We start from the raw sequence: 143,508 nt of genomic DNA, 5'->3' as shown, positions 1-143,508 counted from the left end.
GTGTAAATGAAATGAGAGCCATAAGGAAACATACATAGAAGCAGGTCATCATGGTATCAGGTTGACTCAATACCGAGTGCGAATTATGGTGGGCTTTGGGGGGTCTGACCCTCCCTACTAATCTTTAAGCCCTCCAAAGGATGTCAAAACAAATTGTTAGGCATCTTGCAAAGTACATTAAACCGGTTTAATTCTATAATTGTTCACAAAAAGGGCTTTTTAAACAACATTTTAAGCACATTCTCACTTGTCGACAAATAGAGAAAAGTCGTTCGACTGAGGAAAGTAACCATAGCAACAGGACGCCGCTCGAGGACTTTGGATGTTATTAGGATGCGTTAGGGGGACCAAGTATCCTGTCAAACGGACACGCCGGCAAGCACACATAGCTACATCTCGGAGACGTCTATTTGATGTGCGTGTTTTCATCTGGCAGACGGTGTGTTTTTTGTTTGTTTGTTTGTTTTTTGCTTATCTGCAAAATTACATTTCCTGTCAGATGATATATAGACATTTAGAAAACGTCTTCAAGATGTTTATGATTTATATGCAAAACTGACTTTTTAAAGATGTTTGTACACAGCAGATTCTTTCCAGATGAACCGCTCTTTAAAGACATCTTGGAGACGTAGGCTACGTGCTACTGTCTTTATATTATCACTCTATTTCAGATTGACATTCACACGTTTATCACTTGCCATATAATTCCTTGTGTATAATTCGCAATTAGGCTACATAAAATAATCATGTATGAAAATGAGAGTAATGATGCTGACATAAATTATATGAAACTGATCATTCATATTAAATAACTAAACACTGGAAAAGTATAATAAACATTAAATGGCCTCTTTAAACTTTTAAGCAATACAAAACATCTGGAATGGAATACCCGTTGATTGCAGTTAACTGTCAAAGTAGGCTACAATGTTTTATTACACAAAGTAGCCTATTTAGGACACAATATTTACTTAATTCTTATGGAAGGGTTTGCATGGGTTAAAACAGCTGTACTCAAGTAGTAACACAAGTCACCTCATCTGAAAGCGATCGTGGTCTTCAGCACTCTGGACAGCTCATTATTACGATCTAAAACCCTACACAGCCACACTGAATTATATCATAAACACTGTTTCACCTCATAGTATATTAAATTTACTGCATTTACTAATTAATATTTTGCTAAATATGTACTGGGAAACGGTAATAAGCTGACATTGCAAAATGATGCTTTGAATAGGGTAGAGAGTTTACTTCCTATATAGTGAGATTAATTAATTAAGGGGTATTATTGAGCACTTTTTGACTGATTTCATTGCCTGCTTTTCACCGAAACCCATCAATTAGCGAAGATTAGATCAAATCACGTCATTAACCTACATCTTAGTTTTCCCCTCCTTTCGTTAATGCGCTAATCACTTGTAGCCTATACAGCGCAAAATTCGTAAAATATTATGAAACTCTGGAGGACAGCAACGTGTCTAGCCCCTGTTAAAATGCCCATCCTTAAAATAAACAGTTTTCCCAAGGGTCTGAATATCCTTTCGGAAATATCAAATTATTTCCTGTAATTTTTTTTTACTGTAAGATTTATCTCGATCACAGAAGAGTCTTTTATGAAGTATGCTACGTGGGTCATTCTCATTCTCACGAGAGAAGGTTGAAAGATACTAGACAAATTATTGTCGCAAAGAAGAAAGTTATTCGTTGTTATTTTTCTCTTCATAATTCCCAGATCAGAGGGTATATGCTTCTTGTCAGAAGAAATCAAACTAAACGGGGTCATAAAGCTTAATGTGATGCTGTACTGCCACTTTAGATAGTAAAGACTTGCTAATTCAGTCATTCATAATTTTGTTTTTGTAACTTATGTGTTAAGTGTAAACTTAAGTGTTCATACAGCTCACAAAAATAACTCAACAATTTTAATTGCTTTTCTAAGCTGAATTAATACACATAATTATTTTTAAGTAAATTAATCCAATGGCCGTGATTTAAATGTGCCATCATTGTATCAATTGCCTAAGATTCCTTAAACTTTAAAAGTTCTATTCAAATTTACATCATAACAACACAAAACGAGTTACTAAATGTGTAAAACTAAAGAAAAATAAATACAAATGGTCGAATGATGCATGCCCCAGTGCATGCTGGGAAGAGGGCTAAAAAAAACAATCAGTGATACTATACAGTAATACATGTTTGTGATGCTTTCATGCAGTGTAACGTTGGGTCAATATTCTATCAGAATATACTGCCAGTTTAAATGACCTTGTGATCTTCAGTCACAACCTTCATGAGTGATTTGCATGCCAGCAAATCTCACATCCCTATGTACTGGTCACAGGCTGTGCAATAAGGAACCAAGCATCCTTTATCTGCCTCCTGCTGATATCAGCTGCTCTCTTGCGAAGGCTGGATCACAGATAAGTCAAACAATCCAAATGCCTAAAGTTACCTTTGTCATCCACTATTCCTGAGTTCCTGTTGGTTCTGCACTGCATGGGCTATCAGTATCAGTATGCATATGCCTAGACTGATAAATCAAAGAAACGCACACACTTAGGTTAGTTGTGTAAGTATGTGGGTATTTTTGTATTTTGTTGTTGTGGTTCATATCATTTATTATCACTGAAGGAAGCCTCTGTAACTCCTGTCCCCCAATGACATGATAAGCACTATAGAGACGGAAGGGGAAAGGGGCTAGTCCCGTTTGACTTCCACAATATCATTTATCTCCCTTCACATTCCTTGCTGCGTGCAGCTGAACTTCGGACATATGGTTCAGAGTACAGAGAAATGTGTGTGTGTGTGTTTTAAAACATGTTTAAGACATTTCTTTGATATAATGCACTAAATAATTCACAGAATCCCTGTTAAAATAAAGATGAAAGAAGCAAGCTGTTGTATACTGATTTAATCAAAACCAGAGACAAAGTCTCATGGGCAGACTTTGAAATCAATGAAACTGATTTTTTGTAGTTTTTACATAGTATGCATGAGGATGGAATGAGTATCAGTCTCGTCAGACTGAAGAGATCACAGTCCAGCTATTCAGTTTGAATTTCCATGACACAAGAAGAAACAGAACATGGTAGATAGAAGCTAATCCATGCAATGGTACGATCAGCTAGAGAGAGAGAGAGAGAGAGGAAAACTGATTATGGAACAGAATAGAATAGAATTGAATAAAGAGCGAGAGCTATTTATACATTAAAAAACTGTGCTTTGGCAAGAAGTCAGAAAGTAGAAAAAAAAGTGAAAAAGGAGGCATGTGGACATGGAGAAAGAGGTCAACACTGAGAGAGTTCATGGGACTAAGAGAGACAGATGGAGAAGTGTTATGACCTGCTGGTCTATGCTATAGGGAAGCTGTCAGAAACCAAGTAAGAAGGACAGATAGAGAAGATGTGGAAGAGAGAGAGAGAGAGAGGTTAAAACAATAGTTTTAATTAATGTAAAAGAATGAACTCTGGTGACTGTGTAAACTTAACTCTCCTAAACAAACAATGTTGAAGCAAAGCTTACTTGTGTAACGGTAGAAACAAAGCTTTTTGACTGTTTGAATGTTAAAATTTGGAAATAATACATTTATATACTAACTTTTGTTACAATTGTTATGAATTTTTAAACTGAATAAAGATTACAGTTGCCAACTTCCTATCACCACAAACACTGAATGAACTATTGTTCAAATGAGTGTCCACTACAGTTTATTTTAGTTATGGAATGTAAACAACAAATAGCCTATAGTAGCCTAATTCTTGAAATAAAAGTGCTTTTTATCTGTCTGGATGTCCTAAAAAAAGAGAGGTAATGCTTCACCGCTTTTGTCAGCATGTTGATTTTATGTGGTCATAAATAAAAAGAACACAATGACAGATAAACACTGTCATACAACATTATAAGAAAGATTCAGATGTAATCACCATGTTTGGATGTATAATTAAACCCTGAACAGTCAATATGACATTTAAAGTGCTGTCCATGGCATACTGAATATCATTCATTTGTATTGGTCTATTCCTCATGGAATTGCAGCCATGGCATCAGTGGCGGATCTAGAAAATTTTATATGGGGGGGCAAAGGGGTGGCAAGAGGTCTTGGCAGGGTGGCAGGGGTAGACGGTACATGGGAATCCCTATATGTGAATTGCTTTAACAAAACAAACACAAAAACACTTTTAATCATTATTAAATGATTAACGTTATTGTTTAATCATGCCCTTACACACTACAAAGGTTTTTAGGAATGATTTATTAACAAATCCCTCTGAAAATATCTTCAGAATACTGCTAAGTGTATAACTGGAAAGTTTGGTGTACATAGGTGCTACACAGGCTGAGATGTTTGTACTGGAGAATGACAAAAAAACTAATTTTGAGAAAACAGCATTTAAAGATTTGTAATGTAAAAATTCATACTTTTTTTAGTGGAAACAACTATTTACAGACACAATATCTTACCAAATCATTAGCAACAACAATACAAACCACCTAAATCACAGCATTTATGGCCTTCAACTGAACAGAAAAACAGTCAAAAACGCATATCTAAATGTCAGAGCACGTCACGTGATGCATCTGAACGAATCACGTTGTCAGAAATTGACATCAGCCAATGAGATTTCGGTTTTAGAGTTAAATGCCCATTGTACTTTCACGATTGGTTGCTGACTAAAAGGAAATGACCATATTTGGATACGACAACAATGTACAGGAGAGAGAGCTTTCCAACAGAGATGTATGTGATGACATCGACATGCAGCGATCGCGGAGCAACATGTTGATTTAGAACGACAACTTCTGTTGAATTTAGGAGAATACTGACGCAAATAGACAAAGTGTAGTAAAATAAAGTCCTAAATGTGTTATTTTGGAAAAAAAAATTCACCACAAGTCTGAAAGAAGACATGTTATTGAAGACAAATAGCCCAAAATCTTCAAATTAACCAGTGAAAAAAACTGATGTTTTTGTGTCTCGCCTTAAGCTGTTCTTGTCTTTACTAAAATCAAAATTAGGCTAATCAAAGGGAAGAGTGCTCTTACAAATCACGAGGGAGCGAATTGACCGCTGATTTTGGCTAACGTAATAGACGCTCTGTTTTTGCTGATGCTGAATCGTCTTTAGTATACAATACATTCATTACAAATGTAACTTTAAGTTAAACGTGTGTGTTTAAACTACACCGGGGGAAACTCACTTCACCTTCAGAGGCTCTGGGGAAGCTCACTCTCTCCAGTCGGGTTGCAGGGCCACCTCACCGCAGCATACTCGCTGTGTGTGTGTGTGTGAGCCGCCAACGCCGCTCTGCACGTTTGAATCAGGGACGCAGGGGGGAGGGGCTAATAATATATTTAAAATTAAAAATTAAATTGTTCACTTTTGGTAAATGTATTGTTTAGTTCACTGTTTTGAGAAGCTTGTGGACATAGTGGCAGGTTGTTTTTACAAGTACAGTTTTTGGATCATCAAAGTTAGGGGGGCAGCAGGGGGGGCAAGGCTCTAGAGAGGGGGGGCACCTGCCCCCCCTTGCCCCCCTGTAGATCCGCCCCTGCATGGCATACATTGTATTTGTCACAGACTTGGCTTAAAGGGATAGTTCACCCAAAAATGAAAATTCTGTCACCCTCAAGTTGTTCCAAACCTGTATGAATTTCTTTCTTCTGCTGAACACAAAATAATTTATTTTGAAGAATATGGGTAACCAAACAGTTGATGGACCCCATTGACTTCCATGTGGAAAAACAAATACTATGGGAGTCAATGGGGCCCATCAACTGTTACAGGTTCAGGTTAAACTGTTACAGGATCGGAAACTCATACAGGTTTGGAACAACTTGAGGGGGAGTAAATGATGATAGAATTTTCATTTTTGGGTGAACTAACCCTTTAAGTGTCAGAGGGTTCATTTGAGGGCCAGAATATTACAATTGTCACAGTGAATCAAATTATTATTGTATGCTTGTATCAATAAGTTAAATATGATATGCTCCTCACAACAATTATCAACAACAACAAAAAAAGAAGCCAAATGGCACAAAGCCAGTTTGAGGTTTTGATGGTGTCTTTCTACATCTGCCAGAACCACAAAATAATGTGTGTCACAATGGTGAGATTGTACAGGAAGTGTATATACAATCAAAGCTCCCATAATCTAAATCCTAAATCAAGTCAAGTCACATTTATTAATGCTTTTTACAATACAGATTGTTTCAAAGCAGCTTTACAGAGATAAAAAAAAGTTTGTTTCCAGAAGAAAATAGGTTCACATTCTAGCTTAAGTAAGTTCAGTGATGTTTCATTTTTGTTTTAAAAAAAGTTATTAATTTAGTTCATTTATATATATATATATATATATATATATATAGCCGCTCTGGAGTAAACCGTGATGTTATCGTCCAGCTCAGTTCAGTTCTTGTATATAGTGTCAATGCAGGCAGATCAATATTATTGTTGAATATTAAATTAAATGTTAAATTTAATGTCCCCAACTAAGCAAGCCAAGCCAATGACAACAATTGTGGAAAAAGGCTATACGGTGGCAAGGAACCAAAACTCCATCAGGTGGCAGGATGGAGAAATAAAGGCTCAGTCAGGGGCCCAGTTCTCCTCTGGCCAACGAACGAACATGATATATGATTCAGGCAGCATTATAGGTCAGAAGTAGCCTGGTTAAAACCAGACCATTCTCAGTTGTAACTGAGTTATGGTCTGGCAAAGACAAATCATTTCCAGAGGGGCGTCACCAACGGACGTCGCGGATAGACCTAAAACCAATCAGAGCGATGAAGGAGATGACGTATGCAGAGCGGCGGAGAAACATCTCGGAGTGTTGTTCTTTGCTCGGTTTTTTTACAAAAAGGAAAACGTTCAAATCTCTTAAAACAGACGCGATAGCTAATTCGAACGAGTGATGTTCGACGGCGGCATCCATCTTTGTAATGTAGGCTACAAAATCTGCTTCAAAATCCCAGCGCTGTCATCATCGTGTAAAGCCCGCCCCAACGTTTCTGATTGGTGCCGCAATTTCGACGGATTGGAAATGGGCTTGAATGAGCTCTTTGCCAGACTAACTTTCAGAGCAAATCTAAATTTGCCGGAAGTTGTCTGGGTTTTCCCAGGCAAGGTCAGAAGTCAAATTGGTTTGGAACAATCAGAATATTATCCAGTTCCTTCTGTTTTAAGATCAGAGTCATCACACCAGAATGGAGACGGGTTTGTTGAGGATCAGTGCTGATGGCTGCCGTGTCAATGAAGCCTTCGATGAGAGTCTAGTTGACACAATCTCTGCTGACACTTCAGGGATGCGTTGTGGTCGTGTCTAGGCGCAGGTCCACCATCTGATCCGGATACAGCCCGGATCCGGCTGACTACGTCATGCGTTGTGGTCGTGTCTAGGTGCAGGTCCTCCATCTGGTCTGGATACGGCCCGGATCCAGCTGATTACAGTAAACCTCGGAATAAGCAGAAAGACTATCATTAGCGTAGATGCCATTCTTCTTATGATGTAACGAGTACATCGGGTGTTATAGGAAGTGTTCCCGGTTCCGGCTGACCTAATTTATGCAGCCTAATAATCATTTAACTGATTTTAATAATAGAAATGTATAATTTTCTATGTGTATGCCAGGTTAAAGAGATGTGTTTTTAGTCTAGATTTAAACTGACAGAGTGTGTCTGCTTCCCGGACAATGTTAGGAAGACTGTTCCAGAGTTTTGGTGCTAAATAGGAAAAGGATCTACCGCCAGCAGTCGATTTTGATATTCTTGGTATTATCAACTGGCCAGACTTTTGAGATCGCAATAGACCTGACAGATGCTTTCACCGTCTGCACAACAGCATTTCAATTTCAAGATATTAATATTATTAGCAGTAAAACAGCTGTAGTTGAGAACTGTCATGATCAAAATCATAAAAGCTCCATAATTGCCAAAAATGGCCTCTGGTCATTTATAATGACAAAATGAAAAAAGGAAAAAGTTGAACTTGTGAGGTATTAATATAAGTATTAGTATAAATGTGGACATAAAGGATATGAGCCAAATGTTCTCCCCATTATGTTAAATTGCACAATTATTGCTGTGAGAAGATAACTGGGCCCCTGATAGCAATTCCTACCACTCAACTTCATGTTTCATATTTTTCCAACACAGGGATTTGGCCTTCAGTAGATCAATCATTTAAAGGATAATGTCGGAACAGATTCCTAAATCCACTTTATTTAAAAGCACTATATTTTTAACATGGAATGGATCAAAGTTAATAGTTAGTGCTAATCTGCAGCGCTGGGTCGAGGTCGAGTTGTGCACAGCTCTGGCTGATGATGCTTCTGGTAACTGTAGCCATGGTGTGAGCGGGAGAGGGACGGGCTCGGACCAGTGCACAGTGAATAAGAGGATTCTGGCAGCCGGGAGACTACAGGCTTTTTAGCGGTCACAGGGCGTTATGGCCCCAAGTGGTGAATGGCCTCTGACTCAGCTAAAAAAAAGCTGTGCATAAAACCTAGGGGAGGGGGGAGGGGGGAGACTGATTAGCAGAAAGGGGAATAAAAGGAATAGGTCACAGCAATGAAGACACAATGTGTTTACTTAAACCCAAGACTTTGCAAAGACCACAAAGTTTTAGTTTACATGGTCGTATGATCCAGCTTCCTCATGTCGGCTACAATTCTATTTTGTTTTCATGCTTATTACTATTACTTATTCATCATGTCATGTTTATTTGTTTGATCCTCTCTCTCTGTTTTTTTTTTTTCTCTCATTGGCCGTGTTTACTCTGCTCTAGCTGGTGCTGTTTATTCTTTTCATTCTGATTCTGTGTTTGCAGATCAAACTCGAGATCACAGAAAAGTATCTAGTTTTCCTAGTCTGTTTGATCTCTTTGGTCGTTTCTCTTGCGTTCCCTCTTTCTCAATCATTATACTTTTATTTATTCCCCTACTTACTTTATTGTTAGCTGTTTTAAATTATGAAACGAGCCAAGACACAGCAGTAGATAACACTGCTGACTTTTCCACCACAAAATATTTACATGTTCCTTTTAGTTCACATGTTGATTTAAGTATCAGCAGCATACGAAGTGTTCCAGCTTCACTTAATATTGGATTCTAAATAAATAAATATGCAGCCGGTCATGAAATATTATTTTATAATCTTTTATAAGCTGTATATTATCTTAAAGCTTCCACTAAGAAAATAATAATAAAACAATCAAACGAGCAACAAGATGAATGCTGCAACAATATTACAGTAATATTAATATTTAATTACAGTAATTATAGGTCATTTTCACTGCAATCGATAACTGATACAGAAGTTGCACCAGTTGCGTATAAAACAAGATCTCTGCATGATACCAGAGGCATGATAGTAGCTCCAGTTACAATTACTCGGATGAGTGGACTGATGTACAGCATTGCCATGAATGACGGTGAATAAACGTCACAATTAACCAATCAGAATCTGTTTAATAGCTTAGTGTTATGTTACGTTGTGACGTTCTTCTTGTTGTCTTTAGGGAAGATGTTTTTAGGAACCCATTCTGATGCTTTTAAAAAAAAGAAAAAATATGTTTACCACTTATTGAATTAATAAACAGAGACATTAAAGAATGTCTTTCTGGCTCCATACTGTCTCCATGGACATCCTTTATCTAGACATCCTATTGATGCCTTCCTTCCTGTGTGGTGGAGCCACAGAGCTGTATGGCATGATAATACATTATCATTTCTTCAGCCACAGTGTGTTTTGAATGATAAGTTGGGGCTTCTTTTAACACATCCATGTATGAACCTGATAATGAGGCGCATGGTGTGTTCCATTTATCACTTTTTACTTGGAAAAACTCAATAGTGGGCAAATAACATTACATTACAATTAATAGTGTTTTAGCAGTTCTGATAACACTCTTACAACGGATAGCTCTTTATACACACATATTTTGTTACTATACTTGACTTGCATTTACTGTCCCACGGATGATCTTCAATTAGAAGCACATGAATTGGCTGAGGTTTCGGGAAGCACCTGCTCTGGGGAAGGCATTCCATGAATTCCAGTTTGAAGATATATGTGTCAGAGATGGAGAACATCCCCTTCCACCATGATGGATAGGCAGTCTCATCAGCCAATTTATTTAGTACTTGCCACGACACCCTACTGAAATTCTGTTCAAAGTTGAAGCCAAGTTTCATCATGGCTTTGCTGGTTCTGTGCATAACATTCCCTCCAGATGTTCACACTGCTTTTTGAGGAGCAGAAAAACGTGCGCCAACTCCTAAAGTTAGGGAAGAGAGTTTGAGTACAATCGTTATGGAGGGGGACAAATTGACCCTAATTTAATTCAATACAATTCACCAAAAATCACTGAAAAACAATGAAAAAAACAAAAAAGAATCAGGTAAAATCAGTAAACCTGAAATTAATAGATTTTTTAATATTTAAAACAGAGAAAGTGTAGAAAAGCCCTCAAGAAAACTTCTAACAGTGGAGAATGGCGTTAGTAATGCCAAGATCATAGGTTTGATTCCCGGCGAACTGAAAAATATATGAACTGATATAAAAATGAATGCCTTCAACGCAGTGTAAGGTTATTTGGACGAAACCATCTGCCAAATGCATATGTGTAAATAATCTCAGAGGGCATAATACATTAAAACATTTAATGTTTCTATCAGCCAAAGGGACACGTGCTCCGACATACAATGTGGTTGCACTGTATGTCGGACTCGAGGTCCTTTCCCTGTCTAATTCCCCTCTCTCTTCTCCCATGATTACCTGTCTGTCCTCATGCTGTCCTATCTAAATAAAGGCAAAAAGTCCCAAAAAAATATAACTTAATATAATATAACTGCTGTGCAGCTGCCTTTAACCGTGAAACACTCTGCAGGCATGTTCATGACCCTAAATGAAAAAAAAAGTAAGGAGATCATCATAGGTTACCCAGTATTTTTGACAACCCCCCAAAAAAACCTAACAAGAGGGAAAGAGACACATATTACAGTAAGTCTCTGTTATCACAGTCTAAGGTAATGACTTAAATAGGCACTGGCTTATGTGAATCGCTTTGGCTGGGTGGTTCTAGTTCTAAGACTGTATTCTGTTTAAAAAAATCTCTTAAAGATTTTTTTATTTAAAGAGTTTCTTAAAGTTGTTTGGTTTGAATATATGGAGACGAAAGCATTCTAAGATGACTCAAACTGCTCAAACAGACAGAACCTGTCCTGTTCATGGCCTAATAGAGGTCAGTATCAGTTTTAAAGCAGCTGATCTTCAGAGTTGACTCCTTGTTGCTGTACCTCCCTCCACAACCACTTCCTCTTTGTCATTCTGAGTGACTCCAGGACACGTAAACACAAGAACCCCAAGCTGTTTTTCATTTCCACTAAATCGTCATGTTGTGGAGAGTTATTCTAGCTATTGACCATACAAATGAATGCGGTCACACAGATAAGTGACTGAATACAATATTCCAGGCCAGGTCGCTCATTTCCAAACCACAGGGACGCAAAGTGGCAAATGAAAATAGAACTTTTGGCTGTGGGATTTACAATGTCAGTGTGATGTGGATTGAATATGCTAGGTCTCTTTGTCTCTTTTGCTTTATCTCCCTTGTTCTCTTTTTAAGGGATAGTTCACACAAAAATGAAAATTCTGTCATCATTTACTAATCCTTGTGTAGTTCCAAACCTGTATGAGGTTCTTTTTTCTGTGGAACACATATTTTTAATAATTTTTCAATTGTTTTGTTCATACATTGGATGTCAAAAACAACATTGGACGCCACTGACTTTCATAGTATGGAAATGACATTAACAACATGAGGGTGAGTAAATAATTACAGAATAATTGAACCCAAAATCGAATCAACAATGCTAGTTTCTGTCTTTAAAAATAAGCATGAGCATGTTTGAAGCTGAAATATACAGAGCATATACATATACGGTCATGTCTTTTGCAAGCTTCAGACAAAAAAACGGCATGGACACACAAATATGCACACATACACACATTTTTGTTATTGTTTTTGGAGCCAAGGAGACGTCTGGAGTGTGCCATGCAGGAAGGTAAAGACCAAGCCACAGCTGACCTGCATGACTTTTGACCCCCCTCATCCCTGCTGTTTTAGGATGTAAGTGGGATCACATCAAGGGGGCACAATAGGCAAGAACGTCAAACCACCAACATGCATCACAAAACAGCAGAACACTCACATAAAAAACATTCATGGTCAAAGGACACACTCAAACACAAATGCATATACAGAGTCATGTTTCACACACACACACACACACAACACACACACACACACACACACACACACACACACACACACACACACACACACACACACACACATACACACACACACACACACACACACACACACACACACACACACACACACACTACCATTCAAAAGTTTGGGGTCAGTGCGATTTTAAGAAATACTTTTATTCAGCAAGCATTGCTCAAAAGTGACAGTAAAGACATTTATAATGTGACAAAAGATTTCTGTTTCAAATGAATGCTGTTCTTTTGAACTTTAAATTCATCAAAGAGATGTATCAAAGTATCACAGTTTCCACAAAAATATTACTGTAAGAAGGAAGAAGCACAATTGTTTTCAACATTGATAATACAGTTTTTCTCGATTGTTTACACACATTTTCTGAAAGCATGCCTCATACTCCCAGAACTCTACACACAAATCAAAAAACACACACACACAATGGGCAAAAACCCCTCAATTCTCATACAAAATGAAACTTTGCATTCAAAACAATGTTATTTCTTCTCAAAATGGTATTTTGTTTTCAAATGACACACACTGATGTGCTCATCTGCTCAATGTAAAACACTATGATGAATGGAAAACACTTCTTCTCCATTCATCATAATGACTTAGGCCTTTTTTTTATTCAGTGTTACACTTACTACATACAATACATACATAAGTGAGTTGTAAAATATTTGAGAATATTGTATTTATACTCAGAACACACATATACACAGTAACAAATATATTTATTTTTTCCCACAAAAACAATGTACACAGTGTACATCCCAACCAACACAAAGTTGCACATACAGTGGTCTACATACAAAACAACAGAAAAATTTACTGTATACAGTTACAGTAAAAAAAACTATGCTGCATCATCTCTTCTGTTTCGGTCTTTTATGCTAAAGCTCTGATTGCTAATTGTAAAACTGTGTGACAGGTGTTTGCCCATGTGAGGAGTCAAGTGTGCATATTTGAATGGCAGTGTGTTCCTTGTGAAAACAAGAGACTTTTTGCATGAACATTGTGCCAATTACAGAGAATTGTGTGTAGTGTTTTGAAAAAAAAGTGTGTTTTAGAGCTGCAATTTGAGTGTAAAGCAGGAATTGGTGTAGTTTAGCAGAATTGGTTCAGGGGGTTGGTGCATGAGTTACATGTTGTGGTCATTGTGTCTCAAGTACCAGTATTTGTGTGTAAACAATTGAGAAAAACTGTAATAAATGTTTCTTGAGCACAAGATCAGTATATTAGAATGATTTCTGAAGGATGTGACACTGAAGACTGGAGTAATGATGCTGAAAAATCTGCTTTGTCATCACATATGTAATAAATTACACTTTAAAATATATTTAATAGAAAACAGTTATTTTACAGTTTTTTTCAACTACTTACACACATTTTCAAAACTGTGCCTCTTTGTTTCTCAAAACTTTACACACAAATCCAAGAATTACACACACAAAATGCTAAATGTATCCTATACATTTCTGTACAAAATTGAAAGTAATTGGCAGAAAGATTCACAGTAAACACGAAAGCAAGATTGAAACTAAACTATTTATTTTTTTACTGTAAGCATTTGTGGTTGTGAATACAGTATTACACTGTCCGAAAAACCTATAACTTGACCTTAGGCCTATTTATAGGCCTATTCTAAAGCTATGATTGGTTGGTGTCAAGTAAAGCAACGAGTGTTTGCACATGTGAGGAGTTAGTGTGAGGCACTGATGAATTAGTGAGGCATTTTGATAGGTTGTGTTTGAAAAAGGAAATCAAGATACTTCCTGTTTGATTTTTGTGTGGCCGAGTCGAAGGCAGAGAATTAGTGTATGGTTATGGTGTGTGGTTCTGGTGTTTGAGTGTCAGGTTTCAGAAATTGTTTGACAAGTAAGGATTTTGTGTGTAAGCAGTTGAAAAAACTGTAAATTGTAATAATATTTCACAATATTACTGGGTTTTTTTCTGTATTTTTGATGCAATAAAATCAGCCTTGGTGAGCATAAGGGACTCTTTCTAAAACATTAGAAAAATCTTATTGACACAAAACATTTTAACGGTAGTGTATATATGATCCCTTGCATCCTGAACTGAAAGTATACCTACTTACATATCTTACAATTTTATGATGACAAACACATCCAGGACAGTCCAGTACACCTCAAAAATTGTTTATACTGAGTCCTGCCTGGTTTATTTTTTTTTATTTTATTTTTTTTTGCATTACTTGCTACAGACACACGCTGCCATAAACACAGACACGCATAAAAAATATGCAAACATTGACAAACACTGTTTTCTTTGCTGCAAAGCTGCTTAGTTCCGATATATTAGATCTGACATCTCTCTCCCCAGACTCCCATCTGGAGTATTCACATTTTGTACTGGAACAAAGACACTAAATTTAGCCTGCAGAAGAAGGGAGGAAGATACATAGATGACAGGAATAGAGAGAGTCTTTTATCAGTGAGTTTAATAATGTATTAAGCATCTCCATCCTAGACGAGTCTCATTGCAGTGAGATTGCTCTAATGTGTTCAACATTGCTTCCAGACTGCTTCAGCCTACGTTTGTAGACAGAGGCACTTTGACTGTCCTCCTCTAACCCCGCTCCAGTCTCAGAGTCTGCCACAATCACACACACAGTGCTGAATTCTGATGTCTACCTCCATATTGCAATCAAGGATGGATGGATGGATGGATGGATGGATGGATGGATGGATGGATGGATGGATGGATGGATGGATGGATGGATGGATGGATGGATGGATGGATGGATGGATGGATGGATGGATGGATGGATGGATGGATGGATGGATGGATGGATGGATGGATGGATGGATGGATGGATGGATGGATGGATGGATGGATGGATGGATGGATGGATGGATGGATGGATGGATGGATGGATGGATGGATGGATGGATGGATGGATGGATGGATGGATGGATGGATGGATGGATGGATGGATGGATGGATGGATGGATGGATGGATGGATGGATGGATGGATGGATGGATGGATGGATGGATGGATGGATGGATGGATGGATGGATGGATGGATGGATGGATGGATGGATGGATGGATGGATGGATGGATGGATGGATGGATGGATGGATGGATGGATGGATGGATGGATGGATGGATGGATGGATGGATGGATGGATGGATGGATGGATGGATATACAGACAGACAGACAGACAGACAGATAGACAGATAGACAGATAGATAGATAGATAGATAGATAGATAGATAGATAGATAGATAGATAGACAGACTGATACTGCGACAAGCATTCCTTTATAATGCCTCTCTGTCTTATATCTTCCTCTCGCAGTTTTTTTTTCATGGTCTCTAGTAGAGGCACTGAGGGGAGCTATTTGAAGTCATAATCCCTTGGACGAACAAGAGGGGGGATGATCGATATGGCTATAATGAAACTGTGTGTGCGCTCAGGCAGTGTTTTGTGTGTTTGGGAGAGGATGTTTCTAGATGCACACATACCAGCAGTGTGTGTGTGAGTGCATGTATTCTCTCTGTCAATGGCTGCAAATAAAAACAGAGAAAATTAAAACAGAGTCAGTTCAGCATAAAAAAAATGCCAGTGTGACATCAACTCTTAGTAAACCTTCAGCCTCTGTAGTGCACACTTCTGCAAATGTAGTGGACACTTCAGCAAACATCTAGAGCCCTGCCGTTAGTTATGGAATGAGTGCCCAGTGTAACCAGATCTCAATGCATCTCTTAGCAGTGCAGTTGTGGTCAATATTTTTAGTCGCTGAGTCCTTTGTAATTACCCTCCTGCGTTTGTGTGTTTGCTTTCTGGATGGTGGCAGAAACAGAGGGAAAGTGAAGAGAAACGCAGAAAAGAGAAATGCGACTTGCATGCAGGAATGCTAAATACATGGGAGAAGACACACCACAGATATACTGTGTGATTAAGAGCCTGACCTCAGTTTTGGTCTCATTCTTTTGGGTTTTCAGCTTTTTTTATTTTTAAAAAACTGAATACTGACAGCTTAAAGAAAATAGCAACAAGACACCATGTTCACACAACGTAAATATAGGCTAAATGAATTTGTCTCACTCATAAAGCAGTTGTTAGCAAATCATGAAGTATATCAAAGGCACCACCTTGTGCGGTACGGTATAAGAGGGGGCTCAGCTTATGTTAAGAGAGTCAGAGTCGAGGTAAGCAATTATTTTTTTCCAGTGTTTCCTGTACTGCTTTTTGGCGGTGCTGAACTATTAGTGGGGGGAAAAAATAGTTTTTATCAAATATTGGTTGTTGGTTCGAATTTGCAGTCTGTACTGAATGAAATGCCATATAGAAACATGCACTAATGGAAAGTTTGGATCATTTTACTGACTCTGAGAGCCAGCCATTGACCGCAAACAAAATGAAACCAAAATGAACGAATCTTCGAACAAATGACTCTTATGGGCAGTTTCTTTAATGAACAGCCCAGTTATCATTATCATTAGGTTATTATTTTCAATGATGTCCATATCAAAGTTAAATATGTTTTGTGTCTGTAAACTTATTGTCAATGTGACATTCATTATTTTTAATAATAAATTAAGATATATTGCTTCCTTGCATAGTATGTCAGAGTGCAACACAGTATTGTAGCCTACATAATAATTTTCCAATAATTTTCATAACCCATTTTTCTACAGTCTCTCTATTGTATTTATTTAGCTACTTTCAAGCTATTTATTCAAAAATATAATTAAACAGTATAGGCTACCCCAAAATGTTGGGAAGTTGCGATTTCCTTTAGCATATTTTGTCAAAGCAAATCAGTGAAACAAACAAGAAAAACTCTTTGTTCTGAGAACAGTTTTCTAAGCTGCCTTATTGCAGTGTTAAAGGGAATTCATGTGCTGAGGGCTGATCTGAGACCAGCGCGCTTAAGTGAATCCTGGCAGGAGTATTAGTGATCTGCAGTTCATTAGCAGAATAAGCAACCCAATCAACACATTCACAACAGGTCCTAGAGTAGCAGAAGAGAAACACATACATCCAGGAGAGGTAAAAAAAAAAATAGCTCACTACAAAACACTGAATTTAGTACACTGACTGGATTATTCACATATATTATCTAAAGCAATAAAAGGAGACTTTTTTTGCACCATAGCACGAATGAGTCGAATTTAAAAAAGAAATAGGGTCAGTTTTCATTTCATGTTGACCATTTCAGTTTATACTCCTTTTTTATTGCATGTGTCAGGGGAAATGCAAACTTTTCTTGTGTGTCAGCCCATGTGTGTGGCCTGTACGATTTACACAAGTTGTAAAAATAGATACTGAACTTGGCATTGGCATAACTCCATTCATGCTCTGTGCTCTGATCTGACGGACAGTGTGATGAGTCAGTATTATGAAGACACATTAGTAATCAAATGCATGTAGGGGCCCTCAGTGATGTCATGGACCCCTCCGGACGAGGGTGATAAGACGGGGAGTGGCTCTTCCTCCCTGACACGAGAGACACTGATAAGAAGTCTTTCATCTTGTGCCATCTGGCTGAATAGTAGCTGGTATGAGACAAATAGTGAAGGTAGGCCTATGTCCCAGCGCTGGGGAAGGTACTTTAAAATAATATATACAGTAATTATATATACACACACACACACACACAGACTCACTCACTCACACACACACACACACACAAAACATAGGCCCTTCACAGACTCTGACTTTACAGTGTTACAAATGAGAGAGGACTATTTAGGATGAACCGATTCACTATAATAAATTGCTGTTGATAATGCTATGAGTTATGGAGACATGGAGACCTCAGCTCAGACAAAACAGCGATGTATTAGTCGTGTTACACAGCTACATGTTGGAAAAAGTAGCACATTAATGAAAAGCGGAAAAGACAATATGGGCAAGCTTACTGAAAAACAATTGACTTTTATTTAGTTATTCAACGTTATACTTAGCACAGGTATGACTGAGCATGAAGAGGCATAGCTTAGAGCAGCACAGCTACATGCAATTCAACAATAATTACACCACTGTAAAGCAGAACTTGAGTTATAAAGACCATAGCATCATCATAATTCTAAATATGCAAAGCTATGGGCATTTTAATCAACAGCACAGCAATTTACAAAGGAAAATATAGCATATCCCTTGTTCACCCAGAGAGTTACTGTAAGGCGCTTTGTTCTTTCATATTGTTCCAGATCAGCACAGCAATAATTGAATGTTTATGAAATTATGAGCCTTGTTTGTGCATAGGGTATTGTGTGTGCTCACACTGTGTTCCTCTTATTTATGGTTATGAAATGCACACCAGGCCTAAATAAACACCGGCCATGTCAGTTCTCTCTCTCTCTCTCTCCTTTTGGCTCACCATAATGCTTCTCATTGATCGCCTTGTAAATTTATTAGCCATTGTGACAGCTTCCTGCCAGGTTCAGCAGGCGATCAGGGGAAACACACAACTGCTCAGATAAAGGGAGGGCACACAATACCTATTGTGTCCTGATTGCGGGTCAAAGTATTATTACCCCGAATGGAATGTTTTTCAGGTATGCATGTACGTTTGTGTCTATGAAAGTGTGGCCATGTTTTCTCAGTGTGGTTATGCATGCACCTCCTAATCCAGTGAAGCTGAAGAATGAAGATTGTCACGAAAGGCTTAAAAATTCCAAACACAAGGTCAGAAAAACAAGAGTGCGGATGAGAAGAACAAAACAGGGTAAAGGAAATGGATTCTAGCCAAAGGCAAACAAATGAGCGACAATGGCTTTAAATGAATTACCTTGACCTTTTGCGGTCAATAGCACTCCGAGTTTAAGTTCAGTGTTTTGAGGAAAGTATTTGAAAGGGTGTGCACTGGACTACTGGCTATAAATGGAAAACAGTATCTGTCCTTTCAATACTGTCAAACAGCAGTGTTACATTATCTTAACATCTATTAAGCTCACGACTAATTTTAAACCCTAGGAGTGAGCTTTGACTATGCAGGTCTATTTGTATAGGTGATGACAAAATGACTGCGTAACTGTAGCAAGTGTCTCAGTTTATGTTTGGAGGTCTGTGTTTGTGTATGTGCATTTTTTTTTTAAAGTAACAACAGGTAACTTTTCAACCTTCATAATATATTTCCAAGTCTCTTGTGATGGTACATCGACTTACAATAGGTTGAATGACACGTCTGCCATAGCCTGACGGGGTCTGTAGCGTTTTTAATCGTACTTTTAAACTTCGGGTTTCGGGTAGTAACCGGCGAACAAAGAGAACTACAAAATTCGACTGCTTTACGGCATATACGTCACTTCCACCACCACCCCCACTTCCTTAAAATCGGACTTACGAGCCAAATGTTATAGTCATGGCCGAAGCAGCACAGAAAAACAAGAAAGCAAAGGTTTTATCGGAGCAAAGCAAAAAGAGAAAAAGAGAAAGTGATCGCGTTAAAGGCAGAACGAGGATCAACATTGCAGAGCTGCCAACTCTCACGCATTGGCCTTGAGACACCCGCATTTGATTGGTTTCACACGCTCACACGTACGCCACACCCCCGGTTTCTCACGCTAAATTGTCAACCCGGTCGGTCAAATGCCTGAAAGATGAGTTTTTCTATAGATCTACCGGTAACACTTTAAAATACGGGTGCACTAATAAGCATTAATTCATGCTTAACTAATGCACAGATAATACTGAATTAATGTGTAACTAATGATTATCTAAGCTATTCATTAATGATTACCACATTAGGAACTAATTAAGAGTCTGTAAGGTTAATGTATTAGTTCATACATGCATTGTTATTAATTAAATATGTAATTGTGGATTAATTCCCTAATAACTCATTTTTTTAACTAATAGTGTTAATTAATATGTTAATTACCAGAATGAGCCAAAGCCTTGTATATCAACTTCCAGATAATACACCTGTATGCATTAATACATGATTAATTACTTCATTGTTAGTGCAAATTCATGTATAAATTACTACAATTACTAAATGACTAGTTAATAATGATGTGCCTCAACAAGTGAAGTCATAGCATAATGATACCTTTGCAAATCATTAGCTAATGATTAATTAAAGCAGACAACTGGTAGTTGAAGTGCATAGCTTTGACTAATTGTGGTAATTAACACATTAATTTACACTATTAGTTAATAAAATATGTTATTAAGGAATTAATACACAATGACACATTGAATTAATATCAATTCATGTATTACTTAATCTATTAATCATATAGACTCTTTATTAGTTGCTGATGCAGTAATAATTAATTAATGGTTTAGTTCTTCATGAGTTATACATTAACTCATGATTATCTGTGCATTAGTTATAACTATTATAGTTATAATCCGGGCAAGAACTAATAAATGGAGCTGGCCCAGTGCCAGTCCAGATGTGGCCCAGAGTATCTTGGAGACTCTGGGCCGGATCCAGTATGGAACTGGTCCAGATCTGGCCCACCTTTGGGCCAAATGACTATAAACGAATTCTCATCCGTTCTGGAGCTGGGCCAGTGCCGGCCCAGATGTGAAAACCGGATCCGCACCGGCATTGGCCCGTTGTGCTAAAGGACACCGGCCCAGGTCCGTTTTACAGATCTGGCCCAGAACTTATGAAGGATCTGGGCCAGATCTGGGCCGCATGATTTTTGTTATCTGGGTAAACATGAATTAATGCATATTAGTGCACCCGTATTGTAAAGTGTTACCGATCTACCTGTTGAGCCACTCGTGATCGACAAGTTATACCGCAAATTAGTTCAAATCTCCCGGAATCTAGAGCGAGCGCGCACGCGAGACAGAGACTGTGCTCCAACGCGCGCGGACGGCAGAGAGAGAAAGCGAGCGAGAGACCTTGCGTGTGCAGGGAGCATCGAACCCTCCATCGAAAAAAGAATGCCTCTCTCTAACCTCTCTAATTCGCTAGAGTAGTAGCGAATTATCAATCTGGTAGCTAGTAGACGATATTCTAGTTTTTGATGGTTAGCTATCGCTAGTATTCTCGTTCTGATTTGAACTTTGCAATCGATGAAATGCAAATAGCAAATGTTTGACCTAAAAAGTGTAGTCTACTCAACATGTACAAAGAAAGGAGGAAGATTATTAATAAAATCATATTTTAGGATACCTAACATGTCTGTGATATTTGTTTATTTGTCTTGCCTCAAGCTATAATGCAAATCGATTTGTAAAATTTGCAGATTCATTTATGGTAGCTTGATATTATAATATTGACGATATATGGTTATTATCAACCACTCAAACATTGCATTGAAGTATCATATAGATCCAGTAAAACGGTAACCAATAGACTAGGCTACTATAATGACGCTGGCTTGTAAACGTGAGCATCGCGATCATTTGTCGTTAGAAAAAAAATAAAACCCATGAAATTATATTCATATGACATGCTGAAATATATGCCACTGTACCTGGGATGAAGACATTTCACACGCGACGCAAGCAGAACACCTGCATGTGACCTCCTCCTACAGTGTTCAGGGCTATCCTGGTTGTCAACAATTGCACGTGCATGTAGGATGACAGAGTTTACGACAGTAGTAGAGGACAATACTGTTTCCCAACTGTAGGGGGAGCCCGAGAGCAAAAAACTACCTGTTGTTACTTTAAAATATATATTTTGTGGTTTCTGTGTCGGAGAGGTTGGGGGCTTGTTAGGGCTTGTTTTCATGTCTCTTATTAGAAGTGACGCTGAGGTATGACACTGGTTTAGCTGGATGATTGACAGCTCCCTTTTTCAAAACAGGCATCAAATAGGCGGATGCACACACTGAGACATAAATAGGATTGGTCTTATGGTTTGTTTCCTAACCCTAACCTAAGGGACATTCATGTAGACTTAAAACGTATTACACATCAGCACCAGTTACTTTGCTAAAACCTGGAATAGATTTTTAATTATACCTTTATCAGGTGTCCTAATGATCTCTTATGACAACCAAGGCAATTACCGCAGGTTCAACAGTAATGCCACATGGTGCACTTTGGTGTCTCTTGGCATAAATACCATGTTTATTTTTATTTTTTTTCGTGTTGGTTCGATAAACTATTATCTAACATTACATTCACCTTGCGTGAAAAGTAGGTAGGTTTCAACACATCAAATTGCTGAATCCCTTTTTTAAAATGATTTTTTTAAATCCTGCCCCACCTCAGAGATATTGAACTTCTATTGAAATCCAATTCATTATAGTAAACTCACTTTTAAAAAAAGTTGCTGCCTTAAATTAAGTGTAATCAGCTTGGATGTTTAAGTCATTTCAACTTAAATTACACAATAACTGACTTAAAAAAATTAGTTGAATCTTGTATAACTGAAAATGGCTTAACTTATTTTGGTGAGTTAAAGCAATGTTAAAACATATGTTGTCATAACTTATTGATCATCATACATTTTTTACAGGGCAAGTTAATTATAAGTACAAAACAATTTTTGAGCTGTGTCCTAAATTAATTGGTGTGCAACCATTACCACCCAAGAAGTGGGCGTACTATTACACCATACTTTTACAAAAAAAAAAAGTTAAAGCTGCAGTCCGCAGCTTTTCCTCTTTGTCGCCATCTCTCTGTTCGAAATCTGTAACTGCAGTGATTCGCGGAATTATCATCTTTACGTGGGTTGTAAATCGGCATGAAACAGCGCGGATGAACACAGTGCTTTGAGGCGAGTGCTGCTGTCAGTCACCGCGCTGTGTGGATACTGTCATACAGAATCACAGATTCACTTTTTGAAAGTTTGACCAACATAAGAATTTTCATAAGAAAATGTCTTCTGAACAAGTAAGTAAAATCCATTTTTGTTCTGACCAACTAAGGGGGAAAAAGCATTCGACATGATAAGCTTCGTTAGATTTAATCAACGCGATTTACAGCAACCGTGCAAATTATAGCCTACTTTGTTCTCAAATTGTTCATGTTAACAACATCAGCATTGCGTGACTAATGTTAAATTTAATGTGTTTTATGGTTACCTGTGTAGTTCAGAATTCATATTCTCCATAATAGCAAAACGAGAAAGGCACAACAAAGGAAACTCCATAACTGTGTGAATTAAGAAACACGATTGAACTATTGAAATGTCTTACTTGTTCAGCAGAAAAAAGCCGTCTCTTCTTCCATTTTGAACCCCTTCAAAACACGGAGTTCACGCACTTTTCAAAAGACCCACCGATGTTTAAATCCTTGTGTTCGCATGAGACGGTTTCTTTCTCTTTCTCTAGCCACCTTAAATCCGAAGTACGAAGTCTTTTGGGTTTTATAACTGCTGAATCTCCAGTTGACACTGATGATTGTTGTTTGGATCTTTCTGGATGCCATAAGTTTAATTATGTAAAGTGCTGCGAGAAAAGCCTATACATCTAAACATCTCGTCACGCGCAGTATAGCCGGCTAGCCGAAACTCCTTCTTTATGTGTACGGGTGTGACGTAATGACGCAAAGACATGCTCGAATTTCCCGTGGAAACCCACCAGTACCACTGGAATTAAAATCATTATTACAAGCTAACCGTTTTGAATCTAGCTATGGCAAGCAGATAGTTTTGACCACTGGCAGAATATGTTTTTTTTTTTATATAATTATTTTGGATTATTTTTAACTTAAAAAAGTTACGGACAGCAGCTTTAACAACCCATTTTTTATATATATATTTTTGCTATTAAATTCTGATGTTTATTTAATGTTTATTGTTTGTTGTGTGTAAGTTGATAAATCGAACAATGCAAGGTTTTAATTGGCACTTTGATAAAGGATTCATGGTTTGGCTTAGTAATACTACATCTGTTCAGGTCATGAATGTTTTGCAGTCAACAGGTGCTGGTGGTTTAAACTTGAGTATATTCTGACACCTACTGTTGCTTAAGGGTATGGCAGAATTTAACTACTGTATGTGGAAATTAAATTGCAGCAAAAGCATAAAAACATATACATTTATTTAAAAGCTTTTTTGTAAAAACAAAAACAAAAAATATATAAACAATACAAAACAAAAATGTAAAAGTACAATAAAATAATGATATTTAAATGGCCTATTAATTTGCTAAAATATTCCAGTCTCAGGACTAATTTGGCACATACAGTATTTCAAGCTTTAAGTTTTAGTCCAGGAGGGGCTGTTCTCTCCCCTTGTTCCCCTGAGGCTCTCATTAGTAGCACACAGCTGCTGAGAGAAGAAAGCAGGCCGAAAGCTTCTAATGACAAGTACATGGTATGCTGAGCTTGGTCTGTCAACATTTTTTTGTTTAGCATAAATGGTTGAAAACGACACAAATCATAACAGGCAGTTTAATTTCCCTTATGGAAAATTTGTAAGCAAGACAATAAGTTACTCACACGTATGAGAGTCATGACTAATTAAAAAAAAATTTAAACATAAAAACGCATCCTAATGTGTTTGTTTGTTTTTCTCAGTAAGATGCCAGTCCAGTGTTTTAGTGATGTAAACTTGTACATTACTCGTATCCTGTCACAACGCATGCTTATTGTCATTTGAACGTTTCAAAATATGTCCGTGTCTCATTTACAAGTGCTTGCTTGATGTAGCAAAGCTCATCCAAGGTCTTGGTCGTGTGTAAAAGGTCACAGTGACTCTGTGGATGTCTCTGGTGGTGCAGGAGCCTGTCCTGAATTGAAGACGACAGAAAGGAAAGACAATTATTCAAACATATGCATTTATGTACCGCTATGGAGTAACATCCAAAACCAGCTTCAAGATTGCATAATATGTGACAGCTTTTCACATTTTAAATTGGGTTCTTTGGACTGTGATATTATTAGAGTTCGGCCCTCAGTAAAACAGAAATATTGACAAGTACAGAAAGAGCTGCAGTAAACAGTATCTTCTGTTCTAAACAAGGATTGTGCCAATATGAACACAGAGTGTTTAACACATCTCTGGTTAATCTCACTTACATCTGTTTACTGCTAATAGTTTTACTTTCTTTATAGATATAAGAGAAAACATGGTAATACTCAATCTGAAAATAAACAGAACATTTGATGATTTGTAAGCTTAAAACAAAGAAACAGTGCCATAAAATAATTAAGGAAAAGTTCAAATTATGCAAATGTTTGATAATATACCTTGTATATACACTACTGTTCAAAAGTTTGGGGTCCTTAAGATTTTTAAATGTTTTTGAAGTTTCTTATGCTCACCAAGAATGAATTTATTTAATCAAAAATACAGTGAAAACAGTAATATTGTGAAATAGTATCACACTTTAAAATAATTTAAATTTTAAAAATGCAATTTATTCCTGTGACGACAAAGCTGAATTTTCAGCATCATTACTCCAGTCTTCAGTGTCACATGATCCTTTAGAAATCATTCTAATATACTGATTTGCTGCTCAAGAAGCATTGTGTTTGTCAGGATACTTTGATGAATCATTAAAAAAACAAGAGGCCTTTGTCCCAGACTCAACTTTGAGCCTTGTGTAAAAATCCAACACATTCGGCACAGATTTGGTCACAGTGTAATCCTTTATACTTTGTCTCTAGCTAGGATATGACATTATTATCTGTGCCAAGTGTTAGCTAAAAGAGGCCATTAGGTGTGCTTAGAATAAACAGCAAAGCTTGTGAACTAAAATTACAATTAATTTTTCACATTTAAATAAACTTTTTTATATATTTAATAGCTTGACATACCAGCTTTTGTTTCCAATTAATCAGTCATTGTAATTGGCTATTTTAAATGTCCCTTTTTTACTTAACATTGTTATCGTTTTATTTTTATCTGCCAACTACTGTATGTGTCTTGCATTCATTAAACACTTTATATTTATTCATTTTTAAAATCGAACTGGCTGATCATGTCCAAGAACATACAATCATTATCTGAAGGCACCAAGAAGACAGACTGGACAGTCTGTAATTACAGTAGCCCGTTATTACCTGATGTGAGCAGTTCTGCTGCCTTCCTGTCCTCTTTGATATACAGAGAGGTCATTAGGAAAAACAGGCCTCCCAAGACCCCAATGAAGGGGCACAGAAGAAAGCTATATTCCAGTCTATGGAAGTCCCAGCTGAGAGAGTCTGGCTTATACTTACGCAGAGCATCTGAGATCTGAACAAAACACATACAAAGAGAAGTCATTTTGTCTTTTAAATAGTGCAGTCAAATTGATTAATCGCATTTAAGATCAAACTTTGTATATATAATATCTATGTATACTTATTAGTACAGTATATGCTATGCAATTAATCGTGATTAATCGTTTCGATAGCACTACTACACTGTAAAAAAAGCCATTGTAATTATGCCAAAATAATTACTGTTTCACAAGGTGCAATTTTGTATCCAGTAGTGCCATGTGTTCTATAGCACTTCTGGATAGTGACAGCATAGCCTTTGACCCTACTGCTATTTGATGTGAAAGTATTGTGGATTAAAATATGCTTACCGCACCAATAAGGTATGGACTTCCAGCATCTCCAAAAAGATGACAGACCATAATCTGTAAGGCCTCAGCTGTAGCTCTTCTAGTAGGCACGACAACATACTAAAAATAATATGAATAAAATTTAAAAGATGCCTTTTACACACAACATTTTTCAGCAATTTAATCTAATCACACACTGCAAACAAGAATAACAATAATTAAACAATACACCCCTGTTCTCAACGTTTCTAAATTTAAGCATAATGGCATTTTACTTTTATGCTATTAGCTTTATTGAATCACTAAGCAGGTTTTCACATGCTTGTCGCCCTGTGCTAATTTAAAAGAGGTTTTTTCATGTCTGCACTTTTTTTTTATGTTGTATTGAGAAGTGTAAATCTCTCACCAGCAGAATGTCCGCCAGAAGAGCCCAGTTAAGGGACAGCAACAACTCTCCAATTGCAATGAATGTCTGTAAAAATGGCACAAACATAAGAAACATGCAGTATACAGGTGAAACTCGGAAAATTAGAATATCGTGCAAAAGTTCATTTATTTCAGTAATTCAACTTAAAAGGTGAAATTAATATATTATATAGACTCATTACATGCAAAGTGAGATATTTCAAGCCTATATTTATTATTATTTTGATGATTATGGCTTACAGCTTATGAAAACCTTTTCACAATATTCTAATTTTGATTTCTTTTTAAAGCTGTAAGCCATAATCATCAAAATTATAACAAACAAAGGCTTGAAATATCTCACTTTGCATGTAATGAGTCTATATAATATATTAGATTCACCTTTTAAGTTGAATTACTGAAATAAATGAACTTTTGCACCATATTCAAACTTTTCGAGTTTCACCTGTATTTAGAGAGCATATCGCAACCTGGTGGTCACACTGTGCCATAACAGCAAATAATCTGTGTTGTTCTGTATGTACTCAATCTATGTCCCCAAGCAAGTTAAGTTTAGGTTAGTAGTTAAAATTTAAAAGATGCCTTTTACACACAACATTTTTCGGCAATTTTATATCACACTAAAAAAAAAAAAAAAAAAAGGTTCACCCAAAAAGTTTAATTCTGTCATTTCCTAACCCACATGTTGTTCCAAACCTGTATGACTTTCTTCTGTGGAACACAAAATATATATTTTTTGTATGTAAATTCAAAGTCAGTTTTATTCCAGGATTATTTCTGGCCATACAACTTACATTTTAAGGATAAAACAGTTTAAACAATCTTTAAATGCTCTTCTGTTGTTTTCCACACAAAAAAAGAAAAGTCATACAGGTTTGAGAACTATTCCTTTAATATTAACACAAACACTGAATCACAAAATAATCCAGCCAAACGCAGAACCGTGGCTGAGCTTTGCTTACGTAAGTGGCCGGGATGCTGGTGCCTGCCAGGATGATGGCAATGAAAAAGCAGGGAGAGGAGCTGAGCATGCCAAAAGCACAGATGAGAGGGTCTGCATTCGGCAATCTGTCTCTCAGCTTCCTTGATATGTAGGTGCCCAGAAACACTCCCACAACCCCTGTCACCACTGTGATTGCTCCAAAAATGTAACTTTCACAAGAGAAAGAAGAAACCATGAGATATTATTCAATTTTGGCCTCAGTTTCAGAACATTCTCTGCGTTTTATTCCTCATATACCAGACCAGTCTGACAAGTCAAACTGATAAATACTCTCTCAACTCAGTTTGGAAGTACAAATGGCTGAGAAACATAGCTGAATCAGATATATTGACAGGATTGCGAGAGCAAAAACAGCTGCAGTAAACAGTATGTGCTATCTAAGCAAGGAACAAGCAGATATGAACACTATCACAGAGGAAGTCTCTGCAGTTTAACCAATCTTTGGCTAATCTCACTTACTGCTAACCTCACTGTTTTCCTTTAAGATCTTTTCAATTATATCAAGTCAAAAAGCATCAAGAAACTTGCTGTACCTGTCTAAAGGGTTACAGGGCTCTTCACTGCAAGGTGGTCTGAGACCCTGTGTAACCTGTGCACGAGACAGAAAGGTGGGGGTCCAGAAGGCCAGAGCCCCTGTGACAAAAGCCATGGCAGTCACACCAAGAGAAGACCAGACAAAACTCCGACTGGAAGGAGGGCACAGAACCAAACACAATAAAAAATATATATATATATTTGCAACAACCTTTAATAAGTGAAAACCCTTAGAGACCCCCCCTTATTTTACACAACAAAAAAAAAAGCTTTGAAGATTGTTATGAGCACATGCCGATTTGAACGACATGAACATTTAATGTAACGTGGGTCTTTACAATGTGACTTACTTCTTCCAGAGGTACTTGACGTCCTCAATGTAAGCAGTACTTTCCAACGTTGCTCCTCCCTGCGTATCCGAGGCTCCACGAGGAGGATTGGGAATCAGAAACACAAGGAGCAGCAGACCCAGTCCTCCAAGAGCAGGACTGAACTATATCAGAAGAAACACTCAAACAATATGCTCAACTTTCTTTTATAAAGGTGGAAGGTAATTGTCTTGATTATATTAATCAAATATATGCTTACATAGCAACGCCACTAAAATAATCATTACTGATACATAATCTTGTAAAAATTATATTTTTACTACATTTCAGTTGACAGCATGATAACAAGATTATTAAATCTAACACGGTAAAGTTAATATAGCTTCTGCACAATATTTTCTCTCTCCATATATATTTACAAAATATATATTATCTTACCCTCAGGGCCCAACGCCAATCCTCTGTTGCATTAGCTATAGTTGCTCCCATTATATATCCTAGACCACTAAATGAAAATTTTAAAAGAACACATTCCGTCAGAAAGAGTAAAAAGATTCAACAAAAGTCTTGTCAACATGTAGGAAACATTGTATTGTATATATAAGAATCCCAGTGTTGGGGGTAAAGAATTACAAGTAAGTGAGTTATCTATTCAGACTACTTTTACAAGTAACGCGTAATACGTTTTTTGTTTGTTATTAAAAAAACAACCAAGCAAGCCCGGTCCAGGGGCCTCATTTATAAAACTTTGCGTAGGATTTGCGTCAGAAGTGGCGTACGGATGAAACATAGGACGTGCGTACGCACAGAAATATTCGGATTTATAAAACCGTGCGCACGCACATCCTACGCATTTTTCCCTTAATAAATCACAATCCAGTCTAAATGTAGCGCAGCTTTTGCCGCTTCATGTCACGCCCATAGTTGCCGATAAATAGTCCGTGAAACGCCCTCAAGTTAATATTCATCGATTGCGAAATCATGGCAAACATAGAGAGGAAATAAAAAAAAACGTAACTTCACTCAATGTGAAGTAGAAGTTATCGTTGGCGAGGTGGAAAAGAGGAGAAAAATGTTGTTTGGAGGGCACAGTGTGGGCATTACTAATGCCAAAGGCACTTGAGTGGCAAAGAGTTGCAGACGCCGTAAATGCTGTAGCCTCACAACCTCGGACTGTGGCCGAAATAAAAAAGAAATTACAAGCTACAGATGTCGGTTATAATCTACTTGGAAATGGGAAATAGTTCAGCGCAAATGTAATTTCTTGCAGCTTTCTGAATGGTTGAGACATAGGCTACGTCATACGTTATTTTATCAAAAATAAAACAAACTAAAGGCATATGCATGAAATACCTGCATGAATACCATGATTCCGTAGCTGATAAATACATTTTTACTATGAAAACAACTTTCCCCAGTGGACAAATAATACATCTATCTATTTATCTATCTCTCTCTCCCTAATTGTCTATCTAAATGACTATCTGCTATATTTAGCTATATCTAGCTATATCTAGCTATATCTGCTCCACCAGACGGACACATTGGCGAGAATATCAGTTTTGTACATTATTTCGTTCTGTTTACTATCTTATTTATGAGGATGAATTGTATAACATGCCAATATTATTGCAGAACATATTTCACTTTTCTTTTTGCAAATATGTGTTAATTTGCATTTCTGTTGTAGATCGATCAAACGGGTGTTCGTTTAGGCTGTTAATTGTAATACTTGCTTTTTGACGTCTTCGTGTTATTTATGAGAGGCAGTATTGCCATTTATTTTACACAACGGTCTACAGTTTCACACACTTTCACGTGTTTCTTCCATCTGCCGACGGTGTCGCCATTTCTCATTTCACCCGTTTTTGTGCGTACGCCTGGGTCAGAGCTTGCGTGAAGGACCGCACATTTTCCCGTCAAGTTTGCTTTTTATAAATACCAATTATTGCGTAGAGAGCGGCGTACGCCTTCTTTTGTGCGTACGCAACGTTTATAAATGAGGCCCCTGGTGACAAAAGGTAACTCAAAAGTTACTTATCCCATTACTTAAAAGTAATTAAGTACTGCAATCAGTTCGTTTTTAAGGGAGTAGCGTAATATTGTAACGCATTACTTTTAAAAGTAACTTTCCCCAATGCTGGCCATCTCTGCCATAGTACTGATTTTATACAACAGTTTAAGAAACAAGAGGCTTCTAAACAAACCACAACAGAATTATCTCTGTGCCTCATTTGGATGGCTGCGCCCTTCGGAGTTCACATTTGTCTGCAACATATGTCAATGAGGATGTCTTATTTCAGAAAAGTAACCATTATAAAATTGACTGTTATTCCTTGTGAGGCGTAAATTACTGTAATTTCTTTCTTAATTTGCAATGTAATGGTTATTGTTTTCCTAAATGAGCCTCGACAGTTTCTGAATTAATCAGAACTTCAAACAAATTAGTTGACTGAATGAGACAGTTGTTTCGCTCCTGAATTAATCCGTTTTTGAATTAATCATTTGAATAAACGAGTCGATGACACACTTATAAAGACAGTCACTTGTCATCCCTAATGGCATAAAGATGTAACCTGCAGAAAGAGTCACTGCATATCCACTAATAAAGGACAGACTGACAGTAAGTCTGGAACATGCAAACACAGACAAGCAAAGCATGATTATTTTTCCCCAAAACAAGTTCAGCGCAAATCCCACCCTGCACCCAATTTCTTTGGTGACGGTTAGGGAGTGGGGTAGGGTTAGGGGTTAGCATTTGTTTTAACATTGTGTAGGCAAAAAGCACTGTGATTTACATGACCAATGAAATCTTTAGAATCGGCTGAAGAGCAGAGTTTGCTCTGACACGGGCTGCATCTTAAGCCTTTGTTGATCATAGGACCATTGCCATCCACTTTGCAATGCTTTTGGGAAATGCAGCCCTGGTCATACAAATTGTTAAAAGTCTGTATTTATGAACTTTTAGACGGCCTCTCAGCCAATGAAAGTCTAGGACCAAAACATCTCTATTATATAAATTGCGATATACATGATTATTATATATCTTCTCCAGATCAGAGTATATTTATCTTTCTTAAATATAGTTTAGTAAGATCTTCACCTTCCGACCGGTATGAAGATATAGAAGAAGGAGATCATGAGAGTTCTTTGGTTGCCAGTGAACAAGTCACCAATGATAGTAGGAGCTATGGTGGAGTAACTGGCCTCTCCTGTACCAACCATGGCCCTCGTCAGGACCAGAATCCAGAAGTGCTGTGGTGAGAATCAAGACAGATCTGTAACTTAAAATAAAATAAAATTCTGTTCTCTTCCATTTTAACTGTTAAATATAGTAAAATAAAGATATTGTTCAAAAGTAACGGTAAAAAATGAAACAATTACACATTATTAGGGTTGTAAGACTTCACAAAGATTACACTGAAACCCCAGAATTCCCCATAAAGACTTTGTACTGTACCGTTTTTTTGACGAAAGAGCTGCCCAGTGATGTGACAATCCACACAATCAACCCAGCGATCATGAGAAGCTTCCTGTTGTAGCGATCTCCAAGGTAACCAAAAACTGGCGCCAACAACATAAAGCTACAGATAAAAACTGTACATATGTTAACATAGGGTTGATGGCAAAGATACACTATATCATTGAAAGTTTGCGATTTTCACGGTGTGGCTGTAACAAATAAGCACAAGACGCAGGAGAATAGGGTACACAGAAGAATAGGGGCTAAGCAAGAAAAATTTGCATTTCACTAGTCAAGTCACCTTATAGCGCTTTTTACAGTACAAATTGTTTCAAAGCAGCTTTACAGTGTTATGAAAATAATGCAATAATGATTGTTTTGGCTGTACAGCAGCTCTAGAAGAAAGTCATTGTCCAGCTTAAGTAAGTTTTTAATCGATTAAATTTCCATTGTAAAAATCATTAGTTATTAACTTACACGACACCGTTTTCAAATGAAAACGACACTCGGTTACTAACGTAACCTTGGTTCTCTCTAGAAGAGGGAACGAGTGTTGCGTAAGCTAGCTTACGCTACGGGAAAATCCCTTTTCTCAAGAATACTGCAGCCAAAAATTATCCTTTAATTTTTTATATATTTAAAACGCATTGCTGCACAGAGCAGAGCTAGGCGAGGCAACTCGTGCGCCTATTGGCTGCTCTGCGGCAAATGCTGCAACCTATCAATGGACTGGTCATGACGTAAGCATCAATGAGGGCGCGGGCGCCCTTGCGCGTCATGTCCTGCCGAAATAGGCGTGGCTTATCCCTATATAAGCCGAGTCCAGATAGGGTGTTCCTTGGTTTTTCATACTGAAGCGAACCAGAACGCAGCACTAGCACGGTGGGGTTAAGCAACACTCGTTCCCTCTTCTAGAGAGAACCGAGGTTACATTAGTAACCGAGTGTCGTTCTCTTACGAGAGTATTCTCGTGTTGTGTAAGCTAGCTTACGCTACGGGAACCCAATTTAAAGCGCCATGCGTGCTGAGATCATCCACACATAGCCCCAAGGGCAAGTGCCCGAGGAGCACATAATATTATAGTGAAAAACATATGTTCATCATGAACCTTCGGGCCAGCCCTTGTCGGCCCGAAGGTTCATGATGACCATATATGGGGAGTGTGACGCATCATATATATATAAGAGGAGTGCTTAACACAATATAACAGTCAGCGCGGACGAAGTCAGGCTGAGCTGTGTAAAAACACAACTAATCAGTTCGCCAGACAAAAAATGGTCCTTAGACTGAGAATAGTTTAGCCTGTAAGGCAGGAATCTCCAGGTTGTAAAACCTTATAAGACGGAGAGGACCAGCCAGCCGCTCTACAAATATCTTGGAGTGAAGCACCACTAGTCCAGGCCCAGGAAGAGGCCATGCTTCTAGTGGAATGGGTTCTAATACCTAAAGGGCAATGAAGGCCTTTCGACTTATAAGTCAAAGCGATAGTGTCAACTATCCATCTGGAAATGCTCTGTTTCGAGGTAGCTAGCCCCTTAGTGCGGCCACCGAACGAAACAAAAAGCTGTTCTGACAGCCTGAAAGCAGCAGACCGTTGAACATAAATCCTTAGTGCCCTGACCGCGCAAAGGAGATTTACGTTGTTCTCGTCGTCAGTTCCCGGAAGGGCTGACAGAGAAATGACTTGTGCTCTGAACGGGGTGGAGAGCACTTTGGGGACATATCCGTGTCTTGGTTTGAGCATAACTTTAGAGTCATTAGGCCTAAATTCCATGCACGACGGGCTCACAGAGAGCGCGTGTAAATCACCCACTCGCTTGACTGAAGCGAGAGCCATGAGAAAAATGGTTTTGAACGAGAGACACCGTAAGTCCACTGACTGCAGTGGCTCGAAAGGGTCACTCTTCATAGCCTCTAGGACCGTGGGGAGAGGTCCCAGGCTGGAACCATAGGGGGACGAGGAGGCTTTAGTCTTCTAGCTCCCCTAAGGAAACAGATGATAAGATCGTTCTTTCCCAGTGACTGGCCGTGCAAAGGTTCAGTGAACGCTGCTATGGCTGCCACATACACTTTGAGCATGGAGGGGGACCTGCCCTCGCCCAAAAGCTCTTGAAGGAAGGAAAGAATTTCCGTAACGCCACAGCGTTGTGGGTCTAGGTTTCCGGCTGCACACCAGCCGGAAAACACTGACCACTTAGAAGTATAGAGCCATCTAGTAGAGGGCGCTCTCGCCTGTGTAATTGTACTCAGCTCTCCGACTGGGAGGTCAGCGGGTATCCTTTGACAGTCCACACGTGCAGTGCCCATAAGTCGGGGCGCGGGTGCCAAATCGCGCCCCCGGCCTGAGAGAGGAGATCCTTTCTCAATGGAATCGGCCATGGAGCTGTGCTCGTGAGCTGCATCAGTTCCGGAAACCAAGCATGGTTCCTCCAGAACGGCGCCACGAGGAGCAAGGAGGACTTGCTTTCCCTGATCCGCTTGATCCAAGGGGGTAATCCATCAGCCGGAAGTTGTAGCTGGCTATCACCTGCTGTTAGCATCCCATTGACTCCCATTCATTTTGGCGTCACTTTGACAGCGAATAACTTTACATCTGAGGCGTTCAAAGACTCCATTTGTCCATTATTTATTTCTAAAGAAACACGACAATGTATAAAAGCCTCCATTACTTTGTATCTTACGTTATGGCCCCGTAGAAGCCATTCTTGTAAAAATAGGCTAACGATTGCGTCATAACCACGGGACGCTCTGTCACACAGTAGAGAAATTACCGTATAGACAGAAGTAGAAGCTCGTAGGCAATCGTTTACTGTCTATGAGGCAATCGGGTGGACATGGAGGCATAAAGTCAAGGGAGAAGCCCATAGATAGAGAGTTCATAAAAGCAACGGGACAAAATATTTCAACAACAGATTTGTTTCAGATTTCAATTCAGATTTGTCCCGGCACAGCTACTAGAAGGTCAGAACGGTTGCTCACGTGACAACTACGTCGTCAAGCTCAGTTTGAGCCTGCGCAGAACGCTTGGCTATCAGGAAGTGAGTGCCCATGTTGGGCTTCAACTCTCTCCGTTGAAATCAACGGGGTCGCTGTGTCCATTTCTTTTACTGTCTATGGCTTGATCACCTGTGGTAATAGTGCGATCGAGGGAAACGCATAAAGCGGGCAGCTGGGCTAGTCGAGGGCCAGCGCGTCCCTGCTCTTCGTAAAGAATATTGGACAGTGCGCATTCTCTGCTGACGCAAAGAGATCGATGTCCGCTCTGCCAAAATTATCCCACAGTAACTGGACTGTCTGTGGGTGCAGAGACCACTCCCCTGGAGGAACATTGTCCCTGGACAGCCTCTCCGGGCCCACATTCTGGTGGCCCGGCATGTGCGTCGCTGTGAGCGAACGCAGATTGTGCTGGGACCATACCAGGAGGCGTTCTGCCAGAGCATGAAGGCGCCCTGATCTGAGACCGCCCTGACGATTTATGTAGGACACTACCGCCATGTTGTCCGTTCGGACTAGGACATCGTGGCCCTTTAAGAAAGGGAGAAAATGTCCCAAGGCGTTCACGACCGCTATCATCTCCAGACAGTTTATGTGTAAATGCCTCTTGTGGGCCGCCCAGCGGCCGAAGGCTGGTCTGCCCTTGTAGAGGGCGCCCCAACCTGAGTTGGAGGCGTCTGTCGAGATATTTTTTCGTGATGAGGTCGACCCCAGACGATACCTGACTGGTACCAGTCTGATGGCTTCCAGGGTCCCAGCGCTGTCACACAGTTCTGGGCTACTCTGAGGCGAAAAACGACAGGAAGTCCACGCCCGTGGCGGGACTAGTGTTTTCAGCCAGCGCTGGAAGGGACGCATGCGAAGCAGACCGAACCGAAGCACTGCCGAGGCTGAGGCCATAAGACACTGCCAGCTGTGAAGGACGCCGCTGAGCGCTGTATCTGTAGCGCGTGCCGTGACGTCAGCCGTGCTGTCATGGACACGGAGTCTAAACCTGTCCCCAGAAAGGACATTTTCTGGCTGGGAGACAGCAAGCTCTTGGTTCAGTTGACTTGGAGACCTAGATCTCGCAAATGGTTGAGCAGTTATCTGTGCGTTATCAGTTCCGTTTCTGACTGAGCTAGAATAAGCCAGTCGTCCAAATAGTTCAGTATGCGCATCCCCTGAAGTCTCAGGGGAGCGAGCGCCGCGTCCATGCACTTCGTGAAAGTACGGGTTGCTAAAGACAGGCCGAACGGCAGGGCGGTGTACTGATAACTCTGACCCTCGAAGGCGAATCGCAAGAAAGGCCTGTGGCGGGGAATTATTTGAATCTGAAAATAAGCGTCTTTCAGATCCAGTGAGATAAACCAGTCCCTCGGGCGAATTTGCGCGAGGATTTGTCTGGTCGTGAGCATTTTGAACGATCTCTTCATCAGTGCTTTGTTCAAGCGCCTGAGATCTAGGATGGGTCTGAGGCCGCTGAAGGTACAAGGAAATACCTGCTGTAGAAACCTGCAGTTTCGCTATTTCGGCAAGAAGCAGATGTGCTACATCGTTCTGCACCGTAGTTTCGACCCTGGCTTTGAAGCGCGGGGGTCTGAGAGCGAACTGCAGCGAATAGCCTCGCCTTATAGTGTTCAGCACCCACTCTGACACGCCCGGGATCGCTTCCCAAGCTTTCAAACGCAAAGCTAGAGGGAGGATGATACCCGTGCTTTGGTCGCTGTGTGTGTGTGGCACACAGCTCGCAGCGTCTGTCAGAGGGCTTTGAGAAGCGCGCGCGCTCTCTGCACACAGAACACACTCTGCGATCATTAGCCCTGAGTGAGTGTGTGTGGCGGGGCAAACAGTGTTTATATGTAGGGGTGAGCACTGAACAGTGGGCACATTTACTACATTTAAAACACAGGCGGCGTGAGCCGGCTTTATTGATGTGGGCCGTGTATGAGTGAGTGTCACTGAACGGGCCGTGCTTGTGTGTAGGGGTGGGCACTGGGAAGTGGGCACTTTTCCTACATTCAAGACACCTTCGGCGTGAGCCGGAAACACAGACATAATGCTCTCTTTGAGATTTATCTGGGCTGGCGGCTGAGGAGGCGGTCGCGCTGAGTTCCGTGGAGGAGGCTGCTGCTTTGAGCGACCTGTCGCGGAACTAGAACGTCTCGGGATAAAAATGTTGCATGGCCTGCGACGTTTTCTGCACCTCCGTGAAACGCTCGGTGAAGCCTTTAACCGCTGGACCAAAGAGGCTGGCAGGGGACACAGGCGCGTCGAGAAATGTGGCTCTATCAGACTCTTTCATGTCGGATAGCGTTAGCCACAAGTGTCTCTCGGTCATGGTGAGGGATGCCATATTCCGACCGATGGCCTGCGCGGCGGACTTGGTGGCTCGCAGAGCTAGGTCTGTCGCACTCCTCAGGTCCCTGAAGCTTTCAGGGTTCGAGGCCCACCTCGTCCATAGTACAGAGAAGGTTGGCCTGATAAATCTGCTATGGAGTGCAGTGCTGAAGCGGCTTGACCGGCGGCGGTGTAAGCACGACCGATCAGAGCCGAAGTGGTCCTGCAGGGCTTAGAAGATAACGCAGGCTTCGATTGCCATCCAGCAGATGGTGGGCACAGATAAGTGGCCACCGCTTCCTCGACCTGAGGAATGGTGAGGTAGCCTTTGTCCTTCGCGCTGTCCACAACGGAGAGCGTCGAAGAGACAGTAGAGCGAAGCCTAGCAGAAAATGGTGCCTTCCAGCTCTTAGCTAGAATGTGGCGGTCCCCGTCGCTGAGGGGGGCTCGGCAAGAGCCGCACTTAGAAAAACGAGGCATTTGAAACAACGCCTTGAGCTCTTTTAGAGAAAAGCAGTAAAAAGGATATAAGCGCCGGATAGCGCAGCAGGAACGGCGGTGAAGCAGCGATGGCGGCTTCCAAACTGCAGTGCAGAGGGCTCGTCAATTAAATGCCAGTGAAGAAGTAGGGGGTGTACAAATTCACAATGATGTCAAAGAAAAAATATTACAAAATTAAACCAAAAATAAATATATTTACAAAAATACATATACACTAGACTCAGTGCTAACTTTGAGGTATCAACAACCCAAAGGAAAACAAATTGCTATAGGCAGCAAAATCTTCATGAATACATTCAGCAATATAACCCCACCTTTTCCTCCCAAGGTCCAGTTCAGACTGTCTTATATAGATTAGGACAGCCTCATTACACCCAAGACCGTACCAACAGCAGGTGTATCAACATCAAAACTTTGTAGCCTAAATATAGGACCATTTAACTTCCAAATATAATACAATAAACTCATTCAGCAACTTAAACTAAATGTAAACACCATAAGATATGTATCCATACCTACATCACCAAGGGTTAAGTCCCCCTCCCTATTAATAGGAATGGTTTAACCCCACACAAGAAAAAGGGAAGCTGTGATCCTGACCCCTCCTTTGAGGAGTCACAGGAACAGGAAATGGTGAGTAGACAGCATGTGGGGTAACCGTTTGCCATGTAGAGATAAATACAGATTTGAAATAATAAATAACAAAATACATCACTAACTTGTCTCTGTGTGGTTAATGGAAAAAAAAATACATCAATGGGTAACTACAGTTAGACATAACACGTTGGATGACCGCCGATATGTGCACCTATCCGCAATCAACCCAACCAGCATATCCCAAACTCATTACAAATGCATGTTATAAAATAATGATCCAGATTAAACAATTGTATCTTAAACCTAATAAACTGCACCATAGTCAACAGAAACACAAAACCATAAATAACAAACGTAAAGAAACATAAGCAGTTTGTAAAGACATGCTGTCATTATCGCAGTAGTGATGACGTCCTCTTAGCACCCGTCATCACACCCGTAGAGTAAGCTAGCTTACGCAACACGAGAGTACTCTCGTGGTTTCAAAGTGCTAGTTTTTGAAAACTATACCGTTTTCATAATCGTGTAAACTTAAAAATGTAAATCTGTGAAAACGGTGTCTATAGACAGGCGCATTTGAATGCGTATGTACGTGGGCGTGTATTCTTTCTTTACAGTGACATCGGCAATCACTTGTCTGACATGCATAATACAGCGTTTTTAGTTGTTTCCGAGGGAATCATTTTTAAAAACATTTTCATCTGTAGGCTACAAAGGAAAAAAAAACTTTAGTTGTGAAAAAATGTTTTCGTGTCGATGAGACCTTCGCAGGAGATAGTCTAGTTCAGTCTCTGCTGACACTTCAGGGCTGCGTCGTGGTCGTGTCTAGGTGCAAGTCCTCAGCCAGATCCGGGCCGTATCAAGATCAGACGAATTCATATTAGCGTAGATGCCATTCTTCTTATGATGTAACGAGTACATCAGGTGTTATGGTAAGTGTTACCGGTTCCCGGCTGACATAATTTATGCAGCCTAACAATCATTTTACATGATTTGAATGATAGAAACTATCTCTTTGAGATCATAACAGAACACCAGTATCTGGAATATCTCAGAGAAGCTAAAAGTCTGAACCCTCACCAGGCCCGTTGGGTATTATTCTTCACCCGATTTCAGTTTACCGTTACCTACCGTCCTGGCACAAAGAATTTGAAAGCAGACACCCTTTCTCATATGCATGCACCTGATCAACCGAACAGTAATCCAGAGCCATTACTCCCTCCAGCTGCCATCGTCTGTCCCATTCAATGGGCCCTGGACGACCAGATCGCCAAAGCAAACCTGCACTGAACCTGCTCTGCCAGGATCTCCTGAGGGATGGATTTATGCTCCACCTGGGGTCCGGTCCTCCAGGCAATCAACAAACACTCTCGCTCATCGGCAGCCGTTATTAGTGGGCAGGCATGTCTCAGGAAGTCAACCGCTTTGTCCAAGGCTGTACCACGCCATCTTCCTGAAGAAAAGCTCCAACTACTGCCCATTCCTCACGAACCCTGGTCACACGTAGGAGTGGATTTCATCACTGCCTCTGAATCCTTTACCTGTATCCTGGTGGTAGTCGATCGATTCTCCAAAGCCTGCCGCCTCATCCCCCTTACAGGATTACCATCGGCTATAGTAACTGCAGAGGCCCTGTTCACTTACATGTTTCGTAATTACAGCTTACCTGAGGACATTGTCTTGATTGTGGACCTCAGTTCATCACCAGAGTATGTAGGGCATTCTTCCATCTCCTATAGTGTCGGTGAGTTTACATCCGGCTACCATCCACAATTGAATAGGCAGACAGAGCGGAAGATACAGGAGATAGGACGCTCCCTGAGATCTTATTGCCATAGCCACCAACACAGCCAGAGCCACCCAAAACTCTCCACACCAATTTGACAACAGGTGAACGGAATAATTAATTAAGGTAATAAACTGGAACACACTAAGGGGGCTTTTACACTGGGCTCGTTTGCTGCGGTCCGAGGCCGATGCGTTTGGTGCGTTTGCATGCATATTACGTCATCGCAAATGTGCACGGCGCATGATAAAAAACAGAACGCAGGTCAATATTGTGTATTTTATTAATTCACTGCTATTATGCACAGTTGAGTGAACAATACAGGTTTACTGTGCGTGTGTCACATAAGGTGGCCTTCTGCTGCTTGCAAACGGACTCTTTTGAGGAGACAGAGGATTTCCAAATTTGGTGCCCTGATTTCACGTGCAATGCACGAATACACTGCAGGCTCACTCTCGCTCGTATCCAAGGTAAATCATCAACATACTATCATCCCTTACAAGTGTTTTTTTTAACTGAATACATCACAATAAGCTAAAACGCATGCGCAGGTCACTTTACTTCCTGAACAAGTGCGCACCCGAGTCCGTGCTGCTTTCACATTCACGCGAACCGCGGCACAGTTCGGGAGCAACCGAACTCAGACCACCTCCTCCAGGTAGTCTCGGGTTCGGTACCCCAGTGCGCACCCGGGTCCCATGACAGCGTTCACATTAGCGATTTTTCATGCGAACCGTGCCCCGTTCCGAACTAAACTGCCAGTGTGAAAGCCCCCTAAGAAAACTAGGTCACACAGACAAACAGGAACAGAACTAAAACACAAATACCGTAAAACTTCAAATAATAGCCGAGTCCCAAATAGACGCCTGTCTCTTTTACACGGTCTGTTTTTTAGTTTCGGGTTGTATTTAATCCTCTAAAACCGCCAGATCGCCCGCTTTTTGGCGGCCCCCAAAGCACATTTTTGTCCCTCCAAAGCCTTTTTTTGATCGATGAGTGATGTAGAATAGAATGACTGCTGCGCTTGACAGGGCGCGTTACGAGCAGAGAGAGAGAGAGAGAGAGAGAGCGCGCCCCGACCGCGCGCGCGCGCACTCTCCGTCTTCAAACAACGAGCGCTGTCTTGCTCTCTCTCCCTCGCGCATATTAATCAAAATCAATTGACGCGATAGTAAAAGGTCGGAAGACCGCAGTTTCACGTGGAGCATTTGGAGATTTTTAGAGATTAGAGACAGGCCTATACACTCAATGAACGACATCTCAACACTAAATTATAAAGGCCTGTCTCATATAAACGCCTGTCTCAAATACAAGCCGGTGCAGTTCGACGATTTGGGTAAATAAAAACCCGGGCTACTATTTGAAGTTTTACGGTAGACTAAGCCAAAACAGAACATAACAGAATATAACAATTACAAGGATCTTTAAGATTTTTTTTTTTTTTTTTGAAAGACATCTTTTATGGTCATCAAGGTCAACAGTAATATTGTGAAATATTATTACAATTTAAAATAACTGATTCAATTTTAATATATTTTAAAATGTAATTTATTTCTGTGATGGCAAAGAAACATTTCATATTATCAATGTTGAAAACCAGTTGCCTAATATTTTTGGGGAAACTGTAATACTTTTATACTTACTCAGGATTCTTTGATGAATAGAAAGTTCAAAAGAACAGCATTTATTTGAAACAAATCTCTTTTTAACATTATAAATGTCATTACTGACACTTCTGATCAATTTAATGCATTCTTGCTGAATAAAAGTTTTACTTTTAAATAAAGTCCTTTTTTTCCACTGGATATTTCATTTTTCTAACTACATCAGATTTTCAACAGTTTTGTCAAGGCTACAACAATAGCTATAAAACATGATGCTGCGTAACATGGTATCAATGTATGGATTATGCAAGTCCATGAAACAAAGTATATTATTTTAATGAATGTCAGTATGCAGTATAATCAACTAACTAACAGTTTGTAAATTAGAGCAGAGACTGAGTACGTATGAAACTGCAAACCAGATCAGTGTTGGATTAGATCATTTAGCCTTTTTGCTGCTTTCAAGCAATGCAAACTCCAAAACAGATTACATCATTTACATGTACAAATTTGAACATATCTACTTGTGTTTTACTTAATACCAGGCTTGTTACTAACTTACAAAATGACAGTAAAATACCTATTAGTTCATCTCCAACAAGGATGTACTCTTGTCAAATCAAGTTCTGCAATCTTGTCTTCCTTCTTACTGTTTTGTCAGTGCAATGTGCTACAAATTCAAACTGATACCTGTCTGTAGGAGACCTGATGTGCTGTCAGGGATATCGAAGTAATTCTGGATGCTAAGCAGCACACCTGGATTAGAATCAGAAGAACATCTGTCGCTATTTCAAGTGACAATCTGTGAACCATCACACTTGCTATGGCTTTGGTATAGTGTGCTCACCTGCTATAGTATAACGGTCCATATAGTTGAGGAGATTGATGTAGCAGAGCACTGCCACTGTGATGTATGAGCATCTCTGAGAAATGGGGGTTGTTTGAAAGGAGGATGCAGAAAGTTCCATGGTGACAGAAAAAAAAACGCAACAAAAAGAAAACACTACTTTTTTCGGTTCGGTGTTCTGTCACTTTGTGGCTGTAACAAGGACGCGTATACGACGCACTAGAAAATAATACAAATCGTCTTTAATCCAAAAATCCACAGGAACACTCAGGGAACATATTTGACAACCACATAACTTAGACAAGACAGAACAAAGAACTGAATGAAGAGAGGACTTAAATACAAAGAGGAACTTGTGAGCTAATTAACTGGACAACAGGTGAACAGAATAATTAATTAAGGGAACAAACCGGCACACACTAGGAAACTAGGTCACCGAGACAAACAGGAACAGAACTAAAACACAACAACTAAGCCAAAACCAACACTAACAGAAAATAATAGTTACATTGGTCAGACGTATCGTTGGGCTAAGGCTCAGGGGTGGGGTATGGCTCAGATTGGTCTGGCTAGTTGTCTTTGGCAGGCTCTGGCTCCGTGACTGTGGTGGGCACAGGCATCCGTCCTGGCCAGCGGGGTGCAGGCTGAGTGGGCTCTGGGTCTTGAGTGGGGCTGGTGTCGTCCTCCGCAGGGAAGATGGTGAATGGCAAAAGTTGTTACCCAGCACCCACTCCACCAGTGTGGCGAAGTTGTCATGAGGACCGCTCCCTGGGAGGTGTGCCTTGGACCTGGCACACTAATTCCAAAAAAAATCCCTGGTGTGAGACTCCAGGGAGCTATCCCTCTGCTCCAGGCATAACATGTGAACTACAGGAAGAACCATGGTGATGGAGGGAGGGGAAAAAAAGATAAAGGTCGCAAAAAAACCCACACACACAGTGTGGCTGTAACAAGGAAGCGCACGACGCAGGAGTAGGCTATATAATACAAATAGTCTTTAACTCAAAAATCCACAGGAACACTCAGGAAACTGATTTGACAACCAGTTTTGTTAGTTAGGTGACACGGAACAAAGAAGCGAAATAAGACAGAACTTAAATACACAGAGGTTAATTAACTGGACAACAAGTGAATAGGATAATTAGTCAAGGGAACAAACTGGCACACACTAGGGCAACGTCTACATTAATCCGTATACATTTGAAAACAGTGTTTTCGTTTAAAAATGCTCTCCGTCCACACTAGCGTTTTCAGGCGTTTTCCGACGATTCAGTGTGGATGAGAAACTTTTGGAAAACGCCTGAAAAAGTTAAATTCACCTTACTGCGCATGCATAAAAACCTCACAAAAGCTCCCTGAGATGATACAGACGTAAAAATAAGTAATAACACTATTCCACAACTTTGTCAAGGCTACAACAACAGCTATAAAACATGGTGCAGTGTAACATGGTGTCATGAATGGATTATGCAAATCCATGAAACAAATTGTGACTGTCAGTACGCAGAATAATCAACCAACTAACAGTTTGGAGATTAGAGCAGACAGAGATTGAGTAAGAATGAAACTGCAAACCAGATCAGCGTCAGATTAGATCATTTAGACGTATTGCTGCTTTCAGCCTAATGCAAACTCCAAGACAAATGTGAGCATATCTACTTGTGTTTTGCTTAATACCAGGCTTGTTACTAACTTACAAAATGACAGTAAAAGACCTATTAGTTCATCTCCAACAAGGATGTACTCTTGTCAAATCAAGTTCTGCAATCTTGTCTTCCTTCTTATACTGTTTTGTCAGTGCAATGTACAAATTCAAACTGATACCTGTCTGTAGGAGACCTGATGTGCTGTCAGGGATATTGAAGTAATTCTGGATGCTAAGCAGCACACCTGGAACAGAATCAGAACAACATGTGTCGCTATTTCAAGTGACAATCTGTGAACCATCACACTTGCTATGGCTTTTGTATAGTGTGCTCACCTGCTATAGTATAACGGTCCATATAGTTGAGGAGATTGATGTAGCAGAGCACTGCCACTGTGATGTAGGAGCGTCTCTGAGAAATTGGGGTTGTTTGAACGGAGGATGTGTCACTATCTGGTTGTTCAGAGCTCATGGAGCCATAACGTACAGTCGTGTTTGAGCGGAGGCTCAACCTGGGTTTTGGTCTGTGTTGGTTGGAGGCCATAGTGCTCTCTGACTCTATCGCTACCGAAATACTTTTTTGCCCCTAAAGAAGAAAAATGACTTTTAAGCACTTCACAGATGGTAAAAATGCCAAAAACATTGTGGTTTTTAAGCCCTCTAATACTGATGAATGATTTGTGAACTGTGGCATAAAACTCACATGGCTTCCATGTGATTCCAGGACACTGGACAATGTTTTAAGATTGAAGTAACCATGGCAGCAAGGAAAAGCATGTCGCAATCAATGAACAAGGCTGGTGAGTGGTGACAAATGCCTCATAGAAATAAACAGTGTTTTATCAAATAATTTGGTTTACTATTGCTGGATTAGGAAAACTTAACTTGTATTTAGTGCAAAAAAAGTTAATCAAATGCCAAAGGCTTTGCATGAATTAAGTGTCTGAGGATGTTTACTGGAGTTTAGTGTCGCTACCTATTAACTTGCGGCCATTGGGTCTCATTCATGAAACACGAGCAGAACGAATTTTTGTGTAAATCGTGTGTAAAGTGGTTCTGGCGTAAATTTTCGGATTCATTAAAATTTTCATATTTTCCAAATGTTAGTTGGTACACAAGAAATATAAAATGTGGCGTTTTGAATGAACTTCTGATAATAAAACTTCAATTTCTGCATAGAATTTTTTTTTTTCATTCGCATTCATGTCATAATATGATGCCCATATATAGTTGTCAGTCGGATTTAATGGGCGGGATTTATGGTAATTGAGAATGAACGTGCACGCGCATCCCATTTACGACTGATTGGAATTCATTAACACACACACACACACATTTCACTATCACATCTGACGTTTACGAAGTATTTGTGAATCAGGAGAAGAGTTTTCGGGAAGGTCTCTTTACGCGCAAATCACTCGCATATTTACTCGTATATTTACAAATGTTTCATGAATGAGACCCATTGTGTGGTCAGTCAAAATTAGGCAAAGCAGAACTTGCTGAAGACAAATAAGCACAGTGACATCATTTTAAGCAGGACTTCGATAATAAATGGGCCAGGAACTCTCAAACCAAGCCTTTGATAAATTAGGCCTAATTAAGAGTTATAATGGGTAATGGTGAAAATGTGCTTGTCATGATTTGACATGTAAAACCAAATAGGAAAATTTCAATTTACAATGAATTATTTACCTCTTTCCTAGTGTATTCTCTTATAATGCTGTGAAAATACCATAAAAAGCATCGGTGTTAAAAGGGCTGCCACAATTTCTGTAGATAGTAGAATTACTTGTCATTTCATTCATCTCACAAACAAATTTGTCCTTTTAATAATACTACTTTTGCAATGCATCTGACTTGTTTTTCTGTATGTACAGACATTTTGTGAGAATGGAATATGTAGACCGGAACTTGCTATCTCAAAGTTGGTTGTTGTGATCTTGCACCCGGCAAGCTGTTATTTTAGATGCAGCAGTCCTAATTATGGCCTCACATTTGCCACAGGAAGGGCATCCTCTACCTAATAATAATAATATATGGCCACTATAATCTTTTTACCTAAAGTAATATATGTTTCAGTGTGCTTGAAGGAAGATTTATCAGATTAAACCTCCCTTTTAGTGGTAGTCTGAACAGATGATACTTCCACATGGGTATCATCAGTTCAGGTCAGGACTCAGTTCCATAGCGGACTGCCAACAATGCCACTGTTGAGGTGATTAGCTGTGTATGACCACCACAGGACAATGCCATATGATTGTTCAGCCTACAACCAGTCTTTTAGACATTGAGGCTGCTAAATTCACATTTTTTATTTATTAATTTGTTCACAAAATGCATATTGAACATTTCATGAGAAGATCATTTTACCATGACAATTTCAACAATTTAAGCAACTTGCTAATTCAATCATTTAAGTTACTTACACTTCAGTCGATGTGCTCCAATGTCCAGTGCTGCTCTAATCCATCTTTTTTTGCTGGCCTTTTTTTCTTTTCTCTTTCGTTGTTTGCTGTGTTCGTTGAGATGTCACTTGTAGAAACAGAAAGGCATTCCTCTGCATGCAGCACACTACAGGGTTATCAAGTTAGAATCAAGCCCTAGGCCTACCCCCTTTTTTAGGTCACAGGCAGCAGAACAGTTCCTCCTTGTGTTGCGATATAGACCACAAACCAGTAGATTTTCATGCATGCTCCCTTCAATGCTTTCTGCTTTACACTGATCTGTTACCCAGATCTGCAGGGCTTTTGGCATTATGTTTCACATCAATGCTCTTGCTCGGAAGTCTGAACACCAGGACAAAGGTCTGATAAAAGAGCTGCCAGAAAATAAACACCAGGGAGGGAATTCTTCAAATGGAAACCTCATCTTGTATTGTCTACTCAACTGAGTGAAGTTTATGACCTTTGTTTTTATAGTTAACATTTCATACTGTTGCATGCATATCATTCATCATCTAGATAAGCCATTATCATGTTATACGATATACCCCCCCCCCCCCCCCCCCCCCCCCCCCATACGAAACAAGTGTTTCGTTCTTGTGAAATCATCTCTGCCTATAACAACTTCTCCAAAATACAAAGCCTCTGAGCCTCTGTACATTCTACCATGTTATGCACATGATATCCGTTTTCTGTAAGACCACATCATCACAATCATGTACTTGTTTACAGTGAGCAGTGACCTCTCACCACATCTGTATCGCTGATTTCAATGAATGATAAACTGATGTCATGAAAAAGTAGGTTGTGGTATGCATTATAATTAGGCTTATGATTAATAATGCATTACAATTATATGGGTTACCATTATAAAAAGCAGGATGGGTTTCGTTAAATTATATACTAAATTATATGCCGATCAATAATTACGCAATAGATGAACTGGAATTTTGTATTAGCCTACTCTTTACTGCCGCCCAGTGGTTGAATGACACTGTAGGCCTACTGTCCATAAAATCGAGTAGCATCTGCCTGCAGTCCCGGAGGCTGCATTTTCAGGACCCCACTTCTAGGACCGCATTTCTAGGACCCTAGGTTTTTAGTGACAACGCCACCTACCGAATTAGAGGACCAGCGAAAATGGATGACATTCAGAGTGTGAGTATCAAATGCGAATCAATTTTTATTTGTTTAACTTTAAAAACAATTGTGATGCATTTCATTGGAAAGTTAACGTTGCCAACGTGCTGGTGATTTGCTAAACAGTCTTGAATGCATAGCCATCATATATTAGCCTCTAATGCTGGAAAATGAAATACTACGGTTCATTTAACGGAGCTGTTGCATGATAGGCTAAGCCTGTGTTGAGTTACTTACAGCACAATAAACTGTACCATGTTCGTTCTGAAAGCTTGTTAATTACTCATTGTTTTTCCATTTTAATTCAGTTAAAATAATCGTAATGTTTTCACTGTCACGTGCTCACAGTAAGCCTGTTAACGTTACCCACAATACATGTTATGTGTACGTCTCTTCATTTTGACATGGTTTTATAAAGTTGGTTGAGACATATGACATTTTAATAGTCAGACATATCAGAGAGGCCATTATAATAATTGACTGTTAAAATCCCACGTGTTAGATTGTGTCATTTACTGTATAGGCCTACTTATATATGGTCAGGAAAAGTCGTGTCAATAATGTTATTTCTATTCAGATTTCTTGCATCTCTCTCTATTATTTTTTTCTCAGTTCAGATGGGCTTTATTGACATGAGTGTTTCTAGAACCTTTGTTCCCACAACATCAAAATCATTTTTTTTTCCAAATCTTTGAACAGTATGCAATAATTGTATTATGAACAGTAATTGGTATGAAGATTGATATCATTATTTTTATCATTATCATTACTCTGTGGTAACTAAGATCTTTTAAATATGAAATTTAAAATTAGAGAGTAGAACATGTTCAACTAAATGTTCCTTATTTAATTCACTTCTCTTTCTCTCTCTTAGGAGTCAGTGATGATGTTGTCCATGTGTTTGTCCATCCATTGAAGTGGTTCACGTCATGATCAAATTTGTTTTTGTGTGTGTTCAAGTTCAGTTGTTACATATTATTTTGTAAAATATTTTGTGTGCAAGTTCAAGTGTTATATATTATTTTGTAAAATACACAATCAATCTACCCCCTGAGTCATCCTTGTCTTCCCTCTGTACTTGAAAATGTGGTCCATCGAGTGACTGAAAAGGCTATAACATGATTCCTTGTTTATTTTACTTGAGTTATATTATAGTATGCTACTTAGACCCAATTTCTCAACATTCCTAGGAACCTGGTTTAATTGCAATAAAGAAAGTAGTATTTGGGTGTAATAAAACTTTTTAAAAAACTCTAATGTAGTTAAAACTGGGTGGAGATACTGCCTTGGTGGCACTTTTTTCGTTCCTCCAAAACTAGGGTCCTGGAAATGCGTTCCTGGGACTGCGGTTCTCCGACTCGGTAGGTGGCGCTGTCACAAAAAAAACTAGGGTCCTAGAAATGCGGTCCTAGAAGTGGGGTCCTGAAAATGCAGCCTCCGGGACTGCAGGCAGATAATATTGATAAAATCAGAAACTTTTCACCTAAACTGGCCTAATTAATCACTAAACATACACTAAGTAGCTAGAGCATTAAGCTATAAGGAGAAAACATGTTACTTAGTGGTGCTTATCGTGTTATCTTGCAAACATGCAGAATGTCCTGGCAACTGCCTAGTGACGAGTTTTGAACCAGTCACATTTTCTTCACAAAATGTACATCTAGTGATTATTTTATCGTCTTCTGTGTGAATTTTGGACTGGAATCACGTTTTCAATAGACTCACTAACAACATAATTCAAATGTATAGGCCTACATGTCTAGTTATTATTGTATCGTCTTCAACGTGAATTTTGGACTGGAAAAACGTTTTCAATAGACTCACACAACAACACCATTGGAGCGCTAACACAAAATCTTGCACTCAAAGCCATCACTGTTAGTCGTGTATGCTGGGGCATGCGCGAATCCTTCTCTCCTCGCGGCCTCATAGAGAGCAGAGCGCATGCGCACACCGGATCAGAATGTTGAGCAAAACGGACTAGAGAAGAGACGGAAAGACGTGCAAGCAAATTCAAACATATTTTCTCCTTAGCGAAGTGAACGACTGTCGACCTAGAATATAACTTATAAAAACATGACGGAGCCCCAGTCAGCACTGTTACTCAGGAGACAGCTAGCAGGTAATTTTTCAAGGCTGTTGGCAAAGCCAGGCTAACAAACCGGTGAACATTTAGCCTGTCAATGCAGTCAAGACGGAGGTGTTTAGCAATTAGCCGCTAGTTTAGCTGCTAACGAGCGCTGCATTTATTGTGAAGCATTCGTTAGCGAGTTAGCAGCTAAAGTAGCCGGCTAAAGGCTATCTCCGCCGTCTTTTGTTATTTTTAAATGCTGTTTTGGTACCACTTATGATGGAATATTCATCCGAGAGCCGTTAAGATTTAATTAAAGTAATAATACGCGTACATTTGTATGGTTTTATTCAGTTTGCTTTTGTAAATGTATGTCAGGCAGTTTTGTCTGTAATCACTCCGGCGGGGCCGCTCGCAGTCGGCCAGTCCGTGTTTTGACATCTGTGTTTGGACTCCGGACGCAGTTTACATAGGAGCACCAGCCGTCGGTTATAGTCTCAGGGAAACTCTGTCATTGGTCCAATTTCCGTTTACCATCTTATCTTGATCCGTCAAACCAGTATTGTAATCATAAGGCGTAAAAGTGAGATTTATAAGCCGTGCATTGTGTACCATGTCCCCGCAGCGGGGCGATCAAATCCCTTTGTTTTTCTAGCTGGCTAACAGGCTAAGCTAACAAATTGATGGTTGCTGTTTGAACACCAGCTCACTGGTACAGAGTGAACTACAGTGCAGTCAGACTCAGTACAGTCCAGTCAAACTGTACTCTTCATAATAGATTTACATACGTGATGAACACACAACGTGCTTTTTTATTTACTGGTTATATACGAATTTAGCTGTTACTAGAGTCGTTACTAGTTTGTTTCTCCTGTTCTTTGGCCAATAAACACACTGAGCAACATGATCCGTGAGTGTCAGCTTTACTGAGCTCAAGCCAGAGGAGGATTTCTCCACTGGGCCCCATTTGCGCAGTGCAGCCAGTGAAGTGAATTATTTGTAAAAGGGTCAAACTAAGCAGATAGCATGAGTTCTCAGTTTAAACATGAACAGTTCAGATCATGTTAAAAATGTTAGATCTGATTCATGACAGCTGTCTCTTTGCTGCATAGACCGCTCAAGCAACCCCATCCCCCCAAATTACTCATCTTACACACTCATAGAGGCAACTCGCCTATTTCTTTCCAAGGGTTGACAGGGTGAGTGGCACCCCGGGTCTGTCATGGCGTCAGGTTCTGCGGTGGCCCTGCGGCTCATTGACTAATTCAGGGGATCGGGGCTGTTTTGGTTGTCTCCTTTCAGCAGGACCAGCATGGTGAACTCACCGGCCTTGTTCTAAACTCAGTGAACCCTCTGTGGGAACAAAAGCCTCACAACATCCATTTATGTTGGACTTAAAAGATACGGGCCAGGAAAATGTGGCACTTGTGAGATCTTAATGCGCTCATAAAAATGACATATCCATGTGACTGGATTACACAACTGTCAACTTGTTTTTGTCAACAAGGTGGTCATCCTCAAACCTACAGTGATTTTGTTTTGCTCTCTCTTATAAGAACACAGAAGTTCAGACAGAGCGTCTGAGACCACAGGCACCAATAGATGGACGTTCTTTGGCTTCAGGCTCAGTCAGTTGAACTGATAACAAACAGGCAAATTGCTCATTTCTTGTCTAAAATTGTCCCCAGATGTGAAAACAGTTTTTGGTGGTGTTACTGTGTGCAGGTCCAAGTATTAACACCCATGTGTTAGCACAAATGCCACGTTTACTTTTTCTTCTTTCATCTAAAATAGCTGATCAGTATCTTCATGTTCTCTCTTCCTGACAGAACTAAATAAAAATCCTGTGGAAGGTTTCTCAGCCGGTTTGATAGATGATAATGACCTCTACAGATGGGAAGTGCTAATAATCGGTCCTCCTGATACACTCTAGTAAGTCTTTTTGTTGTCTTATGAAATACCATGTGACATTTTTATTTACAAATTTAAATTATGTCATCAGTTAAAGGATTAGTGCAACCAAAAATGACAACTGTCATCATTAAAGTGTAAATTGCAGGTTACATTTTTCACAAAGATAATGCAATGTGCTTACTAAACATAAAGTTAAGAACCGCCCACAATTGTTTTTTAGTTTTTTTTTATACCAAAATGCTGATTATAATATGAAAAGTTGGTACGTTTTACAGTGGTTTTAAGCATGCCCCCTCCCTTCCACTAGGCTGGGCGTGACATCATAAAAGGGACTCCAAGCTTTTACTGTCTATGCCTGGTCTATGCTCCAAGCCTAGAGTTACCGTTAGTCTAAACGGCAAGTCGGCTAGCAGTTATATTGGAGACCTAGCCAGCAAAAATGGTTAACTATTGTGTTTGTGCGGGATGTACGAATACATCAAAAACGGGGGAGAGGCTCCACAAGTTCCCCAAGGACAAACGACTGATTCGTGCCTGTAAGTGTTAGCATACCCGAGGTAGATCTCGGGTATGCAAGCCCGACCCTACCCGAGCACGTTGTGTCCGAGCCCAGCCCGGCCCGACACATTAACTGTAATTATGATCCCGAGCCCGATTTAAACCCGACCATTTTTAAATACGTGGGTCATTATTATAACTGACGTTCTCAACTACTTTCTATGTTACTTTCTCCCGCCCGCAACATTTATGTTTTGTCCTGCTCCCGCCCGCAAAAAGACTTTTTTTCTGTACCTCCAAATACTTTCAAGTTAGCCTACGTGTCGCCACCATACACATCAGCATAAATGCTCCTGATAAATTATTTGTTATTAAAGCATTAACACACAAACCACACTGTTATAACATAAAAACAAGCAGGCTAACTTACAGTCATGCATGGTTTGGCATGACTGCGCGCAAAGTGCACTCCCATAATAATTCCTAAAAAGCTGACATCAGTGCATCGCGATCTCACACATCTCTGTTATTATCAACGAATCTTTCATAATATATACACTTTGTTTGTTATAATTCGAGGATTTGCCAGCATACAGAATTCATCACTGAACAAAAAGTCCTTTTTGAGCGGTGAGGGAAGTCTATCGTAAATGCTTCTGATTGGCCATTGCGTTCCTAGAAATCAGTCTGTGATTGGCTATATCGCTCATCGCTGCAAACATGTTATAAATAAAACTCTGGCCTGTAAATCGTTTCTATTTTGTTTTAGTTGTTCTTGTTGCTTTTCTGCAACAGATGAATACAAATGTATTCGTTTTTATGTTTTATTCATAGATATTTCTAGTTTGCGGGAGTCCCGCAAATCGTTTTATTCTCCCTCAACTCGAACACACAGAGTGAGTGCATTACCGGCCGCGCTCCCTCTTATGACGTCATCACCCAGATACTGTAAAAAACATGCTACCTTTGAAGAAACCCCAATAAATGTTATTTTAATGCATTTTAAGACAGACATTTTTAAATGTATACATATTGAGCACTTTAATTTACACATTAATTGGTTGTGGTGGTTAACCTGCAATTTTCACTTTAACAAAGAATGAGCAGTACAGTTTTCAAAATGTAAGTTTTGTGTTGCTTAGAAGAAAATGAAAGTCATATAGGCATGAGGGAGGGTGAGTAAATTATGACAGAATTAAAATTTTTGTGTGAACGATGACTTTAATATGGATTGCCCCATGGCAAATGACAGCCTGGTTGTGGTTGTTCTTAATGAAGAGGAATATGTATACACAGTACACACACGTTTTAGTGGTGCCGTAGGGGATCCTAACTGGCACAGTTTAAGCAGTTGCAGAATATTTTAATACATTGCAAAGAATTTACCACCACAATATTGTTACTGAATAAAGCTTTAAGCCTGTTATGTTTTTTTTTTTTCTGTTTACAGTGAGGGTGGCGTCTTTAAAGCCCATCTTACATTTCCCAAAGACTATCCTCTCAGGCCTCCTAAAATGAAGTTCATAACAGAAATATGGCATCCAAATGGTAAGTGTGGGTTCATCCCACTGGGTCTTTCACATTTTTTTCTGAGCTGTGTTTATCAGCAATGTTTGTATTTAATGTTGTAAAACTGAGAAACATTTTTGTGAGATTTGTTGTTTGCAGGTTTCCACCGAATGTAAACATCCCTTATTCAGGTTGCCCTCGGCTGATAGAGAGGCTGCTCACTGCAGATCCATCGGTGGAGTGTGAAGTTCAGCTCCTCCTCTCTGGTTGTAATTTGGGCGTAATGGGTGAAGGTTCAACCACACCCTAACCCTACCCATCCCTCCACCCATTATATCCACAGAGGTGGAGCTGGACTAGGTCAAGCTCAACCCATGAATAGCTGCAGGTCATTTGGCTCTGCAGTGAGCACCATTTGGGCTGATATAAAAGCTATATTGCACTTACACTGACACCTAGCGTTGTGAATTCAGCTTCATGCAAATGCTTTTTGTTGCTTATTATTCAGAATGTAAATATTTTATTTCACTGGCAAAATGTCTAGTAATGGTGCTTGCCTACCATTGTGTGTGTTTTTGGCTGGTCTTCTAATCTAAACTTGTCTGCTCCCATTAGGAGACCTCCTCTATATAAAATAAATCGCTTTGATAAAATCTATTGATATGACAGGAGGTTTTTTTAATGTGAATGTACATGATTTTAAAGAAATTTTTAAAAGTTATATTCTTCTGTGTAATATTTTAATGAGGGAAAAATTATGGGATAAACCTTAGTAAAATGTTCACATTCCCTGCCTCTTGTTTATTATTGTGTTGATTTAATTATTCTTTCAGCAACCATATTTATCTATTATATTAAATGAATAGCAACAGAAAAAAATGGTTCATGTATGTCAAACTGTGTAAGACTGTAATAACTTGCATGCAATCCTCATGTCCTGTTTCTGTATTGTGTTTGCAGTTGACAAGAATGGTGATGTTTGTATTTCGATATTGCACGAACCGGGGGAGGATAAATACGGCTACGAGAAACCAGAAGAGCGTTGGCTCCCCATCCACACCGTAGAGACCATTATGATTAGTGTCATCTCTATGCTAGCTGACCCCAATGGAGATTCCCCTGCCAATGTTGATGCAGCAGTAAGCTTGATGCTAACTTGTTAAAACTAACATACTCGGCTGATCAATAACTATTTAATACATATATATGCTTCGTATTCCATTGTGGGCATGTTAGCAGAATGTGATGCTGCTGTACTTTTATTCACTTAAGTGATAAATTAGATAAATTATATGTGTATTTATGCATTCATTTTTATCTAATATTTCAGAAAGAGTGGAGGGAAGACAGACATGGTGAATTCAAAAGAAAAGTTGCCCGCTGTGTGAGAAAGAGCCAAGAGACTGCCTTTGAGTGAAATTCATCTAGCAGCTTGTAGCTTCACTATTTTCAGGGTAAGCAAGTGGACTTTTACCATCTTGTTTTACTGCTGATGTCTTGTGACCATTTTTTTTTCAATTCCCTAACTTGACTGACTTATTGAAAACTCACGAGCACAGAGCCAGGTGATGCAGATAATTTTTTATCACAAGTTTTAAAGCTATCCCTCAGGTGACTTTTTTTATTAGCATGTTGATTTACACTGATCTGTTTTTACCTGTGGTTGTTTTTTTTAATATAAGGTAAAATGTGCTTTATCTGCATATGAATGCGTAGCACATAAAAAGTCAGGAAAATATTACTGACATTGCTGATTTGTACAGGGTTAAAAATCACCCAACTCTCATGTTGCACTCACTATCCCGTACAGAACTAATCCCCTCGGAATAGGGCTTTTGTCAGTCTGAGTAGAGTTCTGTCATAGTAATGTTGTGGGCTAACCTGTTAGAACAGGTTCACAAGGCTTGTTTAAAAATAGAGGTTCGATGCTAAAGATTATTAGGTAACAGTGGCTCTTTTGTCTGCTTAGCCTCTCGTAGGTAACTTTTCAGTTGGTTGTACTGTTTCCCCCTCGTTCACACATTACCCCTGTAACTGTAGTGTGTTTAAAGTAAGTTAAGTTTCAAAAGATTGATATCGCTGATGTATGTCACTGACTAAATGAACTGTTGAAGGCTATAGATGTCTAAAGGTCTATTAGTCTGACATTTGTTGAAATATCTAATCTAATATCTCTGTCTGTGTCTTTCACAGGTCTCCAGTTGAGAAACAACATGGCACTGTTTTCTTGCACTCTACCACCCTATTGCTGGACTGGTTTTCATTGAATGTTGGCAGTAACAGACTGGCATTAATAGGCTGCAATAGAACATAAGGCCATCACAGATGCTGACAGAACACGCCAAGCAAGTGCCAACAAAAAAGAGAAAAAAAAAACTTACAAACAATTACGCTTTTTTCCTTCTTTTTTTTTTCTCCAAGTCTACGAACTGATACAACTTTTCAGGAAGAGATTGTAAAGACGTGTACATAGCACAGACATAAAAACCGGATAATATATAATAACTTGTTCCTATCCATCCAGCAGGACTTAGTACCAAATAAAATAGCAATTCTGTAGTTAGAGTGTGACATCATGTACAGTTCTTGAAGAGTATAGTTCATCTCCTACCCTCCACCTCCTGCTGCCTCACATCTCTTAGTGTGCATCAGATCTGGTACATCTGCAAGCAGCCTCACGTACCCGCCTGTCGGTTTGAACAAAAGTCACTCAAACTCAATCCAGTTTTAGGGTGGGGAAGGAAGGGGTAAGCTATAATTAGAACTCAAAGCATGCTCGTCATGTTGGATGGCTTTCTCACTCGGGACACTTCAGGTAAAAATAGCTGTAAAGCACGTCATTTTCTTATTAATTAGGGGTCATGAAGGTATTTCTCTGATTTGGTTTTTAAAAAGGGTGGGTTGGGGGGGTGCTCTTATTTTGGCTGAAAGGATGACTGCATTCTGAGTGTCAGGTTCTCATCTTTTCTCTTGTTTTGTCTGTTTGAGGCGGGAAGGCAATGGCAAGGAAACCCATCAGATGTGATTTTCTTTTCTTTTTCCTGCATGTTTTAAGTTCTCTTTTGTTTTCAAAAGTGCCTCCAATTTAAAACGCTTGGCTTGTGCCCTGCATCAAACGGGAGCTTAAGGGAGGAAGGTGTTTAAGAACTGCTGAACATCCTCTCAAGTTTGTGTGAATGTGTAAGGTTTTTTTTTCTTCCATAACCTTTGTACCAGCATTCTGAATTATTTAGTGTAGCAATAACTGCGTTGCCCACTTTCCGAGGACATCCTAAAATTGGATATTCATATGAGATTTCGAGTAAAGATTCCCCCTTGTATCAGAACAGATTTTTGTGTGTGTGTGCTTGACATCTCTTTTGTGTGGTTTCTTTGATAGGTTTCTTAGCCATGCTTTAAATGTAGATTTCTTGCTAACAATTTCTGGGATTTCAGATGAGGTGTATGTGTTTAAGGGTGAGTGAGCATTAAGTGTTATGCAGAGGTGTGTGTGTGTGTGTGTGTGTGTGTGTGCGCGTGCGTGCGTGTGCATGCCTGTATCCCATCCTCTCTCCCACAATCTTTAATTCTCTGGTTAATTTTATTCTGGCTCTGACAGACTACTGCAATTCTTTTGCCTAATGTACAAAGACAAAATACCGATGTATATTTTTCATGTTATGAAAATTGTCACCTCTAGTGAGTTCTTCTAAAATATAATTTTTTCCAATACTTGTGTGCTGTCTGTGTTCAGTTCAAAGTGTTACTACAAATCTGGATGTGATAGGACACTCATCCATTCATCAATACCAGCATAACTACAAATGTATTTGCTTTTTATTAAAAATATTCTTCTCAGAACATGGCAGTCTCATATAAACCACTGGGTAAAAAGTGTATCTACAGTTGTGTAGTTTTAAAAACATATATTTGGGCCAGTGTGATTTTAGTATTTATATACTATATTATAGTATTTATATTTTAAATTTGTTTTATTTTTCATATTTTAATTTTTGTTGAAGCAGTTTCACATGCTTTGTTATTAGTTTAGTTATATTTCTAGATAGCTTTAATTTTATTTTTAAGCTAAAATAATTTTAGTGCTTAAACTTATTTCAGTTACCGTAGTTGCTAAGGGAATATTTTATATTTATAAAATATTTATTTTTTCATCTATATTAATTTTATTTCAGTTCACTTCATTTAAATGACTGAAAACAAGTTTGAATAGTTTTTGTGTTGGCTAACAATAACAACACTGCTTAGGGGGGCAATGGGAAATATTGGTTGGCCATCATAAGGACAATTGAATTGTAACAATGTGCATTTGGATGTGCAACAGTTTAACATGCTCAATGGTGCAGGTGACATGTAGGTCTACTGAGACTTTTATACAACAGACTAGGCCTTATTTTTAGAAAGGGTTTGGGAATGTGCCAAAGAGGACATTTATCTAAATAGAATTTATTTTCCCTAATATATCTGCAACAGCCTTGAGGAAGAGTAACACACACAGGCTGATGGTCAGAATTAAACTTAAATAAGACTAAATAATAAAGACCCCGTGTAACAGCTGGTTTCCTTGCAACACACAGACTTGCAATTTTTTTTTTTTAATCTGGAATTTAGATTAAACATCAAACGTAATGTATCTTTGGGTCATTGCTTGCTTCCACCAGCACGCTCCTCCCAAATCAAATCCTTCCTCCCGCGCTCTCTCGCGATATTAGGCGACGAGCCACGGATCCAACATGGCAGAAGGTATGAGGATGGTTTCTTTCTTATTTTTCACGCCCTTTCTGTTTAACATCCACAGTTGTTATTTCTTTACACAATGGACAGGCCTAATACTGTATTTAAGTGTTATCACCACAGCCATTTGGTGACAGATATTGCATAACGCTGAAATGAACCACTTTATTGCATTTTTGTCCAGCCTAGCTGGTTGCAAGTCAGGTGGTGGGCTGGGCGGTGGTAGTAATAATTCGCCGGGTGATTTGAGCTCTCATGTAAAGAGATATCCAATGAATCCTTTTTCAAATGATATATTCAACTGCATTTAGCGCAGATCATACAACTTTATGCTTTTGAAAGGTAAATGGTTGATTTTAGAGACATTGTCGTCCTGTAATCTCATTTTGCGCTGGTTTTCCCAAGTCATTTCTAATCAGAATTTTCCCTTTTTTGTCTTTTGTCTCTGTCTTCATCACCCTGAATGAGTAATTCATCTGGCTTTGCAAATTGATGATTAAATCTGTCAATACATTGCTCTTTTTAATGTAGCTTATGTGATACAATTGAATATAACCTGACATTTATATATAATAACAGTAGAAAATAATTTTTATAGCTCTGCCTTGTTGATTTTTATAAATAATTTTCATATCATGATTGCATTTAGTGACGTTGCTGCAGGCGTTTATAACCGTTACTTTTATCAGCTGATGTGTGACATCTCCCTTCTTTATCTTCCCTCAACATGTTGTTAAATCATAATACATTTAAGTGGAATTGCCTTCAAACAGCGTACGCTTAAGCTGTCTTTCTGTCATTTTTGTTTTACTTTTTATTTAAAGACGGGGTGGCTAACAACAGGCTAGCGAATTTTTATTGTAGTATCAACACAAACGTATAACTTGTTGACAAGCATATTGGTTAAAGCCATGGTTGGTCATCTTGGTAATATTTTGTACCTTACCTTTTGTAGTACCTAATTTTCTGTACCCAATTACGAATTATTAAACCGCTAGAACAATTTATTGTATATTAATTGCACAATTTCTGATGTATTCTTCATCTGAGTTCATTGAGTAATTCATGAGCTGTTATAATTCGTGTTAATGCTTGTTGGTGATGCAAGCAGATTATTGCTTCACAAGGTTTCCTGTCATCTGATTGGCTGATGAGCTTTTTAAATACTTTATGGGACCTATTTGGACATCTCTGAGTTGTTGATTGCTCAGCATACTGGATTCCTGAATCTAGGCTGAAGACAAATGGCTCACATATTAAACTGAAAACATTCTAATTCTTTGCTTACAACACCACACACACACACACACACACACACACACACACACACACACACACACACACACACACACACACACACACACACACAGGTTTAATTGTGTGCAATGACTAGGGTAGACTTTTCTTTTCACAAAATGTACAGCTTTGGCATGTTATACTTATACAAGGCGCTGGCTAGCTTGCTGGGGTTTTAATAGTTTATTTTCTTTTAGCAGAATTCAAAGATTTTCCTAGATGTCAAATGGTAAGACATTACTAGACCAGCTCTCTCAGCACCTGAGCTTATGTGGAGCAAAGGCAAAGTGTAGCCTCAGCATTCTGGAGAGGTGAACGTAAATAAATTCAAGGAAAGAGGAAGGAAGCGGCTGTGTTGGAATGTAGGTTAAGCTGTGAAATCCTCTAGTCACAGATCCAAGGCAATTACCACATTAAAGATGGCGAGTTTAAAGTTGTTATTTTGAGGTTTGAGTGGAATGAGACTGATCAAGGTTGTAGCCTATATTAACTTTTGCGATTGTGGTTATCATGAATCGGACCATGTTAAAAGTTTTTACTTCTTGTAACATGTAAAGGCAGTTTTGCTCGCATATCGTAGGTCCACTTCTCCTCCCGTGAGCGTGCTCAGGAAGTCTGTCTGTGTCAGCAGTTTTCATGTGAAATCTGTATTTTGTCCCTCTTTCTCTCGTCTACATGGCATTTCCACTTCCCTTTTGCTTTAACCCACCACATTTGACGGTTTATTCTTATTTGTTTACCCTTATTTTCTCCTTGTACTCCATGTACTCCTTCCTTTTGTTCCACTACTCATCTCTCTTCATCGTTTCCATCATGCCTGCAGAGGAGGTGCAGAAATTGCAGAAGCACCTTGCTCTGCTGAGGCAGGAGTATGTGAAGATGCAACAGAAGCTGGTGGAGACGGACAGGCGGTGCTCTGTGTTGGCTGCCCAGGCCTCTCTCCCTGGCTCTGTGTCCCAGGCCAGTGACTCCTTCATCAGCCGCCTGCTGGCCATTGTGGCTGACCTCTTTCAGCAAGAGCAGTACAGGTGAGAACTGGACATGAATGCTCACATACTGTTAGATGATATGTTGGGTGAATGTTAACCAAGAAATGTTCAGTTCATATTTAACCCCAGAAGCAAAAGAAATATGAAAATATGTTTGTTTGTAAAAAGAAAATAGCATTTACTGTGATAAAGTTTTTCTTATTAGCAATGCCAATGCAAAAAAATTTTTTTACCATCAAGGCTCAAGCTATGTATATACACACACACATATAATTAAATATATTAATATTATATATCAGTAATTCTTTGCATATTTAAATAAAATATTTATTGTATTTTTGTTGTTGCGGAATTGAGAATGAAACCGGCGTTTAAATGTACTTAATTCTCATGCAAATAGTCAAAATCCAATTGACAGTTTTATAAGATGCACATTGTAATTGAAAGGCAGTATGTAAGCTTGTTTGTGGCTTTGTCCTGATTTAAATTTTAAAAGTTATGATTTACAGTTTCATTTTGCTTCTCGGTGTATAAAAGCTGGCTGAAAGGTTTTTAATATGTCTGCTGGGTCTGTAAAGTTAGGAAGTTCTATTACAGTTGTATTTCTTTTTATTGCACCACTTATGAGGTTACAGAATGACCGGTCTGAGATTTGAGCCTGGACTGTTGTCTCAGATCTGACCTCACTGAGACCAATGCATAATACATTAGGTCTAATACATCAAATGATATGGTAGCTGATTACTGCATATTTCAAAGAGATGCTGTGTAAAACCAGTATGACCACATCAGTCTTTTTTTCTCCTAGCGATCTGAAGGTGAAGATTGGAGATCAGAGGCTCAGCGCTCATAAATTCGTGCTGGCTGCTCGGAGTGAAATCTGGAGTTCAGCCAACTTGGCCTCCACTACAGAACTGGACCTCTCAGGTAACAATGGCTTCTCTGTTTCCTACAACCTGCACTAGAAATGTAGCATGTCTAGATTATGTTTGGTTGTTTTTTTCCCCTTATTGTTCTAATGCAGTATGCAGCCGTAATCCCTCAAAACTGAACTTGTTGTTGGATTCTTTCCTGTACATCCCCATGTGACTTCCTAGATGCCAAACCAGAGGTTGCCATGGCAATGCTGCGCTGGGCGTACACAGATGATCTGGAGTTGAGTGGGGACGACGGCTTCCTTATCGACCTGATGAAGTTAGCCAACCGCTTCCAGCTCAATCTTCTGCGTGAAAGGTGGGAACGGTCCACTAGAATAATAAATGACTGGATAGATTTTATGACTCATGTTGCAGCTTTACATCTCATAGTGTTTCACCAACAAAAACGCCATGTAACTGCTCTTATTGGTCACTCAATATGTAAGAATATCAACTACAAGTAAAAAAAACCACCCCTCAGCATGGATTGATGTGGAACATGAATGATTTTGGGGATGAATGCTACACTTGATGATTAATACAGCATATGCATCACACCATCATTTTAGTCACTCTGGTCATGTTCATTAAAATTAAATAGACATCTCCCTGAAAGCATGTGCTCTTTTACCAGGCATTTGCTTGTAAGAGGCTTCTAGTTAATCTGGAGAGTTGCAGTGATGCCCCATCACCACTGTGGCCTTGAGTCCTCTCCTGTCAATAAGTATTCTTTGGATAAAAGCAGCTGCTTAATGGCAAGCAAACAGCATATATGTTTGGTGCTTTTATGCTAATGACCAGCTTTTATTCTTGAGCGCTGGGACTGCAGAACGGAAAAATATGTCTGACATTTATATGTCACATTTATGTGTCACATTATTTTGGATAGCAGGGCTTGCATAACATGAATAATATTGCAATTAAAATCAGTTTGTGAGTTGTCATTGCATGGTTGTGACAGGAAATACACTACCGTCTAAATATTTGTGGTCTGTAAATCTTTTGTGTTCACCAAGACTGCATTTATTTAGTCAAAAATACAGTAAAAACAGTCATATTGTGAAATATCATTACAATTTAAAACAACTGTTTTCCATTGTAACATATTCCTGTGATGACAAAGCTGAATTTTCAGCATCATAAATGTCACATGATCCTTCAGAAATCGTTTTAATATGGTGATTTGGTGCTAAATAAACAATTCTTATTATTATCAGTTGAAAACAGCTGTGCTGCTTATTAATGTTGTAAAAACCGTTGTGCATTATAAATGTTTTTTCTATAACTTTTGATCAATTTAATGCATACCTGCTGAATATTAAAGTATTAATTTCTAAAAAAACAAAACAAAATCTTACTGACCCCAAACCTTTGAATGGAAGCATGCAGTATATATAAAAAATGTGATGCTGGGCTGGCTGCTGAACTCATAGCAGGTGAAATATAGAAAATGGACCTAATTTATATAAAGTATCAAGTATATTGTCTAGTATAAGTCAGGTGGTAATAATTTTTGTCATCATTTTAATAAAATAAAGAGAAAAGAATTAGAAATGATGCATTTAATGATATATCTACTTATGCATATCTAGTTAATTTCAAAACTGAAATGGTATGTAAAAGAATACAAAGCGAGCTCTAAACGTAGATATTGTTTTTCAAATGCAGATGTGAGAAAGGAGTGATGTCATCAGTGAACGTGAGGAACTGTATCAGGTTCTACCAGACAGCCGAAGAGCTGGACGCCACAACATTGATGAACTATTGTGGAGAGATCATTGCCAGTCACTGGGTGAGTCAGAAGAACAGAGCCATCGTCCTCATCCTTGAAAGATGGGGAATTTGTTCTATAGATGCACATAGGCTGGACCTTTATTTTGTTTGCCAGAAATATATCAATAATAATTAATAAATGGACAATTTCACTGTGAAAGATAGCCTTCCTCCATTGAATGCTCTGTTTAAAAGCAGCAGGATCTTGTCCTCCTCGATGTTTGGGGTCTTCTTTATGGCTCCTTGTAAATCCCCACAAGTAGTGATGATTCTCAAGGCTATGTCTAGGGTGTATTCACACCTGCCTTGTTTGGTTCGATTGAATCGAACACTAGTTTGTTTCCCCCCTTGGTGCGGACCTTTTGTGCAGGTGTGAATACAGCAATCGAACTCGGGTGCGGACCAAACAACCGAACCGAGACCCAGCTGAAGAGGTGGTCTTGGTACGGTTCCAAACGAACTCTGGTACGGTTCGTTTACGGTGTGAACATGAACCGACCCAATTGCAAGAAAGCACTGCGCCTTTGAGTTAAAAGGCTTCCGTAGTCTGAGATTTTGGCATAAAGGTTTGTGTTGTTGTTGTTCAAAACAAGTGCGAAAGAGAATTCCATTCCGGCGCGCTGTCTGGCCACACGATACTGTTGCGCGTCTTTCTGCGCGCCGTGTGTGCATCATTGGAATGGAATGAATGAATGAGTGTGTGCATCAGGACATTCCCATACAGAGCGTTCTCTTTAGTCTAATCTCGCATAGATGCAAAAAAAGCTTTTGCAGTTCATATAATAGTTACAAGGATGACGCTGCGTTAAACTGGACAAACTTAATCGCAAGCGTTAACATTGACAGCACTTGTTAGCAGTATATACAATAAGAATCTCATTATTTGAATGTGTGAACATAGCCCCTCTCTATGAATCAAAACTTTATACCTTATCCGTCTTCTGCAGTTTCTTCATATTGCGTTTGTACAGAATAACACAAAATTAGTAAAATAACAAATATTGCAGTACGAAATATCTCCATGCTGAGCCTTTTTTGCACTTCCTGATTTCCCTACTTGAGAATCCTTGTCCAATGAATGGACGACCTTAGCACACGTGTGGTTTTGTTTACAAATTTTGGTTCACTTGCAAAAAGAGCAGTGTGAAAGCAAACCGTTCCAAAAAAAAAAAAAAAAATTTATTTGGTCCGGACCAAAGCAAGTGAACTATCGGACTTTCCTGGTGTGAATACACCCTAAGATCGGGATGGTAAAGGAAACATTGTGGTGGGTTTACAGGCAAGCTCTCTGCTGAGTGAACTAAACGCATCAATATCAGCTCAGCAGACCTTGAGCAAGACCTTGAAAAAGACCAGAGGGAGATTTGCATAATTATTACATGTTGTTGTCACCTGCTGTTTTAAAGGAGATTTTTTTTTTTTTTTTTTTTTTTTTTTTGGAGTGTGTATTCGTGCAGAAGGTATGATTAATATTTACTTTCTTTACCCTCTCAAACAGGATGATCTACGGAAAGAGGACTTCAGTAGCATGGATGCTCAGCTGCTCTATAAAATGATCAAATCCAAGACCGAGTACCCCCTTCACAAAGCAATTAAAGTAGAACGAGAAGATGTTGTCTTCCTTTATCTAATAGAGATGGATGCCCAGGTAAAGAGCCAGCACTGAATCAAAGAAGTGTTTTTGCTTTATATACCGTGATATAAAAAGTGCAAGGTCCTAAAATCAATAAAATCAATATCAAGTGATGTTTTTCTATGGTTAATGTTTTGCTTTAGGTTTTACATTGGACAACTAGTAGTGACCCAACACAGTAAAATAATTCTAGTATAAAAATAAACAAAAATATGAATATTACTGATTATATTTTGAATGACTCGCATGCAAAATGTAGGCTATCTATTTGTTTAAATTGTTACAACACAATCATTGTGTTGCCCCTGATTTTTAGCACATTTTTAGCCACTGATAAATGTTTTATCTTCTATTGATAAGCTTGTTTATTGCATGCCAAACTTATTAGGATAAATGTTTCTTTCATTTCATTCCCAAGTTACCAGGAAAGCTGAATGAGCTAGACAATAATGGAGATTTGGCGCTGGATCTGGCTCTGTCCAAGAAGCTGGAGAGCATCGCCACCACACTGGTCAACAACAAAGCAGATGTTGACATGGTGGACCAGAGCGGCTGGAGTCTTCTGCACAAGGCCATCCAGAGAGGTGAGGAGTGCTTGTATTTGGGCAGAGGGAATATTATTTTATGAGGAATTTGAAGTTGGCATAAAGTTTTGTGAAGTTTACCACAAAAGGCGTAAATTTTCGAGATCTGTCGTAAATCTTTTGAGAAGTTTTTTTTGTTGTTGTTGTGGTCTAAATACTGTCCCTGTCCTGTATCTTTCTCTCTCTCTCTCTCTCTTTAGGAGATGAATTTGCTTCCACTTTTTTGATCCGTCACTCTGCGCAGGTGAATGCTGCCACAGTGGGTGCAGTTGAGACGCCTCTGCACCTTGTCTGCTCTTTTAGCCCTAAGAAACACAGTGGTGAAGTTATGGCTGGCATGGCCCATATTGCTGAGGCTCTGCTCAAAGCTGGTGCCAACCCAAACATGCAAAACAGCAAAGGACGGTGGGTAACAAGTCAAGGGTTTCTTCTGCAATAATGATTTTCGGGATTATTATTTTATCCGCAATAATGTTTTTTGGGAGTAAAGCTTATTCATTGTATTCATAACCTGGTTTTATTTTTCTAATTCTTAGGACGCCATTACATGAGGCTGTGGTGTCGGGAAATGAAGCAGTCTTTAACCAGCTTCTACAATGCAAACAGTAAGCTTAAACAGGCTTTATCTGGGTGAATTTGAAGGGAACTTTGGGAAGGGGATGCCATTTGTAGTGCCATTCCAAACGAAAGTGAATAGTTGAATCCCCTCACGAAGGGCCTCTCCACAAGTCTGTTAGCAAGGGGTACATACGATGGTCACTTCAAATAAGTAATTTGATCGTTTATGGTCATGTGACCCAGGGTGGTGAATCCTCGCAATTCATTTTAAAGTTAGATGGCGGGAGAGTTCGAGTTAACATATAAACAGAATAATTAAAGTAGTTTTGTTTGTGATATATTGCACAGATTTTTTTTCATACATTTCATATGAAGATTAAATAAGTTTCATAGGTAAGAAATGTTTAAAGTCCGCATGTAGTCAAATTTATCCCTTAAAACTCATCTTTGATCACCAAAATGGCATAGGAAAAAACTTTTAAATGTGATTTTTTTTAAATTTTATTTTTTATTCATGCCTTAAAGTTTTAATGTAACTTCACACCCTTGCTTCAATAAGTCCAGTATACGTATACGCCGATCCACGAATAAGCAATTTAGACCTGCCTCCACTCACTCGTATGTGCTTAGAATAGCTGATCTACTCTGTAAACTTTACTGTAGTAAATGCTACAAAATGGCAAGTGCAAATACTGGTTTAATTCAGCCATATGTTTGAACCAGACACTGGTTCAGAAGAAGTGGAAGAGTGAAATATACAGGCTTGTATAAATAGATGTATCAGAATGGTAATGTGTTTTTGTTTTATATATCGCTCTTTACAACGTGGGACAAATAACAGTAATTAATATGATTAGCCTTTTGCTTGACTATGTTATCAAACAGCTAATACTGTGTTATGTTATACACAAACCATGTTCCCGTTCGCCACCTCAGAGTCAAGACAGCTGTCTTCTAAAAATCAGCATCCTTAGAAACCCTTTGAACAACTCAGAACGTCAGTGGAGACATGTATATGATGATATTATGATGAATTTTATGCCCAATTCACCTGCTATATTGATAAATGTACCTGATTTTTCATATCAACAGAGAAGTATACTGGGATAACCTGGCTTCTCTTGAGACTCCACTGCTTCAGAGCAGTTATAATGATATGCTAAAGCCCGCCGGCACATTGACGTGATTGGTTACAAGTTAGTTTGTGACGTAAGAAACACCAGCGATTTCAAACAGTGTTGTTTTTTTAGACTGTCTTTAGATCACTGCCGTTTTTAAAGAGAAAATACTTAAAATGTTTGTCTTAAAGCATATTAAAAACACACCACATAGACATATAAACAACATTAAAAACTTGATTTTCACCACAGGGGGTCTTCAATAGTAGATGAATAAGAATATAGAGTCCAAAGAAGAGACTGCAAGTTTTAAAGTTGAGAGCAAATAGGGAACACACGCACACAAAATGCGTATTTTAAAATCTTCATTATAAAATGTATTGTTTTATTAGCAACAATAATATTAACAGCAATAATAAGAAATTTCTGTTGTAAGATCAGCTAATGGGCTGATGGATGCTGTGTTGTCATGGTAACATTCCAGGAAATTACATTATTTTTCATTGCTCCCTTCACACTTCAAGAGATCTGGCCTTCAGAGTTAGTAGGGCACAGGGATGCTCACTTCCGATTGGAATTCACCCTCTTTTTCAAAACGAATGATCTTAAATTATTTATGTAGGTAATGAAAAAGAATTATACCAAACTACTTTCTGAATGTATGGAATACACAGAATGATCTAAAACTTGTACAAATGCAAGAGTCTAATGTGGGATAGTGTATCCCATGATGCATTTTTTCACCTCCCATTGTGATAAAGGAACTTGATGTAATATCAAAATGTGATTTGTAATCTTGACTTGGACTGCCTTAACCACTGTTTCTTCATGTGTTCTGATAAAAAAAAGTATACACTGTATACTGTTTAGTAAGCTAGTGTTCTGAACATGGAGATACAGTAGTTACCTCTACCTTCTTGGTGTAATATTGTCCCTTTCTTGTTTCCTTTTTGTAACACTGTAATCCCTCACCTTCCTGCTTAGATTGGACCTGGAGTTGAAAGATCACGAAGGCAGCACCGCACTGTGGCTGGCCCTGCAGTACATCACTGTGTCCTCTGACCCCTCCGTGAACCCTTTTGAGGATGAAGCTCCTGTTGTGAATGGAACCTCATTTGACGAGAACAGCTTCGCAGCAAGGCTTATACAAAGAGGGAGCAATCCTGATGCACCAGACTCCAATGGTATCAAACATCTTTCACTTTATAAAATGTTTAATGTGTCCCTTTAGTCATTACCCATTTTATACCTGCTAATCACAACATCTCCTCCTCAGGTAACTGCCTCATGCAGAGAGCAGCTATCACAGGAAGTGAAGCAGCCGCTATCTTCCTGGCCACACATGGAGCTAAAGTCAATCACACCAACAAATGGGTGTGTGTGTCAGCTTTTATTAGAAATACACTGCCAGTCAAATGTTTGAACATGCATATTCCTTTTACACAATTTAGAATAATAGTGTGAGTCATCAAAACTACTAAATAGAACAAATTTAAAGTGTGAAAATTCTGCTATGATCCTGAAAAAAATATGCATGACGGTTTCCACAAAGATATTAAGCAGCACAACTCTTCTCAATGTTGATAATATTAAGAAATGTTTTTTGAGTACTGAAACAGCATGTTAGAATGATTTCTAAAGGATCGTGTGACACTGAAGAGAAGACTGGCGTACTGAAAATTCAGCTTTACCATCAGAGAATAAATGACATTTTAAAATATATTAAAATAGAAAACTTGAAAATTAAGAATATTTCAAAATATTACTGTTTTACTGTATTTTTGATCTAATAAATGCAGCCTTGCTGAGCTTAAGACTTAAACATTTTGAATGATAATTTATATATAAATGTATTAATTGGCAATTATTATAAAACAGGAGTTGTAGTAAAGGGGTGGATTGTCGTAAATGAAATATTTATTATTTTTATTTTTTTATATATTCCTTTTTCCTCTTGTGATTTTTTTTTTTTTATCACATTTTCGTTTGTAGGCTGAGACCCCCCTCCATACGGCGTGCCGCTGTGGCCTGGCAGGGCTGACGGTGGAGTTGCTCCAGCAGGGGGCGAATCCTAACCTGCAGACCGACAGCGCCCTGCCTGACGGAGCCGAGAAGAGCCAAGGAGTCTTCCTCCAGAGCCCGCTCCACCTGGCCATCGTTCACAACCACCCAGATGTGGTGTCTGTCATACTAGAGCAGAAAGGTGAGGGATGAGGGAGGATGTTTGATTTGAATAGTGATCTGTGCAGCTGTGCCATCTCTTGTCATTCATAACTTTATTCTTGATCCATAGCCAATGCATTACATGCCACCAACAACCTGCAGATCATCCCTGACTTCAGTTTGAAAGACTCCATGGATCAGACCGTTCTGGGTCTTGCACTCTGGACCGGTGGGTTCTGCTAAAATCTCCTTCAGTGAGTTCACTGCTCATGCAGATCATTTGATGTTTCTTATTTACACTGCTAGGTATGCACACTATTGCCGCACAGCTGCTGGGTTCTGGAGCAGCCATTAATGACACCATGTCTGATGGACAGACACTACTGCACATGGCTATAAAGAGACAGGACAGCAAGAGCGCCCTCTTCCTGCTAGAGCACCAGGCCGACATCAACGTCAGGTACTAGAACTGCTATAAAAAACATCGGTTAGCACTAGCAGACATCCCTTTAGACATGTTTAGCTGTGGAGTTCATGTGGGCAATGAAGAATCTAGTGCTGCCTGCGGTGTGTATCAATCAATTCCCTCTCTGTCTCCCCAAATAGCTATTGTTGAACGAGTTGATGCATATAATATCTGATATTTCGATCATGAAAACAAATCCTAATACTACAAATCATATTATATACTATATAATACATATATATATTATATATACATATTATATATATATTATATACTAATATTCATCAATATTGATTTGACAGCACTGACACTAGCTGCGTTTACATGGACACTTTTAATCGGATTGACGGCTCAATCGGACTAAAAAACTTTCATGTAAACACCTTAATCGATCCGATTGAGCTCGATCCGATTGAGCTCGATCCGATTGGAATTTCGATCCGATTGAAAGGGGTGGTTTATTCCTTTTGTAATCCGATTGACAGAACATGTAAACACACTTGATCGGATTGAAAACCGAAACTGAAAGGACTGCGCATGTGCAATGACGTTGAAATAGCGTAATGACGGATGACTCACGGAACGAGCTGTTCTTCCTGTTGAATAAAGTGTCTTATAAATGAGTTTCCCGATATTCTAAAATTCTCATTTCACTCAGCGTCTGTGAAGTGGAGCAGGACAATGTCCCTCGAGTCCTTGTTTCAGATTATCATGCACGGACAACTGGTTCTGGGCGCTGGGTTTTACTGCGTGATAAATATAAGCAGCACGGCACAACGGTTCATGCTCATCGTCTCCAAATCATGACCAGAGACGGAGAAATATTAAGTCTGCTGTTTAAAACAAATAAAGAACCAATAGAGGAGAATAGTTATGCACGAACAGCGGCATATTCGTGCAGTGTGCGCATGTCAAAAAATCAATTCCGATCTTTATTTATCGTTCATGTAAACACCGTGTTCGGATTCATCAATCGGATTGATTTCATTCCGATTGAACCAAAAGGTGTCCATGTAAACGTACCTAGTGTTGGATGAGAACTGAGCTGGACGACATCGTCACTGTTTTTCTGCAGAAATGCTTTATAGATTCAATTAAATGAATAATTGATGATCCGTACAGCAGAATTGAATCAACACTGAACTGACTTCAGATGCACAATGACACTATTTTCTTTTAGAGCTGCAGTACAGCCGAAATGAACTGTTTGCATCATTTAATAATTTTCTTGTCATCGCTTTAAAACTACTTTGAAACAATCTGTAATGTATAATAAAGGTGACTTGACTTTGTTTTAGGACCCAGGAGGGGCAAACGGCTTTGCAGTTGGCTATCAGTAACCAGCTCCCTTTAGTAGTGGACGCCATCTGCACAAGAGGAGCTGACATGTCAGTGGTGAATGAGAAGGGTGATCCTCCACTCTGGCTGGCTTTGGAAAATGGTTTGGAGGACATCGCGTCCACATTGGTGAGAACTGCATTTTCTTTCCCTAGCATTCGTTTTCTTAAAGGGATAGTTCACCCCAAAATGAAAATTCTGTCAGTAATTACTCACCCTCATGTTGTTCCAACCCCGTAAGACTTTCGTTCAACTTCGGAACACAAATTAAGATATTTTTGAATAAATCTGAGAGCTGGATCACTCCTCCATAGGCTTCTAAGGGATTGAAACTTGTGTTGTACGTCACGCATAGGCTCACTATTGGCCAACGCTGGTCATGTGTGTGTGATGCGTGTGACGTACAACCAGAAGCGCTGCGCAGTTACACTACGTGAACTAACTCGAGGCCCACAGAGAAGTAAATGAATAGTTGAATAAAGTTGTTGTTTTTGTTTGTTTTTTTTGCACACAAAAAGTATTCTCGTCGCTTGATAAACTTAAGATTGAGCCACTGTAGTCACTCAGACTATTTTAACTATGTCTTTAATAACTTTTCTGGGCCGGCAAGTTTCAATCCCTTAGAAGCCTATGGAGGAGTGATCCAGCTCTCAGATTTAATAAAAAATATCTTAATTTGTGTTCCGAAGATGAACGAAAGTCTTACGGGGTTGGAACAACATGAGGGTGAGTAATTACTGACAGAATTTTCATTTTGGGGTGAACTATCCCTTTACCTACCTTGAAATGATTGTTTTTCCATGTTTTTAAATAATGCTTGTTTATGATGAGTTTATTTGATTCGTCAGTTATGTATTTTTTGGATTAGGTCAGGCACGGGTGTGATGCAACTTGTTGGAGTTCAGGGCCTGGAGGCTGTCAGCAAAATCTTCTCCACAGAGCCATCGATGAGAACAATGAGGTCACTGCTTGCTTCCTTGTACGCAGGTTTGTACACCTCTCCTTGTTTTCTCTTGCTTCAGGATTTGTGTTTTTAAAAATCTGTTAGACAATTCATCAAATTTATATTTTCAATAAAAACCACCAACTAAGCTGATTCATTCCTATAGAGTGCTACAGGGATGACATATTTTTGCAGGCTAAAACCCAGAAACTAGTTAGCATTTTGGCACTTCTGGTTCCATTCTTTTTCTTTTTTTTTTATGCTTGAAATAAGGTCTGTGGTTAACATAAGCTCAAGATATATTCACACAAGTTGTTCATTTGTGAAGATTATCCTAATGAACAAAACGTGTAATAATCATAAACTTTTGTTGGTCACAAGCTCACTTTTTACAATGATCCAAAAGCCAATGGAAAAATCTCATTGCATTTTTGTCAAAGGAACCAGGGTGATGCTAACTTTCAGGTTTTCCTACAAAAATACGTCATCACCGCAGCACTCTATTCAGGCTATAATTAAGACTGGGGCTTTTACACAAGGTTTTAAAAGCTTATATATATTTAAAAAAATATACAATTGTCAATTGTTTAAAAAATCGAATCAAATTATTTGCGTGTTATGCAAAAAGTGGCTGTAGAAGTTTTATTTCCCTATCATAAATGATCTCAACATTTGTTTTCAGTGGCTGTGATGTGAACAGCCCAAGGAGGCCTGGTCCTAACGGTGAGGGAGATGAGGAGGCGAGGGATGGACAGTGCCCGCTGCATTTGGCTTCGTCCTGGGGGCTAGAGGAGGTGGCTCAGTGCCTTTTGGAGTTTGGAGCCAATGTGAATGCACAGGTTAATACAGATATACAGCAGATGCATACATTCTCCCTAGTTCTTTTCTTTTTCTTTAGATGACAAGGCTTTATGCAGATATGTTCCATATACTCATTGTTTTCAAATGCCCTGAGAACTGCAATGCCCATTTCTCTGCATGCAGGATTCAGAAGGCCGTGCTCCGATCCATGTCGCCATCAGCAATCAGCAAAGCATCATCATTCAGCTGCTCATCTCCCACCCTGAAATCCGATTGAATATTCGAGACAGACAAGGCATGACGCCATTTGCCTGTGCCATGACCCACAAGAACAACAAGGCTGCCGAAGCCATCCTCAAGAGAGAGCCTGGCGCTGCCGAACAGGTGTGTGGCCATGATTATATCCACATATAACTCTCTTCCACCCTCCATAACCCACAACTGAAGTGCGCTTGAGCAAGGCACCTAACCCCCAATCGCTCCCCGGGCGCCGCAGTGAATGGCTGCCCACTGCTCTGGCTGTATGTGTCCACTGTTTGCAGTGTGTTTGTGTTCATTACTCACTGCTCATAATGTATGTGCACTAACTTGGATGGGTTAAATGCAGAGGACAAATTCCGATTTGTCCAAGAAATGACTCCACATTGTTTTGATATGTGACGTCACAAGCCACTGAATATTATAAATGTTTTCTCTCTCTGTCTAGGTGGACAACAAAGGTCGCAACTTCCTGCATGTTGCTGTGCAGAACTCCGACATAGAGAGTGTGCTCTTTCTCATTAGCGTACAGGCCAATGTCAACTCCAGAGTGCAGGACAGTGCCAAACTCTCTCCTCTACACCTGGCCGTGCAGGCAGGATCCGAGATCATTGTCAGAAATCTGGTAAAGCAACAAGAATAAAATTGATGGAGGAATTTTTATTTTCAATTCAAACACTGAAACAAATATGTTTGTTTTCTCTGATGTATGTGTGGACTGTAGCTGCTGGCTGGTGCAAAAGTAAACGAGCTGACCAAGCATCGTCAGACAGCGTTGCATCTCGCTGCACAACAGGACCTTTCCACAATCTGCTCTGTTTTGATCGAGAATGGCGTTGACTTTGCTGCCGTAGATGAGAATGGAAACAATGGTAGACTATTGTGCTAAACTTATTTAATTTAATATTCTTGAATGACTAAATTCCATTTCACTAATTTCTGTATATCTCCTTCTACTAGCACTTCATCTGGCTGTGATGCAGGGGCGTCTGAATAATGTGCGTGCGCTACTCACTGAGTCCAACATAGATGCTGAGGCCTATAATCTCAGGTTTGACTCAAAATATATTACTCCACACTTAAAGGTGAAGAATGTAAGATTTTTTGTTAAAATACATTCTCTTAACCCCGTTTATTGTTCAGTGACTACTATTAGTATTAGAGATGTTCCGATACCCTTTTTCCCTTCCCGATTCCGATACCTGGACTCAGGGTATCGGCCAATACCGAGTACTGATCCGATACCTGAGTGTGTATCTATAGGCTACAGCTGCAATTCATACTAGCCCTGTATGAATTGATAGAATTATTTTATGGTGTGCTTCAGACTTATCCCTTAATAAAACATGAACAAATACATACAGTGAACTATTTATGAGTATTTTTATTATCTGACATACATTTCACAGCAATGTATTATTTATTTTTCTTAAGTGAAAAAGAACTTAAAATGCAGCCACACATCTAATACTTTACACTGAAAACTGAAGGTATTTTAGATTTACAATATAACTGTATAAAAAAGTGCAACAAATAAATCTAGGAATCTAAAAAATGATATATGAATAATATAAGAAAATAACCTCTTTATAACTTAAAGTCCAGAAACAATTTTGTTAAATACACGGCATTTCAGTTTTGACAGCGGCTGGTCATCCAGAACAATAAACTCGATAATTTTGTCGGTTATATTTATCGGTCGTTGGCTGTCTTTTGAAACCTTTCTCTTCGTTTGAATGAAGCTTCCAGAGATTGTTGATTCTGGCGCGGCTAATCCTTCTCTGCCCTTGCCATCGTGTTCTGCGGGGTGACACGTCTTCAAATGCTTTAAGTGTTGAAGCTGCTAATCTTGTGCCACCCCTCGAAATTGCAGTATGCATATGAGACATGTCGCCGTTTTACTGGCTGGTTGGTCCAGTCTTAAATACTGCCAAACAGCGGAGATACTGCTAGCGCGCGCGCTTCTTTGCTGCTCTAAACAGTGGTTGCTTGTGGCAACAGCACAACTTCCACAAGCAACCGCTGTTTAGAGCAGCGAAGAAGAATTGATCTCCGATTTGCAGCATTAAGCAAAGCTAACGTGCATAACTAGTTATTGTTTAAGAAAAGGGTATCGGATCGGTACATGGGTAGAAGTACTCGCCAATACCGATGCCAGAATTTTTATTGGTATCGGCGGCATTTCCGATACTAGTATCGGAATCGGAACAACTCTAATTAGTATGCCATTCATGGGTTTATCTCCCCCAAAAGTGTAAACATTGAGCCTCCCAGGCACCATCTACACTATTACACTATTTAAAGGAACACTCCGACTTTTTGGGACTTTAGCCTATTCACCTTATCCCCCAGAGTTAGATAAGTCCATACATGCCTTTTTCATCTCCGTGCGTGCTATAAGTCTGTTTGACGCACCCACCGCTAGCCTAGCTTAGCACAAAGACTGGATGTAAATGGTTGCAGCTAGCATACTAATCCAAATAAGTGACAAAATAACGCAAACATTGTCCTATTTACATGTTGTGATTTGTATAGTCACAGAGTGTACAAAAAACAAAGTCACATGAGAGACAGACATATTTTAACAGTATAAATACTGGGAACTATATTCTCTGAAGGCGAAGCACTGCTACTTGGGCGGAGTGATAACCGCAGCACCTGAGACGCGCTCTCTGCTCCTCACCACGGCACGTCTCGGGTGCTGCGGTTATCACTCCGCCCAAGTAGCAGTGCTTCAAACAGACTTATAGCACGCACGGAGATGAAAAAGGTATGTATGGACTTATCTAACTCTGGGGGATAAGGTGAATAGGCTAAAGTCCCAAAAAGTCGGAGTGTTCCTTTAATTCACAAAAAAATTCAAATAAATTGTGCATTATTCATGGACATTCACTAACTCTTTTGCCTTATTTTCATTTGTCTAGAGGTCAATCTCCCATGCATGTCCTCGGCCAGTATGGGAAGGAGAACGCGGCAGCCATCTTTGAGCTGTTTTTAGAATGCATGCCTGAGTATCCCCTGGATAAACCTGACAATGAGGGGAACACAGGTTGGTGAAGCACAAGCGGTTTGATTATACTGAATGTGCATTTTTAAATGGATAATTTTCCATATTAATAATAACAATAGCCATTTTGCTTGTCAGAAACAAACACTGGATCAATGATAGGTGATGTTTTTCTCCTTTCAGTGCTTCTGTTGGCTTACATGAAAGGAAACGCTAACCTGTGTCGTGCCATCGTGAGGGCTGGAGCTCGACTCGGCGTCACTAACAACCAGGGCATTAACATCTTCAACTATCAAGTTGCCACTAAGCAGCTTCTGTTCCGTCTGCTAGGTAAAAGATACAGATAAAATGTTTCTACAACATTTACAGTGCTTGTAGTAGTTATACCTAACTAGTCTTTTGTATCATGTTTTAAAAGACATGCTTTCCAAAGAGCCCCCGTGGTGTGATGGATCAAACTGCTATGAATGTATAACCAAATTTGGAGTCACCACCAGGAAACATCACTGGTATGTAGCCAACCAACTAAGTTTAATCTGTCTGACTTTATAAAGAATGAAGACCTTGTTTCCTCCTTTCATTGTTTCTTTTCAAACCATAACTCTTCCCTCCATTTATGATGTTTTGTCATCTTCCCTTGTCCTAACAACCCATTCTTTGTCTTTTCTTTCTCTCATAGCCGCCATTGTGGGCGTCTGCTCTGCCATAAGTGCTCTATAAAAGAGATCCCCATCATCAAATTTGACCTGAACAAACCTGTGCGTGTATGCGACATCTGCTTTGATGTGCTGACATTGGGCGGCGTGTCCTAACACACTAGAGGACCTTGAAGAACGGGCACCAGCCGAGCGGAGTATGAACCCACAGGCTGGGCCTAGCACTAAAAGGATGGAGAAATGGAGTAAGACACATTGAGAAGAAGAGCCCTTGAACAAAACCATTCCATTCTTGTCAAAGGAAAAAATACCACCATAACAATGTGTTTGTTCTAGCAGTTCTTTTTAGAACCAAAATATTAAAACAAGTGGAATGCAGATGCAAATGTAAATGTAGTTCCGAGTTCAGCTTTCGACAAAAACCAAGTGTGATTGAGAAGGGCAAGTATCATTTACTACAAAAAAGAAAAGAAAATGAACCATAGGGGTTTTATACAGGGCTAATGTGCTATATGGACAAATATGATTTAAATATTTCTTAATTTCCCATTAGAATGACAAGACTAGTATGATTCCCACCTGCAATTGTGCTGTCAGCAGTCGAATTGACTTTCTACAGATTGGTCGATCAATATTTCAAGGAAGTTTGTTTGGTATTGAATGTTGCTTGATATGAAAGAATCTATAAAAGGTAAGTAGTGTGAAGCCTTAATCATACTGCGCGGGGTCTGCGAGGTGTTAGATTTAGGTTTTGAACACATTTTAACCTCTGGAGAGATCCAGGCAAGGACATTTCTCTGGAGTTCAAATCAAAACACTAAGAGAGAGATGGAGAAATATACCTTGCTGGGTTTATGTTATTAGTAAAATGATCACTCAATCATGTATTAATCTGCATATTCAGTGGACTTTATTTTAACTGATCCATTAGATTTAACGTCATACTAAAATTTGAGGAACATTTCAGATGTGTAAGTGTTCTTGAAGTGGAATTCAAATCGTTACTTGTGATTCTATTAAGTCAGACAGGTGCAGAAATACATGCGCAGAATTCTGATATGCTCACTATGCATATGCATGACATTTGTAGCCTGTTATTATTGTCATCATAAATTACACTTTATTCATTTCTGATCACCAAACGATACATTCCAGTTAACCTTTTCAAAAGTCTTCTTGGTGGCGTAATGCGTCACATTGTTTCCTATCATATTTTAAATGCTTTTTCATGTCCATGCTTAACAGGTGCACTTTATCAAAGTTTTTTTTTTTTTTTTACATTTCTGATCACATTTCAAATGAGATTGGTTTGTTTGTGGGGGGAGGGCAGGGAAAGGGCCAAGTCCACAGTCTGTTATTGGTATTGTTAAACTGTACAGATAAATGTATAATATTTTTGACCACTACAACTGTTTTGTACTTAATGCAGGTTGTGCTTTTTTTGTCTATGTGACAAACCTACAATTGGCCTCTGTTTAATCTTTTCTGCATATTGTATGGTATCTGTATGCTCAGATATTTAGCCTGTCGCCGCCTCTAGTATCCTTTTCAAGAAAGGGAGGACAACTTTACATAAAGGACAATTGAAAAAACAAATCTATAAAATTGTCTTTTATTTAACAGTCTTGATTCTATGGCATAAATAATATACTCTTGTCACAAATTGCAATGGAATTAGAGGTAAAAACTAAGAAGAGAAACTATATAATTGGAAACAGAACTAGCAGCATTGGTCTCTTGCAATGTGCCTGCTATAATAAACCAATCATAAAAACATGAAGACAACTAAATGAAAATCTTGAGAGTCCTTGAAATCCAAATCAAATTCACTGACACTTGTAGTGTGGTGAGGATTTGTAGCTCAGTCTTTAGTGATTTGGCAGGATTCTGCTTGAGGAGGACAGGCCTTGTACTCTCTGAGGTTTCGGTTCTCTGAGTGAACAGGATCGGACGGTTGGATACACACACATCGGGAATGACCAGACCCAGGGGAGAAAAGCATTCTGGGTACTCCAACCCAGTCTCTGTGAATGCCACCGCTACAAAGGAAAACCTGTGTTACATTTTTCCAGAAAATGTATCGAATGTTGTCCGAAATAAAAAAAATCAAAGTACCTCATTGTGGAGCACCATACCCGTCCCCCGCTGGCTTCGCTCCACTCCGAGTTACAGGCTGGGTACAGCTGCATCTCACTCTGAGCCTGGGCCTTTTTCTTCAACCCCTCTGACAAGAAAGCTTCAACACGTAGCAAAGCGTCAGTGGGCTGCCCGGTTTCTGTGTAGAATTGGCCTATCAGTTTACCTGCAGCACAGGGGTCATACAGACAGAGACCTTAAAGCAGGGGTAGGCAAGTTCGGTCCTAGAGAGCCGCTGTCCTACAGAGTTTGGCTCCAACACTGAAAAAAACCTCTCCTGCCTATAGCCCTAGTAATCCTCAAGACATTGATTAGCTTGTTCAGGTGTGTTTGATTAGGGTTGGAACTAAATTCTGCAGGACAGCGGCTCTCTAGGACCGAACTTGCCTACCCCTGCCTTAAAGGGACCGTTCACCCTAAAATCTGTCATACTCATGACAATTTTCATTTGTGGGTGAATTATTGCAACAACTTAGCAATGAATGTGGAGTGCATTATATAAAAATATCTAAGATCTTACAAGTATTACACCATAGAAGTCTTACAAGTAATTGAATTATCAGTTCTTTAAATAATTCAAATATATATCAACATTTTTCTTGAAAATAAAAGTATTTTCTATGAAATATGTTTATCAATGTAACATTTTGTATGGAAGTAAAATAATGTCAACTGTTTTTGAAATAAAAAGCCTGTTGAATTGCACTACTTGAAAAAAATAGGCATTGCATTAACCATGCTTGCATTTTTATGCATTGTATTTTTAGGGCTTGCATTTTTATGGGCTGAAATTTAGCATGGTTGAATATTTAAGCTGTGAATATTTCAATTAAAAACATTTCAAACACATTTTCATTATTACAAATTAAATAATCCATATTCACCATTCATATTTCATTTCCAAAATATTCAAACTGTTTAAAAATACAACCAATAATATTCAACAGGCAATTTTCGGTCCATTTTATTTCGCTTTGCAAATTCGCTTCCACAAATTCAGTGGTTCAAATTCGACAGTAAATTTAACATTGACGTCCAGGAACTGCAGGAAAAGCAGAAGATTGCCGAGCATAATCTCCATCTGCTGTTAGTCGACCTCACCAGCAGGGGGTGCAAAAGCGCTTGTTGTTGACGAAGACATTCATTCATAAAATGGAAATGATTATCTGTGACAGTATATGCGGAAAAGATGATAAACACACAAAAGCTGTGTTTGTTTCATTCAATAACTTCATTGTTACTTTCCCTGTGTATTCTACATGTCATCAGCTTTCTCTACCATGAACAGGATTAATCGGTTTCCCTCAATACCTCATACTCAAGGATTCCCTTTCCGTTGGGACAAAACGCTTAACACATACAGTGATATGAAAGACCAATCTTGCACCTTATTGGGGATGTAGGCTGTAGCTACTATATAGGCTACAGGCAAGAAGATGGACTCAGATAATAAACTTTACGCGCAAAGTTTCATGCTGAGCGTTTCGTGATATACTGGCATAAAATCAACACTTGATCAATTAATACTAACACTTTCTATTCTATTCTATTCTCTCTCTCTCTCTCTCTATATAAATACTTTTTATAGAGAGAGAGAGAGAGAGAGAATAGAATAGAATAGAAAGTGTTAGTGTGCTCAGTGCTCAGAAGCAGTGGATTTGTATTTGTAGGCTGCTGTATCACGTGCCGTTTGAACTGACGCGCTACAGCGATCTGTCACATTTCAAAGAGCCAAAACGTTATTTATTGTGTGAATCTCGTAAAAATATTGACAGAATCTGACAGCTGTGGATTTGTTCCATATCAAAAGTAACCTTTTCTGTATTGTCTGTCGGTGTCAGTGTCCTCTTTGTCCGCGATTTTTCTGTGTGAAAAGGGTCATTTGCGTGAGTCTTATGGTCAATGCGTGAGAGTTGGCAGCTCTGCCTGCTAGTAATCTCTATTAATCTCCAGTATTATTACATTGTTTGATACAATATTGTTTCATTTGATATTATGTAAATATGATTTTTTATTTTTTATTGGTTTTATTATTACCATATGTTACTTGTATTTATATTGTTTAAAGATTTAAGTTAATATTGTGTCCAGTTTGGCCCTGTAAATTAAAGGGTATTATTTTTTTATAAAGTGTGTACGGTTTCATTTTCTTAAGTACCGATTCAAGAACCGTTTAAGCACCGGAACCGTTTAAAAAATACCGAGTAGGTACTGGAATCGGATAAAACCCAACCGATACCCAACCCTAATTATGAGTGACATCATCGTGTGGTACCCACCTACTGGAGTGTAGTCCCTCTGATAAAATGACAGCCAGTCATAAAGAGCCACAATCTGGGAGTCCGAGAAATCCGAGACATCGCTAGACAAGCCAGACTCTGTGAAATCCCCTGTAATAAACGCCCTAGACGCGTCTTTTCCTGCACAAACACACATTTTTAAAGAATCTCTATGCGGTAGCATCACTCAAACATCTTTCTTGTTAAAATGCATGAACTAACCCGTAAAGAAATGGTAACCGCCACCAGGGCCGTAATGTTTCCTCCCCTTTTCAACGTCAAACACCTGTCCTAAGATCGCCAGGTACAATCCTTTACTGTTGTCTCCTCCGTTGTATAAAGACAGCTCATCTTCGGTCAGCATGCGTCCAGGTGGAGATGCTGACACATCACTGACCTGCTGCCGCAGCCACGACTCTAGTACATTCACAACATTGCCATAGATCGGGAATGTGAGCCACTCGGGCACAGTCCACACGGCCAGGACCATTGAAATAAGAGCTACTAAATACTTCAGCATTGTACAGACAAACTGTCAGGCAGTCAGTATTTAAAATAAGAAGCAATTGCATTCCGTACCGAGTATCTCAGTATCTCATCGGATTCAACAATATCCATCATGTCAACATGTTTCCGGGTGTGGAAATGCGCATGCGCAAAATCTATAAAAAATAATCTTTTTTAAATAGAGCTTAAATGTGTTTTTATTCAGTGAACAACAACATCAATCGACACTATTGACAGCAACCAAAAGAAAGATAAGAGAGAAATAAACGCCAGGGTGAATTAAAAAAGTACACTGTGACAAATTTCAAAATAAAGTAGGCAGAATTCAAATAAATATGATTTAAATATTTTGGCTCTTGGTGGTTTTTTAAATTGAAAGAAAAAACTGCCAAAGTACGGCCTGGTTACTCTTATAAATCTATATATTTGGGTATTCTATTAGTAAATGATTTTTTTTTTAAATAGGCTACATGAAATTTGGTCAAAATTACAATTAAAATGCACTTTTATTTGCCGATTGAAGTGTTTGAAATAAATACTCTGTCACATTATTATTAACAACATTTGCCAGAAAAGTAACATATAGATTTGTACAGTGATTAGTACATGTTTTAAAGGTTTCCACAAGGTTTGCATAACCTGTCAAAAGTTTGTTTTTGAAGTCTCTTATGCTCACCAAAGGCTACATTTATTAAACAAAAAATACAGTAAAAACAGTAATATTTATTAATAATATAAATAAATAAACTGTTTTCTATTTGAATATATTTTAAAATGTAATTTATTCCTGTGATGACAAAGCTGAATTTTCAGCATCATTAGTCTTCAGTGTCACATGATCCTTTAGAAATCATTCTAATATGCTGATTTGTTGCTCAAGAAACATTTATTATTATTATCAATGTTGAAAACAGTTGTGCTGCTTTACATTTTTGTAGAAATGGTAAAAAAAATTCAGGATTCTTTGATAAATAAAAAAGTTCAATTAACAGCATTTATTTGCATTTATCAAATTTATTTATTGAATTAATTAGTTAATTAAATTAATCTTAAATCTATTTTTTGTAACATTATAAATGTCTTCACTGTCACTTTTGATCAACTTAATGCATCATTGATGCTGCATCTCTCTCTCTCTCTCTCTCTCTCTCTCTCTCTCTCTCTCTCTCTCTCTCTCTCTCTCTCTCTCTCTCTCTCTCTCTCTCTCTCTCTCTCTCTCTCTCTCTCTCTCTCTCTCTCTCTCTTTATTTTCTATTTTTAAATCTTACCACAAATGTTTGAATGGTATTGTTTCCACAAAATTGTTAAGCAGCAAAACTGTTTTCTACATTGATGATAATAATAAAATAAATGTTTCTTGAGCAGCAAATCATCATATTAGAATGATTTCTGAAGGATCACGTGACACTGAAGACTGGAGCAATGATGCTGAAAATTCAACATTAACATCACAGGAATAAATTACATTTTTAAATATATTAAAATAGAAAACAATTATTCTAAATGTAAATAATATTTCACAGTATTACTTTTTTTAATTGTATGTATGATTAGGTTAAATAAATGCAGCCTGGGTGAGCATAAGAGACTTAATTCAAAAACATTTAAAAAAAAATGTCGTTTCCAAACTTTTGACAGGTTCTGTATATACAGTTAGTAATAAAATGTAAAATATATAAATTAAAAAAGGCTATATGGTATTTCCCCCACCCCAAAAAAAGTAGGCATAAAAAACAAATCTATTCTAAATCCTTTAAAATGAATCTTGCTTAATTACAATTATAAAACAAATACAAATTTATTATATATTAGTTCATTTTTCACAGATTCGCAGTTCACAGGTAGGCCTATATCAAATGTTCCTTTGTTGAACATTTTTAAAATAAAGAATGACCTTTCTTCCTTTAAATTGGTTTCGGATTTTTTTTAAATAAAGAATGACCTTTCCAGATAGCCAACAAATAACTAAACTTAACAAGTAACTAAACAGCTTCGAAAGTGACTAGTTATTTGGCCCAACATTAAAAAATGAAATAAATCAAATACTGGCGGTGATACGCTAGGGGGCGTGTTTCCAACGCAGCGGGCGTCGCTGAGCTCACGGAAGGGACCAAAGTTTTTTGCTGACAAACATGACGTCAGCTGGCGGAGCCCGTCAATGCGGTAGTGACAGCGGAGGAACGCACTGACTGGAAAAGCACAAGCCTGACACTAAAACTAAGCCTGAATACTGGGCTGAAGGCGATCGGAAGAGAGCCCGAGGCCGCAGAAGAACAGCATGGGGAACGCGGAGAGCGGCTGTGGCGCGGGGAGCGGCGATGAGGAGGACGTAGAAACGGAGAGTCCCGTGTTCGCCGAGGGCAGCCCGGCCTCTGCGGCCACAGGCACCAGGGCCGGCAACGAAGGTGGTGGTGGTGGTAATGGTGGTGGTGGTGGTGGAGGAGGAGGAGCAGCAGCAGCAGCGGCGGCGGCGGCGGCGGCAGGCTCCGGCCAGGGGAAAAGCGTAAGAAGTGCGGCGAACCCTCCGGCACCGATCTACGGACTTCCCACCCCTGAAGCTCTACTGGAACAGGTGAAGCTGCGAGAGGCAGCGGCCCGTATGAGCGACTCATGGGTCGCCATTTCGGAGTCGGTACTGGCTCGCAACGAGAGCGCTCTGGTGCGCTGGCTGGAGGAGCGTCTGAGCCGCGGAGAGGAGTCCGTGACCCTGGAGCAGTTCTGCGAGATGCTGGAGACCAGAGACGCCACCAGAGAGGAGTGCGAGGAGGTGAGGAGACATGCCACTCAGACGAGCAATGTATCTAGTGGTTTAAATTCTTGCCAATTCGGGTAACTGAAAGATCGAAGGCTCAAAACCCAAGAAGGGTGTTGTTTATAGACATCGTAGACAGTTCACAAAAGCGCCTTAGCCCCGGTTAACTAAATACGTAATATGTATAGAAATAATGTTTCACTGTGACTAACAACTCAAAGTTGTGTAATTGACCCCACGGCTCTACTAATCTGTGAGTGGTTATATTGTGTAATCTCTATATTTGTATCACACGTTTGATAAAGGCTGTTTATTGGCTGTCTCTCCACCTAGTTTACTTCCAATCTAAACGGCATTTTAAGTTATTATAGGACTGTCATTGTTAGATTTTACTTTGTCTTTTTTTGATTGGCAGCTACAGGTTTTGATTAGATTGGCCAATTCATATTGACTGCAGATGAGTCAGACCCATGCATCTAGTGCAAGGTCTTTCTGTACTGTACTGTACTGTACTGTACTGTACTTGCTAATAAATATATTATAAATGCTTTAGCAAATGAAATTTCACAAATCTAACTTTTAAAACGTATTTCTACATTTGACATCTGACTATTGGCTGCCAATTTGTATAAGTAAAATATATTTTTTACACACACACACGCACATGTATACAATATGTGTGGGATAGGCTAAACCATAGAAGTCTTGGAGTAGTGGACTAGTGGGTGTCCATAATCACAGGGCCTGGGGAAAATGTCCCCAAAGTCAACCCTGATTAAATTTAAAGCCTCTCCGTAGCGTATGATATTGAATAAATGTGTTATTCTTCTGGGATTGGCTCACAACATCACCGTTGGTTATAACTGATGGCTAGTGTTTATACATTGCTTATACAGTGTGGTACTTTTATATGTACCTTGGTGCTGAGTGATTATTTTATTCATGTACTATGGTATTTACATGGTATTCTAAGACAAATCCAAAACATGGTTGAACTACGGTACTTTTTGTGCCTTTCCTGATTTAACCATGACTCTCTTTCATTTGCTTTACAAATGATTCGCATGCTGGCTCGAGTGTGTTTATGTAGGTGAAATAGACAGCTGGTTTGAGAGAGCTAGAGAGACTAGCAGCAGCATGACTTTTTTGTTTGTTCGTCTTCTCCTTTGTGTCCTGATATATGTGTAATAGAATGTACAGACAGAAAAATCACCTCTTCCTTTTGTGCACTTTAGGCCTTTGGTCAGTTTGATGCTGAGGGTGATGGGATTATTGATGTGGAGAACATGCTCATGGCACTGAAGAACTCCAATGGAGCCAATCTTAAGGGAGAACTCAGTCATGTGATCAGGCAACTTCAGGCGTGCTCTTTGACACCAGGTATGAAAGCAGTTATATTTATTTGAATGCAGTGGTGACAGGAGCACAGATGTCCATAGTTGACCATTCTGGGGGATTATGAAATTGACTGTCAGTGTTTGACCCAGATGTGTTCCTCTTTTACCCTTCATGCTTATCCAGGATTTGTGGATATCTTCTCCAAGTCCAAGGACCGCCTCAAAGCACATGCCTCCAAAATTCTGAAATTCTTGCACCGGAATCGCATCCCCAGCAGTGCCATCCCATTCCCTGTGCTGGAAGGCTACAACAGCATCTGCACCATGAGGTCATCTGTACTGCAAGACTTCCTGGAATACCTGCTGCAGAAGGAGAAAGGTGAATGGCAAATGGGGAGTGGGCTCATAACAACAATTTCTATATGTGTGTATATATATATATATATATATATATATATATATATATATATATATATATATATGTGTGTGTGTGTGTGTATATATATATATATATATATATGTGTGTGTGTGTGTGTGTAGGCCAACCCAGAAGTTAGCATCTTCCTGGTCCTCGACAAAAAGCCAATAGGAATTTCCATTGGTTTGTGGATTATTGCAGAAAATAAGCTCTGTGACCAAGAAAAGTTTAATATTCTTGCACGTTTTGTTCATCAAGATAATCTTCACAAATGAGTGAACTAGGGATGCTAACGATTAATCGACTAAAACGTATCAATCGTCGATAAAGCAAGGCAATGCGCGCGCGTGCTGCTCAACCGCGAAACAGGAGTTTCACAACCGGAGTTACACATTGTGACTAGCTCGTAGCTTAGTTCAAGTTAGCTTGTGCATTAGTGTAACTTTGTGCAGATATAATTTGTAACATCATGTTTATTTTGTATATATCTGATTAATCTCATATAGGATGCGTTTTGTTGAGTTAAATAACCCGCTAGCAAAGCTCCGTTTACCTGTGTTCATTCAGCGCTTCAGCTTTAGCACGCGCAGCTCAAACAGCAGTGCACAACTAATATAATTGGGACTGTCATATTACATAACATTTTAATGAGAACACTATTTTAATAAATTCTTTGGGTTTAGTTGCCGTGTTAACATGAGTTACACATTCTGAACAGCACGCATCTGAGGCTCCGTTGGTGACACGTGGTATTAGTCGTTATATTTGATTATTAAATAATCTAATTTAGACTAAAACCCTTCTCATTCATTTGGCGAGGAACATGGCATTTTGAGCAGGATTTGCAGACCCTGTCATGCGGTTGGCTATATGCCACTGCTGTAGATGCATATTGCAGTATTAAGGCTAACGATTCATCAGTTAATTGATTGTTAATTTAAACAACGATCGATCATGGGAATTTGTGTAAATTGACATCCCTAGAGTGAAAACAACGTTTATGACGTTTAAAGCCTAAATAGGTTCACCAGAAGTTATAATAACAAACTACTATGACTTCAACATCACCACCACTAAGCTTCTGACAACTTTGTAAATTTAAATCATTATTTAAAATGTACTTGTTGGAAAGTTAGAATAGTTTGCAAGAGCACGAGTATAAACAACGAGGCTGTAAAAATGAACTAGTCAGTAGATGAGATTTTCTGTTTGGCGTGATGTTTAAAGATGAAGTATGTAGTTTCTGCGACATAAGTGGCAATTACAAAAATAAAATGTATTTTCAACGTCAAAAGTAGCGAGTTATTTCGCAATGCCCCGTTTGCTTTGAAGGTCTAAATTTAGTAAATTTTGGCTTGCACTTTTGTACCCAAAGCTGAAAGTCTTTTCCCATGTAAAACATCAGCCATGATCCCACACCGGCTAAACACCCTCTGGCTCAGCCGGCTACAGTAGCCACGCCCCAAACTCATGCTACAGAGAATGAGAATGTGACATTTCACTCCGCGTTGCATTTCGGGAAGGCGTCGCCATATTGGAAGGATACGCTATCCGTGACCATGGTTACTTTGGCAGTGAGACCGAGAGAAATAGCGACAGAGAGAGAAAGAGCTGCTTGATATTCGTTTGTATTTTTGTGATACGGTTGAATAAATGGAGAAATAGGATGCGAAAGGAAAGGGGCTCTATCGGGAGAGACAAAATAACAACGCCAGGCAGCGTTATTTAGAGAAACTGCTTGGCATCAACAACATGGAGACCTGCAGCTACAGAATGGACGAAAGGCACTACCCCCTTTCACACACCCTAACATAGTCAATTACCTGGTTTATGGTATCAGTGGGTGCCTACACAATGCAAGAGATTAGAAGCTTATGAACATTTCTGATGTGGCTGGGTGCAACTCACAAACCCACAAACCTGTTAACTGCGAGAGCTCAGTCGAATACTTGAGGTTTCAGGCGTCATTCATAATTGGAAATAAATCTAATATGAATCGGATGTGCATTTGGACCCGCCGTGTAAGCGGACAGATCGGATATTCCAAACAGTTCAGATATATCTATAAGAAATTAATCAACTCTAGTTGACTAACAGAGTATTCATTTCGTTCATTTGTGTAAAAAAAACAACAACAAAAAAAACATCTGGCGCTGAAATGTGTTGCTTTTGAAATCATGCTGAGTGCTCGTTGTCGCTGCTGTCAGTTTAGTGACGAGCAGTTTCTCTAAATAACAATGCCTAGCGTTGTTATTTTGTCTCTCCCGATAGAGCCCGTTTTCTTTCACTTCCTCCTTCTCAATATCTTCCCAATAAACCGTGGCGTCTCGCTAAAATACAAACAAATACTAAGCTGCGCTCTCTCTTTTGCTATTTCTCTCGGTCTCACTGTCGAAGTAACCATGGCAACGGATAGCGTAACCACCTAATATGGCTGCGCCTTCCCGAAATGCAACGCTGTGTGAAAAGATCGTGACGTAATAAATCCTCATTCTCTATTGGTTGAGCTGGAAAGAGATTGAGATTGATATTAAACCCTTACCTTTAATATCCCTGACAACCTCTGTAGCCCCATTTAGCTACTTATCAAATCTCGTGTAAAAGTAAAAAAAAAAAAAAAAAAATCAGGTATTACTGATTTTATGTTGTAGAATAAAACAAGTAAATACTGTATGTGTTAACCACAGTCCTTATTTCAGTCATTTAACCAAAAATCCATTGACTTTGGGAAAATGGAACGACAAGGGCAAAAATGCTAACTCATTTGCAGGTTTTAGGACTCATTACTGCTGCATTCTGTTGAAAACAAAACATGAATTTAACCATTTTCATTTTGTGCTACTAGTGGTGAAATTTACTGTGGATAAAACATGCAAACATTTTCTTCCATCTCCTCCTTTGGCCTTCATCTTCATATTCTGATGAATCTCCTTTCAGATCTAGACATCCAGTACAGAGCGGAGCTCAATCATGACCCAGATATGGATAAGGTCAAAGTGGTCACCCAGTGCTACAGCTTCATCGAGGCCTCGTCCAATAGTGCAGATATCAACAAGCTGACCAACGGTGAGACAGTGTCTTTCTGGCAGTCGGACGGCAGCGCTCGCTCACACTGGATAAGGCAAGCTGCTTATTTCATTGGTGCATCTACATGCAGTTAAAATATAGCTGATGATGTCACAAATTCTATTATCTTTGCTAAATATCTAGTTAAATATGACCACTTCCTCTGACTCATCTCTTTCACAGGTTAAAAATGAAGCCAGACATAGTTTTGAGACGGTTGGCTATTGCGGTTGCGTCTAATGACCACAGCTACATGCCACAGCTTGTGTCTGTAGCTGTAGGGAAGAGCCGGCGTTCCATGCAGGAGATCAGAGATGTGAGGATCCCCAGTAACGTCACGGGATATGTACCACTGCTAGAAAATGCCAACATCAGCCATCCCTGTGAGTACACGCTTGAATAGCACAGTGTTTTGTTTGAAGTTTAAAGTGGGACACTGCTGTTCAAATGTTTGGGGTTTTTGAAAGAAGTCTCTTATGCTCACCAAGGCTGCATTCATTTCATTAAAAAAAAATTTTATATTGTGAAATAGTATTACTATTTACTCCTGTCTTCGGTGTCACATGATCCTTCAGAAATCATTCTGATATGCTGATTTGGTGAAATCAAGAACATTTCTTATTGTTATCAATGTTGAGAACTTTGTTCTTTGTAGAAACAGTAATGCAGTTTTTCAGGATTCTTTGATGAATAGAAAGTTCAAAAGAACAGCATTTATTTTAAATATAAATCTTTTGTAACATTATAAATGTCACTTTTGATCAATTTAATGCATTCTTGTGGAATAAAAGTATTTTTTTTTTTTTTTTTTTTAAATCTTACTGACCCCAAGCTTTTGCACACTTGTGTATATGTATTTTGAATTTGCATACTATGATTGAAATGTAAAGAGTGACTGTATTTTTGTGTATTTCAAGTATATACTACTCTAATTCTATCCACATGCATGTTAGAAGTCAGAAAGCCCTTGCAAATTCACACATATCTTCCTTTTGTCTCTCAGATATTCAGATTAACATTAAGCGCTGCCTTAGCGATGGCTGTGACACACGTATTCACGGTCTGAAGACAATGGGCTACCAGATCACCAAGAGCAAAGAGGTTTCAGTATCTGACGCCTCGGCTATATGGTATCTGTCTCTCCTCACGTCTCTGGTCACCGCTTCCATGGAAACCAACCCTGTGCTTGCGCAGACAGTCCTACAGAGCACACAGTGAGTCAAGAAAAATGACTATTGAGTTTTGCTTCTCACGAAAGCTTGGTAGTGATAGCACTATACAAATCCAGCTTTTGATTTACATACCCTGGTTTCACAGACAAGGATTAAGCCTAGACTAAAATGCATGTTTGAGCTGTTTTAACTGAAACAACTTGCACTATATGTCAGTGTCTCAAGATGCACACCAGTAATGTTTGTTTTTTTCTAAGGCATATTTATAAAAGCTACTTCAATGTCCTAATTGAACTAAGGCCTAATCCTGGCTTAATCTAAACCCAGTCTGTGAAACCAGGCCATAGTGTCCTAGATGGAAACTTAATGTTTCGTCCTCTACTTTGCCTGATGCATTTTAATTTTAAAATTGACAATCATAATTTTAGAGACATTTACACTACCGTAACTATTCAAAGGTTTCTTTTTTGAAAAAATGATATACTTTTATTCAGCAATGTTGCATTAAATTGATCGGAAGTGACAGTAAATACATTTATAATGTTACAAAAACATTCTATTTCAAATAAAATGCTGTTATTTTTAATGTTTTATTCATCAAAGAATCTTTAAAACTATATCATGGTATCTGTGAAAATATTAAGAAGCACAACCATTTAATAACATCATAAACATTGATATTAATAAGAGATGTTTCGTGATGTTATTTAATTGATTAAATAAATGCAGCCTTGGTAAATATAAGAGACTTCTTCCAATAACATACAATTATTTTTACCCACCCCAAGCTTTTGAATGATAGTATGGTTTTGTTCTGATTAATCCCATCATTTGTTCAGAACAATTAATTTCACTGTGTTTTTTTTTACCCTTTTTGTTCTCCAGGAAAGCCTTACAGCACATGCCACCCCTGTCCTTAACACCGTCTTCAACGGAGTTCCCCAAATTCTTCTCTGCGAACATTCTGGAAGAGGTGGACAGCTTTTTACTGCGCATAGCAGAGTAAGAATCAAGCTGTACAAACTCAACTCAGCACGTTTAAATGTATTATTAAGAGGTCAAAACAATGCAAAACCCCTTTCGGTTTTTATACAATACGAATCAGCCTGATAATAATGGAAAACTCTTTTCTCTCAGTGAATAATTACAGCTGTTTTATCTGAATGTAATTTGACACTGCCTTTCTCTGCTGAGAAAGCTTATCAGAAGTGCTTTGCTTTTAACCGCCCCACCTCTCTCTAGCTGCTGTGTGTCTCCTGAGGCTGAGCTGACTCTGTTATCATTCGCTCTGGCTCGAGGCAGCGTGGCTAAAGTCCTCATCTCTCTGTCTGGTATCTGTGAGCATCTGGACTCAGAATACAGAGCTTCCTCACTGCTGGCCTCTATGGCGTCGGTCCGGTTAAGACTTCTCTACCGCAATGGTAATGGACATCAGTTCCATAGACAAAGGATTTTAATACTTTGATCATGAACTTCTACATATGATGATCCCCATAACTATTTATGAATGTGCACTGCAAGACAGGAGAGAAGAAAACTTTTTTTTTTCAGGGTTATTTTAGTATAATTTATATACTATTATGGCATTTATTCATATTTTAAATGAGCTTTTATTTTTATATGTTTAGTTTACATTTTAATTTTTAAGTTTGAGTAATATTGTCATGTGCTTTTGTCATTTTTTTTATTACGTTTTGTTTTTCTATTTAGCTTTTATTTTAATTTCCGTTTTAGTCATTTTAGTACTTCAACTTAAATGTATTATATTCCACCACACTTTTAATTTGTATCTCATATTTATAAACATTACTTTTTTCAACTAATATTTATATTTTATTTTCTTTCAGTTAATGAAAACTGAAAAATAGTTGTGATTTTAGTTAATAGCAACACTTATTTTGCTGTTTTTTTAAGCCTCTTTCAGTATTGCTAAAACGAATTTTCTAAAATATTTTTTCTCCTAAATTTCCTCATGGACCCCCTAGAAGCCCCTTTCAACCCAGGTTAAAAACCCCTGGCGTAGAGCAAAAACATTTATTTTGTTTGTTTGTTTTCCTGACTTAAGTTCCAAATTGCTTTGCAAAAATTTCATTTGCAGCTCCACATAGCTGTATTATAACTATCTAATATTGATGAGAAGAGATTAGTCATAACTGCACAAAATTTCACTTTCAGCGTTAAAAGACACAGCATTGTAATGCATGTAAACCTGTGTGTGTAGGTAAAGCCCTCCAGCTCCATCTGCAGGCATGTGATGTGAAGAGTAAAGAGGAGAAGTCTGGCCCCGAAAACATGCTGACGGAGCCCAACTCTGGAGATGGTATGCAAACCATATATAACATTCCAAATGGTCCTGGTTTTAAAAGATGTGTAGGGAGGGGTATTGTGGTCAAGTACTTCACAGATAAATCACCAGAGTACTGGAATGGATAGGGACGTCTTTTGAAACTTTTAAAAGCAAAAGTTGCTACTAAACTTTCTCTGTGGAGAAAATGAATATGATTTGAGCTGCTCTGTTTTATTCACATCATCTGTTTTGCTTAGAAACTAAGTACAAGTTGAGACTTTAATGTAGATGTTTCATTTGAAACTGCAGGTTTTCTGACAGAGAATGGAAAGAGGAAAGCCAGTGTGATTCTGTCCACTGAAAACCAGAGCTGCTTCCAGGTCACACAGATCAAGATAAAAGTGAGAGAAGCTTCAGTACACACTTGAACTTTTGGGTTTTATACTACATAAACATGAAATTAGAATATGTTCTGCTAGTATGGTTGGTCAGTTGGAAACACAAACTGATTTGATCTGCTCATCCTAGTTTTAATGCACTGCTGTGTTCTTCCACCTCAGGTGCGTAAAGGAGCCATTGGTGCTAAATGTGGCTTGTTGTTTGCCTACAATGACAGCGAGCCATTTGATGCCGATAAACATTTCAAAAGATTCAAAAAGTATGATAGCTGGGACTACAAAGACTATAAAGAATTTGTCCAAGACAGGTATGTCACATTCTTAGTCTGTAACATGTGCTTAGCTGTCGATTTATTTTGTATGGAGCTAATTTGCATAACATTGTTGGTCATAAGAGACAGCAAATGCTGATAACACGAACTTTAAATGGTGCTTGTTTAGGAGTGTGTGTGAGAATGTGTTGTCTTGGCCAGTGCATGTGAGTGTATTTTGGTCTTTGCATGTCTGCACACGGCCAAGATGGCTGTAAATTTAGTGAGAATGTTTTTGTCAGTCAATTGACCTCTCACTGTTATCTGCCTCTGTACCCCCCACACACTGTCACATGTATCACTTTCACATTCACACACAAACACACACACTTCAGCACAAGGATACCAGAAACCAGTGAGGAGGAGCCCATTGGCTGGTTTGAGGTGGAGGAGGACTGGAATGATGTGGAGATCAAGCTGCAACAATGCAGAGTGTCAAAAGTATGGACTTGCTGCCTTTCTTTCTTTCTTTCTTAAATACATGGAAATGGTTACTGCAGTTTGATCATTTTCTTTATTGCAACTTTCAGGTTTAAAAAAAAAAAAATTTAAGCAAAAATCATGGTTATGATAAAACCCTTAAAATGGACTGTTAAAACAGTCTTTTTACTTTGCTGTCTTGGCAAAGTAACCCAGTAGCTTTCACACCAAAAGTGCAAAGATACTTTAAATACAAGTGAGACAACATTAGAGGCTTTAAAATCAACTAATCTTAATGTAAGCTTGCAGGCGATTGTAAGAAAGGCTTAAGCAGACTGATTGGGGTCTGGCATACGTCACGAGAGAGAAGTCTGTTATTTTACTGGAAGACCGAATTATGACATTGATTAAAAATGATGAGGTCAACATTTTTTTTGAAACATGCATGGATGAATCATTCACAATAAGATCAATGACATGCGTTTAAAAAAATGCTGACTTTATTCACGTCTACGATTTCTTTTTCACTACTTTTTTCATTCTCTGCGGTGCTTGTCTGTTTTATTTCGTTTGGAAGTATATATTTACTGTAACAATTGAAAGACGAGTCAAAATGATGTTCTGAATGTCATTGTCACAAATTATTTGATCTTAACTTTAATTCAAAACATCTTTGAGTGGTTGCTATTGAATATGGAAACTTAAAAATCTGAATTTATATAAATAAGACAACACACACTTGATTAACCTAAACTTTCTCTGTCTCTGCATGTAGTTTCTGATGGTGAAGTTCCTGTGTGCTAGGCAGGACACAGCAGACCGGTTGGGGGTTCAGCAGATGAGTTTCAGTGGTTATTTGTGTCCAGACTCTGAGCGGATGGAGGATGTAGAGGATCTGAGTGCTCAGGCAGAGGGGAGCGTCTTAGGCCTGGTTACGGGTCTCACTCTCATGAAGAAAACCCTTTATTTCATCCAGCAGCTCACCAGAGATATGGTACACCCACCAAATGTCCTCTTGCAAGGGGTCTCACCATGACTTTGACCTGATTTATTTAAACACAACTCACAACTGAAATTCATAATGCATTTTTTTGTGCATAAATCTTTAAAGAGAGCTGTATAAACCCTGAGCCTATGTTACAGGATGTGTCTCTGTCCAAGCAGAAGTCTCTGCTGGACTTTAGTGACCTCAACCTGCTGCTGTTCTGGGACTTTTACCGCAAACTCAGATCCATGTGAGTAAAGCTGTAATATGAATGTTTGTGTATATTTATGTGCATATTTATAAATGGGATTTTGCAATATGACATAAAAAAAATGGTGCACTATTTCTAGGCCACTAATCAGAAAAGTACATTTGTGACATTGATCATAGCCGCCTTTCCACCGAAATTACCTGGAACATTTTGTCCCAGGAACTTTTTTTCCCCCCAGACCTGTTGCTGTCTGCGTTTCCATCGCGGTCTAAAGTACCGTGTAGATTAGGCAAATTAGTTTGGTGACATAGGGCGGCGCGCTCCTTTCCAGTTTCCGCTGGATTTCATCCTCTGAATTTAAGCTTAATAAAGCCTGAACTCTGTCGTCGGTCCATCTGTCGTATTTTTTAAACTGCATTGTTGATTCGAATATAGCAAACAACTCTTACTGCAAGCACCGGAACAGACTTTTAAAAATGGTGGTTGAAATAAAATCCTGCGTTGAGTCAACCAATTAAAATGCTGCGTGAACTCAACCAATCAGCATGTTCAAGTCCCACCCCTGAAAGTTCCAGAACTTTGAAAAAGTACTACCTCGCCAGCAGGGACTTTCCCTGAATTTTTACCTGGAACTTCATTTAGACCCTGGTTCCTGCGGTCGATACACACCGAGTACCACCCCAAAGTTCCTAGTTCCTGGGGAAAGTTCCTGTGGTGGAAACGCGACTCATGTGACTCTTTCTACAGATGTTTCGATTTCTCTGAAGTCCACTTGACATGAAATTTCAACAGTGTTCTTTGGTGTGACATGCTCTACTTCATTTAAAGGATCTTTTAAAATTAACTAATGAAGGCAAAAATAGAATACAAATTATAAACCGTTTTTTTTTTTAATACAGACTAGCCACAAGGAATTGAGATGAGAGTAGTGTGGCCTTGACTATTGTACAATTTCAAATGTAATTTATTCCTGTGATGGCATAGCTAAATTTTCAGCATTAATACTCTAGTCTTCAGTGTCGCATGATCCTTGAGAAATCATTCTGATATGTGGATTCGGTGCTCAAGAAACATTTCTTATTATCCACAATGTTGAAAACAGCTGTAGTGCTTAATATTAATGAGGACTAATGACGACTAAAAGGAATGTGCACGGACCGTTTATGGACAAACTTGTGTTTTCCATGATGTTTTTGCTTTTAGGAAATGTGCTGACTGATCAGTTTTTGTCTGTGTTAATGTGTTTCTCTGTTGTGTGTGTGTCTGGACACTCAGTGAGGGAGAAGAGGCTGTAAAGACACGAGTTCTCCTGCTTCAGCTGCTCCAGAACTGCTTCCCAATGCTGCCCAGCCTGACAGAGTCCCAGCCGACAGACGTCACAGCATCAGCATCAGCCTCAGCCAGCGCAGATGTGGACCCTGCAGAAGCTGTCGGAGAGCTCTACGATCACTTGTGTCAAGGTGAGACTCGCATACTGCTCTGTATGACTCAATGGCTCAAGAAACATTTCCTGTTATTATCAATGTTGAAAACTGCATAATATTTTTGTGGAATAATTTATTTGAAATAATTGAAATCTTCTGTAACATTATAAAAGTCTTTACTGTCACTTTTGATCAAATGAATGCATCCTTGCTGAATAAAAGTATTAATAGAAAAAAGAAAATGTGCTAACACTACTTTTGAACGGTAGTTTAGTATCAACTTTCCAAATAATATCAGTTAAAATTGATAGCCGAAAACTAAAGAGTTACGTCTTTAAAACATTTGCTTAAAAGCCATGTAGTGATGCCATTGTGTTTTGATTGGCGGTTAAAAAAGTAACCCATAGTTTTTGCGCTCTGCAGTGGTGGATGGGCCTGAAGGAGAGACTTCAGTGGATAAAGCTCTGAGGAAAGAAGCTGTGAAAGCCATTCTCAATGGAGCCGCCATCTTCTACCCTGACAAACAGAGCCGGAGGGACAAACTCTTCCTCTTGATGGTAAGACTGCAAGACTGTACTTCCCTTGGCTGAATATTGTTACTGAATTGCATTTATATGGGCACGTTTTTATTTTATTTTTTGCTGCTTTTCTCAGCAAAACATAACTGAGGAAAATCAACTGGAGTCTGTAAAACTGACATTCGAGTCTCTCTGCAGTTATTTCAGGTATGAAACACCTCCCTTTAAACTTGTACTCCCTGTCCTGTCCTGTCTTGTCCTGTAAACTGTATAACTGAATTTCCTGCTCAACACATTGTCTCTCACTCATCTCTGTTCGCAGTGATCATGACCCGAAAGGTCTCCTTATGCTGCCCCCTAAAGGAGCCCCGTCTGACTTTGACATCTCGCCTATCCTGACCGTCATGGACACACTGCTCATTGTGGCCACTAGAGAGGCATGTTGACAGCTGCCAACCTCATCTATTCAACCCCGGCTCACATACGATCTCCTGCAAATAGCCGACACATGCTTAGATGTTTACATTGTGCATTAACGTCTGTTAGCTGACACCTCGTATTGTAATGCATTGTGTTACAGCTCGCTAATAGGTTTCCCTTGTCTAGTAGCTTTGTAAAGAGTAATGTGATGTTTATCCATGTAAGAATGTCCCTCTCTTTTTTTCAGTGTGAGGTGTTGATGTTGGACTCCAGAGGAGGGTCCATTTGGAGGGTCCTGCTGTCTCTGTTCTGGGCTCTACAGGGAAGCCTGCTGTCCTGGTGTTTCCTGCAGCTTAAAGGAGGAACGGCCACCTCTGGTGATCTGGCCAGGGAAATTCTGCTTAAATGTTAGTGTGATTTTCTTGGTTTTCCAGTCTTCTTGCCAATAGCCCTTCAAAATACAGTGGGTTCCAGAAGTCTGAGACCACTGGTGGAAATGCTTCTATTGTACTAAAATATTTATATTTTAATGCCTTTTTCATTACACGTTGTATTATCAGCATAACAATTGAAAAGTTGAATTGAAGAGTTCGATCATGAGAACATTTCAAAGAGCCAAAATCTTGAGATTTAGTTTAGAATTTTAGATTTGTATTCTTCGATTTTCAGAGATCACTTTTGATCCCACTGTACTCCAAAGAGTTTTGCAATCTCTATAATGATGTAGTCAACCCTATACGGAAACTGAAACTTAAGTCGCCATTTGCTCGTAATTGTTTTTATATTACTCACTAGACCTTTTACATGGAATGCAAGAACAATGCAATTGAAAAAAATTTGACATTAATATAATATAAAATATACATTTCAAACACTATTAAAGTCATGTAAACAGTCTGTAATAAAATAAGAACAAATAATCAAACAACTAACAATAGCAAAAATATACAACAGAACAAAGATGCAAATGAAATAAACAGTGTTTTTCAGGTAAAATAACAATTCTTATCTGTATAAATTTAAATATTTTTTATTTTATTTATATTTATTTATTCGGCACAGTGCACATTAATGAACAATCTTACACTTGTGTAGAGACTGTAAATGAGCCAGATTATAGCATAAATGCTAATTTTCATCTGTAGTCCCAAGACAGGAAGACAACAACACAAAAGGATAATATGACAATATGCAGAATTGAATTGAATTCAGACAAATTACATTACAACAATAAAATTTGTCAAAATGAGGACATAACTGCAATATAGATGAATCCTTATTAAAGTTAAAAAAGTTATTCAGTCAAGATCGAGTGTTTTTTTTTTAAGTCTATGCGACAATGCGTAAAGCTCATCAGGGAATGAAATCATATCTGCGCTAAACTTATTTTTTGCCTCTATCTCAATTACAGGCGACTGTAATCGTACAAATCTATTAGCTATTGGCTAATTACAGACATTCTTTAATCTCCTCTTGTGAAATTGGGTTGCATATGCGAGTGATTTACTCCCATTGTAGAGAGTTGTGTTATCGAGTTTCAAGTGTTTTTATTTGTCTTCAGATATGCGAGTTCTGTAAAACAGCAAATGTTTGTGTAAAATTTCAGTAACTGCACTTTTTAGTTTAGTACTAAACTTTACTCTCAGGAGTAGCAAGACGATGACGACGTCTATGCGACACACCGAAGCAGTTTGTTTATACCTATGGATCCAACATGGCAGCAGACGCGAAGTTACCTTTCGATGCAGCCTTACGGCCGTTTTACACATAGGTTTCACACCGCAAGCGTGAGCGGCACTTGAGCAGCGCGTCGGCGTAACTACATCGTCACTGCAGCTGCAGACGCGCGAGAGTATTCACACTGGAAGCGTTTGTACAGTGTCACAGCAGCGGCTCCAAAGCTACATAAGCGAGCAATTCTTTACAAAGACAACTATACTTTTGTTTTTAGAAGTTGGTCATTTATAACATTGATAGTCTTGAAAGTTTGTAATGGGGAGGTGTACATTCGCATATAAATGTTAAACAACAAAACAACTCAGAAATGGCTCCAATCTATTAGTTTCAGTCATACTTTCGATATGTTTACAAGACTGCAAACTCTGCGGATAAAAAAACAAAACACAAATAAACCACACACTCGGGTTTGATTTGGGTTGTGCTAGCCTATGTAGCTGTCTGTGTGTTACATAAACTAAAAGAACGTTTATATATAGTATTTTCTGGCTAGTTTACTTTAGTTTTTTTTAAATATATATAATACGCAACTTTCACCCAAACTGAATAATTAAAAACAAGTTTTTACCGGGTAGCCTAAATCTTCTATAAATATTTTTGAGTCTTTATTTTCTTTTATTTGCCTACTCAAGTTCTTGTTAAAACTCACTAGACATGCTTATTCTGTGCATTTTGGGCACTTTTTGTGTGAAATCATATTTATTTTTGTCCATCAAAAGTGTGCTTTCACTTTAATTGAGCGTGAGCAGTGCAGCAAAAACAGATTCGACGCCGAAACCCCCGCTTCACTGCTGCTCACGCGCCGCTCCTGCTCGACGCTCACGCGCTGCTCCTGCTCCCGGTGTGAATGCACTTATTGATTAACATGCACGCCGGAAAAAATACGCGCCGCTCACGCATGCGCTGTGAAACAGCCGTTAGATACACGCCATCGTGTACACAGAAACTCTGACCTATCGTCTTCTTCCTCGTCTAATTTCATCTGGTATAATTGAAACGATTAGCTATACGTACAGGCGCATTTGATAGACATTCTTAGCACCCATTAAACGGCTCTGGGCATTTGTAAACCACGCCTCAAATACGAGAAAATGAACATGGGGTTCCCAGACCCAAGTCTCAATGACTTGGGTCTGACGTTAGCCAGGCTAGAAGGCTGCCATAATGCCTCTAAAATTTAGCTTTGCCATCGCAGGAATAAATTACATCTTAAAATATATTAGCAAACAGTTCTTTTTATATTGTAATATTTCACGACCACAATATTACTTTTTTACTGTATTTTTGATCAGATAAATGCAGCCTTTTCTTAAATAAAAATCTTACAGACTTTTGAATGGTTTATTTTTTTGCAGTGGTCTGTCACAGTGTGAATACATCTATGTTGTTTTTCTTAGATGTGGAACAGTTCCTGTCAGGTACCAAAGACATACTGAGTCCTCTTGTTAAGCGTTTCTCTGGAGCTGACATCATGGAGAAACTCAGTGGATCTATCCTTGCCATGGCAGCAAGACAGCTGGTAGCACACCACTATATATATATATCTTTATTTAATTATTTTTTCAGTTATTTATGTTTCTGTATATATTATGTATGTGTATGTATATAAAAGTGTGTACTGTGTCCTGTTGTAGACCATCTTCCTGCTGGAGCTGTGTGCTTTGAATATTCCTCACTGTGTGCTGCTCAAGAGATTCTACCCTCTGGCAGACATGCTCAAGAAGCTGTCTAGTGACACAGAGGACATCTTCTCTAAGGTGAGTTCACTTTGTGTCTTAAAGAAATAAAAAGAAATTGAATTAAAATAACTGATTATTTCACCTTTTTCACTTTTCACTTCCATTTAAAAACCATGAATGATAATTAATAAGAATGTTTATCAGATTTTTTTTTTTATCCCCTTGTGTTTGTAGGTAGATATGGAGGGCTGTCAACAGACACAGCAGCCTGTTGTTTTAAGGACGTGGCAAATGGAGTCGCCTCATAACTATGAGAACAGCAGGCATGAGACCACCATCTTTGTCTGTCCTGGTGCCACATCCTTCGAGGTGGAGTTTGATGAACGCTGTGAAACAGAGAAAAGGTGTGAAAGGCTTATGCTACAACTCAACTGCTAACTTCTGGTGGTAACAGGAATCATTTCCTGTTATAGATCCCTTGTGGCTCTTAAGTATGCTTTATATTTAAACTGATTGAGGTGTTTTTTAAAATATATTTTTGTAGGTATGACTATCTGGAATTCACTGATGCTAGGGGAGGGAAAGTGCGATATGATATGAAGGTTGGAACGGAGAAATGGCCAAAGGTACAACAACTTTTATTGGAGCATTTTAACTAGGGTTGTTAACTGAATGTGTTAATTGTGTAATTTTTATATATATATATATCAGGGTTTCCGTTGTCCGGTAATTACCGGACATTGGCCGGGAAAAAAATGAAATGTCCGACAAAATTAAATCTCTCCGGTCAAATTGTCCGATTAAAATTGCGTAATAATCCCGCCCCCCTAACATCCCGCCCCTCCTAAACTAATATTTGAGAATAAGCCTAAAATGTATAAAGAAAAAATACACCGACCTTTGGCTATGTTATAGGAACAGGCTCTACCGTTTGAAAGTTATTAAACAACATCGCATGCTGCATTTCAAATAAAGCGCACGCCTAGAACGGCTGTAATATAGACCTAAACAACGAACGATTGAGTGAGACGTTTCAAATATGGCCAGGTCCATTGATATTATTGATAAAGTTGATAAATTGATAAAGTTGACGATGCAGACTCGCCATCTTCGCAGTAGTGAACGCGCCTATAGAGAGAAGTGTGCACGCGCCGACGCCTCCGTGTCCTGATTAGCCTATTGTCCACTATATTTGCTTCTTATTTAATAATCCAGGCAAATTTGTTGATGAAACATTGATTAAAATTAATATACAATTTATACAAAACGAAATTTTCAAGCAAAAATAATATTCGAAGATCGTTGGGTTGATTATTATTCCAAAATCGCACCCCTCCACCACATGCATGCACACATGCATTAAGGCTACACACCAGAGCATGTGAGCAAAGCGGAGCGGTGTGACGCTTATTATAAGTTAAAAAACTTAAATATACGTTTCATTTTTATAAATAATATAATGTTATTATTTTTTTATTTCATCTATGTTGATTAGGCTATATGAAAAGGGAACCGCATGAGATGAGTAAGATAGGATCATAAGATATATATCGGAAAACATTTGGAATTGGTCAGACATGATTTTGACCACTTATTTAGTTTTGTTTTGTAGAAAGCCTTTCTTTAAAGTTTATTTCGTTTTGTATAAATTGTATCTTCATTTTAATCAATGTTTCATCAACAAATTTGCCTGGATTAAAAAATAAGAATTTATTCATATGAAGTGTGCATTTCTCTCTCTAGGCGCGTTCACTACTGCGAAGATGGCGAGTCTGCATCGTCAACTTTATCAATTTATCAACAATTTAAATGTTTCATGCATAATCATTACTTTCGCCGGTTCTTTGTGGCAAGCTTTATTTCAGGTGTTGCGTGATATCTCTGCGCCCAAGTAGCAGTGCTTCGCCTGTGTAGAGTCTCCGCAACGGCGATAGATTGAAACGCGCGTCCGAGTGAAGATTGCGCAACTCCCGCAGCGCGTCGTCCATGCAACTGATAGCAGCGGACACGAGCGCTCAGCTTGATTTAAAAAACAACTGATTTTAGCGCTAGATCTCTTATTTAATAGCGAACTAAATGAATGATCTGCTAGTTAACTCGAGATGTTAACGAGTTAGCTAGTTATTTTTTTGTATTAGGTACATCCGTGCCTCAATGTTTCAAAAAGTGAATGTGTGTGAACCCATAGTAAAAAACAATTGGTGTTAATTGACGCCAATCAGACGTTCATGTTTTTTTCCGTCTATTTGAAAGTTAGGCTAATAATAACATGTTGCATTCTATACCGCCTGATTATGTCATTTTTTAAGTTACATAGCCTGCCTCCAGTTTTCCTCAACTTGACTAATTAAGAGGCGATATTTGACCGGCATATCATCAAAATGTCCGTTAAACGAAACCTCTGCCGGTCACTTTGACCGGCACCATTTTTTTCTAGCGGAAACTCTGATATATATATATATATATATATATATAAACAAATGTGTTTGTAATGGTAACCCAATCATGGACAGCAGCCAAAAAAATGAACAGGCAGTGAAATATTACAAAAATGTTATATTTGTTAAGCCTAATATTAATTAACCTGCTACTATGCAAACATGAAACATCCATAATCCAAATTATTTTAATTATTGAGGAGAAAAAAAACACAAATTAAACAATATCCAAATTGGATGCAAACCATTATAATAATATAAGGAATAGACAATTTCCATATGCAGTCATTCTGTTAAAAATTAATGCAATTCAATTCACAGCGTTAAGAATTAATGCAATTACTTTTGCCCCGTGCTTGTACGTAATTCCAATTTTTTTTATTTAGTCTGGTCTGGTGTCTTGGAAAAAAAAAAGTTATGTATAATAAATAATGTTTTTTTTTTTGTCTTCAGAAAGTGACGTTTAAAGCGGGTCCCCAGCTGCAGTTTCTGTTTCATTCAGACAGCAGTAATAACGAATGGGGTTACAAGTTCACAGTGACGGCGTACGGCCTGCCAGACGTCACCGTGTCCTGGACCTCAGACCTGCAGCTCCTCGTGTCCAGGCTGATGGGACGTCTGGCCTCCCGCACCATGGCTTTGAAATCACCTTACGGTGAGAGAGAGCACTGAAAATCGATTAATCAGTTGATTATTTCTCTGTTTAATTTATTTTAAAAAGGGCATTCTATTCTCTGTATTTATTCCAAAAACTCTATTCCACTTAAATGTGTTCTCCTTCGAATAATAAATTGTAAATTGAAGGCTGTATAAAAATAATTGTATCCACCTTATTTTGCAATGTGGATGTAAGCAATTTTCTGTGAATGTGTGAGACTTTCGGTTCATTAGCTGCTATAGATAAATAACTAGAAGTATTACAAAGTAAAACTATTTGAACAAGAAAGCAGAGTGTTTGATCATAAAATACAATAAAACACGTTTATAACAAATGCCAGTTTGCAATATAAAGGAGCATCACAGACTGTTTTGTACAGCTAAAATAACTGGAAGTGAATGACACAGGAAGCCTTACATATTCAAATTTCAAATGGCCGCACCTGCTCTTACATTAAAAGTTGGTGGACGGATCTACTTTTAATTCAAAAAAGGTTTAAAATGTTTAAAGGATTAGTTCACCCCAAGATGAAAATTCTTTCATTAATTACTCGCCCTCATGCCGTTCCAAACCTGTAAGACTTTCGTTCATCTTCGAATCACAAATGAAGATATTTTAGTGAAATCTGAGAGATTTCTGTCCCTCCATTGACAGTCTACGCAACTACCACTTTGACGCTTCAAAAAGTTCGTAAAAAGATCGTAAAACTAATCCATATGAATTGAGCGGTTTTGAAGAGACTTGATCGCTTTATACGATGAACAGATTGAATTTAGGCTTTTATTCACAACTCAAACATCACTTAGGGTAAAAGGAAGCTCAAGCATGTTCTCTAGGCGTGAGAGAACGAGAACCAATGAGGTTCATTCTTGTGTGTTATGCGGCTCATTTAAGCTTCCGCAAGAACCAATGAGGTTTGTTCTTGCGTGTCAAAGCAGGTTCTGTTGAGCTTCTGTTAATGTTCGCTGATCAGTGTTCTGTTTATATGTGAATAAAAGCCTAAATTAAAACTGTTTATCATTTAAAGCGATCAAGTCTCTTCGTAAAACTAATCCATATGAATTGAGCGATTTAGTCTCTAATTTTCTGATCTCTTTATGACCTTTTGGAAGCATCAAAGTGGTAGTTTCGTAGACTGTCAATGGAGGGACAGGAATCTCTCAGATTTCATTAAAAATATCTTAATTTGTGTTCTGAAAATGAGCGAAAGTCTTACAGGTTTGGAACGTCATGAGGATGAGTAAATGAAGACTTTTTTTCCCCTTTTTGGGTGAACTAACCTTTTAAACTGTCACAATAAAAATTGCATATAGTTGAGGACTTATGGTGTTGGTTTTGTGTCATGTGTACCTTCCTCTTGAAGAAATCCGTGGTGTGAAGGAGTTACCTGCAGGCTTGATGAACCATGTCCTGTCCTGTCCTCTATGGAAGCCTGTGTTCAGACAAGGATTGAGTGGGCATCCCGGAGAAAAAACGTTAGCACAGGCCAGCCCAGGAACCAACCAGGTGAGGGTACTAGGAATATTACTGTATATGTGTGTTTCAGTCCGAAGAAAGTCTAATTACATATGTGCGTCTTGTGCAATTTTGTTCAACAGGAAGATCCAGCTCCTTGTGGAGATGAATTGGTGGAATTCCTGAAGGAGTTTGCTCGCTGGGATCCTTTGCAGGATTCTTCTGATGGCAGGACGGAGCTCATGAGGGCTCTTTTGATGACCTGCAAGAAGCAGCCATTCAGGAACGAGATTGCTGCGGGCTCAAAAGTGGACCAGGCGGTGAACGCCACCTGGGCGGCCATGGTGTATCACACACCAGCACTTCACCACAGTCTTAAAAGCTTTGGTAAGTAAAGCCATTTTTAAGAGTTTTAAACAGGTTTAAGAGAGCAAACACTACAGAGAAATGTTGCCGACACTCTTGAAACATTTCTAAATCATTATTTGGTAAAACTGTTGATTCTATGTACTATGAACAAACTCCATGAATTAATTCTCAAATCGATGGGACCAGATTGTTTATACCCATTGCAGAATAGGCCATTCCAGAAGAAGTTTTTAATACTAGGAAAAGCAGCAGCTCATTTGCATTTAAAGGGACACACAGAAAACGACGCATTTTTACTGACCCTCAAAAAGGGACAATTTTAACATGCTGTAACAAATTATCTGTGGGGTATTTTGAGCTTAAACTTCACATACACACTCTAGGGACAACAGAGACTTATTTTCCATATTGTAAAAAGGGGCATTATACCACCCCTTTAAATTCCCTAAAATGTAATTGTTATATTTAAAGCTGCAGTCCGTAACTTTTGCTGCACTAGCGGTTAATAAACAGAACGGCATGCGTCTTGAATCTTAAATATTTCTTATTAATTTTACTTCAGGACAGTTTTAGGATTTTGAGTTTTAAAATAAAGAAACATGGTTTAAATTAGATTTTGAATCCCAGATTTTTCGATGTGTACACAAGTATAGACTTTCACATTTCACACCATCTTTATTCATCAGGGTAATGCTCATCAAAACCTTGACCCCTTGGGACAGGCAGTATTTAGTCTGCTTCTGTAAGATGTTTGTATGAACAGGACAATTCAGTGGTCACACATGTAAATGTCCTTTTGACCATATTTCATTTCCTTTCTCATCTTCCCTGCATTAGTTGCTAAAAACGGTCAGTGCGGTCTCAGCGAGGACATTATGCAGGTTTACACCCTCGCAGATGGCATCAGAACATGGATGGTTAGTATGGCTTATGATTATTGGTTTTAAAATACCATATTTATTTTTATTTACTCTCTCATTTAAACTGTTTTGGTAGTTGGAGATGAAACAACGCTACCTTATGGGGAAAATGAATGGAGTAGAGGAAAAAGATCGAAGTCAGAATGAGGTTACGATGGAGTCACTTGGTAAATATTGATGCTATAAATGCACCTTTGATACGCATTTTTTAAAATAATGAGGCTGCATTCTCACTCTCCCTTTTTTCACTCTCTTAACAGCTGAAATTTGCATCAGTAGAAGTTTGTTCCTCTTTCAATTCAGCCCGAGCGGAGGTATCTCTGCACATCCGGAACAAGAGTCTTCCAGACCTGAAGATGGCGCCTGTGCTCCTCCTCTTCTCCGATCTATTTCGACCACAGAGGGAGACTTCCAGCCCAGTCCCTCCATATCCCAGACCCCTGAGGGAGCAGAAGCAGCAGGGCCAGGTCAGAGTGAGCGGACACAGGAGCAGGCATTCTCTGCATCAGTGGATGCTGGTCTTTCCAGCAGCACCAGTTCTCAGGGTGCCACAGGCTCCTCAGAAAGTCTTCAGTCTCAAACAGGAGACCCTTTGTCCCCGTTAGTCTTCCCACGTAAAGCACCTTTCAGTCGGGGACGCTTGAGGCTCCTGTCCTTACGATCTATGGAGGAGCCTCGCACAGCACCACCTGTCAAAGAGCGCTTCCTGATCCTCAAACACATCCTCAGCTTTTTGAAGGACATGGTCATTAATGAGAGCAGGTATGAACTGAGTATTTTCACCTCATGATGTGAATAGCTAGAAGTATGATGCCATTATTCAACAGATTTTGATGCATAAACTCACACACACGTCGTGCTAACCCATATGATTATCTGACACACTATTACACAAAAGTAGATACTGTGCTGAATGTCCTGTTGGCTTTTTTCCACACAGTAATACTTAATAGTGACCGTTAATGATCTTACAAGTAGCCCTTACAACTTGTTTGCTAAGTTTTACTGAAATTACAGCTATTAGTTGCTGAAATATCATATATATTTGAACTGTTATCTATGCATTAAAATCTGTTGAATTATGGTAGCATTTACTGTACATCTGAGAACACAGAAATGATTCGTTTTGTTGTGCATTTTTTTAATGTAATTAAAATATTATTACAAATGTTGATAACACTTTTTAATAAATATACAGTAATAAAGTACTTACAAATCATTAACAAAGTATTAGTTTATAATTAAGTCATAGTTAATATATTGGGAGCAGACTGGTAACCCTAAGGTTCCCGGGTGCCGAGGTGAATGGCTGCCCACTGCTCCGGGTGTGTGTGTCCACGGTTTGCAGTGTGTGTGTGTGTGTGTGTGTGTGTGTTCACTACTCACTACTCCTAATGTGTGTGCTCTAACTTGAATGGTTTAAATGCAGAGGACAAATTCTAAGTATGGGTTACCATCATTCATGTCACTTACTTTTACTTACTACTAGTAGTTTCTACACTTGTTAGTATGTTAATGGGATATATTTAAATAGTGAGTTTTTCATTCATTGGCACTGTAATTAACACAATTATTATTGTAAATTAGCTCGTAGTAAAGGAATTGTTAATTGTTTTTTAGTAAGGAAATAGTTCTCACTTTAGATTAGGTCACAGAAAACGGAAACATTAATTTATTTAACACTTAATACTAATGCAATTAATGTTTAATAAAGGTTGGTTTAAAGCGCTTAACGAACTCTCCCATTTTCTGTGACCTAATCTCAATTGAGAGCTATTTACAATGATTAAGTTTGTTAACAAAGCATAAAAAGTTATCTAACGCTTTACCTAAGGGCCAATTAAACATTAATAATTGTGTTAATTACAGTGACAATAAATGAAGCTCACTATTTGTATATAGCCTATTAAAATGTTAACCATGTAGGGACTACAATATATTAACGATAAAGTAACTATAAACTAATCATTCGTAAAGTACTTTATTACTGTATACTTGTTATAAAGTGTTACAAATTGGGTATATGTAATTGTAAGGTTTTTAGAAGTCTCTTATTCTCATCAAGGCTGCATTTGTTTGTTTTCTATTTTAATATATTTTAAAATGTAATTTGTTCCTGTGATAACGGCAAAGCTGAATTTTCAGCTTCATTGCTCCAGTCTTCAGTCACATGATCCTTCAGAATTATTCCAATATGTTGATTTGCTACTCAAGAAACATTTCTTATTATCAATGTGGGAGGCATTGTGCTGCTTTATTTCTTTAATAGTCTCACTGAGCCCAAACCTCTGGTCAAAGTCCTAAAACTTTGTTTAATTCCAGATTTTCAAGGTGTGCATATGTGGTGACATGTCTCTGATCAGTCGTAATGAAGTGTTCTTGTGTGTGTGTGTTCAGTGTTCTTCAAACTCTGGCTCTGAAGAAAGCGCAGGCTCTGAGTGTGTGTGAGGTGCTGGAGCTCGTGCAGAAGTGTATACTCACCCTGGGGAAACCGCACCTCTTCCAGGCACCCTGTATTTTGTTTCTCCAGGAACTCTTGGCCTGTCAGAAAGATTTCACAAAGTATGTTATCCAAAAAAATGGGCTGTCATTTCTTATGGTACTAATAATATCTACTAGTACTATCCTAATCACTATTTTAACTCTTATCTTTCTTTCTCAGTTACTTTTCTCAGTTGGCGGGCAGCGGGCAGGAGATGAGGGAGCTGGTCAGGCATTCGCATCATCAGCTGGTTCTCATGCTAGTAGCGGCCGTGCAGGACTTCAACGCACTGAACGAAAAGTGGGTTCTCTCTCCCCTGTTTTTAAACATTTGTTCTACAATATAAATTACATAGTCATACCCTGAACATGAATTTTGAAACCCGTGTATGCTTTAGAAGTTGCTAATAATAAAGTTGCCACATAAGGACTACAAATACAACTGCTGTAGTCCTTATATACAACATATTCTTTTTTATGTCCTTTCTGTGTTTTATGCCCGTTATGTCTTCTTTATGTCCTCAGGGTCCTGCTGCCTGCCCTGTCATGTGTGCAGACATGTCTGTTGCATTTGCTGGATATGAGCTGGGAGGCCGAAGATTTGTCGCTGTTTCAGGACATCAAACTGCCTGATCTTCTGCTCACCATGTCACAGGAAAACATCAGTGTACATGACATTGCCATCAGGTATCGTTCTCAGCCTTTTTGACTTGAATTCAACCTGATTAAATTTATGACACATGACCGCAGCCACGGGGACTTCAATTGTTAAAAGACTTCCGTATAAAAGGAGGGTTAAAATGAGGAGGGAGACAGACAGACACTGGATGTCCAAATCAATTATCTGTTGACTTCTAACATGTAGTTTTTGAACATGTCTTGAGTTCTTTCGTGAGCTTTGTTGTTGTTAGTTGTTTTGCATTATTGAAACTGTAAGATCAGGATTAAGTGTAGATTACACCCTATTAACAAACTAGGTTTAAAATGTATCAAATGTTTTATTTGGCTTCTCATCTCCTTTTCTTCATGTGACATGGTGGTGTAGTCAGTGGACGGAGGAGGATGAGATCGCTGACTACGAGAGGAACTGTGAATGGATGGATGAGTGTTTGGACGGCATGTTTGAGAAATGGTTTGACAAGATCAGCCAGGCCTCAGTAGAGGACAAGAGAAAGGTACAGATATCACATCAAAGAAAGGTTTTCCTGTACAGTAAAACTGTAGATCACAAAAGACCATCAAAGTTCACATTAATTAAAAAAAATAAAAATAATGGAGACTATTAAATAAGGCAGCTAAATTAACACTTTTTTTAAAAGTAACTTTTTTTATTGCATTATTATTCATGCTTGTCATCTTTATTGAATGTATTCCTCCAAACCAATGGTTAATCTCTGCAAACACAAGTAAATGTCAGCATCCACAGTAATTCAAGTTTAAATTTTGATCTAGTTCATCTGTGAACAGTGTTTGTTCTCTGCAAAAGCACAGATTTTACACACTTCCATATGCAACCTACCCAATAAACATATTGTATATTTTTGGTGCTCATTCACTGACCTTTGACCTTTGCAGATGCACATGTTCATTGCACGCTACTGCGACCTGCTAAATGTGGAGATTTCGTGTGACGGCTGCGAGCGGATCGCACCGTGGCATCGCTACCGGTGCCTGCAGTGCACAGACATGGACCTGTGCAAGACCTGCTTCCTCAGTGAGTCACTTACACTGTAATGAAGGGAAAGCAACATTGTCACGAAGCATTATTTCCACTTATCTATTACAATAACAAAGTTAGACACTGTGCAATAACTCTATTGCAGCTGCAGCACATTTCTCTGGAGTGCGTTTGTTGAATGGTTCTGCTCTTCTTGTTCAGGTGGTGCTAAACCAGAAGGCCATGAGGATGACCATGAGATGGTCAACATGGAGTATGCCTGTGACCACTGCCAGGGCCTTATTGTGGGCAGCAGGATTAACTGTAATGTCTGTGAGGACTTTGATCTTTGCTTTGGCTGTTACAATGCCAAAAAATACCCAGACAGGTAATACACGTAGATGTGTGCAATAGTTTTAACGATGTGGGATCTGACATTATCGAATATGTCCCTTACTTCGCAAAAACAATCTTAGAGAGTCCATGCATACACTGCGTGATGTAGCCTTTTAAGTTTAGGACTTCTGCACATGCACATTTAGATCTTGAATGCTTTCACTGCAAGATTTACTTTTATTAACATAAAAGAATATTTGTCTTTTAGGCTATTTTTATATCCTGTAACATAGTTAAGCAATCACACAAAGAGTGATGGTTGTTTTTTCATATCAGCTCGATTGCAAATGTGATATTTATTTTATACAACAATTTAATAAACAAGAAGTTAAGTAACTTACATTTTAAACACAATATTGCCTGTTTTTGCTCCATTTCACCAACAAAAATCGTTCTAAACAAAGCCACAGCAGATCTGTTTTATATCTGAACAACACTGTGCAGTGTTTTGTTACTGAATGAATCAGTCCCCCTGAATTGGTTGAATGAATGATTCAATGACTCCCTCAATAAGAAAGTCAAATGCTCATTTGAATAATAATAATATTATATCTGTGCCGATCTCAAGCCCCCCCATGATTATTTCAATCTCTCTCTCCCCCAACCCCCCCAAGTCGCATGTCATGGTGCCGGGACTAATTAAACACTTTTTAAATAGTAAATGCATCTAAATGCCACTTCAGATACAGCTTCTGTGTTTTCTCTCCATTGCAAAGACAGATTTTGTTGTTACTGATTTCATTTGATTGGTAACAGCCCTATAGTGTCTTATTATTCTAATTTAATTTATTGATTAAATTTGATTAGGAATTTGACACAAAAGATGATGCATAGGCTACATTTAATTAGGTTAGAAAAAATGCTCTTATTATAAAGACAAAAATGCCCATAAATGGAAAAATCAATTTAAACTTATTGATAAATTTAATTTCTGTCACTGCTGCGAACTAACCACTACACAGAATATGCGGAATATCAAAAACTTTAGGAGTCAGATGTCCACGGGAGTCTTCAACCTGCCAATGTACCAGCTCAATAACTCACTCAGCAAAATATAGTTTAATTATCGTTATTGTTTCTAAAATTTTCTAAAGATTTTTTCAATATCGCACACCCTTAAATACACGTGCCACACAATCGTGAAGACAACCTCTAGCATGTATGGTTTACAGTCTGAGACAGCAACTAAACAATGGTTATTAAAGTATAAATCATTCCCAAACAATTTTTCAAAATAAACAACAATACATATATTATTGACGTATCTATCTATCTATCTGTCTATCTGTCTGTCTATCTATCTATCTATCTATCTATCTATCTATCTATCTATCTATCTATCTATCTATCTATCTATCTATCTGTCTATCTGTCTATCTGTCTATCTGTCTATCTGTCTATCTGTCTGTCTGTCTGTCTGTCTGTCTGTCTGTCTGTCTGTCTACATGCATATATATTGTTGTTTATTTTGAAAAATTGTTTGGGAATGGTTTATACTTTAATGACCATTGTTTAGTATGTATATATATATATATATACGCCCAGTGCAAGTCAGACACCCTCTGTGTCTATACTAAATATATATATATATATATATATATACACACACACACTGTATATAAACTTATACATTATATATATTTATTTTTTCCCCTCTCCAGCCATCTGCCCACCCACCGTATCACAGTGTACCCTATGGTCACCATCCGCATCAGTGACCGCCACAGACTCATCCAGCCCTACATACATAACTACTCCTGGCTGCTTTTTGCCACGCTCGCCCTGTTCACCTCTGAGCTGGTCAGCGAGAGAGCGCAGGACGGAGAGCCTCTGGATGATGTCACCCTCGGTTATGCCAGCGCTCTGCAGACCCACTGTTCTGACATCATCAATGAGTGCCTGCTGAAGGGACAGACTGGGAAAGGTAATCAGTATATTTGAATCCTCATGATCTGTTAGGAATTATGTGTGTTAACTAGAAATGGAAGTCTAAAGTGGTTTGTATGTATAGTTAGAGTTGCTGTTGTTTCCTGTAGGTTTACGAGCCTCTGCCCTGCTGTCCCTGCTTTCTTCGAATGAATCAGCCACAGAGAGTGAACTGTGTCCTGCGACGGCTGGCTCCTCTCAGGACATCAGCAGCACAGACACCTCCTCACTGCCTAGCAGCACTACAGCTATCTGCTCCCCTTTGCTATCTAGAGACAGAGTCAGTCACTGCACATACTACATTACTGAAGCCCTTTGCCTTTTTATTTTTTTTAAATCTGTGACAACCCCCCCCCCCCCCCCAAAAAAAAACATACTCTTTAACTTAAAAAAAAGTACAATCTGTCCTCATGATATTGTTTTTTCCCCTCTTGACAAGAAACCCCAAAAGCAGGAGCCTAATGCAGAAGGTGATGCGAGGAGGAGGAAGCTAGTCTCTGAAGATACGTCAGACTCGTCCAGTGCAAGTCAGACACCCTCTGTGTCTAGTGAGGACACACTGTCCCCTGGAGTCAGAGGTGAGCTTGTGGGGGTTTCGTTTTCTCTGAGTACTCTTCAATAATCAAGAGCTCTAGTCTACAGTATAATATCTTTATTTAGTCAAAGTTTGATTTCTGCTTTAGGTGTAAATTTGTTGCATTTGAATGTCTTGTGGGATTCAATCAAAGACAACGGAACATAGGTGTAAATGGGGACAAAACTACTAGAGTAAAGATGTTGTGACAGCATTATAGGTAGCTAATTTAGTGTTTATAATTTTTTTTGTGTCTCAGTTCCAGAGTCAAGTGGAGATACTATCACATCTCCTACCTCAGAAAATCTGGATGCATATAAAGACCAGGAGGAAAAGACAGCCCGGGGGCCGCTACAGGAACACGTGTTTGCTGAATGCTCCAGAGAGAGAATTCTGGGATTGTTGGCAGCCATGTTGCCTGCAACCAAACCGGTAACAACAAAGATTCCAGTTTACTTTGTAATTGCTGGCTTTTGGTTTGTTGGCAGAGATTACTTTGGAAAAATGTTGATTTGTAACCATTTTAAATACCTCTTTTGTTTTTCACATTTCTATTCTACAAAATATGCTAATATACAAATGTAATCCTCTATAGGGCAGCCCAGTATCTTTGTCCAGCTTGAGTCCCATCCTGCCACTGCTGTTCAGAGTGGTCATCTCGAATGCCGGCTGTCTCAATGAAACATACCACCTGACACTAGGTCTTCTGGGACAGCTTCTGTTAAGGATTGCTCCTGCTGAGGCTGATGCAGCTGTGTCAGAGGCACTGACAGATAAATTTGAGCTCCTTACCCTCGGAGATGGAGCAGCACTTGATGTTCCTGGTTGGAAGACCACTCAACTGCTCTTCAGTCTGGGAGCAGTGTGTCTGGACAGGTAGTGTGATATAATATGTAACATATGGCTGAATATAATGTGTATGAGAGGTCTTCAACCTGAATAGGGAGACAGAGCTGAACAAATTTTACTATTCAATATTGTATAAATATTGTGCTTTGTGCATTTTGACCTATAATAAAATGCATTTAGCACCATATTAATGTATTTATGATACTTAAATTGTATGTTATAAATAATGATTCCATTGCAAAGCCACTTAAATAATCATTTTGATGTACAGTGTCAGTTTGGGGTCAGTAAAATATATATATATTTATTTTTATACTTTGTTGTATTAAATTGACCAGACATTTATAATGTTAACAAAATGTTTATATTTCAAATAAATTTAGTTTTTTAACTTTCTGTTTGTCAAAGAATCCTAAAACATTGCATCATGGTTTCCACATAAATATTATGCAGCACAACTGTTTTTAATTTTGTTAGTACTAAGAAATGTTTCTGGAGCAGCAAATCAGCATATTAGAATGATTTCTGAAGGATCATGTGACACTGAAGACAGAAGTAATGATGCTGAAAATTCAGCTTTGCCATCACAGGAATAAATTACGTTTTAAAATAATTATAAATACAAAACGGTTATTTGTTTTTCCTTTATTTTTGATCAAATAAATGCAGCCTTGGTTGAACAAAAGAGACCTCTTTCTTAAACATTTTTTTTTTTTTAAATCTTGCTGACTCCAAAAGAGACAATGAAACTTTTTTTTTTTTTTACTTTAGCTTTGTTGGAAGTTATTGTATTTTTATATATATTTTTAATTGCATTTTTAACAAAATTATGTTTTATATAACACTTTTCACTTGTGTCTGTGTCCATCATCTGTCTTTACATGACAACAGTCGTATCGGTCTGGATTGGGCATGTTCAGTGGCGGACATCTTGCGGAACCTGAATGTTTCTTCACAGTGGTGTGCTGTTGTGGCAGCTTTCACTGATCACTGCATCCAGCAGTTACCACAGCAACTTAAGAGAACCAACCTCTTCACTTTGCTGGTGCTCGTGGGATTCCCTGAGGTATGAACGAACATGCCACACGTGCACGCTAACACACTTAATATAAGCCTGTATTAAGTTATATGTAGAATTATATAACAATGTGCTGTTACAATCACACTTATTTGAAGATGCAAAAGCCCTTATAACATTTTGAAAAAGCTGCTCATAATAAACGTGTCTCTTGATGTTAGGTTCTGTGCATGGGGACTCAGGCTGTGTTCATCGATAATGCCAACGAACAGCACAACATGATTCTGCTCAAACACTTCACTGAGAAGAACAGAGCTGCTGTGGTGGACGTCAAGACCCGTAAGAGGAGAACAGGTGCGAGTGGAGCCGTCAATAGGTTCTTCACACTTATCACACTCATCTCTCAAATTTTCTCAGCTGTAAAAATACCAGAGCTGCACGAGTCTTTCAGCACAGTCTAAAATCACATGACTGGCAATGATATTCAAACCCACCTTCATTTACAAAGGGTGTGTCTGCTTTACTCCCTTGTTTAACAGACAGTAGTAACTTAACAGAAGTAAACTTACTGGCTTCTTAGGCTTTAAATATAACAGCAAATATTTGATGACTGCAATGCGTATTTCTCTATTGTAAAACAATCATATGCTGAAAAAAACAACAGTGTTTGTTGTGATTGAACTGGCTTTCAAATTTTGACCGCTGAAAGGATGTTCTGGGTAGCAGAATTGTAACTTCAGAATTGAAGTAGACAGGATGTTCAATAAACATTCAACTAGGACTTAACCTCAGTTAAAGGCTGCGTAGAGAACATTTCAGAAACACCCATGGTCACTCAAAACAAGTAATGGTAAGAAATGGCATTAATGCGACTCTCTGTCTCTACTATATTTCCTCTCAGTGAAAGACTACCAGTTAGTCCAGGCGCATGAGAGCAGCAGCAGGAATGATGTGGAGTCTCATGAGGGACAAGCTGTGTCCCTGACCTCCGCCCACCTGAGCTGCTACCTGAAGAACTTCACCTCTATTGTGAGTCACCTGCTGCAGGTCGAGGTGGAGAGCAGCGCCCAAGATGCTGTGGAGGCCACCTGGGTGCTCTCTCTCGCTCTTAAAGGACTCTATAACACTCTGAAGGTATTCACCAGACACCTGAACTGTGTGTGTGTGTATATATATATGTATGTGTGTTTGTATAGTGTATCAAATATACAATAATTACAGTTGTTATACACATTATATATATATATATATATAGTTTACAAATACATTTTGGGGTCATTATATAAATACACAACAAGTCATGAGTGGTCATGTTTTCATTTCTTGCAGAAGCACGGTGTGGATCAAGCCCAGGAGGCCATCCAAGGCTCAGGCCTGATGCAGCTCCTGGTCCGCAAGTGCAGCAAGGGCACAGGCTTCAGCAAGATGTGGCTTTTGCGAGACCTAGAGATCCTCTCCATCATGCTTTATTCCTCCAAGCGAGAGATCCACTCCATGGCAGAGGACGGAGACACCGAGACCGATGGAGAGAAGGAGAGAGAGAAAGAGCATGACTCTGATCACTCCAGCTGCTGCGCTGATGATGCTGATCCAAACAGACCGGATCCACTGGAAGGACTGGATGAAGAGACAAAGATCTGTTTCCAGGTTAGGCTTCAGACACTCATCCTCTGTTAGACGTGGGCCTTTTTCACCTCCTTCTGTTCTTCTCATATCTCTTCCAGCAGTTTGATCTTGAATCATCAGATTGATTGAGTGTTGTAATTGCTCCTCACCAGCTGAATTGGAGAAGGAAAGGGGGTGGATAATTCACAGTACTAGAATGTAGAAATTAGTATGTAGAGGAATAATTAGCTCTGATATTTGTCTTGCTCTTAGATTACCCATGATGCTCTCAATGCCCCACTCCACATCTTGAGAGCCATGTATGAGCTCCAGATGAAGAGGACAGACTCTTTCTTCCTTGAGGTGCAGAAAAGGTGAGTTATACTTTGAATTAGGATTTCTGTTATATAGTCAAGTTTTAAATTTATTAATGAATGAGCTCAAAAATGTGCATAACCCTTGGCAGAATCAGAAATAATATATGAAAAAAATAAGAGACATAGGGTCAGATTTACTAAACAGGGCAAATTAGCGTGAGCGCAATTCCAAAAAAGTGCCAATGGGAGTGTAAAGTTCTGCTCGTGATCACCTTGCATGATTCATTTAAATACTCTCCTCCCATAAATTTTGCATCTGAAAGTGAAACTCCTACAACTGCATATGCAATAAGGTCAGCCATAAAAATATGCGCCTTTTCAGCTCTAGTTTTTCCACTGCGTGTCTTCTGACAGTAGTTTATTAACGTCAAAAAAGGGTTTTCGCTGGCGCAAGCTGTTAGTAAATCTGGCCCATAGTTTGACTGAAATTACACAAATCTGTGCATCAGTGACTTCTTGATCTGTAATCTCTCAGTGAGCGGTTTATTATAAAACAAATAATTTTGAAAATATTTAAAATGGCGTCATCCATTTTTATCGATCCTTAATATCTACACAGTGCTAAAGTTCTTGCAGATTTTGTGAGAGGTGTGCAAACTTATTAGCAGAATTGTAAATAAAGATTGTGTGTAACTCAGTTGTATTAAATAAAATCAAAGACTTTCTCTCAAATAATCCTTTTTTCTAAAATATCATTTCAAAGGTTTGATGGTGATGCTATAAAAACCGATGAGACTATTCGTACGCTGGCACAGAAGTGGCAACCATCTAAAAGACCTCGTTCTGAGGAAAGAAGCACCAAGGCTGTAGATACTGATATTATCATTGTGCCCTGTGTGGTAAGACTAATTTTAAGATTAAACTTATATTTGAGTATATTTTGTGATCTTGAGTAAATTAAGTTAATTCACTCTACTTTCTTCGACCTTAGTCTAAACCCACCCGGTGTGAAAAAGCCACAGAAGAAACGAACGTCATCACACAGAAACTTATCACCAACAGCGAGAGTGACCTGCAGCTGAGTTACGCCAAACAGCGGCGCACCAAAAGCTCAGCTCTGTTGCATAAAGAGCTGGACGCCCGCAGTAACAAGGCAGTGCGACAGTACCTTTTCAAGGTGAACGAGGCCATTGCTATCCTGTACGCGCGACATGTGTTGGCGACACTGCTGGCCAACTGGCCTTCTGACACACCCATCAGAGAGGAAGACCTTGAGCTGAGTGGAGCTTCTCACATGGCCTACATACTGGACATGCTCATGCAACTAGAGGAGAGACCGATGTGGGAGAAGGTGAGAAGGGGATTTGTAGTCAGGATCTAAAATGCCACACCTGTGAGTGAGTTGAGAAAATTTACAGGCAGGAAGTATGTTTCTTTCAATGAAACTGTACCATTATTACTAGCATAAATTTCTCCCTCACATATTGCATCTCAGATCTTGCAGAAGGTACTGAGGGGCTGCAGCCAGAGCATGCTGGGTAATCTGTCACTGACTGCATGTCAGTTTATGGAGGAGCCTGGGATGGCCGTGCAGGTCCGTGAGTCCAAGCACCCCTATGACAACAATACCAACTTTGAGGTATGAATTCCATTTTTTTTTTTACTCAAAATCCCTTGATCATAATTGAGTATTTCTTGTCCACTCAGTGTCATCCTTTGCATTGTCTCAGGATAAGGTGCACATCCCTGGAGCGATCTTCCTGTCTGTGAAGTTCGACTCACGCTGTCACACAGAGGAAGGATGTGACGAGCTCCTGATGGCCAGCAGTAGCGACTTCCTGCAGGACCTGCACACCTTCAGTGGTTCTCACCAGAAATGGACGGACTTTGAGATTCCTGGTGAGAGTTTGAGAAAGTGGCATGTTTGAGTGCTAGTGGTTTATAAATAAATCATAACAGACTTACGTTTACTTGGTTTGGACTTACTTTTACTTGATTTGGACTCAGAATTTCTGCATAAATTGGTCATATAATTAAAGGAGAACTCCGGGCAATTTTTAAGTTAATCTTGATCGTTATACCTTTGTGAGTACTGTCTATAGAAAAAAACTGAACCGGATTAGTGCTTGCAACACGGAGCTTCTAAAGCTAATGCCCAGAGCTCCCACTCAGCTAAAACGGCAGTTATGGGGGCATATACAGTACATAAAGAGTGTCTTTGTGCCTCTTAACAGACACAAAATGCAATTAAAATGTCTGTCCAACATGTACAGGGCCCTTACATGACAACAAGATGCGTTTAGCAACTTAGCCATTGTTTAAATTCACCTAAATAGTGTTTTAGACGGCTAGCTGTAATCTCGCGCTGAAGTCCCGTGGGAACTCAGTTGTAGCCGGAAAAAGGTAAATAGCAGTGTACAGATGGGCATTATAATGACTAAAAGGCACATAGATTATGTCTATGTCTATGTCTTCAATACACATGAACATCTTTATGAGCTAGTTCGTTTTGTCACTCGCATACATTCACTTTTACACATGCGGGGCTATTCAAACGTTTATAAACTAAGTGGAGAACAATGTATAAACAGACTGCTACTTACTTTACAGGCACACACTCAACTTTAGCAAAGATAAATCGTTACAGTACAGCTGGCATCCATCCGCGTTCTCGATCAGTCAGACTCAATTCAGTGGGTGGGGATCACTGACTTGCACGTCTTTTCCGCGGCGCTGATTGGCTCGCTGGATGGATGCTGTGACGAATGCGTCAATTTTGTAAAGCAACTAAAACACTTGAATATAACCCTTATAGTGGCCTTTTTTACAAGCGTAGTGTGTGAAGAGTGAAGATCGGAGTTGCTCACAAGTGAAGAAGAAATGGTTCGCTTTGACATGTTTTCCTGCAGTTGTATATCTGCTGATGTACATGCATTTTAACTTTAGTTACAATGACAGATGAAAACAATTTGTTCCTCTTTCTCCTCTAGGGGACACTCTCTACTTCAGGTTTATATCAGATATGAGTAACACCGAATGGGGCTACAAGTTCACTGTGACTGGTGGCCATCGAGGGCGCTTCCAGACTGGTATGCTTTTGCAGTCATTTACTTAATAACTCTTGATGTCTCTTTTGATGTCTGTGACCAATGTCCTCTACCCACTGTTATTCTTCAACCTGTGCTGTCATCATCTCCCTGTCCGGTTACTGTCCTCTACAAGTACACCCTCTAATAAGCCCAAAAAAAGTTTCATTATGCTTATTCATTAAGCATTTCACTTGAGACTTGAATTCTTGCAGTCTTTTAGGGATGTAATGTTGGTGTCTCACTTGCTGATTTTCAGTAGTAAGCTTCATTTACACTGCAGTTTGAGAATCAGAGGGGGTCGGTGTGCACGGACGTGTCTCTCAGCGTGTGAGCGTTAATAGCCCCAAAAACTCAACTTCCTGCTGAGTCAATGGCCCTGCCGACCCTCCGATCATAACTAACACGTTTAAAATGAATGAAGGCAGTCAGTTGGTTTTGGCAGTGACAAGTGAGCTACTTCTAATGCTGAACAGAAAACGCAAAGCGACATATCACAAACACTGACTGTTAAACCATAATGATTGTATATCTGAGTATTTGTCTAGATAAATGAAAAAATAAAATTTTGAATTTAGGCTTCTTGAGATTTATTTTGTACAGTATAGAAAACTAAAACTATTAAAAATCATTTTCATTAATTGAAATAAATTCTAAATAAATGTAATTATTAAATGAAAAACCTAAAAACCTACAGGGCTCCCATGGGTCCTTGAAATCCTTGAAAGTTTGTGTATCTGAAAAAAAAAAATTCAAGGCCCTGGAAAGTTTTTGAAAATAAACATACATAGATACAGGTCCTTGAAAGGGATTGAATTTATTTTGTGCAAGAAGTTTTCTGGGGAAAAAAATCCATATTATTCCCCCCGGTCCGCTAATGTGTTATTTCGCCAACATTTCATGGCATATGCATACTAGCTTGCTTGATTTACGTTAGTTACGCGCATTTACGCGTTACGTCAAGCGTTTCCCGCGTGAGGTACTTTGTGTTGTACGTTTCCATGATGTTCATGCGCGCACAAAACTACTACGTTGGTACCGTACCTCAACGTTTGTTGTTGGACACAACAAATGTGTCCCCACATTAAGTCCTTGAATTTGAGGGTATTGGACCTGGAATGTCCTTGAAAGGTCCTTGAATTTGGTGTGGGAAAAGGTGTGGGAACCCTGTAAATAAAAATTAACTGATCTAAATTTACTATAACTAAAACTGAAATAAAAATAAAGCTAAATTGGAATATTAAATAAAAACAAAAACGAATAAAATTGACAAAAGCATAAAACAAAATTAACTTAAACCTAAAATTTAGGGCTGTCAGTTAAACGCGTTATTAACGTTAACGCAAACCCATTTTAACGCGATAAATTTTTTTATCGCGAGATTAATGGTCTTTTTGGCCTAGCAAACTTTGCAGTTTTTTTTTCACATGCTTTTGCAACAGGACGCGGCATCCATTAATTTCAATGGTTTGCGCCGCGCGAGGACGTTTTGTTGCTCCGTCAACCAAAGCGCAAGCACAGCGGCGCAAGCACAGCGGTGCGCACGCTGGGGTCAAAATTCAAAATAGTTCAACTTTTGTCTGTGACAAAAGCTGTGACAATTACCAGCGCGGCCAATAGAAACTTTTTGGCATCTAAAAAGTTTTGAAAACTTAAAAACAGTAGTCGATTGTCGAGTTCGCGCGCGCGATCATTAGTTATATTAGTTACCAATGATCGCGCGCGCGAACTCGACAATCGACTACTGTGGACTTCGAACGAAAACAGGAAGTAAATACAGGTATGTGAGCTGGCTGAATTAACATCATTTTTATTAATATCTTTCACATCTACTGCAGTCAGATTGACCGTGGTCACTCTTAATAACACCACTCACATGGCTGTGCACTTGTAATGACACATTAAGGTTGTTAAGAGGCTAAAAGCAGGTTTAGAACTTGCCCCATTGAAGTCAACAGGGTGCGAATTTTAAAAAGAGGATAACACGGTGTAGGATTTTTGTCGTTTTTGTCTGTACTGACAGCACTCCAAATGTACAAAAAAATGAGCTCAATGTTAAAATTGACCGGAGTTCTCCTTTAAATGCAGAGGACAGGTTTGAGTATGGGTTAACATACTTGGCCTTCACATCATGTCACTGTCACTTACTATATAAATTATACTAAAATAACACCGTAAGATTACATTTAACGGTGTTAAATTATTACCGTTTTAAAGAATGATAAAATATGCAAAATGAGCACTTCAATATTCAATATCTACTACAAAATATGGACCAATATGGTATGGTACCAATATATTGATCATACCTACAGTTAAAGGACACCTATTATGCCCCTTTTCACAAGATGTAAAATTAGTCTCTGATGTCCGCAGAGTGTGTATGTGAAGTTTGAACAGATGAGAATGAACAGATCATTTTTTACAGCAGGTTTAAATTGTCACTTTTTGGGGCTCAGAAAAATTTGTGTTTTAGTGTGTATCCCTTTAAATGCAAATGAGCTGCTGCTGCCGTCCCAGGGGGCAGAGCCTCACGAGCTTGCGCTTCAGTCTCTGTCAGGACAATCTCATCTCACAGAATGATAATATCAAAACAGAAACTCTCAGTAGTGTTCATTTCGACCCGGAGTCGGACAATCATCCCCACAGAGCCAGAGAATATATGCTGTATGGAGATAGAACAGTCAGGCAGCCTACAGTTTACTTTAATTGTGGTTATAATGTATTTGTCATCTGCTTTTATCCACTATTAGTACAAGCCTGTTGTAGCGGATCGCGTCCGAATGATGGCCAGAAATATACTAATGAGTTCAATGAAGTTTATTGTACATCACACAAAAGATGAAGCGTTAGTTTTACTCCAGAAAATCACTGTAAGAGCTGAATAAACACAGTATAAGAAGTGCGCTTAAAGTCTTATCCATAAACTCTCTCTCCCTTTCATTATCATCAACATACACAGCGAAGTACACAAAACACTCGTTACAACTAACAGTAAACAAATATATACACACCTTTTCAGTGGGTGCTTAAAGCTGCAGTCCGTAGCTTTTTTGGGTTAAAAATGATCCAAAATAAATTTGAGAAAATACATAACCAGCCAGTGTTCAAAACTATCTGCTTGCCTTAGCTCGATTCAAAATGGTAAGCATGTAATAATGTTTTAATTCCAGTGGTACTGGTGGATTTCCGCGGGAGATTCGAGCATGTCTTTGTGTCATTACGTCACATCTGTACATCTGTAGGCTATGTTGCGTGTGAGGATGTTGAAGGTGGAGTTTTATAGCCTTTTCTCACAGCACTTGATATAATTAGACTTTATCAATTTGATGGCGGATCTAGAAAGGTTAAAACGACAATCACCAGTGACAACTGGAGATTCACCTGTTATAAATTGCAAAAGACTTCGTTCAGACTTCGGAGCTACAGAAAAAAAGGGACTGCAACCGGACCCATGCGAAAACAAGGATACATATCGGAAGGACATTACATGTAGTCACGCAATGCTTACGTTGTTAACATTAACAATTTGAGAACAAAGTATAATTTGCACGGTTTTGCGTGATATGATAACTTATAAGCGATTGTTAGATTTAATCAGCGCGTTTTACTGCAATGTCAGAACCAGAACAAATGTGGATGTTTCTTACTAGTTCAGATGACATTTTCCGGTGAAAATGATTATGTTGGTCATACTTCCAAAAAGAATAATTTGTGATTCTGTATGCCAGTATCCACACCGGCGTGGTGACTGACAGCTGCACATTCTCTTCAAACATTGGATTCATCCGCGCTCTGACATGCCAAGGTACAACTCACGTAAAGTTGATAATTCCGCGAATTACTGCAATTGCAGATTTCCAACAGAGATGGCGAAAAAGAGGAAAAACTGCGGACTGCAGCTTTATTAATAAACTGGTAAACTTTATATCTGTAAAACGACTCGATGAGCTGTCATAAAGTGCGCGCTCTCACTTCCATTTCTGCCGTGATCAGTAACGTTAGGCCTGTCGCTCCGGAGACTGTAAGCTTGATCACGAACAGTTGTACTGATCCCTCCTCGAGTAACAACGAGAGTAAATGAAGACTGCTATGTTCATTCTTACATCTTATAACAAAACACCTCAATAGCTTTAGAAGACATTCTTGTCTACAGCTGCTCCGGCGTAGAAACAATGGCGGACTGTGTCCAGCTCACTCAGGGCGGGTCTACGCTCAAACTGCAGTGTCAATCAACAGTCGCGGGAGGGGCTTGTGCAAAAGTACGTCACATTGCCCCGAATCTGAGAATGGCTTGTTCTGAGACAGTGCTTATGATTTATGGGGATTTTAAAAAAAAGCACTGGGTGGATTTTTATCATTATAGGGTGGTTGTGTACACACACTGCAAACACATTTATGTTCAAACACCATGTAAAAGTGAATTTTGCATCATAGGTGCCCTTTAAGTTTATCCATTACAGAATTCTCTTCCACAACCCAGTTGCCCAGGCCATTCACACACAGATGTTTTAGAACGTAGGCGCAACAGTAGAGCATCTCCATATAAACCTCCATATAGAGCATGTTTGTTTAGGCAAACAATGTAAAACACTTACTGGTATACTTAAAAGAAATTCAGTGAACAGGCCATTAGTATGTAAATTTCTGAGCATATGACTGTCAGTAGTGAGTCACGACACGAGTCACTTTGAACTCTTCTCCTGAGCCTTGTCCACTTATAATCAAAGAATTAATAGACTTGTGCACCTTTTGCTCTGTTTCTGACGTTATTATTCTATAATGGAATATCAAATGAGTTTCCCCATCCATGAAAGCAGCGCCTCATTTATGAGGTCTGCCAACTCATTGTTTTTTTCACAGATGAGGCTTAAGAGGGTAAACAAGAGAAAGAAAACAGCCCCACATGTGAATTGATGTTCTTCCTTTTATGTTATTTTCATTTTGCAAGTTAAATAGGTCCTATTGTGTTTTTTCACATTTTCAAATTTCTTTAGTATGTAATGTTGCTGTTTGAGTATAAAAAAAGGTCTGCAATGTTACAAAGCACAAAGTCCACTCTAATGGGAGTTATTCCCTATATCAGTAAGAACTGTTTCTGAACTTGCTGAACAGCTTGATTTGTAGTCTTGAGTTTTCTTCCAGGAAAGTACACCTCACAATATTCCTCATTTAAATAATTCCCGGCCAAGGCATACACAATAAAAGGGGTGAGGCCTGATTGAGTTGCGTTAGTAGTGTGTTGTTGACCTGACGTTATAGTTAGCATAGTTACAGTTATGGCTGCACGATGTTGGAAAAAACTGACATTGCGATATTTTGTTTTTCTGAGATATGAAAACAGTTTCGCCAGATGACTTGAATAGCTGTATCTGGAAAGAATTAATAATTCTAGAATTCTTCAATCATTGTGTGATATTGTAGGGGAGTGAATACAAAGTACAAGCATTAGATAAATATAATACATGAAAAATATAAAGCACTATTTATTTCATTTGTATCTTTCTTCTAAGTCTAACAGTATTCAGGTACAGAAATTGAATAATCAAATGTAAAATAACACTGATAGAGGCAGAAGAGAAGGGTACTGGGTGTTGCGAAATTAGTTCTTTTCACGTCTTCCACTCGAATGGCTTAAAATCACTTGAATGTTTAAACCTAAAACACGTGTAAATGATAAGCTTTCACTCTATGATGGTTAAACTTTGCAATTATTCAGAGAATTACATTCAAACCGTGGGGCCTGGTCTGTACGGATCACAGATCAACTACGATCCCTATACTTGACATCACACATCCTGCGGCATGACTATCGCAGAGGCGCACATCACAATATAGATGCTAAAACGATATATCGTGCAGCCCTAGTTACAGAGGTGATACTCACCGTTATGGGAAGGGGCGTTGCATTTCCGACACGCTCTCTAAGGCCCCATCCACACTACTGCGTTTTAGTTTACAAACGGATAATTAAAACGAATACGATCTCCGTCCATACCAGCGTTTTAGCTGCGTATTAGAATTGATCTCCGTCCACATTAAAACGACTGAAAACGCGGATCACGTGACCATTCACCAACACTGGGCATGCGCGTGCCGGTGTAAACACAACTTCATTGATAAAATTATCCCACCATGCTCTGGGTTAACCCCAAACCGACGCTCCATGTACGGTCAACGCCGCCGCTGCACACGGGAATTGTCACAGATCGCTCGAATAATAGCTTGACTCCGGCGCATGTAGGCAGTTATAGCGTTGTAAAATGCAGAATTTGCTTGTACAACAGATATAGGCCTACGCCATGACTGATGACACCCAATCATAGAGCCGAGCGTGAGCCTCTACTACGTCATCATTTCTAAAGTCCTCCGTTTTTACCCGTCTACACTAAAACGCCCTCCAGAGATTCAAAACGAAAAACGGATCGGCAGCGTTTCTAAACTTCTCCGTTTTGGGTCTCCGTTTTTGCCGTTTTAGTCAGGACGGGAGGTGCAAACGTAGCAAAAGGTCTCCGTTTTTAAACGAAAACGCAGTAGTGTGGACGGGGCCTAAGCAGTAGACCAATCATAATAGACTGGAGCCGGCTGACCAATCAAAGCAGACTGCTTTTCGAAAGGCGGGTTTTAAAGAAATCTAAACTAAAACAGAGTTCAGACCACTGTCTATATAATGACTGGATAGCTCATGACGTTCTAAACTGCCACCAGGCAGTGAAGCCACCGGAAGTGTTCGAGTGGCCATCTTACGATTCCCTACCAGCAGAGGGCTCCAACGGCCGTTATACAGAGATCGGTAGCTCCGACGGCACTTTTAAGATGACCCGCTGTGCATCATACAAGTGTAAAACGAAGTTCACAAAAGGATCTAGAAAAACTGCCCACAGGTTGTAATTTAAGCCCATAAGTAGTAATTTATATGCACAATTGTCGCTATTTCCGTGTTGTTTTCTCCGAGGCAAGAGTAGCCTAATGCTTCTTCTTCAAAAAACAAACGATAAAACATTCAACAGTAGCCGATAAGGAACCTCAGAGCAGCAATAATCATAATTAAGTGTCCAATAGCGACCCCATTTGACAGCTTCAAAAGAGCTTCGTGCAGAGTCCATTTACCGCGCGTATACGGTGCAGGAGCAGCACGCACTATTGTGCTTCCAAAATAGGCTTCCACATGCTGTTTGCAGTGCGCAACTGATCTACGTCTGTACCACAAACAACATTTATTCTCTATTTTTTATTTCAAATCACTATTTTTATTATCAGCGTCTTTTATAAAATAATAATTTTTCTTTATAAAAAAAAATTGTATAGCCTACTATGCATTCTTTTTTACAGACGTATTCAAGTTTAAACCCAATTAAATGCATTTATTTACTATATTTTCCTTTCAATCCGTGTTCAGTTTGACCACGAACCATGATCAGTGGTTCAGACACTGGGTGAAAACAGATGCTGCAACAATGTAAATTATAAGAAAAAAATGGTCTTTTGAACATTAAATAATGTAAGTGTATTGTATCAGACCTCATAAACAATGATGAACATAATAGGACATAATATGTTCACATTTATGTTTTTGAATCTGAACAGGTTTTGAGATCCTGAAGCAGATGCTAGCGGATGAGCAGGCCCTCACTCACCTCCCGCTGTCTGACATCTGGGAGTGGCAGGTGGGCGTGGCTTGTCGGCAAACTGGAAACCAGCGGCTGAAAGCTATTCATCTGCTGCTGCGGCTCCTGCAGTGTCCGTCTCAATGGTGTGTCCCTTCTTACCTTTCTGATAGTGCTTTTTAAAAGCTGACAGCATTTATTAAAACCAACAAAAGGCAGCCGCGTCATCCTGCAGTGCTTTATAGCTGTCCCAATATTCTGGAGAGATGAGGCAGCAACTTGCTTTCAGAACCTGGTTCTGTCAGGTCAGTTCTGCACTCTGTGGATAGCAGGTCCAACTTGACCCAGTTTAACACGCCTCAAGTGAGCCTATCTTCCTCTCGCTCTGCAACTTTTCTTCTTGTTCCTGAAAATCGATGAGTTCAGAAATGCTTTTTAAAATTGAATCAAGGGGCCGACTTTTAAGCACACGAATATTGTATTTCTTGTATTCACACTTCTTGAGTGGTTTACACTACTCTGGCTCATTCTTTTGTGTGTTTTGTTTTGGTGAGCATCCAGATTAACACCGCTTTTGCATAACGCATCTGACAGTGGCTTTCTGCCTTCATTGTTCCCATGGCAACAAGGTCACATGTCAGGCTGATTTGCATAATTTCCATGGTGTTTGGACACAGTTACATCATCATCATCAGCAGAGAGACCGTGTATGAGAGAAATAGAGACATTAACCTGTGGTGTCAGATGAGTTAGCGAGTTTGAGGAATAGCCCATGCAAATGACCACCTGCTCTCCGCAAGGGGAACATTAATCGGGTGAATGAGATGGCCACATAGTTCAAATATGAGTAATGATAAAGCTAAGATCATTCAGAGTGTAATGACCTCACATTTAGATTGTTGTGTGTGTTAACACAGGGGTTGTGACCTTACACTTCTGCGGCCGCTGTGGCAGCTCTTCACTACTATGGAAAGTGGTTTGAGTCAGGACCCCACCAGCATCACGGTCCTCCTTCCTCTCCACCGCGCTCTCACAGAGCTCTTTTTCATTGCCGAAGCAAAGGCCATGGTGAGTGACCATCTTCTTCCTCTTCTTCCTCTCAAGCAGCTTCCTCTCAAAACATAAACTTAAGCTACAAATCTTTTCGATTAAAGCTGATTAGCTGTTGAAAGGAATGGTTTACGCAATAATGAACTTTCCCTCATGTATGCTGTTCGCAATCACGTCTTTCCAACACCAATAAAATCACCAAAACCCAATTAATTAAGCCATCAAATGGCAAAAGCAGCATAAAGAAAAAGAGCACAGGATTTTGGAACACCATGGAGTTGAGTAAATTATTAATTTATTTTCATTTCACTATTCCTCATTTTTATGAGATATTTGAAATATTTGCATGCTTTTCAATTATTATTTACACTGCTGTTCAAAAGTTTGATGCCACAGCAAATACACTTATGTTATTTTTATTTCAAATAAATACTGTTTGTTTGAACTTTCTGTTCATCAAAGAATCCTGGAAAATATGATCAACTTCCACAAAAAAAAATTAAGAAGCACAACTGTTTTCAACATTGATAATAATACATTTTTCTCGAGCAACAAATCGGCATATTAGAATGATTTCTGAAGGATCATGTGACACTGGAGACTGGAGTAATGATGCTGAAAATTCAGCTTTACCATCACAGAAATGAATTACATTTTACAGTATATTAAAATAGAAAACAGTTGACATCAGGTGATAACATCAGTCATCTTTTTGTATAGTTTCATTGAAGGTGCATCGTTTGTCTGTATCTTTGATTCTTAATCTTTATTTCATCATTTATTTTGGTATGCGTTTAGGGTCATGCATGTGTAACAGATGTGAATTGTTCTGTCCTTCAGACAGTGATGATAAAACAGTGACAAATGTGTCCCCTTCCAAAATTCCTGATGCCCCATTAAGTTATTTATCCTGGCATTGCTCTGTCCGGACAGTTGCTTTTTTATGGAGCATATTTATTGAATTCTGGGAGGCATCCAGGTGACGTTCAAGTAATTGTTTTGTGCTGTCACAAGGAAATAGTTCTGTGATGAAATGTGAAAAACTGGACTGGAGAGCATTAGATTTTTAGTGTCAGATTTCATTCAGTCTGAATCATGTCAGGGTCTGTGAGTGTCTGTCAGGGGAGCTGCACTAAAGTGAGTCTTCCCTTATGCATTTGTATGCTACACTCAAACTCCAAAAAATAATAGAAACACCCACACAGAAACGTACAGGCCTGCCATTGGCCTTAATGGCCACATTTACATGGTGTAGTCTGCAAGACTTGATAAAGCATTATGGCTGTTTGTAATGCATGTCCTGTTTACCGATGGTGGATCCTCAGCTCAAACTCACGGTTTAACTGGATCTTCTTGATGATCCATATGTATGGATCTGTGCAACAATCCAAAATTGTCCAAGATCCATCACAGATTGCATTCATATTCATGGTAATTTGTTGCAGTGCCCTCTTTAAACAATGTGTGAAAGGCAACATGGATATTTGTCTTTCTTTGTCTATCTCTTTAGTTTTTTCATGTGAATGATTTTGGGCACTTTTCACTGGTTAACAATAAGTATTTGAATGCAATGAATTTTTACCAATTGCTTTCAAGGTCATTTTTAAGTGAATGTATGAAGTAAGTTTCTCTCATGTTCATAGCAGAGTAACCACAGGTGTAGTTCATCACATTAAATGTTACACTAATGTTTGACAAGCAGTGTCAATATACTTTGTCTTAGTTTTAAACACACACTTGTTTATAATATGGAACGTAACAAACTTAAACTGGGGAAACGTTTTACTTAGTGTGTTTTGCTATATTTCTTAAAAAATAAAATCCACTTGTTTTGATATTTTTGTTATATAATGCAAGGACAATTATACAAATGTAAAAGTGGCTTCAGCTTCCAAACATTTTATAAGTGCGTGGGAGAGACAAAAGTGGGCACTAGGGGGCGCTAAGACACTTACTTGTATTCAAAGCAAGTCAAAATAGTCTTCAAGAACACAGTATAGTCACACAGACAGCTTAGAGAGATGCATATGAACTGTATGCAGTACATTTATAGAAATAAACAGCCATGTCGGGTAATGTCTGAGTGAATGGCGCTCTTTCTTTGAGCCTGTGAATGGGAGGAAAGTTTTAATGACAATACTCTTTCATCACTGAGCCATAATGCTTTAACAGTCAAGTTGGACTTGAATATGAAGTGGTTTGTTTGTGTGTTTGAATGAGATATGTTTAAGTGCGCATTAGTGTTGAGGACTGACAGGCAAATGGATGAAGTGAGTGTTTTGAGTGGTTACGGCAGTAGATACTCAATACTGTTTGGCCTCATTATGAAGAGCCTTAATCTCTACCACAACCGCTGCACTTCTCAGAACTGACCATAAAGATTTCAAACCTCTCAGCAGCCAGATGATCATGACTGATCTATTGTTGTTTTTTTTCAGTTAGGCAACGCTATAAAATGGGCTCAGAACACTGAACTAATGGGAGAAGGTCAACGCGTATTTGAAAGAGCGTTTCAGCATGTGAATACTCAGCTGTTGCAACGTTTGAGTCGGAAATGAGACGGAAAGAAGAAAAAAACGATAAGACGTTCAGACTTGCTATGTCTTCCTCTCCTGTAGTGTAGTAACACACATTTCTGCTGGATGACGAAAAAAAACCCTCCTTCACAGAGGAAGTGGTTTTGAATGTGTTCTGACATGACAAAAGCTGCAGCCTCTCCAAAGTCTTCAGAGAGTTCTGTCATGAAGCGTCTAGATGCTGTTCATTTGGGTGTAGAAGTAAAGTGCGATCTGACCGGCTTCTGTTGACGGCAATCCATTCATAACTTTTCCAACTAAAGTCATCAAAGCGGAGCTCTCAGTAAGGATGTTGTTTGACAAGGTTAAGGAGACTTAACAGGATATTGCAATGGATGTATCTTAGTTTTTTTTAATGTTTTTATGTAGAAAAACCATTTATTTATATTAAAGGGTAAGTTCACCCATAAATGAAAACTGCCACCATCTACTCACCCTAAAGTTGTTCCAAACCTGTATGAATTTCTTTCTGCTGCTGAACACAAAAGAAGATATATTGAAGAATCATGAACCAAACAGTTGATGGGTCCCTTTTTTTTCTTCTATAAATATTCTTAAAAACATAATCTTTTGTGTTCAGCAGAAGAACGAAATTCATACAGGTTTGTAAATGATGACCGAATTTTCATTTATGGGTGAACTAACCCTTTTACATAACCTTTTTCCAGCATTTTTAATGAATAGAGGCATATATCTATTTGTAAATGTTATTACAATTTAAAATAACTTTTTTTTTTTTCTATTCAAATTATTTTTTTTATGTCATTTATTTCTGTGATGGTAAACTTAATTTTCAGCATCATTACTCCAGTCTTCAGTGTCACATGATCCTTCAGAAATCATTCTAATATACTGATTTGGTGCTCAAGAAACGATTCTTATTAATATCACTGTTGTGCTGTTAATTATTTTCGTGGAAACCATGATACATTTTTGTTCCAAAATTCTCTGTTAATAAAATCCAAAAGCATTTATTTGAAGTAGACATCTTGTGTAACATTATAAATGTCTTAAATCATAGTGACTGAATACTGATATCTGTATGAAAAGTTCCCTTTAAAAAATGTTAAGGACAGTTACAACAACTTGTGTGCTGTTTTTGTTCAGTTTCCCATTTTCTATTAGCATTCGCATTTCTAGCCTAGCGTGCCATCTGGAGTTCATGGGCACATTTGAACAATCTATGGCTAAGCCGTGCCAATTGGTGCACGAGTATGCATTAGCCTTATCAACCTCGTTGTGTGTCGTTTATACATACTGTCGAACAAAGTATCTACTTTACTGTATTGCTGTGCATATTTTATGTAACGTTTAAATGGGCTTTACGGTTCCAGGGTTCCACCATGCACCCTCAAAAGTTCCCTGGAGATTACGCGTAACAGAAATAAGCTTTAGACTTTGATCAATGTGAAATACCTGGAAGAGTGCAAATACTCCTACCTCAGGAAATTAGATAGCAGAGGCAGGGCTGATTTAGATGATGTCTGGTTTGATTCAGAGTCATGTCATCAACAGCATGGTGCTGTTCCAAACCCCAGATTAACAGCTCACGTTGAGCCAGTCTATGGTAAATAACAGTATAGTCTAACTGGCCTTTCATCAGATTGCTCTCCTGGCAAGTGCTATAGAATAAATTCAGAATTTTTTGCTGAATTTTCATGTTGTGGGTGAATACTGAAGCTGGTATGTGTCTTTTCATTTGTCCATCAGGAGCAGGACGTTCTGCAAGAGTACCTTCTTGCTCTCACTACCAATGAACAGCTGGTAATTCGCACTGCACAGGTAAGACAACCACAGTCCCTATGGTGTTCATACATTTTATTTATTAACAGGGTTCACATGGGTCCTTGAAATCCTTGAAAGTTTGTGGATCTGGAAAAAAAATGTCAAGGCCCTGGAAAGTTTTTGAAAATAAACATACATAGATACAGGTCCTTGAAAGTGCTTGAATTTTTTTTGTGCACAAAGTTTTCTGTAAAAAAAAAAAAACCTATTATTCCCTCCGGTCCGCTAATGTGTTATTTCACCAACACTTCGTGGCCTATGGATACTAACCCAAATATGTTCAGTCAATGACTGTCTATTGTGTTCAATAAACATAAAATATTTGTGATGATAACTATTTTATTTAATGTAATGTTGAATTGCTTTGCTTGTTAAGATAATGTAAACCCATGAGTTGTTCACTTTAAACTGAAAATTAGCCCATGATTTACTCACCCTCAAGCCATCCTAGGTGTATATGACATTCTTCTTTCAGGCGAATTTAATCGGAGTTATATTAAAAAATGTCCTGGCTCTTCCCAGCTTTATAATGGCAGTGAATGTTCCTGTTTTGAAGTCCATCAAAGTACATCCATCCATGATAAAAGTGTATCTATCCATGATTAAAGTGCTCCACACGGCTCTGGGGGTTAATAAAGGCCTTCTGAAGCGAAGCAATGTGTTAGTGTAAGACAAATATTCATATTTAAAACTTTATAAAGTAAAAAACTAGCTTCCGGCAGATGGTAAGTAATGTGACAGTAATGTGTAGTAATGCGACATACTGCTGATATTTAAGCTACGCCATGACGCACTACGCTACTTCCGACGTCACAAGTTGCGCTTTGCGTAAGTAGACTGCGTATGTTCGTTTGGCCGGAAGCTAGAATTTTACTTTGTAGCGTGTTAAATATTAATATTTTTCTTACACAAACTCATCCCTTTGCTTCAGAAGGCCTTTATTAACCGCCCAGAGCCGTGTGGAGCACTTTTATGATGGATAGATACACTTTTTTGAGCTTCAATCTGATGGTTCCAATCCACTGCCATTATAAAACTCGGAAGCGTCAGGGTGTTTATTAATATAACTCCGATTGTATTCGTCTGAAAAAAGAAAGTCATATACACCTTGGATGGCTTGAGGGTGAGTAAATCATGGGCTAACTTTCATTTTAAAGTGAACTACTCCTTTAAAAGCATATTCAAATATATTAAAACTTCTGGTTACATGAGCCTAAGCTCTTTTCAATAAAATCCATGCAAAAGTTAATATCAGATCATTATAGAATACAGTATAGGATATACCGAATATTCTTCAGTTTTATGCAAAACAGAAATACGACAAATAGAATATCAGATCTCTGTCATATGGCCAAAAAAAAAAGCTTTTTTGCATAGTTGTGTTTGACACATGAAAACTGTAACAATGTATCTTACAAGGTAACACGATGTAACCTTGCTCTCACTTGAAATGTGTGTCCACATTAAGTCCTTGAATTCAAGGGTATTGGACCTGGAAAGTCCTTGAAAGGTCCTTGAATTTGTACCCTGTATTTATTTTTCATATATGTTATTTTTCTAATTTCCAAGCTTTATTTTTCATTTTTAAATCAAGAGCAAACATCATAAAAGCACTAGCTAAAAAGGACCGGATCATCAGTGATTCAGATTACCATTGCAATTCCTTTCATAGCAATAGTTTAAAGATCTGTAAGTTTGAGGAGAGTTTGTAAGCTGTTCCTAGAAAATGAAAATAATAATAAACTTTTTTCCTAGTTCAGACCAGGCTTTATGAACATTCATGAGCATATCTGGAGAACATATGCCATAAACACCAAATCTGTATCATTAAAAAGTAGATAAGCAAAAAGATAGTCTTCCCTTGTAAATAATGATAGACTGTCAATTAAACTGGCAATTTAGTACATTTGCTGTAATTATGTAAACAAAAACTTTATACAAGTAGCGTGGGTACCAGAGATTGACCAGTTTTAGTAATTCATTCTGTAATAATATTTTTAATCTCTATGTACCAATTAATAATTTGACAAGAGAAAGATAACAGATCTTGTTATACAATATACAGCAAGTAAGGGTTGTGCAGTTGAAGACAAATGAGGACAAGAAACTGATGCACCTATCTTCGAATGAGTACATGTACAGTATAACAGGAGCCACATTGGGTTTTCAGTGGCATTGGTTCACTGCTTAAAGTGAGATGTGGCAGAGCCTAGTGCAGTAACTTGTGCTGTAAAGCTGCTAATTCACAGGAAAACCACAGCACAGTGAAAAGGTGGATGCTTTTCAAATGGCTCTGATGGATGGTCTCACCATATGTTGATGAGGAATAATGATCCTGTAATGTCTAATGATGTGTAAAGCTTGTTTTATCAGCTCAACTTGATGACTGACAGTCATTGTACGGTATGGATGCTTGATGAAAAATTAATGAAAGTGTATTTTATTATTACTATACAGTTTTGCTCATTTGTGTTGCTTCTGTTGCAGTAACATTCATTAAGGCAATTTGAGAAAATACTTCTCTAAATGTCTTACTTTCTCTAAAAGTAAGAGTCTACAACCTTTGTTCACATTGAGAGATAATGGCAATAGTGACACAATTGCCTTTGGTGAAATACATATTTGTGCTCCTCATCACATGATGGCTCAAACCAAATATTATGCTAAAACAGCTGAACGACAGAAAGGATATTGATAAAAAAAACACCTGTGTTGACTCTCACATGAGGCGCATGTGTTCCCATCCTCCATGTACGTGTGTGTAAGAGTGAGTTTGTGTGTGGGCTGGGGGCAACTCTGTTGCTTTTAGTCATTAACCCCATTATCGCGTTGGGTGTGACGCAGCCTCATCTCCGCCACAGGGGCGGCTAAAGGACCACATTGTGATGTGTAGGACGGGATTAATGCTCTGTATTTATCTTCTCCCTAGCACCTTTTTAGCTTCAATAAAAAACATGCTTGTAATGTTCATGACAGACAGCCAAACAAGTGGTTTATGTTGTTAACCAAATAGTGTTTTTGTGCCTAAAAAGTTTTTAAATGGGTTGAGCAGTGGCATATTTGAAGTGTGATAATGGTGTGTTTGTGTGTGGGTGTTTTTGCTGAGCTCTGAGGGCCACAGGTGTGTGAAACGGTTTGATAAATTACCCACAATGTTTTGCTTAATGGTTTTATTCTCTCTCTCTCCCTGTTGCCCTCCCCTCCCCCTTTTTTTTCTTTCTCCTTCTGCACTCACATTTCTTTATATTGTTCTTTCACCTGTTTTATTGCATAGGCACTGAAGAACATCGCAGCCATCAGCCTGGCCATTAATTACCCAAATAAATCCACTAAGCAGCTCAACCTGTCCCCGTGAAGGAGGGATGAAAGAGAGATGCAGATGAAAGACGGGAAGCTTGCCAGAGCCCCATGGGTACGGCCTTCTGCGCTCGACTGCTGCAGCGGGAACGGGCCACATACGTTTTCCAGAAAAATCCACCTGTAAACCCAACCCTCCACTGTTTAATCATGAAGTTAGGGGCACGTGATGTTTCGTGTCTCTTCATAATCATAAAAGTTTCCTCTTGAAATGATGGCGAAGGATCTTTCCTTTTTCTTCTTTTTTGGGCTCACCTTGTCTGTTTTACCTCCTTTTTAACAATGAGAGTTTAGTGGGCTGTGCCAAATTTGTTTCTCACTCATAAGCACGTGTTCCTTTCTCCGCCCCTTCGTTTTCTTTGCCACCGTGGGCAAGACAATCGATCAAAGTAAAAGCAGGTCACCTTCCCTGCCTCACACTCTCCCCGGACACGTCGCCTAAAAATACGAAGCTGCCGACGCAGTCTCATCCTTCAAAGTGGCCCGAGACTACATACGATTCACAATATTTCGATATCTATCCAAAACCGCGGGGCCTTGTCTCTGTTCGCCCTCAGTGGAGCCTGATGAGCTGATGTTTGTTCAGTACTAGCAGCTAGCAGTTACACTTGAAAACCACATGCTTCTAGACAAATGGCGGCTGATGTTTGCGAGTAAAATAAAAAAACGAAACAAAGAGTTTGATGTGCCATTCGAGAACAGAAGGCGCCGTTTGCCTTAAGAGAGCGACTCAAAGTGATCTTTCAACTGATTGTGGGCCAGTTAACAAAGCTACGAAATGTCCTAGTAAGGGGAATGTCAGTGCTTGTGTCTTACATTGTCACGTCCCAGATTCTCAACTCACTCGTAGTGCAGCATACCACCAGGAAATGTAGAGCACTATGTACAGAAATATCACTTTATGTTGTGCTGCATGTAACACTGGACTGAATCATGACGTCCATTACTGTTCGGGGCATATTGGTTGGTGTTTTATAGATCTATTCTGTAATATTACTGCGGTTGGAGATGTTCTTGAGTGTTTGATCTGTTAAATGATACACAATTGCGAGTTTAGTGGACGGTCAAAAGGTGCAGAACTTGATAATCATAAACTTCATCCATCAAAGCGGTTTCCTTCTAATCTAGCGATTGAGACTCACCAGTATTTTAACTGTGGTGACATGGATACGGTTATGGAAGTTGTGTTGCTTTAAAAATATATATATTATCATTACAGGGACATTTTAGGGTGAATCTTGAGTGAAGCATTTGATTGGCTAACAGAGAGATATGTTGCTGTTTTTGCGGTCACGTAAAGGTTCTTAGTTCTAATCAATGTTTATCTTAATAGTTAGCCTATTTTATTAATTGTCAATTTTTGCCCTGTAGCCAAGTGTTTCTCTTTTTTTATGAAATATAGCTTTTTGTTCTTGACAGGGGTATTCAGGTCTTTGATTTTGATTTCAGTTTGATTTCATTTTAGTTGGAAAGGGATTGAGATGGGTAGTTATTCATGCCAAAGAATCATTGTTGTTTGAAAAAGAAATGTATATTTATCTTCCAGAAGAGATATTGGGGGTGGTTGGTGGAGGTGGTGTTATAATTGAAAAGAAAGCTCCAACGACGGACACGGATCCTTTAGTCCTCAATGTTTTTGTTTACATACGTACTAGCATGGAGCGCTGGCTACGTTTGGTGGCCCTGCTCAGCCTCAGTTCGGGTGGAACATTTCAAAATGTCTGCCAGGAAAATTTCCTGTCACTATAAAGCCTCAGATATTAACAAACGATGTGCCTATGTTTAAAATGAAGCAATCTTAATTTAATCTTCATATCATTGTAAAAGTCCTCTCTTCAACTATATTTTTAAAGAAAATTATATAGTTTAATTTGGAGCATTTTCTATCTATTTTATTTTTATGAATGTTTTTTTTTTCTTTCTCAGAGTTTATGGCTTCAATTGCTTTGAATTTGACATGAATGTATATAGTTGTGAATATGGACAATTGCATAAATAATTGATATGAAAATAATTTTTCAATTCAGCCCTCCACATTAAAAAAAATGTCATAACAATGTACTATATTGTTGTAAGTTTACACTTGACCCTTTTGAATTGATTTGCTATGTCACGCAAAAAGAAAAAAACTGCTCTGGGTTGATTGCTCATTTGTTTTTAATTAAAAAAGCAAGATATGCAAATTCATGTGCCTAAGGGTTTCCTTCTTTTACAGAAAATTACTTGAAAGTCAAAACTTGAGCATGTTGTTGGCGAGTTTTATAATATACTATATACAAAAAAACATGAATTGCTACATTGTTGTAGCAATATTTATTTTATTTGACTTAGTTTTGGAGTCATTATAATGTAGTTTAGTTTCAGTTTTTTGCTACTTATTATTATTTCAGTTAACGAAAATGTTTTTTTTTTGTTTTCTTTAACGGTAATAACGCTGCATTGAGCTGATTTAAGAACATTTAGTTTATTCACTTGGATTTGTAGAATTCACTTTCATTTATTTTCCTACTGTAAATTGTTCCTTGCCTATTTTACTTTCTTTTGAAATTTTGAACCTTTAAGTTGAAATCACAAAATTTGCCATGCAGCTTCTATTTAAGATTAATTTTACAGCCATACTTCTAGTATATTGATATTCCTCAAGGTTTATGTCGCTTTGACCTTGAAAATCTTTCCCATATTAAATTCCATATAATTTGTGCAGCTGTTTAACAAAAGCCATCACATTTCGTATGTAGCTATATTACTTATAAGTACAAAATAAGACATTTTCCTGTAATTTCTGATTTGATCCTTCTTTTTTCCCCATGCTGAAAGGATCCATTAATCTCAAACTGCCTTACACATGGAGCCTGAAGCCTCGAATGTGGCTTGCTACTGAAAATTATACTAAATTACACATAATCCAGTTTTTATGAAACTTGACTCTAACTTCAATAAAATGTAACAATTACAAGTGCATTAAAAAAATCGTGCCAACATAAAGTTTTTGTGTTCCTTTCCCCTTTCTCATTTGAATATTAACACCATTCCCAGCATCCTGATCCAATTGAATACAGGCAGCAGAGGTGTCTGAGGTCTAACGTCTATATGTTTGTGTTTTGGCTTGGCAAACACATGGACCCTCCCTTTAGTAATACAAATAGTCCCTCCCATGTCAGCATTTTCTTCCCTCCTAGAATGTAAACCATCTGCTGTTTTATTGTAACCGTTCGCCTAAATATAGGCTCTCGCTTTCAAACAAACACGCATGCACGGTCGACACGTGACAGAGCCACACCCTAGAGCTCATCTTCACGAATAAAAGTGGACAAATTTACCTCATAGTAGCACCAGTGTTTCTCTCTGCCTCCCTCTTTCTCTCCATTCACAGAAACACTGAATGACAGACGTGTCACTGATGATGATGATGGTGGTGGTGATTGTGCTGGAGAAGACAGTGATGATTCAGAGGAGCTCTAAACTGTAACATCCCCCTCATTACCTGTGAGTCAGCTCTCCTCACACCTCCTCTCCCGCTCCCTGCCTTCCCATGAGCTGGACGTCACCAGCAGTGTGAGACCCTACAGCTGCGACAGCAGGGGGAGATGAGGATGATGATGATGAAGTCATCCGGTGGGGACGTGAGGCTGTGGGTTTGAAGAAGTATAAATAGCCTTTGACACCGGGATGGTCGCGGAACTCTCTCTTCACACCTACACCTCGGATATGGGAAAAAGGGAGAAGGGGTGAAGTGAAAAACGGAGTAAATGATAATCTGTAGATGTGCTGGTCCCGAGAGGGGGTGGGTGGCTGTGATTCAGGCTTCGCTGAAGAGGAGTCTGGATTAATGGTGCTTTCACAGCAGATGATTTGTGTTTTGGCTCTGCGTCATGTTATGCAGGAATAAGGGCTTGCACTAGATGAATGCAGTTGTTTATTGCTTGTTTTAGAAATGAGCTGTTTGGTTTGTAGTTCTAATACTAGAGAATTAGCATTTTTTTAGCCAAAGATTTCCTATAACTCAAACTTGTGCTAGTTTCTAACCAGTTACATACAACTAGCCAGACTACATAACAACTACAACTGTTAGCTGATTCGTTAAGCACCTGTACTCACACATCCTTGTTAGCTGTAGCCCTGATGTTGCATCTTGTTAGCAACTTGGAAAAACAGTGAAAAGTACCTGTGCTGTAATGCAGCCTTCAAGTGGAGTCAAAAATGTCATATTTATGCTTTCAAAGCACATGAATGAACCAGCAATGTTGCATTTACTAGTGGGAAACTCTGAATTATAGATAATTCTCGACTATATGTCTCAAAGTATTGTGCCTGTTCTAAATGGTAAGCCTAATGAATGACTTTGCAAAGTTATTCAAATTTTTTTCTGTGCTGTATTTCAGTAATATTATAAATGCAATATGTTTGTAAGATACAACAAATGTAAAGTAAACCACTATACATCATATACACTACTACACTAAACATTATACTGTGAACATTACAATAAACCCAAATAGCTATATCTGAATTCCAAAAAGCATTAGAATTATGAATTTGTATCACTTAGTTTAATACAAAATATTAACAAAATATGTATTACATGGAGCAAGCCATGAAAGTAATTAATAAATGAGTAATCAATCAAGTAGCCTAATTAACTTGTGTTACCCGCGCAACTCATGTATCACCTAGAACTCAGTTTCCCACTAGTAAATGCAACGTCAGTCTTTCCTCAGAACTCGTAATTATGATATTTCAAGGCACATGAGAAACTGAATTGCATCCTTGTGGCTAGCAACTCTGATAGCAACTTTGCTGGCTGAGAAACAGAACGGAATATGTAACCCCTGAAAACATTTTCAATCATATACATGTAGTTTACTTTCATACTGTACGTAGCTCTTATGGTGTGGATGTCTTTGGCTTTCTGCCACTAGCACACTAGTTTCATTATAATTAAAGAACTCTGAATGTATAGGCTTCAAGACTACAGGCAGGCTGATGCACAGGAACAACACATATTTGTATGTACATCTTATGTTGGAAATCTTGCCAACACTACTTTTTATTCACATGAACCAGTCACACTCTTAGGAAAACAGTGACACTTTCATAGATGAACAATGGATGTGAGGACTTGATTCTTATTACACAAACAGGACGATTTGTATTCTTTTGGGATGCAAAAGCCTTTGAAAACTTTTATGAGTGTATGAATTCACTGAGAATGGGCCTGCAGTTGTCTTTTACGACTGCAAGTCAAAAACAAAATGTAATTGCGCAACAATCCTATATTTTTCTAAGCTGCTGATCTCTTTTGTGTCTTGCTACCATAATCTTGGATGCTTGTACTCTTTACCGCTAGAAGCAAACTTTTATGGTGCTTTGTATCTCATCATTGTGTCCCGTCCAATGCCAATGGTTTTGACATTTAAATGCTCAGTAAGCACATTTGGGTGTCTACATACTATTGGCAGTAAAGTGTATGCAACATCATATGTTTGACCAAGGAAGTGTTGTTTAAAGTTTTAGCTAGTTTTGTCAGCTAATAGATTAACATATTTGCATAGGTTTACCAATGTACATCATGATTATATGGGCAAAATGGTAGTTAAACAGCTCGTGATCCCTTAGAAGCTAGTTTAGCTAAATTATTCATCGTGTTCATTAACTGACACGATTTCTTTTTCTTCAAATGTCTCAGACACTATCCCTAGCGGTATGTCCTTTTAATGTCCAGTCACGAAATGAAATCGAGGCGAAAGTGCTGTGTGAAATGAACCTCATCGCTGTGAGTGTGCT

The 143,508-nt window shown here is 38.9% G+C and overlaps 5 protein-coding genes across 12 annotated transcripts; 3 read left to right on the top strand and 2 right to left on the bottom strand.

Moving 5' to 3' along the window:
• Positions 1-24,215: 24,215 nt before the first annotated feature.
• On the bottom strand, positions 24,216-47,483 carry spns3 (SPNS lysolipid transporter 3, sphingosine-1-phosphate (putative)). Of its 4 annotated transcripts, XM_056244634.1 has the most exons (13): positions 47,166-47,483; positions 45,073-45,322; positions 44,916-44,981; positions 32,441-32,577; positions 32,084-32,235; positions 29,419-29,485; positions 29,002-29,144; positions 28,651-28,803; positions 28,077-28,266; positions 27,095-27,160; positions 26,710-26,808; positions 26,201-26,372; positions 24,216-24,924 (listed from the first exon to the last, which is right to left on the bottom strand). In XM_056244634.1, exons 2-13 carry the CDS (start codon positions 45,278-45,280, stop codon positions 24,881-24,883), a joined length of 1,497 nt encoding a protein of 498 aa, XP_056100609.1. In that variant the 5' UTR covers positions 45,281-45,322; positions 47,166-47,483; the 3' UTR covers positions 24,216-24,880. The 4 variants fall into 4 exon arrangements, with proteins under 4 accessions (XP_056100609.1, XP_056100618.1, XP_056100635.1 ...); XM_056244643.1 differs by lacking the exons at positions 44,916-44,981; positions 45,073-45,322; positions 47,166-47,483 and adding exons at positions 42,935-43,000; positions 43,092-43,193; XM_056244660.1 differs by lacking the exons at positions 45,073-45,322; positions 47,166-47,483 and having other exon boundaries at positions 32,441-32,564; positions 44,916-44,933.
• A 2,776-nt stretch (positions 47,484-50,259) lies between these two features.
• On the top strand, positions 50,260-58,023 carry ube2g1a (ubiquitin-conjugating enzyme E2G 1a (UBC7 homolog, yeast)). The gene is made up of 6 exons (XM_056244624.1): positions 50,260-50,442; positions 52,221-52,323; positions 54,254-54,351; positions 55,273-55,451; positions 55,643-55,766; positions 56,506-58,023. The coding sequence occupies exons 1-5, from the start codon at positions 50,397-50,399 to the stop codon at positions 55,727-55,729; spliced, it is 513 nt and encodes a 170-aa protein (XP_056100599.1). The 5' UTR covers positions 50,260-50,396; the 3' UTR covers positions 55,730-55,766; positions 56,506-58,023.
• Positions 58,024-58,974: 951 nt separating this feature from the next.
• Positions 58,975-77,921, top strand: ankfy1 (ankyrin repeat and FYVE domain containing 1). Of its 2 annotated transcripts, XM_056244589.1 has the most exons (25): positions 58,975-59,052; positions 61,163-61,367; positions 62,137-62,255; positions 62,426-62,561; positions 63,914-64,037; positions 65,517-65,666; positions 66,070-66,235; positions 66,436-66,640; positions 66,772-66,840; positions 68,896-69,095; positions 69,188-69,285; positions 69,904-70,114; positions 70,205-70,303; positions 70,381-70,534; positions 71,839-72,007; positions 72,747-72,865; positions 73,504-73,660; positions 73,806-74,006; positions 74,329-74,505; positions 74,605-74,752; positions 74,841-74,931; positions 76,805-76,929; positions 77,071-77,217; positions 77,306-77,396; positions 77,567-77,921. In XM_056244589.1, exons 1-25 carry the CDS (start codon positions 59,043-59,045, stop codon positions 77,697-77,699), a joined length of 3,504 nt encoding a protein of 1,167 aa, XP_056100564.1. In that variant the 5' UTR covers positions 58,975-59,042; the 3' UTR covers positions 77,700-77,921. The 2 variants fall into 2 exon arrangements, with proteins under 2 accessions (XP_056100564.1, XP_056100572.1); XM_056244597.1 differs by lacking the exon at positions 58,975-59,052 and having other exon boundaries at positions 61,153-61,367.
• A 1,220-nt stretch (positions 77,922-79,141) lies between these two features.
• On the bottom strand, positions 79,142-82,542 carry LOC130079364 (neuferricin). 2 transcript variants are annotated; one of them, XM_056244607.1, is made up of 4 exons: positions 82,181-82,542; positions 81,959-82,099; positions 79,659-79,845; positions 79,142-79,582 (listed from the first exon to the last, which is right to left on the bottom strand). In XM_056244607.1, exons 1-4 carry the CDS (start codon positions 82,476-82,478, stop codon positions 79,405-79,407), a joined length of 804 nt encoding a protein of 267 aa, XP_056100582.1. In that variant the 5' UTR covers positions 82,479-82,542; the 3' UTR covers positions 79,142-79,404. The 2 variants fall into 2 exon arrangements, with proteins under 2 accessions (XP_056100582.1, XP_056100591.1); XM_056244616.1 differs by lacking the exon at positions 81,959-82,099.
• A 2,055-nt stretch (positions 82,543-84,597) lies between these two features.
• On the top strand, positions 84,598-139,907 carry zzef1 (zinc finger, ZZ-type with EF hand domain 1). 3 transcript variants are annotated; one of them, XM_056244583.1, is made up of 54 exons: positions 84,598-85,232; positions 86,453-86,597; positions 86,739-86,933; positions 89,910-90,093; positions 90,222-90,421; positions 91,042-91,252; positions 92,096-92,212; positions 92,453-92,631; positions 93,432-93,530; positions 93,807-93,898; positions 94,058-94,203; positions 94,542-94,647; positions 95,402-95,620; positions 95,791-95,861; positions 97,098-97,282; positions 97,670-97,803; positions 97,901-97,971; positions 98,087-98,201; positions 98,432-98,591; positions 101,319-101,440; positions 101,556-101,678; positions 101,835-102,004; positions 102,145-102,226; positions 104,492-104,693; positions 106,060-106,208; positions 106,295-106,538; positions 107,358-107,437; positions 107,517-107,607; positions 107,701-108,202; positions 109,838-110,002; positions 110,103-110,222; positions 110,447-110,608; positions 110,967-111,096; positions 111,497-111,635; positions 111,801-111,966; positions 113,636-113,898; positions 114,011-114,180; positions 114,340-114,478; positions 114,734-114,906; positions 115,070-115,350; positions 116,215-116,389; positions 116,563-116,695; positions 117,243-117,475; positions 117,671-117,988; positions 118,220-118,320; positions 119,027-119,162; positions 119,255-119,614; positions 119,759-119,902; positions 119,994-120,162; positions 121,254-121,352; positions 128,937-129,102; positions 129,874-130,024; positions 134,293-134,364; positions 137,642-139,907. In XM_056244583.1, the coding sequence occupies exons 1-54, from the start codon at positions 84,744-84,746 to the stop codon at positions 137,720-137,722; spliced, it is 9,129 nt and encodes a 3,042-aa protein (XP_056100558.1). In that variant the 5' UTR covers positions 84,598-84,743; the 3' UTR covers positions 137,723-139,907. The 3 variants fall into 3 exon arrangements, with proteins under 3 accessions (XP_056100558.1, XP_056100557.1, XP_056100556.1); XM_056244582.1 differs by having other exon boundaries at positions 95,770-95,861; positions 106,060-106,202; XM_056244581.1 differs by having other exon boundaries at positions 95,770-95,861.
• The last annotated feature ends 3,601 nt before the right edge of the window (positions 139,908-143,508 follow it).

Source organism: Rhinichthys klamathensis, unplaced genomic scaffold (genome assembly GCF_029890125.1).
Source record: "Rhinichthys klamathensis goyatoka isolate OS25496 unplaced genomic scaffold, OSU_Roscu_1.1 h1tg000028l_1, whole genome shotgun sequence".
In the NCBI taxonomy this organism is placed as follows: Eukaryota; Metazoa; Chordata; class Actinopteri; order Cypriniformes; family Leuciscidae; genus Rhinichthys; species Rhinichthys klamathensis.
This window is presented reverse-complemented; position numbering and strand designations above follow the sequence as displayed.

Coding starts and splice junctions, on each gene's coding strand:
- zzef1 (XM_056244581.1), top strand. CDS start 84,744: ATGGGGAACGCGGAGAGCGGCTGTGGCGCGGGGAGCGGCGATGAGGAG. Junction 101,441..101,555: donor CCATGGCAGCAAGACAGCTG/GTAGCACACCAC, acceptor GTCCTGTTGTAG/ACCATCTTCCTGCTGGAGCT. Junction 119,163..119,254: donor TTATCATTGTGCCCTGTGTG/GTAAGACTAATT, acceptor CTTCGACCTTAG/TCTAAACCCACCCGGTGTGA.
- ankfy1 (XM_056244589.1), top strand. Junction 70,535..71,838: donor CAGGCCGACATCAACGTCAG/GTACTAGAACTG, acceptor ACTTTGTTTTAG/GACCCAGGAGGGGCAAACGG. Junction 74,007..74,328: donor AGCCTGGCGCTGCCGAACAG/GTGTGTGGCCAT, acceptor CTCTCTGTCTAG/GTGGACAACAAAGGTCGCAA.
- ube2g1a (XM_056244624.1), top strand. CDS start 50,397: ATGACGGAGCCCCAGTCAGCACTGTTACTCAGGAGACAGCTAGCAG. Junction 52,324..54,253: donor GGTCCTCCTGATACACTCTA/GTAAGTCTTTTT, acceptor TTCTGTTTACAG/TGAGGGTGGCGTCTTTAAAG. Junction 55,452..55,642: donor CTGCCAATGTTGATGCAGCA/GTAAGCTTGATG, acceptor CTAATATTTCAG/AAAGAGTGGAGGGAAGACAG.
- LOC130079364 (XM_056244607.1), bottom strand. CDS start 82,478: ATGCTGAAGTATTTAGTAGCTCTTATTTCAATGGTCCTGGCCGTGTGG. Junction 79,846..81,958: donor GAGGGACTACACTCCAGTAG/GTGGGTACCACA, acceptor CCTGTGCTGCAG/GTAAACTGATAGGCCAATTC. Junction 79,583..79,658: donor GTATGGTGCTCCACAATGAG/GTACTTTGATTT, acceptor TTTCCTTTGTAG/CGGTGGCATTCACAGAGACT.
- spns3 (XM_056244634.1), bottom strand. CDS start 45,280: ATGGCCTCCAACCAACACAGACCAAAACCCAGGTTGAGCCTCCGCTCA. Junction 44,982..45,072: donor GGACCGTTATACTATAGCAG/GTGAGCACACTA, acceptor ATTCTGTTCCAG/GTGTGCTGCTTAGCATCCAG. Junction 27,161..28,076: donor CCAGCATCCCGGCCACTTAC/GTAAGCAAAGCT, acceptor CCATTTTTACAG/ACATTCATTGCAATTGGAGA.